This window comes from Oncorhynchus kisutch, linkage group LG24, assembly GCF_002021735.2.
Source record: "Oncorhynchus kisutch isolate 150728-3 linkage group LG24, Okis_V2, whole genome shotgun sequence".
Lineage (NCBI taxonomy): Eukaryota > Metazoa > Chordata > Actinopteri > Salmoniformes > Salmonidae > Oncorhynchus > Oncorhynchus kisutch.
Genome location: NC_034197.2, coordinates 24,230,162 through 24,346,761, shown reverse-complemented (window position 1 = coordinate 24,346,761; position 116,600 = coordinate 24,230,162). Strand labels below are relative to the sequence as shown.

At 41.5% G+C, this 116,600-nt stretch overlaps 6 protein-coding genes and 1 pseudogene across 14 annotated transcripts; 3 read left to right on the top strand and 4 right to left on the bottom strand.

Annotated features, from left to right (window-relative positions):
• Positions 1–330: 330 nt before the first annotated feature.
• LOC109869397 (kinesin heavy chain-like) lies at positions 331–25,812 on the bottom strand. Of its 5 annotated transcripts, none has more exons than XM_020459517.2 (29): positions 25,236–25,811; positions 23,739–23,826; positions 23,386–23,459; positions 22,999–23,103; positions 22,806–22,854; positions 22,637–22,692; positions 22,386–22,473; positions 21,661–21,785; positions 20,788–20,892; positions 20,326–20,474; positions 19,888–20,036; positions 18,990–19,174; positions 18,739–18,807; positions 16,883–17,089; positions 16,474–16,620; positions 15,841–16,029; positions 15,489–15,606; positions 13,997–14,058; positions 13,786–13,895; positions 13,515–13,616; positions 13,306–13,366; positions 12,868–12,939; positions 12,653–12,757; positions 9,648–9,864; positions 7,587–7,752; positions 7,373–7,458; positions 2,570–2,597; positions 2,330–2,415; positions 331–2,162 (listed from the first exon to the last, which is right to left on the bottom strand). In XM_020459517.2, exons 1-28 carry the CDS (start codon positions 25,362–25,364, stop codon positions 2,337–2,339), a joined length of 3,120 nt encoding a protein of 1,039 aa, XP_020315106.1. In that variant the 5' UTR covers positions 25,365–25,811; the 3' UTR covers positions 331–2,162; positions 2,330–2,336. The 5 variants fall into 5 exon arrangements, with proteins under 5 accessions (XP_020315106.1, XP_020315104.1, XP_020315105.1 ...); XM_020459515.2 differs by having other exon boundaries at positions 13,786–13,898; positions 25,236–25,810; XM_020459516.2 differs by having other exon boundaries at positions 7,373–7,455; positions 13,786–13,898; positions 25,236–25,810.
• A 445-nt stretch (positions 25,813–26,257) lies between these two features.
• Positions 26,258–37,960, bottom strand: LOC109869158 (methyl-CpG-binding domain protein 5). 4 transcript variants are annotated; one of them, XM_020459083.2, is made up of 15 exons: positions 37,751–37,960; positions 36,671–36,877; positions 36,218–36,326; positions 35,727–35,866; positions 35,439–35,541; positions 35,187–35,355; positions 31,968–33,043; positions 30,902–31,883; positions 29,643–30,553; positions 29,410–29,527; positions 29,025–29,170; positions 28,063–28,743; positions 27,798–27,850; positions 27,558–27,624; positions 26,258–27,440 (listed from the first exon to the last, which is right to left on the bottom strand). In XM_020459083.2, the coding sequence occupies exons 3-15, from the start codon at positions 36,254–36,256 to the stop codon at positions 27,369–27,371; spliced, it is 4,557 nt and encodes a 1,518-aa protein (XP_020314672.1). In that variant the 5' UTR covers positions 36,257–36,326; positions 36,671–36,877; positions 37,751–37,960; the 3' UTR covers positions 26,258–27,368. The 4 variants fall into 4 exon arrangements, with proteins under 4 accessions (XP_020314672.1, XP_020314667.1, XP_020314670.1 ...); XM_020459078.2 differs by having other exon boundaries at positions 30,902–33,043; XM_020459081.2 differs by lacking the exon at positions 36,218–36,326 and having other exon boundaries at positions 30,902–33,043.
• A 526-nt stretch (positions 37,961–38,486) lies between these two features.
• On the top strand, positions 38,487–52,189 carry LOC109869317 (SH3 and cysteine-rich domain-containing protein 3-like). 2 transcript variants are annotated; one of them, XR_004205278.1, is made up of 14 exons: positions 38,487–38,876; positions 39,406–39,467; positions 39,722–39,800; positions 41,887–42,040; positions 42,151–42,248; positions 42,375–42,611; positions 42,738–42,801; positions 43,826–44,039; positions 46,094–46,146; positions 46,270–46,364; positions 46,491–46,542; positions 48,999–49,136; positions 51,219–51,340; positions 51,462–52,189. XR_004205278.1 is itself a non-coding variant. In XM_020459393.2 (14 exons), exons 2-13 carry the CDS (start codon positions 39,451–39,453, stop codon positions 51,315–51,317), a joined length of 1,008 nt encoding a protein of 335 aa, XP_020314982.1. In that variant the 5' UTR covers positions 38,611–38,876; positions 39,406–39,450; the 3' UTR covers positions 51,318–51,340; positions 51,462–52,189. The 2 variants fall into 2 exon arrangements, 1 of the variants encoding a protein (XP_020314982.1); XM_020459393.2 differs by lacking the exon at positions 43,826–44,039 and having other exon boundaries at positions 38,611–38,876; positions 42,375–42,435; positions 42,514–42,611.
• Positions 52,190–52,590: 401 nt separating this feature from the next.
• On the bottom strand, positions 52,591–52,695 carry LOC116357038 (uncharacterized; annotated as a pseudogene).
• A 9,432-nt stretch (positions 52,696–62,127) lies between these two features.
• On the top strand, positions 62,128–67,657 carry LOC109869628 (neurexophilin-2-like). Its single transcript, XM_031804014.1, has 2 exons — positions 62,128–62,358; positions 66,253–67,657. Exons 1-2 carry the CDS (start codon positions 62,305–62,307, stop codon positions 67,021–67,023), a joined length of 825 nt encoding a protein of 274 aa, XP_031659874.1. The 5' UTR covers positions 62,128–62,304; the 3' UTR covers positions 67,024–67,657.
• A 15,772-nt stretch (positions 67,658–83,429) lies between these two features.
• On the bottom strand, positions 83,430–87,955 carry LOC109869381 (sialoadhesin-like). The gene is made up of 2 exons (XM_031804013.1): positions 87,836–87,955; positions 83,430–85,488 (listed from the first exon to the last, which is right to left on the bottom strand). Exons 1-2 carry the CDS (start codon positions 87,918–87,920, stop codon positions 83,870–83,872), a joined length of 1,704 nt encoding a protein of 567 aa, XP_031659873.1. The 5' UTR covers positions 87,921–87,955; the 3' UTR covers positions 83,430–83,869.
• A 10,436-nt stretch (positions 87,956–98,391) lies between these two features.
• LOC109869385 (NADH dehydrogenase [ubiquinone] 1 alpha subcomplex subunit 4-like 2) lies at positions 98,392–100,672 on the top strand. The gene is made up of 4 exons (XM_020459498.2): positions 98,392–98,643; positions 99,518–99,603; positions 99,931–99,991; positions 100,203–100,672. Exons 1-4 carry the CDS (start codon positions 98,602–98,604, stop codon positions 100,257–100,259), a joined length of 246 nt encoding a protein of 81 aa, XP_020315087.1. The 5' UTR covers positions 98,392–98,601; the 3' UTR covers positions 100,260–100,672.
• The last annotated feature ends 15,928 nt before the right edge of the window (positions 100,673–116,600 follow it).

The window sequence follows — 116,600 nt, the reverse complement described above, 5'->3', positions numbered from 1 at the left end:
ACAACTGCCAAAGGTGCTTTAACAAAGTAATGAGTAAAGGGTCTGAATACTTATGTAAATGTGATATTTAATTGATACAATTTTTATACATTTGCTACATTTTCTAATTTTGTGTGTAGATTGATGAGGAAGAAAAACTGTTTAATCCATTTTAGAATAAGGCTGTAACGTAACAAAATATGGAAAAAGTCAAGGGGTCTGAATACTTTCCTAATGCACTGTATTGTGCACTCACTCAGTAACCATTCAGACAGTCTTCACTCACACAATACACAGTCCAAAAGTTTTCACAACACAATGATTCTTTGGACATGATTTTCTTCTATGAACTTATTTCTGTAAGGGTTTATTTTCTGCCAACTACAACATAATGATTCACATATTTTAATGAGTATATACAAAAATATGCATGTCGCACGATGAATCACACAATGAGCATATAGGCCTACAGAAATATATAAATACATACAGTACACATTATGGTTCCCTAACAAAGTAATATTATGTGTGTCATTTTTTAATTTTACTACATAATGATATGCTGTTATTCTTACAAGTTTAACAATATTATCACATATTTTAGATATGCTAAAGTCAGACAGTCGAATAACTGGTACAATTTCTCAAACTTGTTACATCCAAAAATGACCTCAAATGGGAATCTAAATAATCGTTGGGGGCAGGTCTGGTTTGAAATAATTCAGTCTTTAATTTATCCAAGTGGAGGGGATAATGAGTTTTTCAAACTGTTACTTTATCTCATCACTTTCTTCAGTAATTAGCAATTATGCAGCCAAAAGGATTTGAAAGATATAAGTGGCCCTGGCCCCACAACACACTGTTATCAATCAGAGATCCTGAGGTGATGTAGGTGTCAGTCATTAGTAGGCCAAATTCTAGGTCATAGTGTCTGTTAGATAGACCTGAAGTAAACACTGTACAGTCCGGCTAGTTAGTGAACCAACTCTACTGTATAGTACTTGTCAAAAGACCTTGGTCTCCCAATCACAGCTCCAGCAGCTGCTGGTTTTCTCTGTCCCGATTGGTTGATCAGGATTCTGACTGAGAAAACACAGCAGAGCATAGGACCATGTAAAGTTCACATTGGTAAGCTGCCATTACTAACATGCCACTGTTACAATCAAATAAAATGCTTTCAAACCCCATACTGGTGGCAGCTCGGTTGGGAGCAGTTTAAAAACACGTCCAGGAGGTGTTTTGTGGTATATTGAATAATGTTTTTTTTTTTATAGGGGTTGGGAAATGTTGGCAGGATGTTGTGCCCTATTACAGAATACACAGAGCAGGTAGAAGGGGTACCATTTTAAAATAGAGATGTGACTATCTCATCAATAACATCATACCTTACTTCATGATGTTAAGGAGGAGGAATCTTTGTACAAACAAATCAGTTGACAGGACATAACAGCTCCCTTCACTGCCTTTACAATCCACTAATATAACAACATGTTGGAATAATGATTTAAGTTGATAAGTTGTATCAGTAGATCTAGAGGTAGTAAATACACAAGATACTGTACTTCTATATATGTACACACATGACTGAATGTTATGATCATGTGAAATCAGCTGTCATTATTATTAAGGCTGGGTTAGACTCTAAAGGGCATTGGGCATGGCTGAGTTCCACATGCCTCAGTACTGACTGGACAATGACATCATACAGCTAATACAACAGCATCATAAACTCGACATGACATCTGTCAATGCCACCGTGGTGGTTCATGACAGTTTAAAGCAAATTGAGTAACACTGTCATGAAACATGCACAGATTTAGTTGGCTACTCAGCTAGCTGGGCAACATGCAGAGTGAGATCCTTTGTTGTAGGCTGGCATAACGTCTTATAGGAGAGGCGCCAGGGCATGGTTATGACGGTGCTATAGGTCAGCATTATGATGCCACTGTCGAGTAAAGTGGAACTGTACATACACAGAAACAGTGCTGGTCAATACCTCTACAGGAGTATACATTACGATGTGTTCTAATCACAGGAGTGTGAGGGTGGTCGGCATTGGGAGCATGGGGCTGAGCTTGGGACTACAGGGGAGAATCCATGGCCAGGTATGGGTGCAGGGGGAGGGAAGCTAGACGGCTGCATGCAAATATATGGGAGCGGTCCTGAATACAGTATTTGGTCATCTGTGGAAAGAAAAGGAAATAGGTCGTTAGGAGATGCATTTCAAACAAGGAGTAGGATTTCATCCTTCAACATGTATATTGAATTCATCATTTGTTGTGAATGTAAACAATGCGTCTGATGAGAGAGTTAATGTGTGTGTGCGCCTGTGTGCGTGCACGTTAGTTACCATGGCATTAACTTGCAGCAGTCTCCTGCTGAATGATGTATAGTCTGCCTGGGTCCTCCACCTCACTGCCACAGTGCCCATCACTCCTGCAGACACACACTACACTGTTCAGTACTGTAGAGTGGGAGAAGTAGCACTGGTAGTAGTAGTAATAATACAGTAACAGAGGTAGAAGTGGGAGTAATATTAGTCTCTTTGTAATGCTTTTAAAATATACAATTGAGACGCTGATATGCTTACCTGTTGTCATTGATGTCTACGGTGTTTCCTGTTCATGAATATAACAGGGAATAGTTAGGATTAGTGTGTATATACTGTACAGTGCCTTTGGAAATTATTCAGACCCCTTGACTTTTTCCACATTTTGTTACGGTACAGCCTTATTCTAAAATGTATTAAATAAAAAAATTGTCAGCAATCTACCCACAATACCCCATAATGACAAAGGGAAAACAGTTTTTTTGAAATTCTAGCAAATGTATTAAATATCAATATCAGCAACAATTTACATAAGTATTCTGACCCTTTGCTATGAGACTCCAAATTGAGCTTTGGTGCATCCTGTTTCCATTGATCATCCTTAATACGTTTCTACAACTTGGAGTCCACCTGTGGTAAATTGAATTGATTGGGCATGATTTGGAAAGATACATGCCTGTCTATATAAAGTCCCACAGTTGATAGTGCACGTCAGAGCAAAAACCAAGCCATGAGGTCAAAGGAATTGTCCGTAGAGCTCAGATACAGGATTGTGTCGTGACACAGACCTGGGGAAGGGTACCAAAACATGTCTGCAGCATTGAAGGTACCCAAGAACACAGTGTACCCTCATCATTATTAAATGGAAGAAGTTAATAACCACCAAGACTCTTCCTAGAGCTGGCCCCCCAGCCAAACTGAGCAATCGGGGGAGAAGGGCCTTGGTCAGGGAGGTTACCAAGAACCCGATGGTCACTCTGGCAGAGCTCCAGAGTTCCTCTGTGGAGATTGGAGAACCTTCCAGAAGGATAACCATCTCTGCAGCACTCTACCAATCATGGTAGATTGGCCAGATGGAAACCGCTCCTCAGTAGAAGGCACATGACAGGCTGCTTGGAGTTTTCCAAAAGACAAGCATAAAGGTTGCAGCATCATACTGTGGCGATGTTTTTCAGCGGCAGGGACTGGGGGACTAGTTAGGATCGAGGGAAAGATTAATAGAGTAAAGTACAGAGCGACCTTTGATGAAAACCTGCTCCAGAGCGCTCAGGACCTCAGACTGGGGCGGAGGTTCACCTTCCAACAGGACAACGACCCTAAGCACACAGCCAAGACAACACAGGAGTGGCTTCGGGATAAGTCTCTGAATATCCTTGTGTAGCCCAGCCAGAGCCCAGACTTGAATGTCTGGAGACACCTGAAAATAGCTGTGCAGCGACGCTCCCCATCCAACCTGACAGAGCTTGTGAGGATCTGCAGAGAAGAATGGGAGAAACTCCCCAAGTACAGGTGTGCCAAGCTTGTAGCGTCATACCCAAGAAGAATTTAGGCTGTAATCACTGCCAAAGGTGCTTCAACAAAGTACTGAATAAAGGGTCTGAATACTTATGTAAATGTAATATTTTTTATACATTTGCTAAAATTTTCAAAACCTGTTTTTGCTTTGTCATTATGGGATATTGTATGTAGGTTCAAGAGGGTATAAGGCTGTAAAGTAACAAAACATGGAAAAAGTCAAGGAGTCTGAATACTTTTTGAATACACTGTATATACTGTACCAGTCAAAAGTTTGGACACCTACTCATTCAAGGGATTTAAAAAAAACTATTTTCTACATTGTAGAATAATAGCGAAGATATCAAAACTATGAAATAACACATATGGAATCATGTAGTAACCAAAAAAAGTGTGAAACAAAGTACTTCAAAGTTGCCACCCTTTGCCTTAATGAAATCTTTGCACACTCTTGGCATTCTCTCAACCAGCTTCCCCTGGAATGGTTTTCCAACAGTCTTGATGGAGTTCCCACATATGCTGAGCACTTGTTTGCTGCTTTTCCTTCATTCTGCGGTCCAACTCATCCCAAACCATCTCAATTGCTAAAGATGGTTAGGAATTGCGGCAGCAGGTAGCCTAGTGGTTAGAGCATTGGACCAGTAAACGAAAGGTTGCTAGATCGAATCCCGTAGCTGACAAGGTAAAAAAGCAGTTAACCCACGGTTCCTAGGCCGTCATTGTAAATAAGGATTTGTTCTTAACTGACGTGCCTAGTTAAATAAAGGTAAAAAAAAAAAAAAAAAATTGTGTTGAGGTCGGGTGATTGTGGAGGCCAGGTCATCTGATGCAGCACTCCATCACTCCCTTTCTTTGTCAAATATCCCTTACACAGACTGGAAGTGTGTTGGGTCATTGTTCTGTTGAAAAACAAATGATAGTCTCAATAAGCGCAAATCAGATAGGATAGTGTATCACTGTGGTAGCCATGCTGGTTAAGTGTGCCTTGAATTCTAAATAGATCACTGACAGTGTCACCAGCAAAGCACCCCCACACCATAACACCTCCTCATCCATGCTTCACGGTGGGAACCACACATGTGGAGACCATCCATTCACCTACTCAGCGTCTCAAATAGACACGTCGGTTGGACTCAGATTTGGACTCATCAGGCCAAAGGACAGATTTCCACCGTTCTAATGTCCATTGCTTGTGTATCTTGGCCCAAGCATGTCTCTTCTTATTATTGGTGTCCTCTAGTAGTGGTTTCTTTGTAGCAATTGGACCATGAAGGCCAATGCGCCGAATACAACAGTGAAATGCTTACTTACAAGCCCTTAACCAACAATGCAGTTTTAAGAAAAAGAAGTGTTAAGTAAAAAAAAATAGATAAGTAGAAAATAAAAGTAACAAATAATTAAACCGCAGCAGTAAAATAACAGTAGCGAGGCCATATACAGGGGGTACAGGAACAGAGTCAATCTGCGGGGGCACTGGTTAGTCGAGGTAGTTGAGGTAATATGTACATGTAGGTAGAGTTAAAGTGACTATGCATAGATAATAAACAGAGAGTAGCAGCAGCGTAAAAGATGGGTCTGGTAGACCTTAGCTGTTCAGGAGTCTTATGGCTTGCGGGTAGAAGCTGTTAAGAAGCCTTTTGGACCTAGATTTGGTACTCCGGTACCGCTTGCCGTGCGGTAGCAGAGAGAACAGTCTATGACTAGGGTGGTAATTTTTAGAGCCTTCCTCTGACAATGCCTAGTATAGAGGTCCTGGATGGTAGGAAGCTTGGCCCCAGTGATGTACTGGGCCGTACGCACTACCCTCTGTAGTGCCTTGCGGTCGGAGGCCGAACAGTTGCCATACCAGGCAATGATGCAACCATGCTCTCGATGGTGCAGCTATAGAAACCTTGGAGGATCTGAGGACCAATGTCAAATCTTTTCAGTCTCCTGGGGGGGAATAGGCTTTGTCGTGCCCTCTTCACGACTGTCTTAGTGTGTTTGGACCATGATAGTTTGTTGAGGATGTGGACACCAAGGAACTTGAAGCCCACAACCTGCTCCACTACAGCCCCATCGATGAGAATGGGCGCGTGCTCGGTCATCCTTTTCCTGTAGTCCACAATCATCTCCTTTGTCTTCATCACGTTGAGGGAGAGGTTGTTGTCCTGGCACAACAAGACCAGGTCTCTGACCTCCTCCCAATAGGCTGTCTCATCGCTGTCAGTGATCAGGCCTACCACTGTTATGTCATCGGCAAACTTGATGATGGTGTTGGAGTCGTGTCTGGCCTTGCAGTCATGAGTGTTCAGGGAGTAAAGGACACACCCCTGAGGGGCCCCCGTGTTTAGGATCAGCGTGGCGGATGTGTTTAGTCCCAGGGTCCTTAGCTTAGTGATGAGCTTTGAGGGCACTATGGTGTTGAATGCTGAGCTGTAGTCAATGAATAGCATTCTCACATAGGTGTTCCTTTTGTGGGAAAGGGCAGTGTTGAGGTGGGAAGGGGCAGTGCCCAGGTGGGAAATGGCAGTGTTGAGGGCAATAGACATTGCCTCATCTGTGGATCTGTTGGGTCAGTATGCAAATTGGATTGGGTCTAGGGTTTTTGGGATAATGGTGTTGATGTGAGCCATGACCAGCCTTTCAAAGCACTTCATGGCTACAGACATGAGTGCTACAGGTCGTTAGTCATTTAGGTGGGTTACCTTAGTGTTCTTGGGCACATGCTTTAAAACATGTTGGTATTACAGACTCAGTCAGGGACAGATTGAAAATGTAAGTGAAGACTCTTGCCAGTTGGTCAGCGCATGCTTGAAGTACACATCCTGGTAATCCATCTGGCCCTGCGGCCTTGTGAATGTTGACCTGTTTAAAGGTCTTACTCACATTGGCTACGGAGAGCGTGATCACACAGTCCTCCGGAACAGCTGATGCTCTCATGCATGTTTCAGTGTTACTTGCCTCAAAGCGAACATAGATGTCATTTAGCTCATCAGTTGATGTTGAGATGCGTCTGCAATCTCTGAGGCTGATAACTCTAATGAACTTATCCTCTGCAGCAGAGGTCACTGGGTCTTCCTTTAATGTGGCAGTCCTCATGAGAGCCAGTTTCATAGCGCTTGGTGGTTTTTGTGACTGCACTTGAAACGTTCAAAGTTCTTAGCATTTTCCTGATTGACTGACCTTCATGTCTTAAAGTAATGATGGACTGTCATTTCTCTTTGCTTATTTGAGCTGTTCTTGCCATAATATGGACTTGGTCTTTTAACAAATAGGGCTATCTTCTGATTATCACCTCTACCTTGTCACAACACAACTGATTGGCTCAAACACATGTGTTATTGTAGAGTTTTAATGTCTTCACTATTATTCTACAATGTAGAAAATAGTTTTAATAAATAAAGAAAAACCCTTGAATGAGAAGGTGTGTCTAAACTTTTTACTATATTTTTTTCTGACATTCAATTACTTAATTACAAGCTTTTAACCACGGTAAAATGTAATATACAGTAAAAACCAGAACTGTTGGTGTGGGTGATGGGTGAACTGTATGGCTCTGGTACTCACCGTTATCCCTGTCTATGTTGAGTGGGTAAGACTCGAGCATGTCTGTGGGGTTGACTGCTCTGTTGCCCAGTCCTGTGGACACTCTGCTTAACATAGACAATAGAACACAGTCACTCCTGAGTCTAATAACACACCAATACAAGTAAACTATTCAAAGCTAAATTCACTTAAAGGATTGATCTATATAAATATGAGTGTGTGAGATGGGACTCACATGTTTGTCTGGACGGAGCTGAGCTGAGAGTTAGGTACGGTGGTCTGTTCTGTGATGGCACTCTGGAACAGGGCATTACAGTAGGTGTTGGCCGGCTCACTGACATGTGTGTAGAACGGGTTGGTAGGAGAGCACACTGGCAGCTGCTTCGGGCGCACTGGTTTGGCTGCATGGTAACACAGAGGCCAATCAATCAGTATTACAATACAGAGGTAAATTATGTTTTTTTTTAAACAGATATACAGTGCCTTGCGAAAGTATTCGGCCCCCTTGAACTTTGCGACCTTTTGCCACATTTCAGGCTTCAAACATAAAGATATAAAACTGTATTTTTTTGTGAAGAATCAACAACAAGTGGGACACAATCATGAAGTGGAACGACATTTATTGGATATCTCAAACTTTTTTAACAATTCAAAAACTGAAAAATGGGGCGTGCAAAATTATTCAGCCCCTTTACTTTCAGTGCAGCAAACTCTCTCCAGAAGTTCAGTGAGGATCTCTGAATTATCCAATGTTGACCTAAATGACTAATGATGATAAATACAATCCACCTGTGTTTAATCAAGTCTCCGTATAAATGCACCTGCACTGTGATAGTCTCAGAAGTCCGTTAAAAGCGCAGAGAGCATCATGAAGAACAAGGAACACACCAGGCAGGTCCGAGATACTGTTGTGAAGAAGTTTAAAGCCGGATTTGGATACAAAAAGATTTCCCAAGCTTTAAACATCCCAAGGAGCACTGTGCAAGCGATAATATTGAAATGGAAGGAGTATCAGACCACTGCAAATCTACCAAGACCTGGTCGTCCCTCTAAACTTTCAGCTCATACAAGGAGAAGACTGATCAGAGATGCAGCCAAGAGGCCCATGATCACTCTGGATGAACTGCAGAGATCTACAGCTGAGGTGGGAGACTCTGTCCATAGGACAACAATCTGTCGTATATTGCACAAATCTGGCCTTTATGGAAGAGTGGCAAGAAGAAAGCCATTTCTTAAAGATATCCATAAAAAGTGTTGTTTAAAGTTTGCCACAAGCCACCTGGGAGACACACCAAACATGTGGAAGAAGGTGCTCTGGTCAGATGAAACCAAAATTGAACTTTTTGGCAACAATGCAAAACGTTATGTTTGGCCTAAAAGCAACACAGCTCATCACCCTGAACACACCATCCCCACTGTCAAACATGGTGGTGGCAGCATCATGGTTTGGGCCTGCTTTTCTTCAGCAGGGACAGGGAAGATGGTTAAAATTGATGGGAAGATGGAGGGAGCCAAATACAGGACCATTCTGGAAGAAAACCTGATGGAGTCTGCAAAAGACCTGAGACTGGGACGGAGATTTGTCTTCCAACAAGACAATGATCCAAAACATAAAGCAAAATCTACAATGGAATGGTTCAAAAATAAACATATCCAGGTGTTAGAATGGCCAAGTCAAAGTCCAGACCTGAATCCAATCGAGAATCTGTGGAAAGAACTGAAAACTGCTGTTCACAAATGCTCTCCATCCAACCTCACTGAGCTTGAGCTGTTTTGCAAGGAGGAATGGGAAAAAATTTCAGTTTCTCGATGTGCAAAACTGATAGAGACATACCCCAAGCGACTTACAGCTGTAATCGCAGCAAAAGGTGGCGCTACAAAGTATTAACTTAAGGGGGCTGAATAACTTTGCACGCCCAATTTTTCAGTTTTTGATTTGTTAAAAATGTTTGAAATATCCAATAAATGTCGTTCCACTTCATGATTGTGTCCCACTTGTTGTTGATTCTTCACCAAAAAATACAGTTTTATATCTTTATGTTTGAAGCCTGAAATGTGGCAAAAGGTCGCAAAGTTCAAGGGGGCCGAATACTTTCGCAAGGCACTGTATATACCACCTGTTACTTAAAATAGCTATATTTGACCCATGTCTAAGCGCCTATTTTATTTTCAAAATGTTCTGTGTCATTCCGATCATGTATTCTATTTATCGGTGACTGTCTATGAAGCTCTCCATCCATAAACAGAGGACACGTCAGCACAGTCAGTAGAACTGTATTTGGGGTGGGTGCGCTACCGATCTGTGCTGCATGGGGGCGTCTCAGAGTGTTCTTGGTTCTCATGGCGTCTTTGATGCGGTCCACTTCCTGCTGGTAGCGACGCCTGTCGATCATGGCGCCCTCCTTGGCGTCCCTCAGTGCCGTCTCCAGGGCCTTAACTCTCTCAGCAGTAGACCGAAGACGTTTCTCCAACTTTGGAAGCTCACAGCGCAGATCTGCATTGTCACGAACCAGCTACAGAGAAATACAGAAAGAAAGAGAGAGAGAGAGAGAAGAGAGGAAGTGAAAAGAAATAAGAGTGACACAAGGGAAGAGAGATTTGTTGCCTGAATATTTATTGATCAGGGATGGATAAGGTAAGAGAGGGGTGGGATGAGACTGGGTAATAAAGGGGAAAAGGAGATTGTATTAACAACAGGGAAGGAGAGGAGACTGGATACTTTTCTTTCAATATTTTTGTGTCCTCTGAATATCTTGTATCACATAAGTATTTTGAATTTAAATGTTTCTTCTCTCATATCCCTTAGCATAAAATCATGATATCATTCAAAGGTAAATATTAGAGGTTGACCGATTAATCTATGGCCAATTAATTTGGGCCGATTTAAAGTTTTTATAACAATTGGTAATCGGCAGTTTTGGACACCGATTATGGCCGATTACATTGCACTCCACGAGGAGACTACGTGGCAGGCTGACTACCTGTTACATGAGTGCAGCAAGAAGCCACTGTAAGTTGCTAGCTAGCATTAAACTTATCTTATAAAAAACAATCAATCTTAACATAATCACTAGTTAACTACAGGTGGTTGATGATATTATTAGTTTATCTAGCTTGTCCTGTGTTGCATATAATCGATGTGGTGCCTGTTAATTTCTCATCAAATCACAGCCTACTTCGCCAAACGGGTGATGATTTAACAAGCGCATTCGCTAAAAAAGCACTGTCGTTGCACCAATGTGTACCTAACCATAAACATCAATGCCTTTCTTTAAAATCAATACACAAGTATATATATTGCCTGCTAACATGAATTTATTTTAACTAGGGAAATAGGGGTCACTTCTCTTACGTTCCGTGCAAGCAGAGTCAGAGTATATGCAGTAGTTTGGGCCGCCTGGCTCTTTGCGAACTATGTGAAGACCATTTCTTCCTAATAAAGACCGTAATTAATTTGCCAGAATTGTACATAATTATGACATAACATTGAAGGTTGTGCAATGTAAAAGTAATATTTAGACTTAGGGATGTCACCCGTTAGATAAAATACAGAACGGTTCCGTATTTCACTGAAAGAATAAACATTTTGTTTTCGAAATGATAGTTTCCGGATTTGACCATATTAATGACCTAAGGCTCGTATTTCCGTGTGTTATTATGTTATAATTAAGTCTATGATTTGATATTTGATGGAGCAGTCTGACTGAGCAGTGGTAGGCAGCAGCAGGTTCGTAAGCATTCATTCAAACAGCACTTCCGTGCATTTGCCAGAAGCTCTTCGCTGTGCTTCAAGCATTGAGCTGTTTATGACTTCAAGCCTATCAACTCCTGAGATTAGGCTGGTGTAACCGATGTGAAATGACTAGCTAGTTAGCAGGGTGACGTCACTCGCTCTGAGACCTTGAAGTAGTTGTTCCCCTTGCTCTGCAAGGGCCGCGGCTTTTGTGGAGCGATGGTTAACGATGCTTCGAGGATGGCTGTGGTCGATGTGTCCCTGGGGCGAGGAGAGGGACGGAAGCTATACTGTTACACTGGCAATACTATAGTGTCTATAAGAACATTCAATAGTCAAAGGTATATGAAATACAAATGGTATAGAGAGAAATAGTCCTATAATTCCTATAATAACTACAGCCTAAAACTTCTTACCTGGGAATATTGAAGACCCATGTTAAAAGGAACCACCAGCTTTCATATGTTCTCATGTTCTGAGCAAGGAACTTAAACGTTAGCTTTTTTACACGGCACATATTACACTTTTACTTTCTTCTCCAACAGTTTGTTTTTGCATTATTTAAACCAAATTGAATATGCTTCATTATTTATTTGAGGCTAAATTGATTTTATTGATGTATTATATTAAGTTAAAATAAAAGTGTTCATTCAGTATTGTTGTAATTGTCATTATTGCAAATAAAATAAAATAAAAATGTAATTGTCCGATGAATCGGTATCGGCTTTTTTTGGTCCTCCAATAATCGGCATCGGCGTTGAAAAATCATAATCGGTCGACCTCTAGTAAATATACTGTGAAACCTTTCCTCTTCTTTTGGTTCATGCCAGACTAAAACAGCTCAAAACCAGTCAGATAACACGTGACAACATCTTTGTGAGTATTGTATCACACGGGCACTCACATTCACATACAACTCACTCTTTTTCTCTTTCAAACATCTCTCAGATTCATCAAAAAATATTGCATGCAAAGAAAGAGTGTTAAAGAAGCATGGAGCCGTTTGTGTCCCTGTAGAAGCCTAATGGATAGTGCCCAAAGCAGAGGGAAGTTTTAGGTTGAAAATATAAAGAAGAAAAGGGATGCATGGAGCCGAAGGAGAAGCGAGGGCCTGTACCTGTCCGTAACACTCCATCATCTGCAGGGTGTGCTCTCAATGCACACAACAATAATAACAACAACAACAGAAACCCATGAAACAAACACACAAAGACACACACATACACACAAACACACATCCATGCCCACACACACAAAACAGCACAAGGACAAGAGGTGAAAAAAGAGTGAGTGGAACAGAGCCAAGAGGAGCCAACCCACTGTGCACAAACTGGTTGAATCAACGTTGTTTCCTCATCATTTCAACTAAATGACATTGAACCAATGTGGAACAGGCGTTGAATTCCCATCTGTGCCCAGTGGGAAGGGTAGAGAGTTGACTGTGCAAGGGGGAAAGGGACGATGCTAGGTTGTGAGGTGTTCACACTTGGAGCTGGAGAGAGGTTTCTGGTTATGTTTTACTTTATCAAAACAAGTCAGACAACACGACTATCCTGTGAGGCTCTCACCTGTTTGTGAACCTTTGTAAGCTGGTCCAGGTTATTCTCAAGAAAGGAAATCTTCTGTTTCTGGGTGCAAGACCCCCCACTATCATCAGGTTCCATTTCGGTACTCTGTGTAAGAATGAAGGGAGGAACAGAGAGAGAGAGGAAAGGGGGGTTTGTACCCTTCATAGTTATTAATAGGGTTATATTCTGTCTTTCTTTCTCCATCTCTCACTCACTTTTTTAACCCGCGACGTGAGGTCTTGAACGAACAGCTTGCGCAGGTTGTGGAGGGTCTGGAGCTCCCGGGCCTGAAAAACAAAGATGTAGAAGAAAATAAGTCAAATAAGGAAAAAGAGGGAGAAGGTGCAGAAAATAAGAGCTAAAGCAGAGAGAGAAGAAAGAGGGAGAAGGTGCAGAAAATAAGAGCTAAAGCAGAGAGAGAAGAAAGAGGGAGAAGGTGCAGAAAATAAGAGCTAAAGCAGAGAGAGAAGAAAGAGGGAGAAGGTGCAGAAAATAAGAGCTAAAGCAGAGAGAAGAAAGAGGGAGAAGGTGCAGAAAATAAGAGCTAAAGCAGAGAGAGAAGAAAGAGGGAGATGAGACAAGAAAGGGGATATAGGGGGAATGAGGGAGAGAAAGAGGAAGAAAAGGAGGGTAAGAGAGAGAGGGCCACTCACGACAGTCTCCTCCAGCCCTTTGAGATCCTGCTTGGTCTGCTCATGGCGCTCATGTAGAAATCTGACAGGAAGAGGAAACATCCTCATCAGCAACATCAAAATCAGAACACATTTCTTAACTTTGTTAAACTGTGAAGTGAGTTCACATTGTGTCAGTGTGTGTGTGTGTGTGTGTGTGTGTGTGTGTGTGTGTGTGTGTTCAGACTTACGACAGCTCCTCCAGCCGCTCGCTCTTGCTGCTGTCCACGCTCTTCAGACGGTCAAAGTCGGCAAGCACCTGAGCCAACTCAATCTGCAGCTTCTGGTTATGACTGAGAGAGAGAAAGACCGATAATAATATAATGTTTAATAAAAGAGAGAGAGAAAAAGTTGAATGTTGAAGGTTTTTAAAATTGAAGTGAATGTTTTCATCATTGTTTTGTTTTATCTCATCAATGGCACATAAATGATGAGGCTTCCAGTAGTTCTGATGACACTGACTCAGTGAGGTCATCGATGATCCTCTGCTTCTCATTGATCTCATCCCGGAGACGGGCCATCTGCATGTGGTGCAGACCACGGTGAGACTCCTCCCCCTGCTGCCGAGGAACCTTCTGAACCACCGAACAATGAGGAAAATCACACTGCCGGTTTCATTTTATTTCAGTCATTACTGGGTGACATGTTTAGCATTATTGGAATCCTTGTTTACCTTGACGTTACCCTCCTCGGTCTCACCCTTCTCTCCATCCTTCTCTTCAAGCAGAGAGTTATCTGTAACATAGAAAGAGATCTATAAGATATGTTTTCCCACCTGGGTCCATGAGCCTGGCTGATGTGAGGGTGGATGATGTGTACAGGTGTGTTACCTGAGTCCTGTAGCCTGGCTGATGTGAGGGTGGATGATGTGTACAGGTGTGTTACCTGAGTCCTGTAGCCTGGCTGATGTGAGGGTGGATGATGTGTACAGGTGTGTTACCTGAGTCCTGTAGCCTGGCTGATGTGAGGGTGGATGATGTGTACAGGTGTGTTACCTGAGTCCTGTAGCCTGGCTGATGTGAGGGTGGATGATGTGTACAGGTGTGTTACCTGAGTCCTGTAGCCTGGCTGATGTGAGGGTGGATGATGTGTACAAGTGTGTTACCTGAGTCCTGTAGCCTGGCTGATGCGAGGGTGAAGGGTGTGTACTGGTGTGTTAGCTGAGTCCTGTAGCCTGGCTGATGTGAGGGTGGATGATGTGTACAGGTGTGTTACCTGAGTCCTGTAGCCTGGCTGATGTGAGGGTGGATGATGTGTACAGGTGTGTTACCTGAGTCCTGTAGCCTGGCTGATGTGAGGGTGGATGATGTGTACAAGTGTGTTACCTGAGTCCTGTAGCCTGGCTGATGTGAGGGTGGATGATGTGTACAGGTGTGTTAGCTGAGTCCTGTAGCCTGGCTGATGTGAGGGTGGATAATGTGTACAGGTGTGTTACCTGAGTCCTGTAGCCTGGCTGATGTGAGGGTGAGGGGTGTGTACAGGTGTGTTACCTGAGTCCTGTAGCCTGGCTGAAGTGAGGGTGGAGGGTGTGTACAGGTGTGTTACCTGAGTCCTGTAGCCTGGCTGAAGTGAGAGTGGAGGGTGTGTATAGGTGTGTTACCTTGGTCCTGCAGCTTGGCTGAAGTGAGGGTGGAGGGTGTGTACAGGTATGTAGCGATGTGTTACCTTGGTCCTGCAGCTTGGCTGAAGTGAGGGTGGAGGGTGTGTACAGGTGTGTTACCTTGGTCCTGCAGCTTGGCTGAAGTGAGGGTGGAGGGTGTGTACAGGTATATAGCGATGTGTTACCTTGGTCCTGCAGCTTGGCTGAAGTGAGGGTGGAGGGTGTGTACAGGTATATAGCGATGTGTTACCTTGGTCCTGCAGCTTGGCTGAAGTGAGGGTGGAGGGTGTGTATAGGTGTGTTACCTGAGTCCTGTAGCCTGGCTGAAGTGAGGGTGGAGGGTGTGTACAGGTATATAGCGATGTGTTACCTTGGTCCTGCAGCTTGGCTGAAGTGAGGGTGGAGGGTGTGTACAGGTATATAGCGATGTGTTACCTTGGTCCTGCAGCTTGGCTGAAGTGAGGGTGGAGGGTGTGTACAGGTATATAGCGATGTGTTACCTTGGTCCTGTAGCCTGGCTGAAGTGAGGGTGGAGGGTGTGTACAGGTATATAGCGATGTGTTACCTTGGTCCTGCAGCTTGGCCAGCTCCTCGCTGAGGGAGTCGTGGCTCTCCTCCAGCATCCTCTTCTTTAGCTCTACACTCTGCATGTACTCCGTCAAAGACCGGATCTTGGCTTCATGCTGCGAACACCCCAAACAGAGTCACTCAGCACACTCCCATCTATACAGTTTAGAAAATGTACAAAGTCTCTAAAGTTTGTCAATGACATGAGGGAAGAATGTTTTCATAGTGTATCTACTGTATGTATACACGGTATCAACATACCCTATGTATTTCTACACATATGCTGTGTATAGTCATTCTAGCAAGTTGTGATGTTGATACTGAGGTGCCCAGTAGAGCTGGAGGCTGACCTGTGAGATGAGGAGCTGGCAGGAGGAGAGCTCGCGGCCTGTCTCCTCCATCTTGCGATGACACTCCAGCTGCAGGTTCTCCAGCTGGCGACAGCGCTTCACCATGGACTTGACCTCCGACTTGATCTTACTGATGTAGAGACGGGCCACCGTGAACTCCTCCTCGATCGCCCCGCTGATCTCCACCGGCTACAGCAGAGAGAGAGAGAGAGAGAGAGAATGACAGATTAGAGAAAATGAGGGAGAGGGATTGAAAGAAAGGTACACAGAGAGAGAGAGAGATGCAGGGATGAGAAAGGGGCGGACAGGGTGGATTTTAATGATGGGGCGGTGGCTCCTAAGCTGAAGAGTATACTGTATACAAAAACCTCTCTATCTGCCCATCAGTGGTGGCTGGTGGCACTATAAATTGGGAGGTAGGGCTCATTGTAATGGCTGGAACATAATGCATGGAATGGTCTCAAACACATCAAACACCTGGTTTTCAATGTGTTTCATACCATTCCATTCACTCCATTCCATCATTATTATGAGCTGTCCTTCCCTCACCAACCTCCTCTCCTACTAATCTACCTAATTGTTCTACCACTCAGCAGTTCCAGAGGAGAGCAGTATTAGATGTAATTAACTCACCAGCTTGATCTCCCCGTTGCCCACGATAGTGCTGAACTCACTTAGGTCCCTCATCAGGCCGTTGAGGACATCAGCGATGCGCTTCCTCTGCTGACCACTCACTTCCTGCATGTGAGATAGCTCCGCCTCCAGCTCCATCAGACTGGCCTGCACAGCAGACAGGATGGAAGGAGGGAGGGAGGGATGAGTGGAATAAACGAGAGACATAGGCTACAGATTTACTTATGCAAAAATGTCAGCTAAGTAATGCCACCACGTTGACAGACCTCTGGTAATTTCAAGTAGAGTAAAGAATCCATACAAGACTTTATAGAAGTTCATAGTAGACTTTCTGTACACTCTATGGCATGTATTTCTATGCCCTTTCTGTACACTCTATGGCATGTATTTCTATGCCCTGTGGACCCACCATCTTCTGGGCCAACTGGTCGGCCAGCAGCTGGTTCTGCAGGCCCTTCTCCTCCACCTCCTGGCTCTTCTGGTCATAGTTGATGGCCAGCTCCTCCAGGGCCTGCAGCACCTCCTTCACCTCTGTCTTGGCACAGCTGCTCTCCACCTGTAGACGACCCAGCTCTGCCTGCACCTTGTCCCCATCCCCACGAGAAGATGCCAGCAGCTGGAGAGACAGAGAGAGTGATAACGATCACATAAACACAGCCTCACAAACATGATCATATGTAGGAACACAGTATACAGACAACACACAATATAAGTAATATTCACACACAGTACACATACAGTACACAACCACACACAAGGCACACACAGATGGCCTAGATTTAGAACTGGCGCAGAGTCATCCCTGCTGCTATGACAACTGATCTATTGAAAGAGATTTGTTGGCTAACTGAAAGGGTAGGAAATGGCTTATACAGTCAAACGTATCAAATTATCACATATATTGGGTATTATATGTAGAGCATCCCAGGCTATTTGTTTGCTTGGTTATAATTCTACTACTTTCTGTATAGACCTAGTGCACATGCACTGACATTGAATCCCCATTAGACGTCACTTCTACCACTACTCCCCCTAGTGTCCATAACACAAAGCGCACTAAATACTACCTATATTACCAACATGTTTAGATTCAGGATAATCAAGATTTGAATCACAATACATTTGTGAAGAAGACCTTTGCGTGGCCAAGAGATGCCTGGACAGAGATACAGACAGAGAGGGGAACAGAGATACAGACAGAGAGGGGAACAGAGATACAGACAGAGAGGGGAACAGATATACAGACAGAGAGGGGAACAGAGATACAGACAGAGAGGGGAACAGAGATACAGACAGAGAGGGGAACAGAGATACAGACAGAGAGGGGAACAGAGATACAGACAGAGAGGGGAACAGAGATACAGACAGAGAGGGGAACAGAGATACAGACAGAGAGGGGAACAGAGATACAGACCGAGAAGGGAGCAGAGATACAGACAGAGAGGGGAACAGAGATACAGACAGAGAGGGGAACAGAGATACAGACAGAGAGGGGAACAGAGATACAGACAGTGAGGGGAACAGAGATACTGACAGAGAGGGGAACAGAGATACAGACAGAGAGGGGAACAGAGATACAGACAGAGAGGGGAGAAGAGATACAGACCGAGAAGGGAGCAGAGATACAGACAGAGAGGGGAACAGAGATACAGACAGAGAGGGGAACAGAGATACAGACAGAGAGGGGAGCAGAGATACAGACCGAGAAGGGAGCAGAGATACAGACCGAGAGGGGAGCAGAGATACATACAAAGAGGGGAGCAGAGATACAGACAGAGAGGGGAACAGAGATACAGACAGATAAGGGAACAGAGATACAGACAGAGAGGGGAGCAGAGATACAGACAGAGAAGGGAACAGAAATACAGACAGAGAGGGGAACAGAGATACATACAAAGAGGGGAGCAGAGATACAGACAGAGAGGGGAGCAGAGATACAGACAGATAAGGGAACAGAGATACAGACAGAGAGGGGAGCAGAGATACAGACAGAGAAGGGAACAGAAATACAGACAGAGAGGGGAACAGATATACAGACAGTGAGGGGAACAGAGATACTGACAGAGATGGGAACAGTGATACAGACAGAGAGGGGAACAGAGATACTGACAGAGAGGGGAACAGAGATACAGACAGTGAGGGGAACAGAGATACAGACAGAGAGGGGAGCAGAGATACAGACAGAGAAGGGAACAGAGATACAGACAGAGAGGGGAACATAGATACAGACAGAGAGGGGAACAGTGTGTGTCCGAGAGAGTTCACCTCATCCTGATCCAGCATCTGCTCCTTCAGTTTCTCAACCAACTGACACTGCAGATTGATCTCATCATCCTGTGGAGACACGCGCACACACTATGGTCACTCGGTTTACTGGTGGAAATGAATTGAGGACATTGTACTGTTTGTTTTAAAGGATACAGGTTTACTTTGTTTTGTTTGTATACAGTGTGTGCATGTGTAGATCTCCACACCCTCCAATGAGTGTGTGTGTGTGTGTTTGAACAGGCACTAACCTTGTCATCCAACTGCTTGTAGAGCTTGCGGATCTCCTCCTCGTATTTCTGACGCTCCTCCTCGGAGATACGCACCACGATGGAGGAGGTGTCGTTGTCCAGGATCAACACGGGGCTCCGCTCCTCCACCGACTCCAGACGCACCACGTCAGCAGTGGTCCTCTCCGTCTCAGGAACGTTCTCCCCTGGAGGAGCATGAAGAGTGGAGAGGATGGAGAAAGGAGATGATGGGTCAGCAGCCTACGTCAGCTCTTAAGAGAATGGACTTCCTATTCATCTGTCTAGAGAAGCTAAGACAAGCTTTTTCCTGGAACATAAGTGTGCTGACACGATGTGCCTTGTTCCCATCGTATCAAGAATATGCAAGGCAAGCATTTTGCAAGGCAAAGTATATTAAGACTGTTGTCACGACTTCCGCCGAAGTCCGTTCCTCTCCTTGTTTGGGTGGCGTTCGGCAGTCGACGTCGTCGGTCTTCTAGCTATCGGCCGATCCACTTTTCATTGTCCATTTGTTTTGTCTTGTTTTCCCGCACACCTGGTTTTACATTCCCTCATTATTTGATGTGTATTTAACCCTCTGTTTCCCCCCCTGTCCGTGTGTGAAATTGTTTGTTGTTACGTGTTTGTGCACATCAGACTGGTTTGCACCAGGTTATGTCAACCCGTATTTGTTTATTGTTCTTAGTGCCGGGTGTCTGTTCGCCGTAATAAAGGCCTCCGTTTGCTACCCAATTCTGCTCTCCTGCGCCTGACTTCCGTGCGGCCAGTTACGCATACCTTTACAACTGTAAATTCATCATCATTGTGAAAAATACTGTAATTAACAAGGATCAAATGTAATTATGACCTATAGAATGTTTCAATCCAGTAAACTCTTTTATCTCTCAGTAAGTCTAACCGTTCCTCCAGCGGTTGAGCTCAGCCTCCAGCCTCTGGGTGGTCTCCTTCATGGTCTTGTTCTTCTCCTTCTCCTTCTCGTACTTCCTCTTCCACTGATCGGCCGTCAGCTCCAGGTTGACGGACGCCGTGTTCCTGATGGTCTTAGCACTGCGAAAGTAGAGTGAATGGGGGTTAATGCCATGATGATGCAGTCACAGATTGTATTCATTATAGTGGGGATAATATAATACAGGTTTATACAGTATATACTGTATATTTATTCTGGAGCAATAGATTATGAATACGGGTTTAGGAAATACTGATTCAAAATCCTTTGACTAGGGACATGATAACACATTGGCCGTTTTTGAGTAGAACTGTGAGCAGAGTGTAGAACCTGCTAAATGAGTACATTATCAGTGTAGGGAGAAGACAGAGTGGGCTGAGTGTTTGTTACCGTTGTCCGAACATCAGGGTGGATTTGGTTTCGGCATCGTTGTAGCTGGAGGGGGAGCAGCAGATGAACATGGTGGTCCTACAGTTTCCCCCCAGAGAGTCCTGCAGAATACGGGTCATCTTGCTGTCACGGTACGGCACGTGAGTTTTCTGCCAAATAAAACAGAGGAAGAAGAGATACAGTGAGTAAGAGAAGGGGAAGTAGGAGTACAAATGCAGCATTCAGTTAACCTTGCTGGCAGAGTAAGGCCAGGAGAAGGTTGGCATTGGTGTGTGTGGTGAGTAGTGAGTTGGCATTGACTAGGCTTCAGATGGGTTGGCACCGAGTTGTGAACCTTCATTAGCAGGTCCAGGGGTTGGGTTGGTGGCTTGGAGATGAATGTGCAGTAAGTTGATACGGATGGATGTGTGGAGGTGCTGGGATGAATGATAAGTAAGGTGGACGGCTGTGTACTGGACTCACCGTCCCTTCAGCCAGAGCAGATATCACGTTGCCCAGAGCGGACAGAGACTTATTGATGTTTTTGGCCTCATCAAGGACGGCGCCCGCAGCACCGGTTTTGCTGACCTGAGAGAGAGAGAGAGCCAGAGAGAAACAAAGAGAGAAACAGAGAGAGAAACAGAGAGAGAGTGAAACAGAGAGAGGGAGAGATGGAGAAACTTAATTACCGACTGTGACTTAATGACCCATGGAAAGGTCACTAAAAGGTCACTAAAATCTGTCCTTGTGGACATAGCTCCATACATCATCTCTTGGTTCTGAGAAATGCTGCTGCCGATGTTGCTACAATGGAGTATACAGAGGAGAAATGCTGCTACAATGGAGTATACAGAGGAGAAATACTGCTGCTGCTACAATGGAGTATACAGAGGAGAAATACTGCTGCTGCTACAATGGAGTATACAGAGGAGAAATACTGCTGCTGCTACAATGGAGTATACAGAGGAGAAATGCTGCTGCTGCTACAATGGAGTATACAGAGGAGAAATACTGCTGCTGCTACAATGGAGTATACAGAGGAGAAATACTGCTGCTGCTACAATGGAGTATACAGAGGAGAAATGCTGCTACAATGGAGTATACAGAGGAGAAATACTGCTGCTGCTACAATGGAGTATACAGAGGAGAAATGCTGCTGCTGCTACAATGGAGTATACAGAGGAGAAATGCTGCTACAATGGAGTATACAGAGGAGAAATGCTGCTACAATGGAGTATACAGAGGAGAAATGCTGCTACAATGGAGTATACAGAGGAGATATGGCTTTAGCGGTCCATAGTCTCTCTCACCATAGCCCAGCCAGGTAACCCAGACAGGCAGACAGACAGGTCTTACCTTCTCACTACCAGCCAAGTCCACCAGATAGAGTTTCCCACACAGCTTCTGCTCTGTCTCCGTATGCTCTTGCTTGATGTTGATCAGGAAGATGCTGTGACTGCGAGAGCTGTGCTCATTCATGTCTATGGGGAGAGAGAACAACATGGAGTCGAATGAGCATCTTTGCACAAAATAAGCCTATAGTGTATTAAGGGATTTACGTGTGTTTTGTTTATTTTGATGGGCAGAATCAATGTTTTTCTGGATCAATAATGCAAGTTTCTCACTGATAAACGATGCAAATGAGAGTACGCAATGTACTCTATAAAAACCATTTCAGGGTAGGACCAATATCGGAGTCATTCTCCTGATGCGACCTACAGTGCCCAGAATAAAGGCTCATGTTAGTAAGCTGCTCCTATCTTATAGTACCAACTCATTATCAGCAGACCTGAGCCCATTACAGTGTTATGACTATGCTACAGTGAGTCAGCATTACATTAGCCAGCAGAAACCCAGTTGGACCCTTGTAATTGAGAAGGTCCTCCATATACGTAGAGATAGTGCTTGTAAGTAGAATACAAGTGGGAAGAAGTGATACTATATAAGCCATAATGAGTCACATGGCTGAACTGTCACCAGACACTTCACTAACCATGCAACTCTCCTGCTAGCAGAAAAACATGGCACTGGATTATCTTCTTAGATGGATAGTGGTGGAATGAAACATTCTGAAGGCTTACTGGTCACGGCAACATGGCGGTTGTTTTTCCCCTCGTCAATGACATCCATGACCTCATCAGGGCTGGACACAAAGCGCTCAGTGCAACCCTACATCACAGGGAGTGGGGAAGGGGGAGACAGGGATGGTAGAGGAGTGAGATAATAAAGGGTTAATAATGAATATGCATGCTCCTTTTTTATTGGAAAATCTAATGCACAGTTATTATCAGATGTTGGGGTAGTTAGGTATGGTTGGCCTTGGTAAACCCACCTTTACATATGGGATCTTGTTCTTATCCTCATGAACAGCCAGGTTAGTCTTGGTCACTACAAGATAAATAAATAACCTTTAGAGCAGACAGTCTTTGAAGAAGATTTGGCTCAGTAATGGTATTGGATGTGGACTTGGTATATAACATTTCGGTAAACTGTGTACAAACCATCCAGGAGATCACGAATTTTGTCCATATAGACTTCAAAATATGAAACCTTAGAAGAGGAAAGAGAAAAGATAAGATAATCACAATCAAAAGTCAAACATGCTGTGGCTTCATGTAAGAGCAATACTTATTGCCACTGAGTCATTGTGGTATCATCCTAAAGTTGGTTGAGGAGATGGAGATGAATCCAAACCTTGATGTGGAACTCCAGGTTCTCATCCATGCCAAAGATATGGTTGAAGATGTCCTCTGCAATCCTGGGGATGATGCCCATCTGATTGGGGTCATGCAGTTTTCCCTATAAAGACATACTGTGCAGTCAGTCTCTGGCGTTTAAAATCCTCGTATCATTACAAGCAGTGTTTTTCCAAAAAGATTTACCAGACGGGGTACAAATGCCCCCAAAGCAAGATCCCGGGTATTACATTTTGATTGAAACCAAACTGAAGCCATATTTATGCTGATTTATGGAGTTATTTCATAATGCGAGATCATCACTTTTTAAGAAGATAAAAAGTATTTTAAAATACTGGATTATGTATATTCGTTTTCCTCATCATTGTAATGCCTCCCACTGTACCTCCATGGTGTGAGTCTTCCCAGAGGCAGTCTGTCCATATGCAAAAATAGTGCCGTTGTATCCACCCAGCACGTCTATATAAACAAAGGGAAACCAAGATCATTTGAGGAAATTATACAAATGAAAGAATTTCTTCAGGCCTTCAAGTCTGAAAATAAGAAAAACACCAACAACATTTAATATGAACACAGTTATGGGAAACAACGGCAGCAAGTAATACTGTGTGATGTCACCGACTGGTTTAATCAATTGATGAGTCAAAACCCCATGTCGATTTCTCTTTTCTCTCTCTACACCTCCATAGACTGCATGTGGATGTTGTTCTGCCATTGTTGACCGTATCTGGTCCTTACCCTTGACAATTTGCTTAGCACAGGCATTGTAGACCTGCTCCTGAGTGGTGTTGGTGGGAAAAACCCGATCGAACACATAGGACCGCCCCTGGGAGACACAAAGACATTAGGTAATTTTGTAAACCAAAAATGGTAGCTGTAACTACACAGACCAGGATGAAGCAAGATATAGCCTAGACATAACGAGGGACATTTTCTTGTCTCCAATTGTCTTTCCAATTAGCATCGTTATTTCATGTATACTGTATATGCCAAACAAACAAACAATGGAAATGCAATCAAGTTTGTTCTTGGTTCCTTATTTATGGATAGTGATAGGCAAGATATGTTTGTCAATCACTGAATCAATTAAAGGGACAGATGAAAAAAGGTCAGAGACAATAAGTACCAAAACCGTAGAGAAAAAATACCGTTTCCAAAACATCCTAGGATAGAGTTTGGAGGGCATAGTATTTAATCTGCGTGCCTACCAAAAAGGTTTAGAATCATCTCACAACGATGTGATCTTGAATGCAACCCTGCTTGTCTCTTCACCACATGCTAGTCATGTAAGCCTTTGGGAAATGATGTCATATAGGTTATCATTGACTGAAGCAGATGACGCATAACCAAGAGCTTGACTCAGACTGGATTTTAACACAGCAGGTCTTCAAATATGGAAATCATTCAGAATGCATGTAGGATCCTTCAAACTTGTTTACTTGTTAAGAATTATGACTGAAGAGGTCAGTCTAAGGTTTCCACCATCTCTTTCCACTCTGTCCTGGCCCTGATCAACCCATAAAGACTAGTAGGCCTGTCTGAAGAGGGACTGATTAAGTGGCACTGTGTTTTATGTACTGGCATTGATCTTAGGCCTACAGTATCTACATTCCTTGTACATACATCCAATGTACCATTGTCATTACCTACGAACCAACTCATTACAACAGGAATAACAGCAGCCTGAATGTTTTATCCTGAACATCTCCCCGATAATCAAAGCAATCGTGTAACGAACCTGGGAGCGCGGAAATCGACTCTGCCGCACGAGAATGCTTTTGCGGCACAGTCGATAGCGCACCGGACCTCGGGCTAGAAGGTCGATGGTTCGAGACCTGCTCCCTGCCTGTTTCATTACACTGGTGTTATAGACAGGCTAGGTTGATCACCCAAATAGGCGTGTAGTATGTTCAGCCCGTTTTCATGTATGTTATTCATAGCCTAAGCAGGGAAAAGGTTCATGTAAGTTGGTGTTGATTTTATGGGGTCCGATGTAACTGCAGAAAATAAAACGTGACCAGGAAATGGGCCTACACTGAGCCGACTGCACTGAATAGAATCACATTTGCCTTTACAGGCTAGGCTACACAGTAATAACGATTGTAAATAATCAGGTAGGGCCTCATTTCAATCACAAATCATTGTTATTATTGGCAGTCCAAACGAAAACATAACAGGTTAATTATAACAGGTTAATGATTTATTAATGAGCATATGAGAAACAAAGCGCCTTACCCCAACGTTGACACTGTCATCTCCTTGAAATGTAGGGATAAATTGATCCCCACGCAGAATCTCCGATTGATTCAGGGGGCGAAAGCGACACAAAACTTTGATATTACATTCTGAGGTTACATCGGCCATTGCGCAAATTCAATGGATGGGGTTAGAATAAACTAATCGAGAATCAGATTAAAGCAATTTGCAGCCCGTCGATCGTAAAATAATGAATGAACGATCTGCTAAGATGCAACCAGAAACGTCCTTAAACGTATGTCTTAAAGGTAGAACAATATTTCAACTCAGAGGTAACGCTTGACAGTTGACAACAGATAAACTACAATTTAGAGGCCAAAAATGATGCTTCGAGCATGTCGCAGCAAAAATAGGCCATGTAAATTCTAATTAAAATCGCAATGGGTTACATCCTTGTAAGAATATATAGATGTTTTGCTAAATTCCTCCTCTGGCTATATCTTGAAAGATGGACGTAGTCACGGATGTTTTTCTCAGATGCGTCGTTGTCAGATAGATGGCGGCAGTCGGTCAGGCTGGTTGAAGGTGAGACTGCTTTACTGTGTGGAGCGTAGGGCGTGGTCTGCCTCTTCCCTTTAAAGTGGTACCCGCCTCAGCATCCATATCAGCATCCAGGCACCGGATGTAGCCTATCAGCAGCATCACCACGTAATTTACGTAGGCCTATTCCGTTTTATGGAATCAACTGCTTGATTCAACTATATATATATAAATGAAAGATTTCATATGCAACCAAGACTTAAGTAAATTATGTTGCTTTTTCAATTGTGAACGTTTTGTCGTTTGGATTGTTTCTTCTCTCTGCTAGGAAGGCATTCTTCCCGGAATGTAAAGCTAACCACATTCACGATGGGAAGGATTTACATTTATTGATCAAAAGCAGAGTTTGGGCTCGTGGTCCTTTCTACTGATGCAACACGTATAATTTGGCAAATAAGAGGGTGGTTACTTGCTAGACAATTCAGTAGATTTAAGCTGCCAACATCAAACAAGGAGGCACATTTTCTGTAAATAGTTTAATATTAAATAAAAAAAAGACTCCCATATAAAAAGAAAGCTACAGTCAACAATTTAATATTCTTTTAACATAAGTATTGAAAGCAAGGGTAGAATGAGAAAATACTTAATTACAATTCCCCGAAAATTCACAATTCATTGTCTCTAACAATATAAAATAAAACACATTAACTGTACATATTTACAAATCTCCATGTGTAGAAATTGCATAATCTGCTTCTTTTCATTTAAATAAGATATGCCAGCATTACTGGGCTGTAATAGTGTATAGCACAGCGATCCGAAGGACAATGAGAGAAAGTACAACTACATCCCACCCAAAAATACATTGAGTTAAAAACCCACACATAGCTCACACTTTTTCATCAGCCATTCCCCCTGTGAAAGGACCTAATTGAAATGTGCATCGTTTACTAAACACACCACAGAGAACATACAAAGGGGTGTATCACAAAGCATGACCACTTTATAGAGCAGGTTCTATAAGAAAGCTTATCTTGAATGTGGGTTGTTGGAAGTGTCGAGTCTTGCCAATTTCACATCGATCTTTCTGAATTTGAAAATGTGACTTCAGATTATTTAGGCAGTACACTTAGCTGGCTAACTCATCTGCTTGGTGATACACAACCCCCCCCCCCCCCCCCCCCCCCCCCCTAGGTAATCTGATTCTAGATCTGTGGTCAGGGGCAACTTCTACCGTGAGCATCTTGAACACCCAAATGTGCACAATCCACACGCACACAGACATCATACAATCTCAAACAGAGCGCAAATGTAGGTCATTCAAGTAGATACTCTTATCCTGACTCACAGTAAACACACTGAGAAACAGTGCAGTTTTTTGTAGACATAATTCTAACACTTACATCATAACGGATCTCAATCAATCACAATGTCAAGCAACCACACAGACTTAAGAGAGGACCTAAGTGAAAGCATCCACATAACTATTTTTCATTTTTTCATCTAGATCACTCCCATTCAAAAGGTAAGAGGTTGGCATGACAATATATTAGTGCAGTGTAAAAACAGAGTGGGGGAGCTTGGACAATATAAAGCAGTGATAGGGGCGGGGTTGGGGTGAACCTGCTCCCGTCACTGTCTCTGGGACCTGGCTCCCCGCCGCCTCCTGCCCCGGACCGACCTCTCAGGCTTCAGCAGCACCACCTACAACACAGACACACATCACATCATCATTAGCAGTCTGGACGGCAGACACTAAGGGACAAACTGATATAATAGGTCCAATGAAGTTAAGGGTTGTGGGGTGGTCTAGTGTTTTACCCTGGGTTTAGGTTCCTCTAGGGCTGGAGAATCCAGTTCTCTGAAGTCTTCTAGCACATTCTGTAGCCTGATTTGTTTTTTTTAAACACACAATAATATCAGTATATTTACACTGGTATTACATTTCCTTGTTCTTTGGAAAAGTGGCAGTGTTATAAGTGCCATCGAGAAGATGGGCAGAATAGTAAATCGGTGCTCATCGTTATCAAAGATTCAAGTACAGAATCAAAATGAGCTCACGTTTGTTTCCTTTTCCTGCCTCTTCTGGCTCCCCCCATTTGTGCAGTTTGGTTCTGAAAGGGAGAAGGGACACTGTAATCAATAAGGCACAAATTACATCAATCTTTCACTGCTTGTAATGCAATATTGTGTCTAAATGGCATTTTTAGCCATGCAGTGGTAAAACAAAATGACCTCCGTTGGGCTTGGAGGATGGATTTAGGGATCCTTTATGACTGTGTTTAAATCCGGACAATAAACTAAAGGAAACAGCAGCCAAACTCACCCTGCCCTGCTCCGTGTGCTGTAGAGCCCCAGTCTCCTCCTTGGGGCAGCTGCTCCCGTCTCTGGGACTCTGGTACCCTCCTGCCTGGGGTCTGTCCCCCTGCCGATCTGACACAGCCTGGCTGTACGAGTCTGTCTTGGCTTCCTCCAGGTAGATGGGAAGCAGAGGAGGGTTAGTGTGACACTCTGGGAATTCCAACTTGTTCTGCGGGGGCGTGTTGGAGCCATCGTTGCTGGGTTTAGGGGTGCCCTGAGCCGGGGAGTGGGCTGCCTCCATATTGAGCCGGGACAGGTCCAGGTTCCTCAGGGTGCAGGCCTGCCGAGGGCTCAGGGAGAGGGGGGCACTGACCTGAGGGAGGAGAGCGGAGGGGGAACGGCGCTCCCCAGGGTAGGAGGGCGGTAAGGCACCGAAGGCATCCGCCCCAGACTGAACTGCTTCCTGCTCTTTAGCACTGACCTGGAGGAAGGAGGTGTAGATAGTGTCCATGAAGGAAGTGTAGGGGTCCAGGACGCTCACCACGGAGCCCTCTCCACGCTGGGACACGGGGGCCAGGGCGGGACAGGGGCTGGGCGCAGTCTCTGGGGTAAGCCGATTGGCTGGAATATCCTCCTGAAGGGAGGAGCTGTCTGTTTCCTGTAAGGAGATTGGCTTTTCTCCCTCTGAGGGTGGTGCCATGTTGAGCTGAAGAAGGAAGATACAGATATTTCAAAAATCACAGGACAAGGCTTGTCAGGAGTGGAAAACAATGGCCTGTGTGGTCAGGTGGTTACAGCCGTTGATCCTGGCACACATGTATGCCAGAGTCGGCATTGGGTTCGAATCCGTCACACTGGCATTTTACTCCCCCTCCTTCCCTTGGCCTTTCAAACACTTTACTACCATCTCTTCAATTAATCAAAAAATTGTACAAAAGGAGTGGGACTGCGCCACTCCTAAAAAAATAAGTGGAACACAACAAGTACCTGGATGTTGTTGAGGAGGTTGATGGCCCCATCAGGGCCCTGGAGCAGAGGCATGCCCAAGGCAGAGGCCTGTACGGGGGGCAGGAAGAGAGGGCCTGCACCTAGCCCCAGAAGACTGTGGAGGCTGGTCAGAGCAGACAGGTCTCCTACAAATACACATGGTTCATAATTAAAACAGTTTGTGAATGGGATAAGGTGACATTCTAAGCAATATGTGGGTAATGTACAAGATATAGTTTTGTTGTAGCTGTTCCCCAAGTTTGTAAATAATTCACTATTCATAAAGTGAAATGTAATAGAAAAGACTAACTATGATTCCGCATTTGTAATTGACAACAAAACCTTGATATTTATAGCAGTGTAAATGAATGTTGCTGTGACTAACCTAGAACCCCTGGGTTGAGGAGAGTAGGCAGTAACTGGTGGAGGACAGGGTTGTCCTTTCCCTGGACAGACAGGGGGATTAGAGTTTCCATCCCCCCATCATGGCCTGAAGCTGAGACCTGGATGGAGACAGGATCAAAACATCAAACTGACATCTCTAATAGAGATACAGTGTTAACTATTTGACAAGGGAAAACTACAGGGTAGAGGACCAGGCTAAGGGAGAGAACCTACCTGAGGTGGGGGTTGCTGTGTTAGGGGGAGATGAGGGGCAGGCGGGAGGCCAGTAGAGCCCAGGGCAGCAGTTAGCAGATCAGGGCTGAGGGAAAGGAAGGCCGGGGGAGGCAGGGGGGTGGAGAGCAGGAGCGACTGCAGGGCCTGGAGGTGCCCATCAGCTGGGGGAAGCAGGCCCTGGAGGGCCTCAAGAAGCCCAGGGCCGGGGAGGGATGACGGGTCCAGGAGTCCAGACCCTTTATCCAGAGACAAACCGTCCAACAGGGCTGGGATGTGCTGCCGGAAGGGGAGGTCCAGGCTCAGCTGGCCAAGCCCAGACAGGGGCAACATGGCAGTCTGCTGCTGGCCTAGTAGCAGGGAGGCCATGAGGAGAGCCTGGAGGCCCAGCTTCTCCCCCATCCCCAGATCACACTCCTGGCCTGGGGTAGGGGCAGCAGAAGGGGGTAGCAGTGGGTTCAACAGACCCAGGAGATTCAGAGGCAGCTCTCCCTGACCTCCCATTAGACAGGGGAATAAGCTAAATGGAAAGTTGTGGTTCAGATGGGCAGTCTGGTGTTGTTTCTGCTGTTGCTCATGCTGTAACAGTAGTTGTTGTTCTGATTGTTGTAGTAGTTGTTGTTGATCGGGCAGTTGATGGTGTTGCTGAGGTGTGTTGGAGATGGGGAGGTGACCCTGCTGACCGCCAATCCACAGGCCCAGGGGCAGAGAGCCCAGGATGGTGGGGTCCAGGAGGGAGGGCAGGCCGGCTGTGGCAGATAGAAGCTGGAGAAGCTGCTCCTGACTCATGAAGGGGAAGGCTTCAGCCAGGGGTAAGGAGCAAGTGGAGTCCCCCAGGGCCTGGGGGCTGCAGCCTCCCGGGGGTTTGGTCACTGTGGAGCCCTGATGATCAACACTCTGAGGCTCTTGCACCCCTAGAGAGGATTGGAGAGAACCAGGATTAACGGCATGAGGAAGGTTATTTTTCAAAACAGACAGTACTCAACAAATCTTAACACGTCTAATGAAAAATGTGTGTATTTTCCTAGGCCTCAGGTAGCCTAGCGGTTAGAGCGTTGGGCCAGTAACTGAAAGGTCGCTGGTTTGAATACCTGAGACAACAATGTAAAAAATCTGTTGATGTGCCCTTGAAAAAGGTACTTAACCCCAATTTTCTCCAGTAGAGCCGTACTACTATGGCTGACCCTGTAAAACAACACATTTCACTGCACCTATCCGGTCGGTGTAAGTGACAATACAACATTTTAAAGGTTCATCCTCACCTGTAGTGTTGTTGCCGGTGGTTCTGTCCAGGCCCCCCTCCCCAATAGGTGTGGTGGAAGAGGCTGCCAGCAGTGCCAGCATGTGGTTACTGAGATCCAGGGGTCTGGGGGAGGTGGTGCTGCTGTAGCTGGTGACGCTGCTGCTATGGTTGGAGGTAGAGGTGCTGTTGAGACCAGGGCCTAGTGTTGACATGCTCTCCATCTCCATTGATTCACTGACTTCAGGAAAGGCCTGGCCAATGGGTGACTGGATGGTGGTGGCATCCATAGGTTGGTTTTGGGCCTGCCACAACCTATTAGGGGTGTGTGGGGTGGGCGAGGGGCTACTGCAATATTGTGCTGACTGAGTGTTGGACAGGGCCATGGAAGGAGACCGTCTCTGTTTGGGACTAGTCCTCGTATGTGGTCGAGACGGAGACTGTGCATTACCTCGCCTGGACTTTGACTGAGAGGGAGAGAGGGGCTGTGATGGGCCTTGTGTGGTACTGTGATTAGTGGGGGACTGCACAGGGAATGGTCTGATGTTTAAATGGGAGGGCGAGGGAGACTGCCTGGGGCTCTGCCTCATGCCTCCTGTGCAGTGTCCAGAGCCGGGCTGGGCTCCAGTGGCTTGAGCGTTCTGCACACTGAGCAGGTGAAGCAGAGCAGAGAGAGGCTGGGTGGGGGGATCCGGTTGACCTGCCATGATTGTTGTGAAATCCAGGGCGCCGTCAGGCTGCTTCTGGGGCCCTGCGAGTGTGCCAGAGTGCCGGACTGAGAGCCTTAAGGCCTGGAGGTGGTTCTCTAACATGGCGGGGTAGGGCGAGGCTGAGGTAGAGGAGGGTTGAGAGTGCGAGGAGAGGTTGAGCACATCGCCGGGGGTTCTGGGACCGGTCATCTGGGACTCCTTCAGCATGCTGAGCACTGTGGGCGAACGCCGCTGCCGCTTCCTGTGGGATGTCCGGTCCGTACGGGAGAGGTGAAGGGGACTGGAGGCTAGGGGCTGGGAGAGGGAAAGCAGGGGGGAGGCTGCAGACAGGGGCCTAGCGATTGAGGGAAGGCTGTTGTGTAAAGTGCTGTTTGTTACCTTCAATTGCTTAGACTCCCTCGAGACCTCCAAAGAGAGGGCTGAGTTGAGGATGCTGCGCGAATTGGAGCTCTGGTTGTGAATCATCTGGCTGGCCAGCTGGGCCTTGGCTGCTGCCGAGAGGAGACTGCTGGCAGGAAAAGAAGCTGGGTGGGGTTGCTTCTGGTGGTTCAAGAACTTTCCAAGAGGCAAACCAGAAGGACCAGCACTGATCTCCATGCCTGAGGCAGAAGCAGGTGCCTTTGTGGGCATCCCAACCTTTTCAAGAGCTAGAGAGAGGATATGAGGATTGTTTTGGTTGCTCAGTGAGTTTGGGTGAAGGATGTGATTATTAGTGCTACTGTTGCCAGAGTTCTTAATCTGCTCTAAGATGTCCTCAAGCTTGTATTTTGAGAAATGGAGGATAGGGGACCCCCCTGGTATAGGAGAGTGTGAGGAGGAAGAGGATATCCTTCTGGGGGGGTAGCCACCAAGCACCACCCCTCCCACCCCCTGCTCAGAGTGAGCAGAAGAGGCGGAGGGGTGGCGTGAGCGCTGGCGGGGAGAGGGGCAGTTCATACTCACAGAGGGAGAGGGGGAACATGAGGGGGACAGGGGAGACCCAACGATGATACCATGTTGATGACTCTGCCCTCCCCTCCCCAGTGTCCCAGGGGAGGAGGGAGGGGGAGAGAGGGGCCCCATATGAGGAGATTTGAGGGCTTCTGGAGTCTGTGGTGCCCTCTGACCCTGACTGAGATTCTGAGGCGTTGGTGTGCGTGGGGACCTCTGAGGTGCCCCATAGCTGGAGAATGGAGAGGTGTTGGGGGGGAGATTGAGAGGAGGTGGCAGTCTCCTCAAAATATCAGGCGTGTGATAAGAGTTAGTGCTATTGTGTGAGAGGGGTGAGGAGCCATTGTAAGAATACACAAGTTGGGGAGAATTTTTAGGACTGCCACAAGAGTTGGGGTGGAGGTTATTGTTGGGCCTGGACTGGACTAGATGGTGTTTGGAGGTGTAAGTGCCACGTTCTTTTTCTTCCCTGTCCACTCTCATCCTCTTAGGATCTCTGTTCTCCATAATGCCACTGGTGACCTCTGCAACAACAACAAAAATATACATTAGAGCTTGCACAATAATTGTATAATAGTGTAACCGACAATTATGGGCAATAACCATGAACTCACATTTTCCTTCATAATTCTTAATACATTAGTAGGGGGTGAGATTCAACTTCCTTTTCAAGTAGATATAGTTTACCCAATAGCAGTTTTTAATCATTTTTACATGAAGTGGGTAAAGTTGGTAGCCTAATCATTTTACGAGAAAAATGGTCAGGAGTAGAAGCTTCGTTTCCAAAAGTTAAAAGTGGTCATAACCATCTGTTTTGAGACGGGTGTCACCAAAGCTGGGTTGTATCATAGGTATGTCCTAGCTCATTTTCAAAGATGCAGTATTATAATATATTACAAGCTCAAAACATTTTTCCCAAAAAATGGCAATTACAACAATAACCATGGCAATTAATTGTTACTCAAAATCCCATATTGTCACAGCCCTAACCAACATGATTAATGACATTTCTGAGAGCACTATTTGAAGAGCACAATGTAAAAATGTTTTGGTACCTGACCATCAATAGCCGTTTAATGATCCTGAAAGCACTTCATTTCTGTTACATTAGATCTATTCATTTTTTAGGCGCTGGCACAGTGCCTTCATTAAGTACTCACACCCCTTGACATTTTCCACATTCTGTGTTACAGCCCAAATTTAAAATGTATTAAATTATGTTTTTCAAAATTGTTCTAAAAGTATTCAACCCCTTTGTTATGGCAAGCCTAAATAAGTTCAGGAGTAAACCTTTGCTTAACAAGTCACATAATAAATGCATGAACTCGGGGCAATAATAGAGAGTTTAACAGGATTTCTGAATAACTACCTCATCTCTGTACCCCACACATACAATTATATGTACGGTCCCTCAGTCGAGTTGTGAATTTCAAATACAGATTCAATCACAAAGACCCGGGAGGATTTCTAATAACCTCCAAAGGGCACCGATTGGTAAATGGGTAAAAATACAAATAAAGCAGACATTGAATATCCCTTTGAGCATGGTGGTTATTAATTACACTTGGATGCTGTATCAATTACACCCAGTCACTACAAAGATACAGGTGTCCTTCCTAACTCACTTGCCGGAGAGGAAGGAAACTGCTCAGGGATTTCACCATGAGGCCAATAGTGACTTTGGCAGTTTAATGGCAGTGATAGGAGAAAACTGAGGATGGACCAACAACATTGTAGCTGCTCCACAATACTAACCTAATTGACAGAATGAAAAGAAGGGAGCCTGTACAGAATGCAAATATTCCAGAGCATCCTGTTTGCAATAAAAAAAAACGTAACAGAGCTAAGCATAGGTCTAATCCTAGAGGAAAACCTGGTTCAGTCTGCTTTCCAACAGACACTGGGAGACAAATTCACCTTTCAGCAGGACAATAACCTAAAACACAAGGCCAAGTATACACTGGCGTTGCTTACCAAGACTAAATTAAATGTTCCTAAGTGGCCAAGTTACAGTTTACTTAAAACCAGCTTAAAAATCTACAGCAAGACTCAAAAATGGCTGTCTAGCAATGATCAACAATCATCTTGACAGAGGTTGAAGGAAAAAAAACGTTTTTTTGTGCAAATGTTGTACAATCCAGGCGTGCAAATCTCAGAGACTTACAGAGAAAGTGATTACAGATGCCAAACGTGATTCTGTATTGACTCACGGTGTTGAATACTTATCTAATCACGAGTGTTTTATTGTTCTTTTTTTATTCAAATGTTAGAATTTTTCTTCCACGTTGACAGAGTATTTTGTGTAGACCGTTGACAGAGTATTTTGTGTAGACCGTTGACAGAGTATTTTGTGTAGACCGTTGACAGAGTATTTTGTGTAGACCGTTGACAGAGTATTTTGTGTAGACCGTTGACAAGAGTATTTTGTGTAGACCGTTGACAGAGTATTTTGTGTAGACCGTTGACAGAGTATTTTGTATAGACCGTTGACAGAGTATTTTGTGTAGACTGTTGACAGAGTATTTTGTGTAGACCGTTGACAAAAAAATGGCAATTAAGTCCATTTCAATACCATTTTGAACAATATTTGGAAAGAGTCATGGGGTGTGAATACTTTCTGAAGGCACTGTATTTATCTGTGTGACTTTCTGAAGGCACTGTATTTACCTGTGTGACGGGCAACATAGGGCAGTTGTGAAGCCTGCATACTGCGACAGAGCGCTGCCATGGCAACCACTTTCCTCCGATGGTTACAGAGCTTTGTCATGTCCTGCTCTGCCTTCCCCACCGGCTGGCTGTGCTGTTGAATTTTGACGCTTAGGCTAAAGTTAAACACCTGCAGAGACAAAGGAACATACATTCAGCAAACCCCAGTCAAAACCGGTTGGGAGACGATAAGTGAGATGTAGAGGGAGTCACCTTGTGGATGACCAGCGGACACTCGAGGCCACACTTGCATGTGCCATCGGTCAACAGATATGACTTAACCTCTTCCAGTGAGGACAGGACTGCGCCACTTGGACTGTAGGAATGGACAGGGATGCAGGAGATGAGTGATGAAATAAAGGGGAGGGGAAATCAAATATATTTTACAATTCCCTGCTCCAGACCAGCTTTTGGGAAATGAAAACATTATAATGGCTCATATATGCTTATAACACAAGAATAAAAAGTATTATACCCGCCTGTGTTACTGAACTTGCTTACCTGACATACACCACAAGCCCGTCCTTCGCTCTCCTCTGCCAGCCAATGGGGACTTGTATTGCCACAGTGTGAACTCCATCCTTGTCTCCACTGCCACTCTCACTGCCTCCCATCATTTTGTAAAAACTGCTTTGCAGCACCTTTGGGATAGAAGAAGCAGGAACAAATGTAGAATGAATACATGCTTTGATGAACAACTATTACGACCACTATACTGAGATTCTGACACCAATGTTTTCCCACAAAAAAGACAACCAGAGTTCCAACTCGTAGAAACCAATATAAAGTCTCTAACATAAAGCATGCCTGATGATAGCCCATTCATCAATTCTAACTACCTTTAGCACCTATTGTGGATAGTATCTTCTGGCCAGGGGACTTTTGTTAAGCTTGTGCTAAACGTTTACACACATCACTTACGGTACGGTTTTGAAAACATATCTTATCTTTCATATCTGTTAGGAAAAAAAGAAGGTTAAATTACTACACACCTTTATAGGGTTGGGGTTCCCACACGGCCATATTTCCATGTTACAGCGTCTGTTTACGGAAAACAGAGTCGACCAATTGTGCTAATTAGCTATCTGCGTCTCCGAACACCTGTGTAAACGGAAGACGGACGCCACAAACTTGTCACTGAAAAATACTGCTGGCTGCAACTGTGTTAAAACCAATTAAAACAGTGTACAGTAAGTATATATTTTGCATTTGTGAAATTATTTTGATGTGATATGAAAGTAGAGGGCATTATGTTTCTAGAATCGTACCGCAACTGAGAATCCATTCACATTGAGTTGGAGTATTTAGCTGTTTTGGATGCCAGGGGCATTTCGCCTCTAAAAAGAACATGTAAGGTCCTTGGACTTGGAGTAACGTTAGGCTCTTTTAGCCTGTTGTTGGGCTAGCCTGATGAGTGAGGAAGGATATCATGTTCTCAAGCCTACCTTGTCATCTTTGAAATGCCAAATATATTATTGGCTATGGTATCCACCGTGTGAAGGCCATTGTGTCAGGGGAGAAGCACACACACTCTGCCAACCACCCCCCAACACCTTGCAGAACTCTCCAAGAACTAACGTTAAGTCTTCTGGCCCTGCTTCAGAGGTCAACTTCTCCAAAACTCTGCAGCTGACACTAAGGCCACAGTTTGACTGCAAAGAAGATTGAGATAGACCTGACGTTAGATAGCCCTAAAAAAAAAATACGTGAAAATGATGAACAAAAAGAATCTCTCGATTCTGAAACACAGCCACATAGCATTCGAGGAAGGGGATACATATATTAGGATAGGCCTAGTAGTGGTATTTCAATTGAGTGACGTATTATCAAATAGCTACCTAGATAGTTAGCGAGCTAAATGAGACTGGTGGTGTGTGCAGCTGGATGTTGAAATTGAAAGGGAAAACAGCATTTGTAACTTGATAATAGTTATCTAGCCCACATGCACACTATACTTTATAATATAGCCATTACAGAAACGGCACATAAAGTTAAATCACAGTCACGTCAATGGTTGTCCTACATAGCTAGCTAGGCTACCTTTATCCAACTAACGTTAGTTAGCTAATGTTGCAGTCTAAAGTGTCGTAACAGCTTGACAGACACACCTTGCAAAATAGTAACATTTCAATAATGGGAACTTGGGAGAAATGTGTTTATATATTGTCATGCATGCTAGCTAGCTCTTAGCAATTGTGCTTAATGTATTCTACCATTCTGTTCTCAAACAAGGTCGCGAAGTTTTTGGAGTCTTCTCCAGTAAGCTCGCGGGAGAACCCCGGACAGAGTTAGCTAGCTGGCTTACTAACGCTAAATTGTTTTGGATGTTAACATTATCTAGACAGACAATGTGGTGATCAACCCTCCAGTGCAAATGATTTGCGCCATCAATCAACTATCCGTCTGTCTAGCTGCATCTGCCCGTCTCGTTAAAAACAAAGGACAATAATGCTTCATTTTACTGCGCCTATGATCTCGGGGCTAGGCTAACGTTAGATGGCTAGCTAGCGTTGACAGAAATTTACTTGATTCTGGAGTGTCCCAAGACCCAAGGATGTCTGATCGTGTCGCCAAATTATTCAGTCGTTATCTCCAGACACTGTTCGATCAAGCTGGTGTATGTTTAGCAAAAATGGAGCTCATCCGATGCACCTTTTAATCTCTATTTCACAGTTATTATTTTTTCTTGCAGATTCCGTGCAAAAAAAATAATGGAGTTTTCTATGGAGCATGCGCACTGGGGCGGCGAGGGACTATTGTACCCACAATGCAACCGGACCTTTGTAGTGGTAGCCGACGCGACCCCCCAAATGAAGAATAAACTGGCCATGGTTCTCTGTTCTTCAACTGGGCTAGGGAAAAATAGTATTTTGTAGAATGTCATGTTTTCTTCCATGGATTAGCTACCTCTACTACCTTCAGTCTTTCACAATAAAGTACTGTACTTAATATATTATGTAGATCCTCTCCTTATATATAAACTACAAGTTTTTCTTTATGTTTAAAATGTTCTTTAACCTGGCAGTACAATAAAGATAAACATAGCCTATTTCCATTCCTTTGTCAGTATTTTCCATAGAAATATAATTGTTGTCATAATGATGTTGACAACAATGAGAGCAACTAAAACAATACTGATTATGCCTGCAGTTTGTATAGTAAGCCAACAGTTGGCTGTGTGTGTCTTGGCCTTTCCTCTCAGGCTGTGACAGGGGTCTGTGGGGTCATGGCTAGAAGGGATCCAGCTTGTGTCAAATTAACATCAAAAGTAATTTTCCCCCCATTTTAGTGAGACAAAGCTGGATCCCATCTAGCCATGACCGATCTACAGGGCCAAGGAATGGGTGTGAGTATCGGATTTCCCCTCGTCACCAGTACCCAGCTGTCTCACTCACTCAAACTGATGCCTGCCTTTACAATCCCTCACTCACTCACCCCTCTGCTCTAACCACTAACCATTGGATCGCTTTTTGGAATTTACCTGCATAAACCTGAAAAGGGAAATATCAAGAGTTGGAATGGTTCGGAGGCCTCCGGTGTGACAGGTTGCTCATCACACATGAAAGCAAACTGGTGAAGAAAGCCTTTACCATACATCCACATACCAGATTTCATTTCTTCATTGACTGGACTAGCAACCAGTAGGAACAAGTATGTCTAAACTGTAACTATAATGCATGCCCCTTTTTTTGTGTATATGTGTGATCTGTTCAGCTTAGTCCTTTTCTAAATAGATATCATATATTTGATCATTTAGATATATAGCAAATTCTTTAAGTTTCATTATTAAGAGGGGACTGAAATGTCAAATTCTCACTACGACTGATTCTGGTTTTATATCATTGTAATTTTTCAGAATCTCTCAGCTCATGCCCAGTCTGGCAAGGCACCCAAATTTAGCCATGATGAGATTGAGTTACCCTGCCCCAAAATAGTAGAGTGGATGAGTGTATTTTGGAGAGTGTGTGTGTGTGTGTGTGTGTGTGTGTGTGTGTGTGTGTGTGTGTGTGTGTGTGTGTGTGTGTGTGTGTGTGTGCAGGCTTGTGTGAGTAAATCTCCCCCTCCCCCCTTTACTACATGCGAGAGGAGAGGACATGATTGGGTCACGTGTCTCATTAAAATGGTCCCATTCAAATTGAGAGCCAGTGTTTCTGTTCCCCTAAACTGTATTCTGTCTTAGGTGGGTAGCACTGCAGGACGAGAGTGAGAGCTCACACACTACACCATGGCCCAATATGACCAGTGAGTCTGCTCTCCTGTTGCTGAACTGAATACATAGGATATTCCTTTTTAATAGATTTACCTGGTTCTAAACAAAACAACGAGGGAAAGATTTAAGTATTAGATTATTCATTTTAATAGACATGTAAAACTTGGTAAAAATGTAAAACTCAGCCACCATAACAATACTACTGCAATATCCGCCCTTAAATATATGTCAGATATCCTTGTTTGTTGATGTTGCTTAATGGTCTCTGTTTGTTTCTCTGAGTTAGACTTGAAGATAAACATTCTGTGGATATCCACGATAACCCCACAGCCCCTGACAATATTGTGAAAGAAGAAGACAATACTGTGAGTAGCATGACAATCTGCCACTGTTGGTAACACCATCCCTCAAACAGTTTAAAATAGCAGCCAACTAGGATGGTCAGAATACAGTAACCTCATTAGTTTAATATGTGAGGCTCTCTGCTCCCCTATTTATATTCTGCAGTAAGGTGACACTGTGGGCTAAATCCACAGTGCCTTTTTCATTTACCACTTACTCTCCAGAAGTAAAATAATGGTTTCAATGGAAATTTTTCTACAGTGCAGTCGGGAAAGTATTCTGACCCCTTTACTTTTCCCACATTTTATTACATTACAGCCTTATTCTAAAAATGTTTGGAAAATGTATCAAAAATTAAACACTGAAAGCATCTTTGGCAGCGATTACAGCCTCAAGTTTTCTTAGGTATGACGCTACAAGCTTGGCACATCTGTATTTGGGCTGTCATGAGCCTTTTACTGAGGAGTGGCCACTCTACCATAAATGCCAGATTGGTGGAGTGCTGCAGAGGAACTCTGGGGCTCTGTCAGAGTGATCGGGTTCTTGATCACCTCCCTTCTCCCCTGATTGCCCAGTTTGGCCGTGCGGCTGACTCTAGGAAGAGTCTTAGTGGTTTCAAACTTCTCCCATTTAAGAATGATGGAGGCCACTGTGTTATTGACAGTGGTGTAAAGTACTTAAGTAAAAATACTTTAAGGTACTACTTAAGTAGATTTTTGGTGTGTCTGTACTTTAACACATTCCTAAAGAAAATAATGTACTTTTTACTCCATACATTTTCCCTTACACCCAAAAGTACTCGTTACATTTTGAATGCTTAGCAGGACAGGAAAATGGTCCAATTCACACACTTATCAAGAGAACATCCCTGGTCATCCCTACTGCCTCTGATCTGACGGACTCACTAAACACATGATGTCTGAGTGTTGGAGTGTGACCCTGGCTATCCATACATGTTGAAAACAAGAAAATTGTGCCGTCTGGTTTGCATAATATAAGGAATGTGAAAGGTGCTTCTACACCTGCATTGCTTGCTGTTTGGGGTTTTAGGCTGGGTTTCTGTACAGCACTTTGAGATATCAGCTGATGTACGAAGGGCTATATAAATAAATTTGATTTGATTTGATTTGATTTGATATATACATTTACTTTTGATACTTAAGTACATTTAAAACCAAATTCTTTTAGACTTTTACTCAAGTAGTATTTTACTGGGTGATTTTCACATTTACTTGAGTAATATTCTATTAAGGTATCTTTACTTTTCCTTAGGTATGACAATTGGGTACTTTTAATGCTGCAGACATTTTTTGGTATCCTTCCCCAGATCTGTGCCTCGACACAATCCTGTCTCAGAGCTCGACGGACAATTACTTTGACCTCCTGGCTTGTTTTTTGCTCTGACATGCACTGTCAACTGTGGGACCTTATATAGACAGGTGTGCGCCCTTCCAAATCAAGTCCAATCAATTGAATTTATCACAGGTGGACTCAAGTCTTAGAAACATCTCAAGGATGATCAATGGGAACAGTATGCACCTGAGCTCAATTTTGAGTCTCATATCAAAGGATCTGAATACTTATGTAAATAAGGTAGTTCTGTTTATCTTTAGTATATTTGTTAACATTTCTAAAAACCTGTTTTCTCTGTCATTATTGGGTATTGTGTGTAAATTGATGAGGAAAAACTAATATAATACATTTTAGAATAAGGTTGTAACATAACAAAATGTGGAAAAAGGAAAGGGGTCTGAATAGTTTCCGAATGCACTGTATGATATAAATAACAATCATGAAAGGAAATCATTGTTTTGATGAGACTGATTCTTTGGATTTCAATTTTAAAAAATCTACCTCCAGCTGAATCAAATCAAATGACATATTAAGCAGATGTTATTGCGGGTGTAGTGAAATGCTTGTGTTCCTAGCTCCAGCAGTGCAGTAATATTGAACAATTTTTAGACAATACACAGATTTAAAAGTAAAAATGCAAATAAGAAATATAATATATATACCAATCCAATATATACCAATCCAATCAGCGGTCACTAGGCAGGGGAAAGGAAGTAAATCTGCAAAAGTCTTGAGACATATGCACCCTCTCTGCAGGTATACTTTATTTATGAGGAGGAGGTGGAAGTGGAGGAGAAGGAGCCCGAGCCTGAGCCCGTTGTTATATTGGTGAATGACAAACCACACAAGTTCAAGGACCACTACTGCAAGACGCCTAAGTTCTGTGACGTCTGTGCTCGTATGATAGTCCGTAAGTTATAACATTGGCCACAGTGGCTCTTGTATTTATTAATAGTATCTGTAAAGCTGAAGCTTAATAATACTGACTAGCTTCTTATAGTTGACTTTTCAACCTTTCAGTCAACAACAAGTTTGCTCTACGGTGCAAAAACTGCAAGACCAACATCCATCACTCATGCCAGTCCTATGTCGAGTATCAGAAGTGCTTTGGCAAAATTGTAAGACATTTTCAATTCATAATTTAGATAGTCATTATAATGTCAGAACATGATCAAGTTGCCATTGCATGCAGTTTCCAAAAACAACAATTATTCTACATATTCATTTTGCTGTCTCTCCTATAGCCCCCAGGTTTCAGACGGGCCTACAGCTCCCCACTATACAGTAGTGACCAGACAGATGCAGGTAAGACACTAACCATCTCAACAAGTGTTCAACTTATTTTTTACTATGTGCTCTCTCTGCTGCTTCCCTCCTGTCTAGCCCACTCCAACCGTAACGACCCTGTGTTTGATACCCTGCGGGTTGGGGTCGTCATGGCAAACAAGGAGCGCAAGAAGGGGTCTGAGGACAAGAAGAATGTGAGTGTGGACCTCGTGTCCATATTAGCCAAAAAAGAAATTAATGACAATAAGTGGTGTAATTTACTGACAACCATTTGCATAGGGATCATAAATGGCATGTTAACCATCTTTTTTCCCTCCAAGATGATGATGATGATGATGGAGGAAGAGGAATCCCAACAACCCAAAGAAGACGAGCAGGCAGAAGGTATTGAAAAAGGATGAGCATGTCCATATTGAAGCATGTGACAATTCAAGGTGATGCCATCTATGGTTCCACTGCATCAACTATACAAAAATACACTTTATTTATTTAAAACAACGTATTTTATTTAAACATATTGTGCCATATGAAATGATATTGAAGCTCATCAAAGTGAATGATAAATAAACCGAAGCATAAGGGGTGGTTGGTTGTCGAGCAGTTGCTAAACAATATACAGTACCGGTCAAAAGTTTAGACACCTACCCATTCCAGGGTTTTCCTTTATTTTTTATTATTTTCTACATTGTAGAATAATAGTGAAGACATCACAACTATGAAATAACACATATGGAATCAGGAAGTAACCCAAATACCCAAAACATATTTTAGATTTAAGATTCTTCAAAGTAGTCACCCGTTGCCTTGATGACAGCTTTGCACACACTTGGCATTCTCTTTACCAGCTTCATGAGGTAGTCACCTGGAATGCATTTCAAATAACAGGTGTGCCTTTTTAATTTGTGGAATTTACTTCCTTCTCAATGCGTTTTGGCCAATCAGTTGTGTAACAGACACAGATGTGTAACAGACACATCTTAACATCAACTGTTCAGAGGAGATTGCGTGAATCAGGCCTTCATGGTCGAATTGCTGCAAAAAAAACACTACTAAAGGACACCAATAATAAGAAAAGATTCGCTTGGGCCAAGAAACACGAGCAATGGACATTAGACCAGTGGAAATTTGTCCTTTGGTCTGATGAGTCCAAATTTTAGATTTGTGGTTCCAACCACCGTGTCTTTGTGAGATGCAGAGATGGTGAACGGATGATCTCTGCATGTGTGGTTCCCACCATGAAGCATGGAGGAGGAGGTGTGATGTGTGGGGGTGCTTTGCTGGTGACACTGTCTGTGATTTATTAAGATTTTAAGGCACACTGAACCAGCATGGCTACCATAGCATTCTGTAGCGATACACCATCCCATCTGGTTTGCACTTAGTGGGACTATCATTTGTTTTTCAACAGGACAATGACCCAACACACCACCAGGCTGTGTAAGGGCTATTTGACCAAGGAGACTGATGGAGTGTTGCATCAGATGACCTGGCCTCCACAATCACCCGACCTCAACCCAATTGAGGTGATTTTGGGAGGAGTTGGACCGCAGATTGAAGGTAGCAGCCTACAAGTGCTCAGCATATGTGGGAACTCCTTCAAGACTGATGGAAAAGCATTCCAGGTGAAGCTGGTTGAGAGAATGACAAGAGTGTGGAAAGCTATCATCAAGGCAAAGGGTGGCTACTTTGAAGAATCTAAAATATTTAAATGTTTTAATTGTTTAACACTTTTTTGGTTACTACATTATTCCATGTGTTATTTCATAGTTGTGATGTCTTCACTATTATTCTACAATGTAGAAAATAGTACAAATAAAGAAAAACTCTGGAATGAGTAGGTGTGTCCAACATTTTCACTGGTACTGTATGTACAGTGCCTTGCGAAAGTATTCGGCCCCCTTGAACTTTGCGACCTTTTGCCACATTTCAGGCTTCAAACATAAAGATATAAAACTGTATTTTTTTGTGAAGAATCAACAACAAGTGGGACACAATCATGAAGTGGAACGACATTTATTGGATATTTCAAACTTTTTTAACAAATCAAAAACTGAAAAATTGGGTGTGCAAAATTATTCAGCCTCCTTAAGTTAATACTTTGTAGCGCCACCTTTTGCTGCGATTACAGCTGTAAGTCGCTTGGGGTATGTCTCTATCAGTTTTGCACATCGAGAGACTGAAATATTTGCCCATTCCTCCTTGCAAAACAGCTCGAGCTCAGTGAGGTTGGATGGAGAGCATTTGTGAACAGCAGTTTTCAGTTCTTTCCACAGATTCTCGATTGGATTCAGGTCTGGACTTTGACTTGGCCATTCTAACACCTGGATATGTTTATTTTTGAACCATTCCATTGTAGATTTTGCTTTATGTTTTGGATCATTGTCTTGTTGGAAGACAAATCTCCATCCCAGTCTCAGGTCTTTTGCAGACTCCATCAGGTTTTCTTCCAGAATGGTCCTGTATTTGGCTCCATCCATCTTCCCATCAATTTTAACCATCTTCCCTGTCCCTGCTGAAGAAAAGCAGGCCCAAACCATGATGCTGCCACCACCATGTTTGACAGTGGGGATGGTGTGTTCAGGGTGATGAGCTGTGTTGCTTTTACGCCAAACATAACGTTTTGCATTGTTGCCAAAAAGTTCAATTTTGGTTTCATCTGACCAGAGCACCTTCTTCCACATGTTTGGTGTGTCTCCCAGGTGGCTTGTGGCAAACTTTAAACAACACTTTTTATGGATATCTTTAAGAAATGGCTTTCTTCTTGCCACTCTTCCATAAAGGCCAGATTTGTGCAATATACGACTGATTGTTGTCCTATGGACAGAGTCTCCCACCTCAGCTGTAGATCTCTGTAGTTCATCCAGAGTGATCATGGGCCTCTTGGCTGCATCTCTGATCAGTCTTCTCCTTGTATGAGCTGAAAGTTTAGAGGGACGGCCAGGTCTTGGTAGATTTGCAGTGGTCTGATACTCCTTCCATTTCAATATTATCGCTTGCACAGTGCTCCTTGGGATGTTTAAAGCTTGGGAAATCTTTTTGTATCCAAATCCGGCTTTAAACTTCTTCACAACAGTATCTCGGACCTGCCTGGTGTGTTCCTTGTTCTTCATGATGCTCTCTGCACTTTTAACGGACCTCTGAGACTATCACAGTGCAGGTGCATTTATACGGAGACTTGATTACACACAGGTGGATTGTATTTATCATCATTAGTCATTTAGGTCAACATTGGATCATTCAGAGATCCTCACTGAACTTCTGGAGAGAGTTTGCTGCACTGAAAGTAAAGGGGCTGAATAATTTTGCACGCCCAATTTTTCAGTTTTTGATTTGTAAAAAAAGTTTGAAATATCCAATAAATGTCGTTCCACTTCATGATTGTGTCCCACTTGTTGTTGATTCTTCACAAAAAAATACAGTTTTATATCTTTATGTTTGAAGCCTGAAATGTGGTAAAAGGTCGCAAAGTTCAAGGGGGCCGAATACTTTCGCAAGGCACTGTATGTCAACCTTTTCCCAGACTAACCAGAATGACATCCAGTACAGAACCAAAAAATGTATCTTACGCTGAATGTCAAGGAGCAACGTAAAATTGATGTAATACTGACTATAAAGTTGTGGAGTTGACCATTGTTGTATTGAAACTCTACAAAGACCCTGTGTGATGTCCTTATAGGAAAGCCAGAGGGTGATAAGAAAGGAGACAAGGCTGACAAAGCAGATGACAAGGTAAGGGACTGTAAATGCCTGACATCATGTATACACTAACCATGTAAATATCAATAATAACACCCTGTCTGGTACATCAATACAATTAGTAGTTAAATAAACATTGGTGTATGTTTGCTACAGAAAAAGAAGGAGATGGGAAACATGGGAAATCAGTCACATTACTACCTGGCTCTGTATCGCTTCAAGGCTATTGAGAAAGACGACCTTGACTTCCAGTGGGTTTACCAATACATTTCCTTATATTGTATGAATTAGGTTTTATGTCCAACATTTCAGTCTTGTGGTAATATGAAACATTTGATACAATTTGATAAAAATATACAAACCTTTGTGTTTTTCAGTCCTGGTGATAGAATCACTATAATTGATGATGCAAATGAGGAATGGTGGAGGGTAAGTGTTCCTGAAAAATGTTCATGCAAGCTGACAATGATCAAAACTAGCAATGACTCTGCTAGTAGTCTCTATGGGGGTGCCACAGGGTTCAATTCTCGGGCCGACTCTTTTCTCTGTATTTATCAATGATGTCACTCTTGCTGCTGCTGGTGATTCTCTGATCCACCTCTACGCAGACGACACCATTCTGTATACATCTGGCCCTTCTTTGGACACTGTTAATTAACCTCAAAACGAGCTTCAATGCCATACAACACTCCTTCTGTGGCCTCCAACTGCTCTTAAAATGCTAATAAAACTAAGTGCATGCTCTTCAACCGATTGCTGCCCGCACCATCCAGCATCACTACTCTGGACGGTTCTGACTTAGAATATGTGGACAACTACAAATACCTAGGTGTCTGGTTAGACTAAACTCTCCTTCCACACTCACATCAAACATCTCCAATCCAAAATTAAATCTAGAATCGGCTTTCTATTTAGCAAAAAAGCCTCCTTCACTCATGCTGCCAAACATACCCTCGTAAAACTGACTGACTTCCTTGACTTCGGCGATGTCATTTACAAAATAGCCTCCAACACTCATCAAACTGGATGTAGTCTATCACAGTGCCATCCGTTTTGTCACCAAAGCCCCATATACTACCCACCACTGCGACCTGTATGCTCTCGTTGGCTGGCCCTCACTACATATTCGTTGCCAAACCCACTGGCTCCAGATCATCTATAAGACTTTGCTAGGTAAAGCCCAGCCTTCTCAGCTCACTGGTCACCATAGCAACACCCACCCGAACAGGTATATTTCACTGGTCATCCCCAAAGCCAACATTTACTTTGGCTGCCTTTCCTTCCAGTTCTCTGCTGCCAATGAATAGAACAAATTGCAAAAATCACTGAAGCTGGAGTCTTATATCTCCCTCTCTAACTTTAAGCATCAGCTGTCAGAGCAGCTTACCGATCACTGTACCTGTACACAGCCAATCTGTAAATAGCACACCGAACTACCTCATCCCCATATTGCTATTTATCATCTGAATCTGAAATAGGTAAGCAGCTTGGTTTGAAGAAATCAACGGTGGGAGCAATTATTAGGAAATGGAAGACATACAAGACCACTGATAATCTCCCTCGATCTGGGGCTCCACGCAAGATCTCACCCCGTGGGGTCAAAATGATCACAAGAACGGTGAGCAGAAATCCAAGAAACACACGCGGGGACCTAGTGAATGACCTGCAGAGAGCTGGGACCAAAGTAACAAAGCCTACCATCAGTAACATACTACGCCGCCAGGGACTCAAATCCTGCAGTGCCAGACGTGTCCCCCTGCTTAAGCCAGTACATGTCCAGGCCCGTCTGAAGTTTGCTATAGAACATTTGGATGATCCAGTAGAAGATTGGGAGAATGTCATATGGTCAGATGAAACCAAAATATAACTTTTTGGTAGAAACTCAACTCGTCGTGTTTGGAGGACAAAGAATGCTGAGTTGCATCCAAAGAACACCATACCTACTGTGAAGCATGGGGGTGGAAACATCATGCTTTGGGGCTGATCCATGTAAAGGAAAGAATGAATGGCGCGATGTATCATGAGATTTTGAGTGAAAACCTCCTTCCATCAGCAAGGGCATTGAAGATGAAACGTGGCTGGGTCTTTCAGCATGACAATGATCCCAAACACACCACCCGGGCAACGAAGGAGTGGCTTTGTAAGAAGCATTTCAAGGTCCTGGAGTGGCCTAGTCAGTCTCCAGATCTCAACCCCATAGAAAATCTTTGGAGGGAGTTGAAAGTCTGTGTTGCCCAGCAACAGCCCCAAAACATCACTGCTCTAGAGGAGATCTGCATGGAGGAATGGGCCAAAATACTAGCAACAGTGTGTGAAAACCTTGTGAAGACTTACAGAAAACGTTTGACCTCTGTCATTGCCAACAAAGGGTATATAACAAAGTATTGAGATAAACTTTTGTTATTGACCAAATATGTATTTTCCACCATAATTTGCAAATAAATTCATAAAAAATCCTACAATGTGATTTTCTGGATTTATTTTCCCTCATTTTGTCTGTCATAGTTGAAGTGTACCTATGATGACAATTACAGGCCTCTCACCTTTTTCAAGTGGGAGAACTTGCACAATTGGTGGCTGACAAAATTATTTTTTGCCCCACTGTATTTATTGCCTTACCTCCCTACTTTTCTACATTTGCACACACTATACATAGATTTTTCTATTGTGTTATTGACTCTGTTTATGTGTAACTCTGTGTTGTTGCTTTTGTCACACTGCTTTGCTTTATCTTGGCCAGATCACAGTTGTAAATGAGAACTTGTTCTCAACTGGCCTACCTGGTTAAATAAAGGTGAAATAAATAAATAATAATAAATACTGCCTCATGAGATCTTTCTATTTTATTGTCACCATTGTAAATAAGGGCAATTATTTATTCTCAGGGGAAGATTGGGGAGAAGACAGGTTACCTCCCCACCAATTACATCATTAGAATAAAAACGGGAGAGAGGGTGTTCAAGGTGACGCGCTCCGTCGTGGGAAACAGAGAGATGGGTCAGATAACACTGAAAAAAGACCAGGTAAGAAATGGGTGTGTCTGTATCAGACCTGAGTCAAATACTATCGCATACAGCAGTTGAAAGTAGTGTAACTGAGGTGTGCTTTATTTAGCTACTGCTGGTCACACTGAATCAAGCCCAGCTCAAGTATTTGACCCAGGTCAGCTGTCGGTCTATGAAAATAATGTTTCTTAGTTTTTCTTTGCACAGGAAACTGATGTCAACTGATTTATGATCATGAGCAGTATGGATGAATGTGTGCATGTGGACAGTGACTGTAATGACTGTTGCTACTGTGCGTGTGTGTCTGGTCGTGTGTGGTGGAAAAAGTATCCAATTGTCATACTTGAGTAAAAGTAAAGATACCTTAATAGAAGATGACTCAAGTAAAAGTGAAAGTCACCCAGTAAAATACTATTTGAATAAAAGTATTTGGTTTTAAATATGCGTAAGTATCAAAAGTAAACAAAGTAAAATGATTTATAATTCCTTATATTAAGCAAACAAGACTGCACCATTTTCTTGTCATTTGTATTTACAGATAGCAAGGGGCACACTCCAACACTCAGACATAATTTACAAACAAAGAATGTGTGTTTAGTGAGTCCAGCAGATCAGAGGCAGTAGGGATGACCAGGCATGTTCTCTTGATAAGTACGTGAATTATACCATTTTCCTGTCACGCAAAGCATTCTAACGTACTTTTGGGTGTCAGGGAAAATGTAAGGAGTAAAAAGTACATTATTTTCTTTAGGAATGTAGTGATGTAGAATAATAGCGAAGACATCAAAACTATGAAATAACACATATGGAATCATGTAGTAACCCAAAAAAGTGTTAAACATATCAAAATATATTTTTTATTTTAGCTTCTTCAAAGTAGCCACCATCTGCCTTGATTGCTTTTCCCACTCTTGGCATTCTCTCAACCAGCTTTATAAGGAATGCTTTTCCAACAGTCTTGAAGGAGTTCCCACATATGCTGAGCACTTGTTGGCTGCTTTTCCTTCACTCATCCCAAACCATCTCATTTGGGTTGAGTCGGGTGATTGTGGAGGCCAGGTCATCTGATGCAACACTCCATCACTCTCCTTGGTCAAATAGCCCATTCACAGCCTGGAGGTGTGTTTTGGGTCATTGTCCTGTTGAAAAACAAATGATAGTGGGACTAAGTGCAAACCAGATGGCATGGTGTATTCGCTGCAGAATTCTGTGATAGCCATGCTGGTTCAGTGTGCCTTGAATTCTAAATAAATCACTGACAGTGTCAACAGCAAAGCATCCCCACACCATCACACCTCCTCTTCCATGCTTCACGGTGGGCACCACACATGTGGAGATCATCTGTTCACCTACTCTGCGTCTCACAAAGACACGGCGGTTGGAACCACAAATCTCAAATTTGGACTCATCAGGCCAAAGGACAGATTTCCACTGGTCTAATGTCCATTCCTCATGTTTCTTGGCCCAAGCACGTCTCTTATTTTTATTAGTGTCCTTCAGTAGTGGTTTCTTTGCAGCAATTTTACCATGAAGGCTTGATTCACACAGGTTCCTCTGAACAGTTGATGTTGAGATGTGTCTTTTACTTGAACTCTGTGAAGCATTTATTTGGGCTGCAATCTGAGGTGCATTTAACTCTAATGAACTTATCCTCTGCAGCAGAGGTAACTTTGGGTATTCCTTTTCTGTGGTGGTCCTCATGAGAGCTAGTTTCATCATAGCGCTTGATGTTTTTTGTGACTGCACTTGAAGAAACCTTCAAAGTACTTGAATTTTCCAGATTGACTGACCATGTCTTAAAGTAATTATGGACAGTCATTTCTCTTTGCTTATTTGAGCCGTTGTTTCCATAATATGGGCTTGGTCTTTTACCAAATCTTCTGTATACTACCCCTACCTTGTCAGAACACAACTGATTGGCTCAAATGCAAAAAATAAAGAAAAACCCTTGAATGAGTAGGTGTCCAAACCTTTGGCTGGTACTTTAAATAGTAAAATAAAGTAAAATATAGATACCCCAAAAACTTTAGTAGTACTTTAAAGTATTTTTTACTTAAGTACTTTGCCATAACACTGTCCTCCATTCTCTTTGTGTTGCAGATCGTGGTGAAGAAGGGAGAGGAGGTGAATGGCTACTTGAAGGTCAGCACAGGCCGCAAGCTGGGCTTCTTTCCCACTGACCTGCTCCAGGAGATCTGAGCCTGACCGGATCACAACCACAGGTCTAGAGTCACACCGTCACCAGGACCATAACCACATAACACCAAACCCAAGACCTAAACACATGATCACAACATTTTCTAACACAACATTTACACTAACACTTGTATTTTCCACTTTTAGGGGCCTATAGAGCTGATCTGGTGAATGTGTAAGCTGTTTGAGCTCTGTAAATTGTGTTGAGTAACTTAATACTGCAGCCTACCCACCCTAGTGAACTGGATCAGCTATCCATGCAATCCGAGCTGGAGAGAGACGTGTGACGTAAGGACCAGGAGTGTGTGGTGGACACCTAAAAAGTGAACATGTTTGTGCCATTTTAATGTGATCAAAACCGGAAAATCTGAAACTACATCTTCAGAAACTTGAAGCAAAAAAAGTTTCTAAACCCAATGGCTGTAACTACTGACTGTATCTATTAAGTAACTAGGATTTTTACATTGTTTTTGTTATGCAAACCTAATTGTCTTGGAGGCTAATGTATTGCTTACTCTTATTGTAGTAGTTCCTTTTTTATATATATAGTCAGCTGAAATTCTAGTGCTTCATTTTCCCCTTGATGCAAATGTTCAAGAGGGCTTGTTAATGTGCATGTTGTAATTTTATTTTAGCTTGGGCCGGTCTTTTATCATCTTTAACATAAGTGTGCTGTGTATTCGTTGTATTTTTAAATGAAGTTGAAATCATTGATACAATATTGTAACATTATGCATTATGTACTATTTAAGTACTAACAGCGGAGTGCAGGCTTTTCCCATTTATTGTCTTACTTGATATGCATCCTCTGTGACACCATCATAGTGATGAAATCAATTCACAATTCGAAATAAAGTCCTCTATTTTTGAATCAGTATTTTGCATTCACTGATTTGTGTCTACCATGATTCATGACTTTTGTGTCCAACCTAAAGAGGGAATCAGTTCAGCTTGTCTACAAAATAGTCAATACAGATACTACTTGTGTCATGTATTGATCCTGTGATGGGGACAATGCAGCCTTCGTTATCCTGTGTGAATGCTAGCAGTGTCACATGGAATTATTGTAAATAGTGTCTTACATTTATTCAAAATATAATATTTTAATATATAGATATCTAATACTATTATATATTCACACGCAAGCATGGCTCTAATGGTGACAATTTGAATAGACGGACATACAACAGAACATTGTATGGTTAGAACACATATGTATATATACCTCCTCAACAAACTACCAATCGTTTTCATTCACAAGAGTGAATGTGCAACCATACCCGCGGACATCAAAAAATGTGTTGATACTCAATGTTCCTTTCCACGGAAATCGTTAGTAAAAGGCGAAAGATTTAAGCGATCTGAAAAGAAACTAGGGTGTACTGCAAAACGAAGGAAACGGCTCCCTCACACTTCAATTTATTATAAAACCCGGAAATGGTTTACATAGCAATATCACCCAAACTGTAAGGTCAGAGTATCGCAGTTTTCGCAACTTGAAATTCAATTAATCACACAATTTTAATGGCAAAATTTGGCAGAATTATTATATTTATATATTTAATAGCCTAAATGTATGCGCGAAAGGCATGCTGGGAATTATTACACCCGCTTCATAATTTTCGAATATTTATGGTACAGTGCCCATACTCAACGACTTCTATTCAATCGAATTATGCCTGGAGAATTATTTTATAGCTGTCAATAAAGGTCATTAACTCAAAAAGGGGAAAAAACTCAATTCAAATGCGTTACGTCTACATTTTACTGAGCCACTGCGTTCAACACATTTACATGCTTATGTAGTATAGCTAACATCTCTCCCCACTTTAGTGCGTGCATTTCTCAAACAAAGCTTACGTTCTCTAAACTCGTCTGTCGTAACCTTAACTAACTTCATTAGATCTGGAAGCCTTTATTATGCATAAGTGTATATTTATAAAGCATTCTGTATATGGTAATTTATCAACTGTTTTCATCATACAAATAATTCTAGCGACACGCTTTGGTCAATACTAAGTACTACACACCACCATGACAGAACATAAACGCTGCAGCGCGCACGGTGGCAGTTTGGCTTCAACCATTTTGAGATGGCCCTGTCACTTTTGTGACACTGACACTATCATAAGTACATTTGAACTATCAAATTATGTAAATCACTCTTGGGTGTTCTGAAAAGAGGGCCGTGGCCCGTGACGGTGTGAAGGATAATGGATAAATAAAAAATAAATGAAAATGTTGCATTGTCACATACTCCAGATTGGTGCAGTGAAATGTGTTGATTTACAGGGTCAGCCATAGTTGTATGGCACACCCGGTGCAAATTAGGCTTAAGTGCATTGCTCAAGGGCACATCAACAGACTGTTCACCTTGTCAGTCGGGTATTCAAACCAGCTAGCTTTCGGTTACTGGCCACGCTAACCGCTACCTGCCACCCTAAAAAAATGGGACAATGGGGCTTTCTCTCAATGGTGTAGTAGCAGGTGTCCGTGGGTAAAACGCCATATACCCACTTATTTTTCAGTGGCCATTGTGTATATACTCACTTCTTAATACTCACCCCAAAATGCGTATCAAAGTAGTGTAGTGGTGGTATATGCTGCATCTGTTAATATGGCTGATGGAACTGATCAGAACATTTAGCTTAAAATGTTGATAAACTATTATTTCTTCACATTTTAAGCACAGCAATGTGCACATGGCAGTAGGCCTATGTGTTAATGTTCCAAAATGCAATTGCGGGAAATATCTGAGATAGAAATATCTGTTAGAGATTTTGAAACAGGGAAGATCTAAAGATGCAACAACTATCATGGGTTGTTAATATGACTAGGATAAGGCCGTTGGCTGATAGACAATTAAAGAAAGTTGAAAGAAAACTAATAGAACAGGAGAATACATATGAGGAAGTCTATAAAATAATTGCCTCAATGTTTCTATGGTGGGGATTTTGGCTATAGGCTACTTTGAAGCAAGTTAAAGACATGCCTCATAATATGAAGTAAAAGGTTGCACAATACATGTTGAACAAATCTAATAACATAGATTGATTATATTCCATCTAAATGGTCGTTATGCAAAAGTTGATAAAAAATCTAATTATACACTTCTATTTTTGCAATTTGAATTACATTTACACAGGGGTAAACCAGCAGGTGTATAAAAGGGGCTATGCTAAAAGCCTGCATGCTGTATAATTTCAAACTTTTTTTTAGCTAATACAGAATAAAGAAATCACAAGATGATAAATTGGCTTTAATCAGAGTGCCAAAATATATATTTTTAAACAATTAGGACTCTGGTATACTGTGGGTGTAAGAACCGACGCTGGAGATGAGAAGCAGCTACGGAGAGTTGAACATTTAATTTAGCACAGACATGGAACGGGACAGGAACAGCGTCAGAACCGGGTAAAACAAAGACAACACAATTCATGCTGAAGCCAGGATTAGAGCTAGGGAACAGACAGAATTAGGGGTGGAAATAATTGACCTCCAATTTTGTATACTGTGCATTTCAATAACATAAAGACAGTAGGTTACTTAAGACATAAACGATAGGATGGAGGTTGGCTGGATGTCACACAGGTTATGTGTTCAAATCTCATCAATCGACAAATTTAGCATTTTAACTAATTAGCATCTTTGCAGCTACTTACATTCTTAGCTACTTTGCAACTACGTTGTATGTTAGCTAACCCTTCCCCTAATCCTTCCTCTAACCCTTTAACCTAACTCCTAACTTTAACTCTTCAACTACTTACCTAGCTTGTTACCTAACCTTAACCCCTAAAGCTAACCCTAACCTTAAACGCTAACCGTAACCCCTAGCCTAACTAATGTTAGCTACCTAGCTACCCTAGCTAACGTTAGCCAAAACTAATTGGAATGTTTAATGTACACAAATATGCTATAAAAAAAAGAAACGTGTGTAAAAAGAAATGCGTTGTGAAGAAATTGTGTAATACAGAAGAAAGTTATTTTTCTTGTGCCTGTCATGAATTTCCATTAAGTAATGTGTGTCTATTTCACAATAAGCTGTGATAATGTCAGTTTCACAGAATTTGTCAGTTTCACAGAAAAGTGTAGCCTACTTTGAAAAACCTCTTAAGGATCGGACCCTTTTTTTCAATTTAGCCTAAAATGACTTACCCAAATCTAACTGCCTGTAACTCAGGACATGTAGCAATGATATGCATAGTTTTTGGAAATGTGAAATGTAGGAGAATATAACACATTAGACGTGGCAAAAGATAATACAAACCAAAAACATGTGTTTTCATCATATTTGAAATGCAAGAGAAAGGCCATACATTAAAAGATAGGATCCTAGGTATAACTTCAATTTGGTCCACAAGATGGCAGCAGTGTGTGTGCAAAGTTTCAGACTAATCCAGTGAAGAATTTCCTCACTACACAATATTTTGCATCAAGTCTGCCAGGAGTTTGCCCAAATGTATGGTAAATGTATGCATTTTTAAGTACATAACTATAGAGAACAGACAAAATTGATATGGTAATAAAAAAATTAAGTTTACAGACTCCCAGGAATGTCATACATGATGGATCATTAGCTTCCCTACAGAAAATACACTAACCTTCACATATCTAGATGGCCGGGCGGGGTAGGTGTGGAGCCAGAGACAGCAGTGGGGTCAAACTGTAGAACCAAGTTCCTACATTTGAACATAAATGTATTTTTTTAAACAAACCTACACTCCATTTTATCTCTGGGACCTTCAGGATGACAAATCAGAGCAAGATTACTGAATGTAAGTACATTATTTACCTTCAGAGGCGAATGTATAAAACCAGTTGCCGTGATAAAAGTTGTTGTTGTGTACTATACTCAAACAATAGCACTGTATCTTTCCTTTCTGTAATAGCTGGCCTATACGTAGAAATTGTAACAATACCTGTAGAAAATGTTGCATAGGCCTACTTACTGGCCTGCTACACCAGACACAAAGTACTCTTAGCAGGTAGGCTACTCAACTGTTTTCTTACCCTGTTTTTTTAAATATTTTTTACATAGGATCTAGCACCTACCATCGAGAGTCTATGTTAGGCTATACTGAACAAAAATATAAACGCAACATGCAGCAATTTTAAAGATTACAGTTCATATATGGAAATCAGTTAATTACAATAAATCAATAAATTCATTAGGCCCTAATCTATGGATTTTACATGACTGGGAAAACAGGTATTGTTGGTCACAGATACCGTAAAAAAAAGAAGGTAGAGCCGTGGATCAGAAAACCAGTCAGTATCTGGTGTGACCACCATTTGCCTCAGGTGACACATCTCCTTTGCTTAGAGGTGATCATCAGGCTGTTTGTGGCTTGTGGAATATTGTCCAACTCAAGTTTCAAGTTTTAATGTCACATGCAAATGTTCACATGTACGTGAAATGCCTTGATTGCAAACTCAAAATCCAACAATGCAAGAATCAGGAACATTGTAATCCTAGAGAAAAAAACATATGAGAAATAAGAAAAAATATGAACAACACAATAAGTAAGCAAGCATACTATATACAGAGTCAATTCCAATACCATATTTACAATGTGCAGGAATACTGGAGTGATGGAGGTAGATATGTTTAAGGGTAAGGTGACTAGGCATCAGGATATAAGATAAACAGAGTTTGAGTTTGAGTTTATTTTTATTTTTACAGGGACAGTGCACATTAATCAACATTTCAGTAAAAGTGCCGGTTTTAGCCAACCGGCTAATTTTCAACCGCAGTCCCTGGGCAGGTTATTAAAAACAATTACAATATAGACAATAGCAACATAGAACAAGCAAGACATAGCATACAGACAGAGCAACATAAAACAAAAAGCAGCAAGACAAAATTCATAAAAGCAACAAAGTGTTTCCACACCTCACAAGCTACAGACAACAGACAACATGGAGTGGCAACACACAGCTAGGGACCATGTTCACAAATCTGATTGACCTTTAGCCATGTCTTCAAGCATTTTGTGAAAGTGTGATATGTGGTGCAGTTGTGTGTCTGATGGCAGTGTATTCCAGACATGGGAAGCTCTCACAGAGAATGCAGATTTACTAAAGGTGCTTTTCCTTAGGGGAACTATACAGTCACCTCTCATGGCAGACCTTGTGGATCTGCTGCCATATGTCTGGGTTTTCTGTTTAACAAAAATATTGAGTGGGGGGGGAGCCAGGCCATTGAGGATCTTGAATACAAGACATGCGTCGGTGTATTGCACAAGATTTTCCCAACTCAAGAGCTCATGCTTTCTAAGGATGTGACAATGATGATGGCTATTGGGCTTCCTATCAAGCACTTTGAGAGCCTGTTTGTAGACAGACTGAATAGGTTTTAATGTTGTACAGCAAGCTTGGGCCCAACTAGTCAAGCAGTATGTTAAGTGGGGGAGTATCATAGATTTGAAGTACAGTTTTGCTACCTCTGTAGTCAAACAATTTCGTATAAATCGGAAATTAGCTAGGTTGAATTTGGTTATTTGAATTACCTTTTTCACATGCTTTTTAAAAAAGAGGTTGGAATCAAGTATGATGCCAAGGTACTTAAAATCGGATACCACCTGGAGCTTCTCCCCTGACACATAGACATCTGGCTCAGTAGCATCTGTTGCCCTCTTTGTGAAGAACATGCAAACAGTTTTTTTCACATTGAGATGCAAACACGAGTCACTGAGCCACTTTGTAACCTGGACCATTACAGTAGTGAGTTCTTGTGCAGCTTGTTGTTTGCTCTTTGCATGCACATATATCACTGTATCATCTGCATACATTTGAACTTCAGACCCAGTACAGACAGAAGGCAGATCATTAATGTACAGGCTGAACAGGAGGGGCCCCAGTATTGACCCTTGGGGCACGCCCACATCATAGCTACGAGTGGGCGACAGCTCATTGCTCACTCTGACACACTGAGTTCTGCCTTCAAGGTATGATTTCATCCATCTCAAGGCATCAGGGGAAAAGTTGAACTTGGACAATTTTGTGATGAGAATCTCATGGTTAACAGTATCAAAAGCCTTCCTTAGGTCCAGAAACACAGCCCCAACAGCACCCCCTTTGTCCATCTTGGACTTCACATTTTCCAGAAGAAAGCAGTTGGCCGTTTCTGTGGAGTGTTTCGCTCTGAAGCCAAACTGCATGGGTGTAGCAGCAGCTTGTATGTGAATGGGTGTGCGTGTGTGTGTGTAGAGTCAATATAAATGTATGTGCTTATTATGTGTGAGTGAGCAGAAGATGGAGTGAGTGTGTGAGTGTGTAGGGACCGGTGAGTGAGCATAGAGAGAAAAACATAAGGTCAATGAGGATACAGTGAGGGAAAAAAGTATTTGATCCCCTGCTGATTTTGTACTTTTGCCCACTGACAAAGAAATTATCAGTCTATCATTTTAATGGTAGGTTTATTTGAACAGTAAGAGACAGAATAATAACAAAACAATCCAGAAAAATGCATGTAAACATTTTTTATAAATTGATTTGCATTTTAATGAGGGAAATAAGTATTTGACCCCCTCTCAATCAAAAATATTTCTGGCTCCCAGGTGTCTTTTATGCAGGTAACGAGCTGAGATTAGGAGCACACTCTTAAAGGGAGTGCTCCTAATCTCAGCTTGTTACCTGTATAAAAGACACTTGTCCACAGAAGCAATCAATCAGATTCCAAACTCTCCACCATGGCCAAGACCAAAGAGCTCTCCAAGGATGTCAGGGACAAGATTGTAGACCTACACAAGGCTGGAATGGGCTACAAGACCATCGCCAAGCAGCTTGGTGAGGAGGTGACAACAGTTGGTGCGATTATTCGCAAACGGAAGAAACACAACAGAACTGTCAATCTCCCTCGGCCTGGGGCTCCATGCAATATCTCACCTCGTGGAGTTGCAATGATCATGAGAATGGTGAGGAATCAGCCCAGAACTACACGGGAGGATCTTGTCAATGATCTCAAGACAGCTGGGACCATAGTCACCAAGAAAACAATTGATAACACACTACGCCGTGAAGGATTGAAATCCTGCAGCACCCACAAGGTCCCCCTGCTCAAGAAAGCACATACACATGCCCGTCTGAAGTTTGCCAATGAACATCTGAATTATTCAGAGGACAACTGGGTTAAAGTGTTGTGGTCAGATGAGACCAAAATTGAGCTCTTTGGCATCAACTCGCCGTGTTTGGAGGAGGAGGAATGCTGCCTATGACCCCAAGAACACCATCCCCACCGTCAAACATGGAGGTGGAAACATTATGCTTTGGGGGTGTTTTTCTGCTAAGGGGACAGGACAACTTCACCACATCAAAGGGACGATGGACAGGGCCATGTACCGTCAAATCTTGGGTGAGAACCTCCTTCCCTCAGCCAGGGCATTGAAAATGGGTCGTGGATGGGTATTCCAGCATGACAATGACCCAAAACACACGGCCAAGGCAACAAAGGTCTCCAGACCTTAATCCCATAGAAAATCTGTGGAGGGAGCTGAAGGTTCGAGTTGCCAAACATCAGCATCGAAACCTTAATGACTTGGAGAAGATCTGCAAAGAGGAGTGGGACAAAATCCCTGCTGAGATGTGTGCAAACCTGGTGGCCAACTACAAGAAACATCTGACCTCTGATTGCCAACAAGGGTTTTGCCACCAAGTACCAAGTCATGTTTTGCAGAGGGGTCAAATACTTATTTCCCTCATTAAAATGCAAATCAATTTATAACATTTTTGACATGCGTTTTTCTGGATTTTTTTGTTGTTATCCTGTCTCTCACTGTTCAAATAAACCTACCATTAACATTAGACGGACAATTTCTTTGTCCGTGGGCAAACGTACAAAATCAGCAGGGGATCAAATACTTTTCCCTCCTCACTGTACAAGGTTAACTCAGATAGTCAGTGTAGCTATATTGTTAGCTATTTATCAGGCATATTACTTGGGGATAGAAGCTGTTCAAGAGCCTTTTGGTGCCAGACTTGATGCACCAGTACCGCTGGCTATGCGGAAGCAGAGAGAATAGTCTATGGCATAGGTGGTTGGAGTCTTTAACGATTTTCCGGGCCTTCCTACTACACCGCCTGATATAAATGTCCTAAATGGCAGGGAGCTCGGCTTCAGTGATGTACTGGGCTGTCCGCACCACCCTCTGTAGTGCCATGTGATCAAGGGTGGTGCTATTGCCTTCCCAGGCAGTGATGCAGCCAGGCAAAATGCTCTCAATGGTACAGCTGTAGAACTTTGAGGATTTGAGGGCACATACCAAACTTTTTCAATCTCTTGAGGTGGAAGAGGCACTGTCGTGCCTTCTTCACGACGGAACTTGAAGTTGTCTACCTGCTCCACTGCGAGAAATTAACATAAAATTCTCTGGCAACAGCTGTGGTGAATATTCCTGCAGTCAGCATGCCAATTGCACGCTCCCTCAAAATTTGAGACATCTGTGGCATTGTGTTGTGTGTCAAAACGACACATTTTTGAGTGGCATTTTATTGTCCCCAGCATAACATGTACCGGTGTTATGATCATGCTATTTAAACATCTTCATAAGCCACACCTGTCAGGTGGATGGACTATCTTGGCAAAGGAGAAATGCGCACTAGGGAAATAAACAAATTTGTACACACAATTTGAGCAAAATTAGCATTTTGTGCAAATGGAGTATTTCTGGGATCTTTTATTTCAGCGCTTAGATTTTGGTTCAGTGCATGTTGACAAAGGAATTTGGACCACGTGGTAAAAAAAAAAAAGACAAGGGCAATTGAGAAACTATCATTTCCCTGCCTTATCAGGCTGTTTCCACACACACACATACCAAGACTGTACGTAAGATAATCAGCAGCAACCACCAATAGTCTACAGAAACTATCCACATTGCAAAACTACCATTCCAGTATTTTACTTGCTATATTGTATTTACTTTGCCATCATGGCCTCTTTTGCCTTTACCTCCCTTCTCACCTCATTTGCTCACATTGTATATAGACCTTTTTATACTGCATTATTGACTGTATGTTTGTTTTTACTCCATGTGTAACTCTGTGTCGTTTTATCTGTCGAACTGCTTTGCTTTATCTTGGCCAGGTCGCAATTGTAAATGAGAACTTGTTCTCAACTTGCCTACCTGGTTAAATAAAGGTAAATAAATAAATAAATTCTGCACACATACTGACACTATGCTGGTACTGTCTTTATATTCCCCACTCCCCAGGGAGAGATTTCCTGTCATTGTGTCAGCCTCCCAGTGGCAGAACCAGGGACATAGGGGTAGCCTGTCAAATTGTGCTGCTTAAGAAGTCACATCTCTGGGTAAGAGTTGTAACGAGCCAGGAGGTTTGGTGACAGATAGACAGTAGCAGAGTGGTAACAAGCCTCCATACCACCATCCTGTAAGATTTACTCTGGAATTTATTACCAGATTCATGAGAGGGTCTTTATGATTTTAATGCTCTCACATGCTGCCCACAGTTGATAGCGTACATATTGGAGTATATAATTAATCCCTAATAGCTTCACAATTGTAATTTTTGGACCATGATCTATAATTTACCATGGTTAATTTCAAAAGAATGCCAGCTACAAAGTGTAGGTGGTTTGTGAAATGATGCTCTTTTACATGAGTTCTAATTTGCTCTCATTATACAATGATGAGAAGAAAACTGACATGTGCATGTATGGCACAGACAGAAAGGGAGAGAGAGTGCGAGGGAGAGCGTGAGAGCGCAAATGAAAATACAGGGGCTGTCTAATAATATAAGCAGGGTGGATCTCTCAAACAATTTCCTGATGTTCTCTTTCCTCCCAGTTCATCCTGTTTTCACAGAGCCATGGACTTCACGATAAAATGTTATTGAAGCCACTAACAAAATGTGATTTGACTTTCTTGTTAGTCTAAAGGGTTCTACGTTTTCTTCCAAGTGGATTGCTGTCAGACTTTGATTGATTGCCCCGGTGTCCAGATTTGTACATCAACATAAGACATTCAGAGAAGAAATGAGGGTACTATTAATCAACTTTGCCACCTTCAGTCTGTGGCTTCTACCAACGGTAAGCTATTTCATATATTTCACATGACAAGTGCAGGCAATCATTTTCAGATAAACAGGTGCTATTCAGAGAGTTAAAGTAAAAATGTGTGGCTGTATTTTTCCATGTGTCTTTTATAAAATAACAATAGTACTTGGCTCTTTGTGCCCATTCATGCTTAGGTGCCGTCCATATGTCTGTGGCGTTGCCCAATTGCTTTTGGTTCTTATTTGAGAAGAGGAGTGAGTAAACTGTGAACCTGACCAGTGACCACTTTGATGCACCAAACCTTTCTGAACAGAAATATAATGGCAACATGTCAAGTGTTGGTCCCGTGTTTCATGCGCTGAAACAAAATATCCCAGAAATGTTCCATAAAAAGCAGATTTCTTTCTAATTGTGTGCACAAATTTGTTCACATCCCTGTTAGTAAGTATTTCTCCTTTGCCAAGATAATCCATCCAGCTGACAGGTGTGGCATACCAGGAAGCTGATTAAACAGCATGATCATTACACAGATGCATGTTGTGCTGGAAACAATAAAAGACCACTCTAAAATGTGCAGTTTTGACACACAACAAAATGCCACAGATGTCTCAAGTTGAGGGACCATGCAATTGCCATTATGACTGCAGGAATTTCCACCAGAACTCTTGCCAGAGAATGTTAATTTCTCTACCATAAGCCACATCCAACGTTGTTTTAAAGAATTTGTCAGTATGTCCAACCGGCCTCACAACCGCAGACCACGTGTATGGCGTTGCGTGGTCGAGCGGATTGCTGATGTCAACGTTGTGAACAGAGTGCCCCATGGTGGCGGTGGGGTTACGTTATGGGCAGGCATAAGCAACAAACACAATTTTATTTTATTGATGGCAATTTGAATGCACAGAAATACCATGACAAGTTCCTGAGTCCCGTGTCTTTTAAAGTACATGTGACCAACAGATGCATATCTTTATTCCCAGTCATGTGAAATCCATAAATAAGGGCCTAATTGAATTGATTTCAATTGACTGATTTTCTCATATGAAATGTAAGTCAGTAAAATCTTTGAAATTGTTGCATGTTGCATTTATATTTTTGTTCAGTATAATAAAGCATAAATATGTCCTAGATTAAATTCCCATTATATCGCCCATCTATCCCTGGGGCAAGAAAACAACTGGATCATATAAATGATCTGAATAATTATTCCGCTGAACATAGAGGGAGTACTACTTCAGTGCACCTCACACTACCACAAAGCCATAGGTTACATATGGAAATCAATGGTAAGACTATTGTAGAGGTTGATAGTTATGAGGCTATGAAGAGATATGTTGATTGTGATAACATAGGATAATGGCTTTGGGTAGAACTTCCTCAAAGTTCATTTCTCTTTATCTACGGTATCTTATTTTCAACATACCCCAGAGGACTCTGGTTCCCTAAAAACGTCTCATGGTGATGAATAATTCCAACTGATAGTTGTGTCTATGCATTTGTAAGGTCTCAAGATGTTCTTACTTAATGGCATTAATTACCCACTGGGCACAGATGTCTAGTTTTGATTTACATTTGGTTGAGTTGTCAACTGATGTGAAATCAACAGAAAATGTCACCATGTCATGTGATTTAGGATAAAAGTTGGGTGCAAAAAAGATGAAATTCCCTTACTTTGATAGCTTTTCTCAAATCCAATCAGTTTTCCACGTTGATTCAACGTCATCACATTGAATTTCTTTGCTGAAATAAAGTGGAAACAACGATTGAACCAGTTTTTGCCCAGTAATGACACTGTTTCCACATTTAGAAAAATTCATTACCTGTTATGAATGCACTGAAGAAAAAAAAATCGGGAATTAATTCAAAGAATTCCCACTAAGGTTGAAGAACACCCATTCTTATTGAACTGGGATTATTTTCTAGACAGACTGAATTCATGCAATCAACCTATAGGCTATAATGCATTTTTGCTTAGAGTCAACACCTTTCTATTCATGCACTAATAATCACTGGAAATATATGACTTGCAAATTAGCATTTGATGGAACTCTATATGGTTTGCCTGTAAACATCATGCTAAGGGTTGACAGCTGTGTCTGGTTAAACTGGTCATTTGCTCAGCATACACAATCTGGAGAATCATACGGTTCATTTATTGCTCACTGTAGTTTGTCTAACACATTTATCATAGTGCGGCAACTCGGGTAGTGCGCTTCACTGAGGCGCACATCACAATACCTAAGCTTAAACAGCAGCACCATTTTGGTTAGATATTCCTTTCACAGAAGCTGATGGCCATAAGCAGTGTCTCAAACACAACTTTTTTCTTCACTTCAGAGTTCCCCAACATCATTCTCATGTATGATGATCATGTGAGTACAGTAATGATTATTTCCCATGCTAGACAATAAAGCAGTGAGAACCATGTTGTCATCTTTCACGGTCATCCCCATTGCCATGAGCTGAGATTTTCCATGTAAGGTTGTCTTCTAACCCAGCCATGGCCTGGCATACAGACACCCTGACACAGAGCCACGGGCATGGCTGACACATCACCCTGCTAGTGGAGGAGATGAATGCAGTGGCTCAGAGTTCATTAGCCTGCTGAGGGTTCTGTAACGGGACTTTTGTTAGACAGTGGATTACAGCCAGGAGAGTAGTTATAAGAAGGCATGCAGGGAGGGAAAATGTAGTTATAAGTATACTGTACATTGATGCGGTGTAGGCTAACATACAGTGAGATGGGTCAGGGTATATAGCAAGAATATAGCAAATTAGCAATGAATGGGTAGGATTGGGACTATGCTATGCTGTATGGTATAATCCCGTGGGCTTGGTATACAGTACAATGTAGTAAACTTTACAACCCACCGTTGTGCATACAAACAATTCACTGCATCTGCAATAACATCTGCAAATCTGTGTACATGGCCAACTCTGATTTGATTTGAAATATTGGATTGATAAAAAAACAAAAAAGATTGGGGTTTATTAATATTTCTGTCTTTTTATGGAACACGTTGACAAGTGGTAGGCTTTCTAGGACAGTGAGAATCCTTATAAAGTTCCATCCAAGGATAATTGAGGAAGAACACTATTCGCTTTCCATTTTTAAATATTTATACATTTTTTACCCCTTTTTCGTGGTATCCAATTGGTAGTTACAGTCTTGTCCCATCGCTGCTACTCCCGTATGAACTCAGGAGAGGCGAAAGTCGAGAACCGTGCGTCCTACCAAACACAACCCAACCAAGCCGCATTGCTTCTTGATGTAACAGTATAGCTTCCGTCCCTCTACTCGCCCCAACCTGGGCTCAAACCAGGGACCCTCTGCACACATCAACCACAGTCACTCACGAATACCCATCGTGCCACAAAAGCCATGGCCCTTGCAGAGCAAGGGGAACAACTACTTCTAGGTCTCAGAGCGAGTGACGTCACCGACTGAAACACTATTAGCGCGCACCACTGCTAACTAGCTAGCCATTTCACATTGGCTACATTGACACAATGCCCACTTAACCCGGAAGCCAGCCATGCGTCGGAGGAAACACCGTGTGTCACTAGTGGACTACAATGGCTCGGGCCATGAACAAAGAGACTGCATCCAATGTTTTTTAGAATGGATAATGGACCGATGAGATGAACCATCTTTTCATACATTTTCATGAGCTCATGACATCCCATAATTTTTAGCATGTCTTTGTCAATTCTCCATTAAGGCTCATGTCCTCTTAATTGTATTTTTAGGATTATGTCCACACTGATCAGTAGATTTCTACCTAATGTACTTGAAGGTTATATCCATATAAAGCCTCCAGGCACGTGACGATTGACAACAATTCGTTAGAGACAGAGAGAGAGACACACAGACTGATAGAGAAATTAAAAAAATACTAAATGTATCCTTCATTCATGTGTTCACAGGTGCAAAAGGAGGATGCTGTGAAGACCTTGGACTATCTGAACCTCAGTCCATTTGACTCCCTCTCACAGCCCTCTCCCTATGACACAAGAAGGTTAGGGGTAGATGGAAACATTGGAGCTGCAATGAAAGTCAAACACCTTTCCAAAGACTTCCAGATCGTATCCACCAAGACTAAGCCCCCAAACTATAGCTCTGTGGGCCCACATGGCTGGTCACAGAACCTCTCCCTACCCCTGGTTCAGTCACAGTTACACTCCAAACCCAAGCCCCCCATGAAAGCACCTATCAAAGCTAAGAAGACCTTTGGCTGGGGAAACTTCTACCTCAACATCAAAACCACTAAGTTCAGCCTGCTGGTGACTAGTAAGATAGTGGACCACATCAACGGCACCTTCAGTGTGTACTTCCATCACAATTCGTCCCATCTGGGGAATATCTCAATGAGCATTGTTCCTCCCTCCAAACCCGTGGAATGGGATGATGTGGGAAGCCCGGAGCTCCAGTTCCAGAATCAGCCACAGTCTACCATCAATGAGCACCTGCAAGAGATGAAGGCCCTCAACTGCAGGGTGGAGTACCAGAGGACCAACAAGGCCAAGAAGACCAAACCCTGCCTCTATGACCCCTCCCAGACCTGCTATTCAGAACACACTCAGTCTCACGCCGCCTGGATCTGTGCCAAGCCCTTCAAGGTATTCTGTGTATTCATCTCTTTTCTCAGCACCGACTACAAACTGGTGCAGAAGGTCTGTCCAGACTACAACTTCTAGGCAGATCTCCAGCAATTTGGTGGACGAGGATAGTCGATGAACTAGAAAGGTTGATAAGGCATGTTTTTCTACATCTCCTATCCCATTGGAGAAAGGGGCTTGCGCTGAACGGCAAGGATGGATGGTCCCACACCAACATTCAGGCCTCACATAGACATTCAGATGGAGAGCTTTGTGTTTAGTAGAATGGAAGTCAGCAGCATATGGACAATAACCTAAAAAAAAAAATATTCACCACTGAAGGGTAGAAAACAGAAGATCAAGTAGGACAATAGTAAGATTATTCTGTAAACTATTTGTGGTAAAATATTGACTTGGGGGGAGTGATGCCCTATGTGCATGCCAATTCCAGCACAACTCTAATCCCTGCTTTTGTTACTTGTGGTTATTTTTGGGGAAATGTTCTGCTTATTTGTCACACGTTGCCCCTTACATGAACATTTCCACTGTTAGTTTGGGGGTATCCTAACGCAACCAAGGCAAGGTACCTGGATGTTGATTATTGAGTTTGGTCATACTGTATGATTCACATACGGAATCTACATTTGATTTAATTTTACAAGCAGATATGAAATGATGTATGATGGAAAGCAAAATGTAGATTTGAAATGCATATTAAAATGAGTAGTTTTTTTGCTTGATGTGTTATTGAGTTCATACATCACACACTAAGTTTCCTAATGAGTTGGGACAACAACATTAGTAAGGAAAACTAACTGTACTGTAAAGAAATGAATCACCTGTTCTGGACAGAAACAAAGATCTGAAATTTAATTTGTGTGAATTAGTACTCAATTCGCATGCGTCCCGTCAATATTTCACCATCTCATTATCTGCGCTTCAAGATATGCTCTCTCTATCACTGCCACAAATAGTGTTGGTGAGTGAGTATATCCTGTGTATACTTACCTGTATACTTACCTGCTATTGCAACGTGTGAAGTGTTTTTTAACCAGCCGACAAGTGCAAGTTTATAGATACTACTAGGATAATACATGTCGCTGTTTTTCACAGTTTTTTAATATTGCACCTATACGTTTGTCATATCTTTGGCAGATGATTGGTTATGACTTTTCTTGATTTGTAAATGATTTGTTAAAAATAGGTCAGTATGTTGCCTTGAGTGATTAATCTGAGGTTTAAACCCTAAATGATTCATCTCAGATTTGACTGTTGGACTATAGAAATGGTCATTATGGCGTGTATCACCATTACTATATTGACTGCTATTTAGACAGGTTTATTCTACCATTTTAAACCAAACATTATTTAGCAAAATGCTAATTGAACATCCCTCTGGCCTAAGTAAAAGATGTTGCATCATATCATGCAGCAAGGGTTTGGCCTTCAGTAAACAAACAAACCTTGATTACTTTGTATCTCTCCTGCATGTGCACAGTAGTCTGTTATTTTTTACTTAGCAGTGGGGTGAGAGGGGCAGCCTCCCTTGCAGGTGTCCCAGTGTGCTTTAGCCAGTGTGGAGCTATGGACAGGCCAGGACAGCCTAGCCAGAGATGTGGACCCTAACCCTGCCACTGAGGCTAGAGTTTAAACTACAAAATCATCCAGAGATACAAAGAGATGGAGATAGAGAGAAACAGAAACATACCCAGAGAAAGGAAGGTCGGAGAAAATGTGACTGACAGAATTAATGACTGATTGGTTGGGTGATCAATGCTGGTCTGTTAAAACAAATGTTGATGTTTTATTGAGAAGTTATACATGATCAGATTATTTATTAATTGCTCATCCTAAATTAAAGGAGTTCCCTCATCTTTACTTGAAAGTCATTCACATTGAAGTAGGAGAGGAAATGGGAGAAATTCAAATGTGCAGATGCTGTTACTCATTCTACACCACAGCCCAACAGAGACTTTGAAAATAGTCAAAACTGTCAAAAGCTTCCATTGGATTGCATGATTGATCCCATCATATATCCATTCTCTCAGGTTCTCTAAGAAAGTGGAGGAGGAATGAGTTGCATGGGAGAATGATATACCCTCAAGTAGAAAAGACTCCTCAGTCACAGTGAAGTGTCATTGAAATACCACTGATGTGTGACTGAAAGATCCCTACACACTGACAGTTTTAGGGTAGCACTAGAGATACACCGGGAGGGAGAGAAAGATGCTATTCTCTATTCTCCCTCCCTGAGCAGCAGTTGTTTCTCTCTCGGATGTCTGTGTAAGTGACGTCAGATACACTGATATGATGCATCACATGGGAAGTCAACCCCAGAATGATTTTGCCAATGCAACATGCATCTTCATGTGTTTGTTGTCCTGGGTTTTTCTATCAATGTGATTCTACATAAGATGTATATTATTTGTCTCCTCTGTTATAACATTATAATAAAAACGCCATTTAGCAGATGCTTTTATCCAAAGTGGCTTACAGTCATGGGTGCATACATTTGATGGCAAGTGAGGGTTTTCAATCAATGGAAGTTGAATGCTAGCCTGAAATCCAGAACCTGTTTCGCTAACTCCGTGTCAGGCCAATCTCAATTTGGGTAGTAATTATCTTTCCATAATTAGTCAAATAAATAATTTGACCATGTCTGTTTGACTTGTTAGAACGTCTGCTGTCAAGCTGCTCTGGAGGCTTAAGGCTCTTGTCCGAAGAACAACAACTCAGAGAAATACACTGAACAACGGTAACTGGGATTGTTAATCTTGAATGGATAGTAACTGAGTATGATCATTAAATATGCACTGGTCTGCCATGAAGGTCACTACAGTGAATTTCACTATTGTCTTTTAACATTCCACAAAAGCCATAAGAATTCTTCTACCTCTGAGTTACAATTTTGCTACACTTGTCCGTACATGTAATGGTCACAGTGTATGTACCCTGTTCTTAACCTGTCAGAATGGACGGCACCCGTCTGGTTCCTCTTCAGGTTTCATCCTACCATTGATCGTTACAGTAGATAAACTTTGATGGATTAATTGTTTTATACAGCCTAATATCATTACTGAAACGTTTCCCTGTGCTGTCTTAGGTCCTATGGTCGTACAGAGGTGGAAGACCAGATTGAGGTGCTCTGTCAGAAGCGGGCGCTGCCTGCCTTCGACCTGGACCCAGCCCTGTGAGGGGTGAAAGTCCAGCCCTACTGTCAAGGGATTTTTTTTTAATCAATAATTATGTATACATTTCAATCAGTACGGACTAATCAGAATACTATTATGTTACTGTATATGTATGAATTTTATTTTTATCCTAGTACTGAATATAATGTGTGTAATTATAATCAAGAAGTAGAACAATGACTGTCTGTTCCTTGGTAGAAATGAATGAACTTATTGCCAGACTGGCTAGAATGCTTATCTACACAGGCAGACCTTGGCTCGGGTCATAAATCATCTAAATTAGGAGAGACGATGTGGGAAGGCTTGAGAACTATACAGCCTTTGTACCAGGGTGAAGAAGAGACGGGACAGTTCGAACACTAATGACGTCATTTTCAGTTTATAACCTGTGGTAAACTGTATCATGTTCAGTACTCTCGAGAATAAACGCTGCTGGTTGATTTTGAGACTGGCCTCTGTCCATTTTATGCAAATAAGAGTCTTACAAATTCTTAGGAATTGACAGAGTGTTTCATTTGAATTGGGTATTAAAACATATAGGAATTTAATTCCTGTAACACCTACTCAGGCTCGCCCGCTAACTTTGCTGCCTGATGGATAGACCTGCCTGATGGACTTGCCCGATGGAGGACAGTCAGTCCCCTTTTACTGATTTTAGATTGGTTCAATGAAAGCAACTTTCTTTATCCAGGTGGGTCTCATGTTTTATTTTTTATTTCACCTTTACTTAACTAGGTAGGCCAGTTGAGAACAAGTTCTTATTTACAACCTCGACCTGACCAAGATAAAGCAAAGCAGTGCAACAAAAACAGTTACAAACAAACGTACAGTCAATAACACAATAGAACAATCTATGTAGTGTATGCAAATGTAGAAGAGTAGGGAGGTAAGGCAATAAATAGGACATAGAGGTGAAATAATTACAATTTAGCATTAACACTGGAGTGATAGATGTGCAGATGATGATGTGCAAATAGAGATACTGGGGTGCAAAAGAGCAAAAAATAAATAAATAACAATATGGGGATGAGGTAGTTGGGTCTGCTATTTTACAATTTCCCTGAAATGTTGCATATCGGGGGGCTATTCAATGCTAATGCAGAACGCCACAGGATGTTTTTGTGCTGGTCGAGGGTAGTCAAGTCTGGGGTGAACCACAGGCTATATCTGTTCTTAGTTCAAAATTTTTTGAGCGGGGCATGCTTATTTAAGATGGTGAGGAAAGCACTTTTAAAGAGCAACCAGGCATCTACTCTACTCTACTGACAGGATGAGGTCAATATCCTTCCAGGATACCCAGGCCAGGTTGATTAGAAAGGCCTGCTCGCAGAAGTGTTTTAGGGAGCATTTGACAGTGATGAGGGGTGGTCGTTTGACCGCAGACCCATTACAAACACAGGCAATGAGGCAGTGATCGCAGAGGTGTAATTTAGAGGACATAGTAGCATGCACCATTTTTCTAATCTGCCCATTTTCATAATTTAGCATCTTCTTAAAAATATAATTCTTTATTCCCTACCTCTCCTTTCAAAAGCCATGTGTTCATGAATGTCAGTTTATATATGTTACAAGTAGGCCATCATTGTAAATAATAATTTGTTCTTAACTGACATACCTAGTTAAATAAAGGTTAAATGAATAAATATAATAAAATATACTGCTACAAAATGTAATAGATTCCAATGGTCTTGTTATGTATATCTACCATGCTCCTCCCAGGGAGTACAGACAATCACCTTGTCCTAGTTGACCTTTGACCCCAGGGTATGGACAGACTGGCTCAAAACCGTCATGCTCATGACTTTCTTCATTGTTGTAGCCCCCTTACTACTGCTGTCTCAGCTCTATCTGGTGAGGACATTGACAGCGGTACTATTCTCACTGTAGGTTACATCTCCGCTACTAATACTATCACTACTACACCTACTAGAACATCTACTATCTGTAGTACTAACAGAGATGGAGCCTCCCTGAATGTAAGAATACTACAGCACCTGCCAAGCAGTCTGAACCTAATGGCACAGAAAGTAGTGCCCTTGCCTTGAAACTGCAGGGTTGCTGGTTCAAGTCCCATTTCAGCTTTCCCCTCTAAATTGTGGGACAGCTTGTAACGATGTTCGTCTGAGGAAGAAGTAGTAGACCAAAGCGCAGTGTGGTAAGTGTTCATATTTTTTTTTATTAACTGAACACTAAATACAAAAGAACAAGAGAATAAATGAAAACCGAAAAAGTCCCGTATGGTGCAAACACTGAAATGGAAAACAACTACCCACAAACACCAGGTGGGAACAGGCTACCTAATATGGTTCTCAATCAGAGACAACGATTGACAGCTGCCTCTGATTGGGAACCATACCAGGCCAAACACATAGAACTATAACACACAGAACAAACATAGAATGCCCACCCCAACTCACGCCGTGACCAAACTAAAATAGAGACATAAAAAAGGGACTAAGGTCAGGACGTGACACAGCTTGCAAGGGAGGTCTTCACTAAATCATGAACTAATTGCTTGCACCCTGTGACTGCTTGTAAGACTCTGCCCAAGACTCTGAGAAACTGATATAAGGCGCAGGCAGGTCTTGGCGGGGGAGCTATGCTTTGATGAACATTGGTCTTATAGCCCTTGCAAGTCTTTGCATTACATTCACCTTAACGGGGGAGGTTCTTGTTTGCTGCTGAGTAGGGCAGCCGGTAAACAAAGACTGGTAGTGAGAAGGAATTTGCAGAACCAGATAGAATAGTGTGGTTTCTAGGAATACGAACCATCTTCCCTGCTTTTGAAGCAGTATCACGTGTGGTTCTCTGGACCATGTGTAGGTTATTATGCTCCTGTGTGCAATGAATTTGCATGCTTGTATTTTATTGACCTAGGCTCAGTTTCTACTACTACTTGCGGTGAAGTAGTAGTAGAACCTTAGATGTTCAGTTCTCCTTAACAGTATATCTCACTAGTGTGTAATGTTACTTTTTAGCGTATTATCTGTTACACCTAACAGCCTGTGTGCCTTACAACTTCGGGTCATTGGAGAACTCCTGATTGGGTTACAGAGACTGCAGGAATTTAGTAGGTCTGAGCATTTCATGCAGGTTGTCTGATGCAAATGTGTAGTTAATGAAGATCATTGTTTGCTATATCTGTGTTGAGTTTGTGTACCATCCTTTGATGCTGGACTGTACAGGTCAAAGAAATGTGGTGGCAGCTTCAAGCTACTCTGCTCCAGTACTTTCCCCACCTCTCATGTGGTCTAGTGAGCTTTATTACAATACTCATTTACTACAAATGTTGTTTTGTGAACAGTTGTTTTACTTTAAGGCATGGCTGAGTCAAATCGGAATCCTGACTTAATGAAGTGGTGATATGGGGACAATGATGTAGGCTGTGTGTAGCAGGTATGATATATGATTTGGCTTGGAAAGTTTTTTCGCCTGGTCACATACAGCTGATGTGTTGTGCATTGAAGTCCACAAAGGATGGAGGAGAGTGCATAGAGGCGAGAAGGAATACAACGTGGTGTTTACGTGTGATCAGTGGCGTATTCATTCCTCCGATTCTGTTGAAAAACCGTTCTTAAACGGAAACAAACGAAACAGGGATAAAAATGCCTGAATTTGCCCAAAATTGCAACTGTTGGACTAATGATTACAAGGTAGTATTGAATGTGTCACTGTCTCTCGACCTGTATGCACCTACATTGTAAACTTTCATTCATAGGCTAGGCTAAGTTGTCGCAACCTCATAATGGGCATAGGGAAAATTTGAGTATCATGTAGTAGCCTAAACCTATCGATGTTACATTGAACTGGATGATTGACAGTAATCCAATATGCTGTAATAGAAATAAGGCCACGCTCATGATTTTTTTGTTGTTGTCCTCCCTCATAATAAAGAGCACTGAACACCACTGATGCTTTTACTTTTTATTGTCCTAGGCTACCTGGCTAAAATGCTTGCTCACTAGCGTAACTTCCTTTCATGAGCAACGATGAGCCAACTAGCTAACATTAGCCTTAAGTAAAACCACAAGTCCAAATCCCTATCTCCATCCATGGCTAATTTAGATAAGGGACCATTATAGCTAGCTATCTATCCACCGGAGGACAACAACACAATGAGATCCAACAATTCAAGTTCTGTCAATGATTTTTAGTATTTTAATGTGAAGACAAATCCCTACTGGCTTCCCTTGGTGCACTAGGACCATTCACAGCTGAGCTAGCTCAGTTTAGCTCAACGTTGATTGGCTAGTATTGTATACTTTTTTAATCAAGGGAGGCCAATTGCTCGCTGGCTTCCCTTGCATTCAATGCTACGGGTGGCAACAATGTCATACTCTTTTTGACCAGACAGCATCAGATAGATGGGCTACACATACAGAGACAAAGGGGCGTTGTTTCGCTCGCTTGGATGCTTTCTCCGGTGAGATACATTCAGCCTCTTGTGAATTGAAGGAAAATGATAAAACGCAAAGAGATGAAAGATACATTATTTTATATGCTATTTTCTTTTTTTCTTGGTACATTTTTGGGGGAAGCCTGGCTTCCCATGGCACCCATGAACACACACCATTGCATATTACATGGATTAGAAAAACAATTTTCCTTCAAACATTTCCTCAAACCCCTACCCATCACAAACTCACAAGAACTGAGGTTGATTTTACAGTCTTACTGAGATGCATTTTACAAAGGCTTTACACAAATGTCACCAAGCAAAACTCCTGTGTTATGTGTCACCTCTCAAATCATGTCACCTTTTTCACTTCAGTGTGGAGTAAAATTGTTGCTGTATTGTCTTGTACGGTGATATGGTCACAGGAGGCTCTTTCCAATCAAGAATTCTGATGCACATACTCAGAGGTGGAGAGGTACTCAATGTACTTACTGGTAGTGCAATGAAGCAGCAGGGGAAACAGTAGGCATGTTGTCTGTGGTTAACACCAATTAAAAATAGATTATTAAACCAAGGCGCAGAACTGACTTCCTTCACCTTTGATACATTTCTTATTTTTACTCACCAACATCCATCAGAGGACACCTTTTTTTAAAGATGTATTTTCCTTTTTAGTATTGTGTATCATTTATATAATATTTTCTACACATTTTCTTAATTGAGCATTTTCTTGAAAATAAAGATTTTTCCCTCTCCTTTCAAAAACCCTGCCAAATCTTAAAAGATGACAATAGTAGGTCACAGAGGTCCTTATTGCTTGTATCGCTAATCTGCTCCTCTAGGAGGTACAGACAACCACCTCTTCATGGTTGACCTTTGACCCAAGAGTATGGATGGACGGTGCCACAAAACAGTCATGCTCATGACTTTCTTCATTGTTGTAACCTACTTTTTACTGCTGTCTCAGCTCTATCTGGGGAGGACATTGATCGCAGTACTATTACCACTGTAGGTTACATCTCCACTACTAATACTATCACTACTACAGCTACTAAAACATCTACTATCTGTAGTACTGACAGAGATGGAGCTTCCCTGTATGTAGCAATTGCTACAATACTACTACAAATGGTTAGCGATAATAATTCAAACGTTTCCTAAACCTCTCTACCTCTCACAAACTCTGAGTTGTTGGAGAGTGTGTGATTCTTAAGAAGTGGGCTGGCTAGTCCTCTCCAGTGGCGACAGAGCCCCACCTGTTTGGAGCTCCAACTGTTTAGCAAAAAATGTAACACAATAAAAATGTTTTTCATGTTATTTTGGTATTCATTTGTGTCACATATCGGTTTGCAGACACTATAAAAAAAAATGTTTTTCTTGAGTTAATAAAGCCTCATACTAACATGGTCTCTTTCTTGAGTAGGGCAGCTCCAAAATGCAGGTGTTTCAGCCTAGCTCAGTGCTTCCTGTGGTGGCGGGGCAGCCAGTGAGAATACAGAGCAAATGCGTTGGTAATCTTCTCTAGTTGCTCCATAATTGGCTCAGTGTTCTGTCGCTCATGGGGACACTATAGTAAGGCAATTCAAATCCCCCTTGGGTGCTGCCATAGATTTACATTACAATTGCCCTTCCAAGAAGGCTCAAGGTCATTGGCCACAGATAAAATTATGTCAAATCACATTATATCTACCATCTGATTGGACTGATCATGTCAACCTCATACAAGCAGTCATCATGAATCACATCGAATAATCTACTGGCAAATCCTTTTCAATCCTTGTCATATGAAGATAAATTATTTTCCAATCAAGTTCCCAGTTGTCTTGAAAATGCCATAAATCCAGAGAATGTCAGACTTTGATGACAAAATATGTATTGTATACTGCGGAATAAATTATGTAATATGCCAACCAGGGAGATATGTATACAGCAGCTAAGAAAGTAATACTAAGTGTGTGTTGTGTAGTAAGCTGTTAATAGCCCACGTGTTTCATCTTAAGAATTTGGTCCCTCTCCCCCTCAGAACTTAGCTTACTGTTCTGACTTAGTGGTGCACATGTAGCCTATTGCCTGTTTTAGAGAGATGTCATCAAATATTGTAAGTGACTGCTTATATGCTCCCGTTATTTATCTTATGGTTCTGACTTGGTGTACAGGGAGAATACTGCAAGAAAAGCCCATGTTCTGAATTCTGTCACTGTACATTTCAAAAGTGCTGAACAAATAGTTATATTGACTACTTGCTTGTTAATGTCTTAATCAAAATTACCGTTTGCCTCTTATCCATTCATCATTCCCTTATGCCATAGTTTGTACATCTCAATTGTTATATTGCTTATCATTAGTATGTTATTCATAATTTTAGGCAATGTTGGAATGATTTCATTGTTTTGCCTACTTTGTCCACTATAATTAGCTAATGTGCTTTTCTTCACGATGAGGGGATACTATATAATGTTCTTGGGTCTGTAACAATATTTTCCAGTGACTGAATCTTCCCATTCAAATCTTTTTTAAACAAAAAGTTCAGTGATAATCCCATGTAATTCCAGTTAATATTGCGAGGGTTGTTTTGTTTGCGCAATGCGCTGTCTGTATATTGTCTATAAAAGTGGATCCTCATGATTGTAATATCCTTCCTTTTTAGACCACATAGGCCTAATAAAAAAATACATTGTTGTGTAGTGGCTTTTGCTGGCATGCATCAAAAAATAAATTGGTTGAGTTTGCCCCACCAAGATTTACATGTTAAAATCTCCACTGGTCCTCTCACACCTATGCACACAGACAGATAGATAGATATCTGTATAGGTACAGTTGAAGTCGGAAGTTTACATACACTTAGGTTGCAGTCATTAAAACTAGTTTTTCAACACTCCGCAAATTTCTTGTTAACAAACTGTAGTTTTGACAAGTCGATTAGGACATCAACTTTGTGCATGACACAAGTAATTATTTTACAGACAGATTATTTCACTTAAAATTCACTGTATCACAATCCAGTGGGTGAGAAGTTAATAAACACTAAGCTGACTGTGCCTTCAAACAGCTTGGAAAATTCCAGAAAATGATGTCATGGCTTTAGAAGCTTCTGATAGGCTAATTGACATAATTTGCGTCAATTGGAGGTGTACCTGTGGATGTATTTCAAGGCCTACCTTCAAAATCAGTGCCTCTTTGCTTGACATCATGGGAAAAATCAAAAGAAATCAGCCAAGACCACAGAAAAACTTATTTTGACCTCCACAAATCTGGTTCATCCTTGGGAGCAATTTCCAAACTCCTGAAGGTACCACGTTCATATGTACAAACAATAGTACGCAAGTATAAACAATGGGACCACGCGACCGTTATACTGCTTAGGAAAAGGACACGTTCTGTCTCCTAGAGATTAACGTACTTTGGTGCAAAAAGTGAAAATCAATCCCAGAACAACAGCAACGGACCTTGTGAAGATGCTGGAGGAAAGTATCTATTACCCACAGTAAAACGAGTCCTATATCGACACAACCTGAAAGGCCTCTCAGCAAGGAAGAAGCCACTGCTCCAAAATCTCCATAATAAAGCCAGACTACGGTTTGCAACTGCACATGGGGACAAAGATTGTACTTTTTGGAGAAATGTCCTCTGGTCTGATGAAACAAAAATAAAACTGTTTGGCAATAATGGCCATCTTTATGTTTGGAGGAAAAAGGGGGAGGCTTGCAAGCCGAAGAACACCATCCCAACCGTGAAGCACGGGGTGGCAGAATCATGTTGTGGGGTTGCTTTGCTGCAGTTGCGACTGGTGCACTTCACAAAACAGATGGCATCAAGAGGGAGGAAAATTATGTGGATATATTGAAGCAACATCTCAAGACATCAGTCAGGAAGTTAAAGCTTGGTTGCAAATGGGTCTTCCAAATGGACAATGACACCAAGCATACTTCCAAAGTTGTGGCAAAATGGCTTAAGGACAACAAAGTCAAGGTATTGGAGTGGCCATCACAAAGCCCTGACCATAATCCTATAGAAAATTTGTGGGCAGAACTGAAAAAGTGTGTGCGAGCAAGGAGGCCTACAAACCTGACTTAGTTACACCAGCTCTGTCAGGCGGAATGGGCCAAAATTCCCCCAAACTTATTGTGGGAAGATTGTGGAAGGCTACCCGAAACGTTTGATCCAAGTTAAACAATTTAAAGGCAATGCTACCAAATACTAATTGAGAGTATGTAAACTTCTGACCCACTGGGAATGTGATGAAAGAAATAAAAGCTACTATTATTCTGACATTTCACATTCTTAAAATAAAGTGGTGATCCTAACTGACCTAAGACAAGGACTTTTTACTAGGATTAAATGTCAGGAATTGTGAAAAACTGAGTTTAAATGTATTTGGCTAAGGTGAATGTAAACTTCTGACTTCAACTGTATTATTCCTAACATAGTAGGTCCTTGTCTCAATCTTACATTGAAGCAGTGACCTTCTGCACAAAAGGGAGGGCACTATTTCAGTGAAAGATATAATGGACTTTCCTCTGTGATATAATACCCTCTTGAGGTTGGATTGGTTATTACATGCATTAGATCGATGAAAACAAGGCATTTTCATTTCAACACTCACAGTTTCATGTCAGAATTAGACATTCATCCATTTTTCTCCAACTTCAAATTTCAAAGTTGTTCCATATGTCAAATCTTTAAGTGTTTATGGTTAGGTTTAGGCATTAACAGTGCATTTTTAAAGTTAGGGTTAAGTTGAAGCATTAACTCTGAAATCTTAAGATTAACATAAGGTTGTGTTTGGGGTAGACTTAAAAAATCAAAAAATGTTTCTATTGCTGGATTTGAACATGTAACCATCCACCAACCATCCTATTGCTCCAGCAAACCCTAAACCTACTTGAAGGTAACATCGCTCACTCTTGCCTCTAGGGGTCGGTTTCCACATCATCTCCCAACGTCCTCAGCCGTGGATGGACGTTGAATACTGATTTGTATCACGGGTGACCTGGCTGTTGTGTAGTTCACCTGTCAAAGTTGTAATTGCAGTAGACTGGTCTACTCTTCCAACTCACTTTGCCTTTGCCAGCACGACAGCTGTAATAGGCTTGGCATCAATCTTCTTGCCTCGACTTATGCCACTGTTGTGGCAGACTTCTAGTGGACATTTTATCTTGGGCTCTCCAAAGATCCAGGGTGTGGATCAGCCTGACAACATGAGAGCAGTAACCTGTGGAGTTAGCATAGAACTGTGTTGGAGTGAGGGTGTTGGTTGTTTACGTTAGCATACAGCTAGCTACAGCTGATATTGTACACAATATAGTATGCGTTTGATTTAAAGAAAACAAACTGTGAGACATACCCTGCAGTGCAGGCACAATGTTCCTCCTTTTTTTCATCTGCCTCTGCCTTGATAGTCAGCTGGTGGGGTTTATCTCTCTTACACGGGGACAGGAAGGCTTTCGCCTCTATCCTAGACTTCCTGCTTGTTGTGTTACACTTCTCCATTCTTTTTATTTTGTGAATATAGCCTTCAAAGGCATATTGAAGGCCCTTTTGTCTGCTCCTATCTGATATACAGTACCAGTGTACAAAGCTGTCACCAAGCCAAAGGGTGGCTACTTTGAAGAATCTCAAATATAAAATATATTTTGATTTGTTTAACACTTTTTTGGTTACTACATGATTCCACATGTGTTATTTCATAGTTTTGATGTCTTCACTATTATTCTACAATGTAGAAAATATTACAAATAAAGAAAACCCCTTGAATGAGTAGGTGTCCAAACTTTTGACTGGTACTGAAAGTGATGGTTGTCTCCAAAACCTTTGGGAGTTCCCTTTTTACTATGCTCTTCTCCATGTTCGTGGGAAGGCAAAGCTTGTTTGAGTTAGCAACACTAACTAAAGGGGCGTGGTTTAGCGAAGGGTTAATTGGACTAGACTCATTAGATGGTTTATATCAAGAACCACAGTCCTGTAAAGCTTAGAGAGAATAATATTGTTAAATACTGTTGAAGTATTATGGCTACAGGTTCACCTGCTTCACCTAAAGCCAATTCTTGTGGGAAGCTGCTATTGACCACCAGGTGCTAATATGTGTGAAATGCTTGATAATGTATGTGAATCAACAGAGAGGTATATTCTATGGGGGATTTCAGTATTGTCTGGCTTTCATCAAGCTGCCCGCTCAAGAAAAAGTAACCAGTGCCTGCAACCTGGTTCAGGTTATCAGTCAACCTGTGCAAACAGCACAGTAATGAAATCAACATGTATTGATCACATCTTTACTAATGCTGCAGATATTTGCTTTAAAGCAGTTTCCAAATCCAAAGGATGTATTGATCACAATATATCTAGGAAAACCGCATTTCCAAAGGTTGGGCCTATTATAGTGTATGAGAGGCCATGCAATAAGTTTTGTAGTGATTCTTATGTTGATGATGTAAAGAATAGTTTCTGGTCTGTGGTGTGTAATGATGAGCAACCAGACGCTGCACTTGACACATGAAATAGCTTATTCCAGTTACTGATAAGCATGCACCCATTAAGAACATGACTGTAAAAACAGTTCAATCTTGGATTGATGAGGCATTTAAAAATGTTATGGTTGAGAGGGATGAGGCAAAAAGGTATGGCAAATAAGTATGTCAGCACAACCGATTGGCAAATGTACTGCAAAATGAAAAAATCATGTTACTAAACTGAATAAAAATAAGAAACTATACTATGAAACAAATATAAATGATATTAAGAATGATAGTAAAAAGCTTTGGGGCTCCTTAAATGACATTTTTGGGCAAAATGGCAAACTCTGCTCCATCATTCATTTAATCAGGTGGCTCATTCATCACAAAACAAACTGATATTGCAAACTACTTGAATTATTATTTCATTGGCAAGATAAGCAAACATGGGGATGACATGCCGGCAATAAATGCTGCCACTACACATCAAAGTATATTCGACCAAATGATGAAAAACAAGCATTGTCATTTTGAATTCCATTAAGTGAGTGTGGACGAGGTGAAAAAAGTATTGTTGTCCATCAACAATGACAAGCCACTGGGGTCTGACAACTTGTATGGAAAATGACTGAGGAGAATAGCAGGACAATATTGCTACTCCTATTTGCCATATCTTCAATTTAAGCCTACTAGAAAGTGTGTGCCCTCAAGCATGGAGGGAAGCAACATTAATTCAAGTAAAGCTTCCTTTACAGCCGACCAATCAGCCTATTACCAACCCTTAGTAAAAAAAATAAAGGTGTTTGACCAGATACAATGCTATTTTACAGTAAACAAAACTTTCAGCACGCTTGTAGGGAAGGACAGTCAACAAGCACAGCACTTACACAAATGACTGATGATTGTTTGAGAGAAATTGATGATAAAAAGACTGTGGGGTTGTTTTGTTAGACTTCAGTGCGGCTTTTGACATTATCGATCATAGTCTGCTGCTGGAAAAACTTGTGTTATGGCTTTACACCCCCTGCTATAAAGAGTTACCTGTCTAACAGAACACAGAGGGTGTTCTGTAATGGAAGCCTCTCCAACATAATCCAGGTAGAATCAGGAATTCCTCATAGCAGCTGTTTAGGCCTCTAAACTACTAGCAGAGGTCTGTTTAAACTACTAGCACACAGCTCGGACACCCATGCATACCCCACAAGACATGCCACCAGAGGTGGATGTACCTGTACTTTTGTACCGGTTTCCTCCAGCATCTTCACAATGTCCTTTGCTGTTGTTCTGGGATTTGCACTTTTCATCTCTAGGAGACAGAACGCGTCTCCTTCCTGAGCAGTATGACAGATGCGTGGTCCCATGGTGTTTATACTTGCGTACAATTGTTTGTACAGATGAACGTGGTACCTTCAGGCATTTAGAAATTGCTCCCAAGGACTAACCGGACTTGTGGAGGTCAACAATTTCTTGGCTATGGAGGTCTTGGCTGATTTATTTTGATTTTCCCATGATGTCAAGCAAAGAGGCACTGAGTTTGAAGGTAGGCCTTGAAATACATCTACAGGTACACCTCCAATTGACTCAAATGATGTTAATTAGCCTATCAGAAGCTTCTAAAGCCATGACATAATTTTCTGGAGTTATCCAAGCTGTTTAAAGGCACAGTCAACTTAATGTATGTAAACTTCTGACCCACTGTAATTGTGATACAGTGAAATAATCTGTGAAATAATCTGTTTGTAAACAATTTCTTGTACATTTCAAAACATTTCTTGTAAACAATTGTTGGAAAAATGACTTGTGTCATGCACAAAGTAGATGTCCTAACCGACTTGCCAAAACTATAGCTTGTTAACAAGAAATTTTTGGAGTGGTTGAAAAACAAGTTTTAATGACTCCAACCTAAGTGGATGTAAACTTCAGACTGTACTAAAATACAGCAGGTTCTTTTTCCCTAAAGGTACTTTCTTTCTCTCAAGTTACTTACTTTCGCTAACTTATCAGTTACCAGTTCTTCTAAGAGAGAGGGGAGCAGGGGTTCTCTAGTTCTGTGAGGTCAAATGGTATCATATATAGGATATTACCCATTGTCTTAGAGAGAGTCCTTGGAGGAACTCAATTTAGTTTCTGTCAAATCAGCAAAATGTCCAACATTGTTCAACAGATTACATTAAAATGACACATCGCTTGAGGTTACAAGTCTATTACACAGTCTCTCACTGAGATGCATTTCACAAAAGCTTTTACAAATCATTTGACCTATAAAGCTTAAAGGTGCAATATGCATAAATCGCTCAATATGCAAAAATGTGAATAATTTGCCTAATTTCTGTATATGTGACAAATCAAGTAGAGAATCATCGCATCATCTAAACTGCTGAGAAATATATTTTCAATAACCAAAGCTATTGTATTTTCAGCTGTTTGAAGCTGGTGTACAAAACTGAAGGTAAAATTAGATGCAAAAGCTCAACTTAAAGGGAAATTTATATTCCATTTTCAACATCTCCAGCACCACCCCAAAATCAACATATGTGAAAATTGTGCATTTCTGTTTTGTAGTTAAAAAAATAATCCCTTTAAGAACAGGAAGCACAAAAATGGTGCACATAGAACATATCTATCGCTTCTTACTCTTGCTTTCACTGACAATGACAAATCTATAACTCACATTTCTTTGTGAATTTGGTTAGGTTGCCCAAAATGTTACATATTGCAGCTTTAACAACGTTCATAAACAAAACTATTATGCCACATCTTACACTTCACAATACTATAAATTGTTGCTGTATTGTCTTGGACACTAATATGGTTACTGCAGGTTCCTTTAAATCTATACTTTATACATCAAAATATTGTGTGAATCAACAAATCAACAAGACAATGTTTTTAAATTCAGCTCAGTCGGATTATAGCGATCCAGTAAGAGGCCTGGGAAACACTGTATGAGAGCATAAGAATGTACCTTCTTGTGCCCAGGTTCTGGGTTTGTTGACTGTGCTGTAGATTGCAGATGTATCATCAGCTCCATGTGCTGCAGGTTGGGGGGCAACAACTAGGTGCTTGAATTTTACCACAGTGTATTGGATTTCCTTGTTGGGCAGCTGGACAGTGGAGTACATAGGCACTTCCTGGTTTCTGAAGGGAGAGAAGTGGACACTGTCATAGTGGATGTTATCCTCCTCGTCTGTGTCCACTGTCTGTACTGCAGGAGGGGTCATGGCCATGCCTGAGATGGTGTCATACAGGTGACTAGAGCCTCCCTGTCCATCCTCTGCTGTGTCCCGTGTGTCAGTTGATTTGGGAGCCCTCTTTCTGAACCACAGAAAGCTAAATAGGAGAATGAGAACCAGAGCAACAACCGTGATTCCTACAGCTATGTTAATACTAGATGTTTGTTTTCCTGATACAATGATCAATCTAACTGTAGAGTTACTAGCTCCTTTCTCATTCTGTGCCTCACAGTAATATTCTCCACTGTCCTCAGAGTTGATGTTGGTGATGCTATAGATCTGACCGAATGCTTTTGGTGAGATGACAGTCTTTTTAAACCAGGTGTATTTCTGCACTGCTGGGTTGGCATCACTGTTGCAGGTCAAATTCACTGAACTGCGCTCCACTATTTCACCAGAGGGACTGACTGACACTGAGGTGTTCTTTGGTCTATACTGAACATTTACAAACACGGAGGAAGAGTTGATAAGTCCATACTTGTTGCCTGCCTCACAGTAGTACTCTCCACTGTCCTCCAACCTGATGTAGGAGATGTTATATATCTGTCCTGGTGCTTTTGGTGTCGTAATGTTCCTCTTGTACCAGGTGTATTTCTGAACTGGTGGGTTGGCATCACTGCTGCAGGTCAGAGTCACTGAACTGCCCTCCACTATTTCACCAGAGGGACTGACTGACACTGAGATGCTCTTTGGTTTGTAGATGACAGTTAGAGTCACTTCAGGAGAGTGGAGATCCTCATGACCTTTAACAGCACAGGAGTAGCTGCCTGCATCCTCACTGCTGACTGAATATATGTACCAAGGGGAAGAGTTGTACTGTAGATATTGTTTGTTCTTGTACCAGATGTAGGCGAGGTTGTCACTCAGAGGGGAGATGATTCTGCAGGTCAGTGTCACCGGTGATCCCTCTGTCACCATGGTAGATGTCAACCACACCTTCAGGTCTGTCACAGACAGAGTGACTCCACCTGAGGCAGGTCTCCAAATGTAGCTCCATGTGTATTTGGTGATGGTTTCATATCTGAAGCGATACTCTCCTGAGTCACTCTCTCTCAGGTTTCTGATTCTCAGGGTGCAGTCATTGATCTTATTCCCACGGTACTCAACACGACCTGAATACTCTGATCGGTGCTTTATTTCATTATTATATTGCCTATACTTCCAATTATGCCATTGTGTTGTTGTGACTGTATACCCACTGGGATATGTGTAAGAGCAGGGGAGGTCCACTGATGACCCATTCAAGGCAAAGATACTGGTTTTGTTGTAAGTCACAATGAACTGACCCAGTCCTCCTGAAACACACACACACACACAATTTAAAAAATGCAGCATAAATATGCACAAAAGTCAACCTGACCTACTTGCTCACTTTGCCTATGAAGTACACTTTGTTCCACTGCTGCTGAGATAAGTGTGAACATAAACCAAACCCCAGATCATCATCTGTGTGAGGTGTGAAGGACAGCTATCAAAATGAACATGAAAATGTACTATAGACCAGGGCTGTTGAGGTGACTGTATTACCACCACACTGGCAGTCACGAGTCAGTCAAATTCCCTGTGACCGTTGGTCATGGTAATCTCATCCAAAACTGTGCAAATGAATGCTACTGATGGGTAGTCTACCAACTTGCTAACGGCCCTCGCTAATAGCCTGGTACTCAGTGCTCTAGTTAAGCAATAACGCCTGAGAGGGTGTCGTATATGGCCAATATACCACGACTAAGGGCTGTTCTTAAGCACAACAACACGGAGTACCTGGATACAGCTTTTAGCCGTGGTATATTGGCAATATACCACAAACTCTGAGTTGACTTATTGCTATTATAAACGGGTTACCAATGTAATTAGAGCAGTACAAGTAAATGTTTTGTTATACCCGTGGTATACTGTCTGATTAAATGTGGAAGACGCATTCAGTTGTACAACTAACTAGGTGGTGTGTCTCTTTCCCTATTAGTGAGTAGAGGCCATATGGTGTGATTGTGTGAGTAAGACACTGGAGTATAGGCAGTGTGTACAAAAGGCTAGAGGAAGCAAATCACTTAATTGCCAACATTATATAGCCTATTAGCTTACTTCTGAAAACAGACATAAATAAAATAATTCAAAATAAACAACAACAGAAAGCATAATTTGGCCACAGAGGATCATAGGCTTCTTAAATATAAAAAGCTGTGCATTGTTTTAAATCGCACAGGTTAAGGGCCCACGATTTGGGCAGCATGAGCTGAAAATAACAAATAGATGATTGTTTAGTTGCAACTGTCAGTGGAAAGCAGAGAGACCCAGCCTGGCATATCGCAATATATATATATATATATTTGAATACAACACATGGAAAAATAGTTTGGAAAGCAAATAGCTATCGTTGTATAGAGAAGACAATGAAAACACTACAATCTGTCTTTCAGTTATCAAAATTCTCAACTTAATTTATCGAATGCAGCCTATTTTATAGGCACCAGTGGAGAACAGCGACCATATGCCCGGTGAGTGTGCATATCCACTGACTATCATTGGGTCAGTGCCACTTTTGTTTGTTTTCGGACAATAGTTTCTTCTTCCAGGTTAGATGGATGTCATATTGTTTTCGTCTCCCCTTTTCATAGGCCTATTATATGGATCAGACAACGTCCTTTTAACTGATATGTTTGACAGTGTCAGGAGAGTAGGCTACCCTGTAATTTTTGTCGTAATAAAAAAGACTCAGCTAGTGCCTCCCGTCATATTAAGTGTAGTAGAATTAATTGTATGAAATGTGTTTATAAAAGGCCAACATTTTCCTGTGCAAAGAAAGGAGAAGAAATGTATCTGATATAACCTATACTATAGCCTAGGGCTACGTTAGGCCTACTCCACTATGTGCTGCATTGAAGTATTTTTTCCAACAGTGATTGAGTTATATTATCAGTCTAAATTATGACTATCCTATTTAATGATCACATTAGGAATAGTAGGCTCTCTTACATAAGTCTGCAAATGCGAGGATGCATGGAATGCTATATTATAAAATAGTATTTTTATGGTGAAAATTTGCTTCATCAAACTCGAACCCCACTCACTGCCTATGCAGCAGGTAGCCTATGCAGCAGGTAGCCTATGCAGCAGGTAGCCTATGCAGCAGGTAGCCTATGCAGCAGGTAGCCTATGCAGCAGGTCATCATCCATTGATTATATATTATTATATATATTATATATCCCCTAAATTGTTTGCCACACAAGCAGAGCAGCAATGCATTTGTCTCTCTCTCTGCAGGAAGGATCAGAGCGCATGCTTTTTCCCCCAAATGGCATACACTCGGCAGTCCATGAAATGAGTTTGACAACTGTAGGTAGGCTATATTAAATTGATTTGTTCAACTTTTTAAAATGTAGATGTTCCAAAGGCACGCATAAGCAGCTTGTGGAAGTCCAGAGGTGGTCAAAATGTTTATGTTAATTAACGGTCAATTGGCATGAGACCGGCAGTCATTTGCATGACAATTACTTGCTGACAACATTTCATGACCACCACAGCCCTACTATAGACATAACAACATTCAGAGACATTATTCTGAATTGATTTATAGCATTTTAGATATTTCACAAGAGTGAATAACCATAAGAGAGATTTTACAACTTTGACTGTAGTCATACCTGACACTGACAAGATGAAAACCACAATCACACTTCCTGTTGTTCTCAAGGCCATCTTTGCATTTCCCACCATGCAGTCTATCATCAAGAAACAAAGATTGTCAACAACATGTTTTGTTTATATATCCTGTGGGGCAAAAAAGTATTTAGTCAGCCACCAATTGTGCAAGTTCTCCCACTTAAAAAGATGAGAGAGGCCTGTAATTTTCATCATAGGTACACTTCAACTATGACAGACAAAATGAGAGAAAAAAATCCTGAAAATCACATTGTAGGATTTTTCATGAATTTATTAGCAAATTATGGTGGAAAATAAGTATATATATATATATATATTTTTTTTTTTCTCAGAACCTAAACAATTGCAATTAGGCCTTGGGCAACAAAATGTATTGTCTTGTACAGTAATAGGGTCACAGAAGTCTTGTTCAAATCTACAGTATACTTTTTATATCAAAATTATTAAAGATCCAATTAACAAGGCAAAGTTCTGAAATTCAGTGCAGTATGATTAGTGACCCACTGGAGGCCTAGTAAACCAGAGTACAGTACCAGACAAGAGTTTGGACACATTGTCACAACTGATTGGTTTAAAAACATTAATAAGGAAAGAAATTCCACAAATGAAATTCCGACAAGGCACGCCTGTTAATTGAAATGCATTCCAATTGCCTACCTCATGAAGCTGGTTGAGAGAATGCCAAGAGTGCGCAAAGCTGTCATCAGGGCAAAGAGTGGCTACTTTCAGGAATCTCAAATATGAAATATATTTTGTTTAACATGTGTTATTTCATAGTTTTGATGTCTTCACTTTTATTCTACAATGTAGAAAATAGTAAAAATAAAGAAAAGCCCTGGAATGAGTAGGTGTGTCCAAACTTTGGACTGGTACTGTTTGTCTTACAATCAGATACCTAAACATACTGAGAAAACATACATTGAAAAGAAAACATCACATCAAATAGTGTTACTGTGTCGTGAAGAATATTGTTCATAACCAATAACATATGAAATGTGATCATTAGGGGCGCAAAAATGTTCGCGATATAACCAAGCATACTTACAGAGGTGGAGAAGTTTGGCAATGTAGAGCTCTTGCTGGTAGTGCAAGGAAGGAAACAGTAGGCGTGTGGTCTATGGTTAACACCAATCAGAAGTAGACAAAATGAATGTGCAGAAGTGACTTACTTTTAATCAATTCAAATCAAATGTATTTATAAAGCCCTTCTTACATCAGCTGATATCTCAAAGTGCTGTAGAGAAACCCAGCCTAAAACCCCAAACAGCAAGCAATGCAGGTGTAGAAGCACTTTACCCACCAACAACTCTCATTGGATGACAACTTTATTTAAAGCTTTAAGTTCAAGTATAGTAGCATGCATCATTATTTATAATCTACACATTTTCATAATTGAGCATTTTCTTGAAAATACCATTCTAAATTCCCTACCTCTCCTTTCAAAAGCCATTTGTTCATAAATGTCAGTTTATACTTTACAAGTAGGCCATCATTGTAAATAAGAATTTGTTCTTAACTGACTAGTTAAATAGTTAAACCTAGTTAAAAAAAAGGTTAAATAAATAAATATAATAAAATATACTGCTACAAAAATGTAGAAGATGATAGTAAGAGATTCCAATGGTCTTGTTATGTATATCTACCATGCTCCTCCCAGGGAGTACAGACAATCACCTTGTCCTAGTTGACCTTTGACCCCAGGGTATGGACAGACTGGCTCAAAACTGTCATGCTCATGACTTTCTTCATTGTTGTATCCCCATTACTACTGCTGTCTCAGCTCTATCTGGTGAGGACATTGACAGTGGTACTATTCTCACTGTAGGTTACATCTCTGCTACTAATACTATCACTACTACACCTACTAGAACATCTACTATCTGTAGTACTAACAGAGATGGAGCCTCCCTGTATGTAAGAATACGACAGCACCTGCCAAGCAGTCTGAACCTAATGGCACAGAAAGTAGAGTTGAAACTTCAGAGTTGACATTTCAGTTTTCCCCTCTCAGTTGCTACAATACTAACCACAAATGTTTTTTGTTTTGTTTACTGATTTCTGGTAACACTTCGTTTTAAGGGGTCCATATTACAGTGTCATTACATGTGTAATTACACTAACAGGTATTGTAGTTAATTGTAGTAACTCAATGTTATGCTAATAACATGTAACTTGGTGGTAATTACAGTCTGTATTGACAGAAGTGTAACAACAGATGCTTGTTTACCATGCTTGTTACAAATTGACAAGTTTTCACTGAATTCACAAATGTAGGGATTATTTTTTTCTCAGCTGCATCCAATTCAGTAATAACTGTCGCTTGGTTGTAATCTCTTGTGGACAGATGTGCTGGGTGTCAGAGATTACAAAGGTTGTAGCCTCAATAGGCTTTAATTACCTACCCGTGAATGCGCACTTCCAAATCATCACTCAATGTTGTTGCGAGCACTTGCCTCCCAAAAGTATACTATCTGGATTAACTTGTTTGAGTTTACAAAAACAGATCAGATATACTGTAGGTCAACCTCACTGACTGGGGTCTACTATACAGCTGTCATCCCAGATTATAATAAAAACATATTGTGTAACGTTACTCATTATGACAACCTGAACCTCCCTGCCATCCAAGTGAGAGGACACACACACAAGTACACCAAAGTGCATGTAATATCTGCATAAGTAGAATTGAATCACTAGGTGTTACACAGGATTTAGATACTTAAAATAAAGTCTATCTTGAGGTGTACTTAATTGTAATTATTGTGTACCTCCAAAGTAGGTTACCCATTATGACAATCTAATCGTTATCTTCTGAAAGCGCCATCCAAGTGAGAAAATCAACACAGTAATGCACCACAGAGTACATACTGTATCTGCATGAGTACAAGGTTGTCGCTACTTATTACACCGGATTTAACTATTTAAAGTGAACCCCTATGTTTGGGTAGCCACAAAACTAGCTCCATAATTCCATTCATTTTTTTAAACTGGTCTGGTTACCTTCAGATGAGTCTTGTTATCTTTCTGGGGGTCATAGAGCAAAATGGAGAACACCATTGTGTTTGTGAGAATCTCCCCTTTGTAGCCTACATAGCTAATTTAGAAAAATGGGATTGTGTTTTTCTTCCATTTTTAACATTACAGGTAACAATGGAAATCGACAACTCTGTCTCTGACTGTCTTCATCTGTTTTTTTCTTGTAAGCATTTTATCAAGGCACAAGGTGAGACTCAAATGCAGACACGGGAGGCAGATGGTTGGAGTCTTACAATGTTTATTAATCTAAAGGGGTAGGCAAGAGAATGGTCGTGGACAGGCAAAAAGGTCAAAACCAGATCAGAGTCCAGGAGGTACAGAGTGGCAGACAGGCCAAGGCAGGCAGATTGGTCAGGCAGGCAGGTACAAAGTCCAGAAACAGGCAAGGGTCAAAACCAGGAGGACTAGAAAAAGGAGAATGCAAAAAGCAGGAAACGGGAAAAACGCTGGTTGACTTGGAAACATACAAGACAAACTGGTACAGAGAGACAGGAAACACAGGGATAAATACATTGGGGAAAATAAGCGACACCTGGAAGGGGTGGAGACAATCACAAGGACAGGTGAAACAGATCAGGGCATGACACATTTTCTCATCCTGGAGTTTGAGACCTGTGGTAGAGAAAAATTATGTATGACAATTAGCATAGACACTACATTACCCCTAGTTATCATCATCATGATTTTTATAGTTAATAACTAATAACTAGCTAGCCCTAGCTAGCTACCTATCTAGTTGTTGAGTTATTCAGCTGGCAATAATAGTGCTTGCTGACACTAATAAGTTAGCTAGTGTTTAGCTACATTGAAAATGAACTAACGTTACTCATTGTGTGTTGACACAAGTGGCTAGCTAATTGGCTAGCTAATATTAACATGCTGGGTATTTTAGGTATTTTATTAGGATCCCCATTAGCTGTTGCAAAAGCAGCAGCCACTCTTCCTGGGGTCCACACAAAACATGAAACATGACATAATACAGAACATTAATAGACAAGAACAGCTCAAGGACAGAACTACATACATGTTTTAAAAAGGCACACATAGCCTATATATCAATGCATACACTCAAATATCTAGGTCAAATAGGGGAGAGGTGTTGCTTTATCTGTTTTTTAAAACCAGTGTTTGCTGTTTATTTGAGCAATATGAGATGGAACAGAGATCGATGCAGTAAATGCTCTATATAATACTGTATGCTTGAATTTGTTCTGGATTTGGGGACTGTGAAAAGACCTCTGGTGGCATGTCTGGTGGGAAAAGTGTGTGTGTCAGAGCTGTGTGGAAGTTGACTATGCAAATAATTTGGGATTTTCAACACATTAATGTTTATCATAAAAAGAAAAAGAGATGCTGTCACGAACCCCGCTTCCTGAGTCTGTGTTTGCCTGTTTCTGTCCTGGAGTGTGTTTCCGGTGTCCTGGAACGCACCCTGTCTGGTTGCCGGGCAGATTAGCTTGTTGGGAGATCGATGTTCACCCGCACCTGTATCCCATCAGTAATCTGCACACCTGTCCTGATCATCACCTCTCCCCTTCAAAAGCTCTGACCTGACATCCATTCCCTGCCGGATCGTTAGCCATGAACAGTATGTTGTGCCATAGTAGCAGCCTCAAGTTGGATAGAATTTGTTTTGTTGTTTTGTACGTCTTGCTTGCCTTCAACTTACCTCCGTTTGTTCTGTCTTCAGTTACTCACCCGGATCATTTACCCCATTCCCGCCTGGTCATCGGAGGATTCCGCTTCCCCATTGGATCCACCTATTTACTCCCATCAACTCACCACCGCTGCCCGCTACGCCACCTGGATGTATCTACCCACTCACATTCACTTGTAAATAAATACTCACCTTCTTCCTACTCTCCTTGTCCTGGTCTGCTTCTGGGTTCGATTTTGAAGAAACGTGACAGATGCAGTCAGTCTCCCCTCAACTCTTTGCCAAGAGAGACTGGCATGCATGGTATTTATATCAGCCCTCTGATTACAATGAAGAGCAAGACGTGCCACTCTGTTCTGGGCCAGCTGCATCATAACTAGGTCTTTCCTTGCAGCACTGGACCACACGACTGGACAATAATCAAAATGAGATGAAACAGAACTTGCTTTTTTGGAGTGTGGTGTCTCTTTATTACGGACAGAAGTCATTTATTCTCCTCAACTTGTTCAGCCACACCATTCATTACCAGTTTAAGCTGAAGTCCTGAATTTAGGGAGTGATTTATACCAAATAAAATGCTCTAAGTTTTAGAGATGTAAAGTACTGGCATAATGTGCTACTGAGTTGGTGTGACTGAAGGGAGGGAGAGAGGTGTCATGGCTGTAGACTGTCTCTCCATCAGAATGTTAATTTTTAGTATGTTTTTTCCAGTTTATTACTGGCCACCCATTCCAAAACAGACTGCAACTCTTTGTTAAGGGTTTCAGACTTCATTAGCTGTGGTTGCTGATGGGTATATGGTTGAATCATCAGCATACATGGACACACATGCTTTGTTTAAATGCCAGTGGCAGGTAATTGGTAAACAAAATAAAAAAGAGTACAGGGCCTAGAGAGTTGCCCTGCGGTACACCACACTTTACATGTTTGACATTAGAGAATATTCCATTAACGTAAACCCTGTGTTCTATTAGATAGATAGCTCTGAATCCACAGTATGGCAGAGGTTGAAAAGCCATAACACATACATTTTTTTAACAACAGGTTATGGTCAATAATATCAAAGGCCGCACTGAAATCTAACAGTACAGCTACTACAATGTTCTAGTTATCAGTTTATTTCAACCAATCATCAGTCATTTGTGTCAGTTCAGTACGTGTTGAGTGCCCTTCTCTATAAGCATGCTGAAAGTCTGGTGTTAATTTGTTTACAGAGAAGTAGCATTGTATTTCGGGTAACACAATTTTTTCCAAAAGTTTGCTAATAGCTGGCAGCAAGCTTATAGATCTGCTTATAGAACCAGTAAAGGCTGCTTTACCACTCTTGGGTAGCAGAATGACTTTGGCTTCCCTCCAGGCCTGAGCACAAAGTCTTTCCTCGGGCTCATATTAAAGATATGACAGATAGGAGTGGCTATAGAGTCAGCTACCATCTAAGTTGTCAATGCCAGGAGGTTTGTCATTATTGATCGATAACTACAATTTTTCCACCTCTCCCACACTTTGCAGAATTCAAACTCGCAATGCTTTTCTTTCATTATTTGTTTTTTTAATGCATGAATACGATGGCTCACTGTTCCTTGATGGCATTTCCTGCCTAAGTTTGCCCACATTGCCAATGAAGTAATCATTAAAATAATTGGCAACATCAAATGGTTTTGTGATGAATAAGCCATCTGATTCAATGAAAGAATTTGTCTTACTGCCCATAATAAAAAATGTAAGTACTCCAAAGTTTTTTTCCCATAATTCTTTATATCATTGATATTGTTTTCATAATACAGTTTCTTCTTCTTTTTGTTGAGTTTAGTCACATAATTTCTCAATTTGCAGTAAATCAGCCAGTCACATGTGCAGCCAGATTTATTAGCCACTCCTTGCCCCATCTCTTTCAACCATACAGTTTTGCAATTTCTCATCAATCCATGGAGCCTTAACCGTTCTAACAGTCAGTTTCTTAACAGGTGCATGTTTATCAATATTTGGAAGAAGTAATTTCATAAATTAATCAAGTGCAGCGTCTGGATGCTCCTCATTAATCACATCAGACCAAACATATTTTTAACATCATCCACATACAGTGGGGCAAAAAAGTATTTAGTCAGCCACCAATTGTGCAAGTTCTCCCACTTAAAAAGATGAGAGAGGCCTGTAATTTTCATCATAGGTACACTTCAACTATGACAGACAAAACGAGGGAAAAAAATCCAGAAAATCACATTGTAGGATTTTTTTATTAATTTATTTGCAAATTATGGTGGAAAATAAGTATTTGGTCACCTACAAACAAGCAAGATTTCTGGCTCTCACAGACCTGTAACTTCTTCTTTAAGAGGCTCCTCTGTCCTCCACTCGTAAGGCTGGTGCCATGTAAGCCGGCCCAAGGAGACCAGATGCGTAGAGCCGGCTTCATGGCACTTGGCTCGATGCCCACTCTAGCCCGGCCGATACGCGGAGCTGGAATGTACCGCACCGGGCTATGCACCCGCACTGGGGACACCGTGCGCTTCACAGCATAACACGGTGCCTGCCCGGTCTCTCTCGACCTCCGGTAAGCACAGGAAGTTGTCTCAGGTTTCCCACCTGGCTTCGCCATACTCCCTGTGTGCCCCCTCCCAAGAAATATTTGGGGCTGACTCTCGGGCTTCCATCCACGCCGCCGTGCTGCCTCCTCATACCAGCGCCCCTCCGCTTTCGCTGCCTCCAGCTCTTCTTTGGGGCGACGATATTCTCCTGGCTGTTCCCAGGGTCCTTTACCGTCCAATTCGTCCTCCCATGTCCATTCCTCTTTGCGCCGCTGTTGCTGTTGCCTGTTACCACACCGCTTGGTCCTGTTTTGGTGGGTGATTCTGTTACAGGGTTCTTCCTGGGAAGGAGAGGCGGACCAAAACGCAGCGTGGTTATTTTGATACATCTTTAATAAAGATGAAAATAGAACAATATACAAAAACAAGAAACGTGAAAAACCGAAAACAGCCCTATCTGGTGTAACAAACACAAAGACAGGAACAATCACCCAATCAGAGACAATGACTAACACCTGTCTCTGATTGAGAACCATATCAGGACAAACACAGAAACAGACAAACTAGACACACAACATAGAATGCCCACTCAGATCACACCCTGACCAAACAAAACATAGAAACATACAAAGCAAACTATGGTCAGGGTGTGACAAGATCTTACAATGAAATGCTTACTTACAAGCCCTTAACCAACAATGCATAATTTATTTTAAAGTAAGAAAATATTTGCTAAAAATAAATACTTAAATAAAAGTATCACAATAAAATAACAATTATGAGGCTATATACCGGGTACCGGTACCGGTACCGAGTCCATGTGCGGGGGTACAGGGTAGTCAAGGTAATTAACACCATGCAGCCTGCCATTCTCGCCAGAAAACTTTACTCAGTTCAATTGACCCCTGCCTTATCCCCTGGATTATGGATTTTTTAACTGACAGGCCACAGTGTCGATGCTAATGGTGCCATGCAAGACACTCTACTCAATTGCACAGGTTCACCACAAGGTTGCATACTGTCACCCATCCCTTTATTCTCTACACCCCTCAAACTCAACTCTGGACCTCAAAGCCAGTCCACTGCATTTTTTTCTTAATTTCCCCCCTCTAATCAGGGACTGATTTAGACCCGGGACACCAGGTGGGTGCAATTATCATGTTGAACAGAAAATCAGCAGACTCCGGATCTCGTAGGGTAAGAGTTTAATACCCTTGCTTTACACCATGCCAACTGCCATCTTTTTAAGTTTGCTGATGGCACAGGCCTCCTCTCACTCCTTTCAGGGTCTGAGCAGGACCACGGCCTAGCCCTCCAGTACTTCATTTACTGGTGTGACAGTGCACTGCTGGAGTTGAATGTCTCCTAGATTAAGGAAATGGTTGTCAACATCAGAAGGAGCCCGCCAGGATGGACCTGGTGATCATCCATGGTGAGGAGGTGGACAGTGTTGACCAGTTTAAATATCTTGGTACCGTCTTTGATTACATCCTGAAGTTTGAGCAAAACACAGATACCATCATCAAAAAAGCCCACCAGAGACAGTACTTCCTCAGGTGTCCACAAATCAATATTGCAAACATTTTACAGTTTTCTTTCATCAAGAGTGTTCTGTTTCTCCTTCATAATGCTAGTTCACATCTCTCTTTGTCCAAGCACAGGAGGCTACTGGGGGGAGGCTCATAATAATTACCGGAACGGAGCAAATGGAATGACATCAAACACCTAGAAACCATGGAAACCATGTGTTTTATGTATTTGTTACTGTTCCACCCTATCCACTCCAGTCATTACCAGAGCCCATTCTCCCCAAGTTGCCACCAACCTCCTGTGGCTCCAAGCCATTGTGAACACCTAATCTAAAATCCCCAGGGTTGATCTCAGAAGTCTGGGCTCATTCTTTGAGCAGCAGGCCAGGAGGACGGATTTTTAACTGTTTTTTTTGGTATTATAAATCAAATCAAATCAAATCCAATGTTATTTGTCACATACACATGGTTAGCAGATGTTAGTGCGAGTGTAGCGAAATGCTTGTGCTTCTAGTTCCGACAATGCAGTAATAACCAACAAGTAATCTAGCTAACAATTCCAAAACTACTACCTTATAGACACAAGTGTAAGGGGATAAAGAATATGTACATAAAGATATATGAATGAGTGATGGTACAGAGCGGCATAGGCAAGATACAGTAGATGGTATTGAGTGCAGTATATACATATGAGATGAGTATGTAAACAAAGTGGCATAGTTAAAGTGGCTAGTGATACATGTATTACATAAGGATGCAGTAGATGATATAGAGTACAGTATATACGTATACATATGAGATGAATAATGTAGGGTATGTAAACATTATATTAGGTAGCATTGTTTAAAGTGGCTAGTGATATATTTTACATCAATTCCCATTATACTGTCTGTGTGTGTTTGTCCTGTCTGAAGCACCCTGTGAATTGCCCTTCTGGATTAATACTTTTGTATTGTATTTAATTAACACATTTTCACCAGGCAAGCCAAAATGTAATGACATTTCAGGTGGTGTTTTCAAACAGCTCTTACACTAAAAGTGTATTATCATTATTTTCACAATTTCACAGTATTTTTGCCAACCTCATAGTGTGGAAATATATATTAAGTAGGAGAAATCACGTTTTTGACTGCACTGGGCCTTTAAGAACAAGTTGCTTGACAAAGTCATAAAAAAAATGGGAAGAATTTAATAAACCACCTTTAGGCTATAATAAAACAAAAAAATGGTTGGTGGTAATTGACTTTGTTTATGCTGCCCAGACCTTTCTCTGACTCCTTAAAACTTTTCACCCAAACCAGTACAAACCTGAACAAACTGTATGTATAAAATCATTTTAAATCCCTTTGTCTTCTTTGAATATTTTATGCCTCATCTATAAACTCTATACTATACTCAACGTAATGACAGATGAGGATGCTATGTGATGTCTGTGCCCGGTGAAAGTTCCATAAGCAGAATAACAAATGTTAGGGGAACTACAGTAGTTAGTGTAATGAGTTTTACGAGGACAAATATTTGTATCTCTTTTCTTTCCATTTCCTCCAGCCTTGTCCCAAGGGGATGGGGTCCAAAGGAAATCAGCCAAGTGGGTTTCTGAGAATGCTAGAGAAGTCGTAACAACTTTGTAAAAAATGTTTTTGCAAGTAACTTAAAGTTTTTTTTAAATGTATATTTTGTTGGCAACAACAATCATTCTATGCACACAGAAAATTGTTACATTGGATGTTTTTGCTCTAAATCCCGGTTGATGGGCTAGTACGTGCACAGAAGTCCCAAGAGGCCAGATGTAATTGTGAGGAACAGATAGCATCTTCACCTTCCTCCTCTCCTCTCCTCAATCCTGCGAGCAGCCACCCGGACAGAGAACGCAACAGGTCTAATCTTGGATAGTCTCAAACAAGCTTTTTTGACATAGAATTCAAATGACTGTTGCTGAAATTAATTTATTCATCTTTAAATTATTATTTTGACAAAAAGTAGAGCAACTGTAAGAAAAGATGATTAGAACAGCAATGGAACACGTAAAGAAGCATCCAGGGGTAAGCACTTATTTTTGTTTTATGGTTTATTACCTCAAGGGAGTTAGTAGTCTATAATATTTCATGAAAGTTTCATAATTTCTGTTGTCGGTGTGTAATATGCTACCAGTTGTTGCTCAATGGAATCAAGTGAGTAATCAAAATGACTTGAGATGGCAGTTCCATCAGTTAGGGAAAGGGAAAGGGGGATACCTTGTCAGTTGAACAACTGAATGCCTCAACTGTAATGTGTCTTCCGCATTTAACCCAACCCGTCTCAATTAAACCCATATGATGAGTGTCATTAGGCAAATTAAAATTAAATAAAAGTTTAAACTCTAAATAGGCTTCTCTTCTGCATTTTGACCCGTTAAAAATGTTTTTCTGAAACAGTATCAGGCAGACATTCCACTCACAGACAGACAGAGACATATACAGTCACAGACAGACACAGACAGGACAGTTTCAAGAATGTAAAAATGTGACCAATATCCTGTTCAGAATTCCTTCTAACAAGGCTCTTACTAGTTTTTTGCACTGCTCGACCATTGTATCCAATGGAGGTAAAAAATGCTTTTGGGTTGATTGACTATTAAGTCATTATGGGTTTCGTGGAAGGATGGTTAGCTAGCTTAGTGGAGTCCATGGGTGCGTCATGGTTATGTTAGGGCTGTAGGTAATGTTTTTCTATGGAAGAAAGGCCTTGTTTTCACTGTAAATAGTTCATTTCACATGGTGAACATCTGCTGAACATCTATCCTCAACCGTTCTGCTGATGTCACTCACAACCCTAACCATTTATTGACAAAGGCTATGTAGAAATGCTCAGATTTCTATGCCTCAAAGTGAATGAAATGGTCATGCTATCTCCCTCTTTCTTCTTACTCTCTCATAGCTCATCCCCCAGTTCTTCTTCATCTTGTTGGGAATGGGAGGAGCCTCCTTGTATTTGGTCCGTCTTGCAAAGGGGCCCCATGTCACGTAAGACTCTTTACCATTTTCCTTATTGTCCATTTTATTTTTAAATGAATATGGTTTAATCAATTTCTTAATACTATCCAATTAAAACATATAGTAGTGGATGCCAATTCCCTTTAACATCATAAGGCACAAGAGGTAATCCCACCTCTTGTGCCGTTCTGGGGCATCAATTCCCATATCACTACCTACGGGCTATGCTGCTGCAAGTTTTTGGAAACTATACCTGGCCCATGAATAGTTGATCGTAGGCAGACTAACACAGTTCCCTCTAATCCCATTTGTGTTTGTCCTACTTCGGCCTGCTTTGACTGCTGTGTCACTGTACAGCTGGAACAAGAAGAACAACCCTGAGCCCTGGAATCAGCTTGACCCTACCTACCAGTACAAGGTACAGTACTGCCAACACTGTCAGCAATAAACACACTTTAGCTCCACAAAGTGTATGTTTACTGCATCTTATTTCATTCTTGTTTGACTTGACAACAATGTAATAGTAATGTAGCCTATCAATAGTATGAGTTAAGCCAATCATATATTCTGCATCAATATAAGTAGTCAAGAGAATTACGTAAATCCTGCCATATTGTCTTCTTCCCCAGTTTGTGGCCATCGATACTGACTACAAGAACCTGAAGAAGGAGGGACCTCAATTCTGAGTATCTTCCCTCTATCCTAACGGCACCAAGTCCAGCCCGAAGAACGTCACTGAAGAATTCAAATCTGAGAAGAATTTGTCTCTCAACACTTCTAATGTATTAAAATATTGGGAGATTGATCCATAATGTTGATGATCAAATCTATAAATGTGTCTGTTTGTTTTATCATAAACACTTCATTGTTAGTTTGACAGCCACTAAATTTAACAATGAATGTGTGCATTATGAAAAGAGGCAAGAGAGTGCATAGATTTGTTCACCAAATTACAGTGAACAAAAATATAAAAATGCAACATGCAACAATTTCAAAAATGTTACTGAGTTACAGATCATATAAGGAAATCAGTCATTTGAAACAAACTAACCTGGCCTTTTGGATTCTGGCTTGAAATATACTTATTCATGTTACCATACCAGAACTTAGTGATTACTTTACATGATGGGTTGGGAAGGTTACTTTCTAAATGTAATCCGTTACAGTTACTAGTTACTTGTCCAAATTGTACTCAGTAACATAACTTTTGGATTACTATTAGATTACTTTCCCCTTAAGTGGCATTAGAAGAAGACAAAATGTATGTTACCAATTGAACCACATCTATTGCAGGATAAATCCATGTTGAAGTTTACATAACTGGCCATATATGGATGTTTAATTTTACTTTATGGGTTGGTTATGTAGGCTTCTTCTAACCCATCACTTTCTACTACATATAATAATACAATTAAATGATATCTTTACATTTAAAACCAAGGTCTATCAGAATTCCAGTCATTCTAATAAATGTTATACCCCTTGATCTTCAAGAATAGGACTTGGAAATATGGAAGAATAGATTAGCTAAATAGTTTTACCTGAGTGTAACCCCAAAACTAAGGACTTATTAGCCAGCCCTATACTGTTGTTTATGATTTTGTTGTCATGGAGGACTGATTGGGCTCATTAATAAATGCTGCTCTCATGGAATGGCATGCTTTGAGTACCACTGAAAAGTGCTATTTACATATGAAAAATGAATGTCATATGCTGCATTTGCTATAGGCCTGTTGTTTAACTTTTTTTTTTTGGTGACACTTTGATAAACTTGATAATATGCAACTTTTTAAAGGGCAAATCTACAGATGAAACAATAACAAAACGGTGCCCCGCCTCTGTTTTGGTAAAAAGCTGAGGGATGGGCCTGGATAAATGTAACCACTCTCAGATTAATAGACAGAGCTATGGATGCAAGGACTGACCATCCATGATAACAAAATTATTGTTGTAACTATGTTATGTGGCTATATAGTGTTTGTTTACAAACACTGGAGAAAAACAAGGTCATATTTTGGGTTCTCATGGAGTGTGACAGTTGAACTAAGCTCATGAGGCATTCATAAGTTATTTTCTTCAAGAATCAGTGGGCATACTGTATATGGATGGATGTAGCAATGGATGTAGCAACTACAGATTGCCCCTTTAAGTCTATTTGTTTGAGCATTTGTTCATTAGGCCTATGGATTTATTTATTTTTAATCAGCATGAATTAGATTGAGCAATAAAAGCCCCACTTTTATTCCATAGGCTGGGATCTGCACTCTGCATCTGTTGCAAGAGCGCATTTTCACAATGATTGATAGGCAGCTTAAACTTCTTGAATTCAACCATTATTGGGGTCAAATACACATTTAGATTTCTGAACTGCCATCCACTACAACCAAAATCCGTAAGGAGCAAATAGCTAAATGAGAGAGCAGCAGTGTGATTCACATCAATGCGCTATGTAGATATCAATAATAAGTGATATCCGTATCGCCGTAGACTACACCACTACTGTCATCCTTACCGCCAAGCATTTATTCAAGTTGGATAATCTTTGGATGCCGACAGCAGTCGTACCATTGGAAGGCATAGCTTGGACTGTAGTCTACAAAAGCCTATTCCTGCTCTTTTCCCGCGATCCATCAAACACATTTAGTGTGTCATCATAGTGGTCTCTGACTTGTGGTCAGACTTGCTCAGGTGGAACAAACTTAAACTTGTGCCTTTTTTCAATGCTGATTTGAATGTCATTGAGAAAACAGAGAAGTGTCAACGTTTTTTTTTTTCAACATCCTTTCTGAATTTAAAAGTAATCCTCAAAGTAATCATCTAGTTTTTCAAAAGTATCTGTAATCTGACCACAATATTTTTGCTGGTAACGTAAAGGATTACAGTTACCGGGTTTTTGTAATCCCCTACATGTAACGGATTACATGTAATCCGTTACTTGCCAACCCTGTTTTCATCTATAAGAAATGTGTATGTTGGGGGTCAAGGAAGGGTAAAGAGGAACTTGTTGTGTGGAAAGTGACTGAGAGAGAAAAGGGAATGTGCAGAAATTTCATAATTTGTTCAAATGTATTATTGTAGAATATGAATGTTCCTAAGGTGGGAGACAAAAGCCAAGAGTCTAGTTTCAGTCCTTGATAAGGCAGACCAGTTTCTGAGGAACTAGGACCATGAGGGATGTGGAACTCTACTCAAGATAAGGTCAACAGTTGAAGAGAGAAGACACTGCTGGGAGGGGGGCCACAGGAGCCCACCCCAAAGACCATCTGATTATAGTCCTATCTCTCACACACACACACACACATTTCCACGCCCATGAGGGTCATAGACTTAGGCAGGGCCATGACCATACCAGTAAGAGGAACCCCCTGTGTTTCTGCATAATATTCAGAACCTAACAGGCCCTAATCTATGGATTTCACATGACTGGAAATACAGATGTGCATCTGTTGGTCACAGATATCTTTTTAAAAAAGGTAGGGGCGTAGATCAGAAAACCAGTCAATATCTGTTGTGACCACCATTTTCCTCATGCAGCGCCACACATCTCCTTCGCATAGAGTTAATCAGGCTGTTTATTGTGGGCTGTGGAATGTTGTCCCACTCCTCTTCAATGGCTGTGCGAAGTTGCTGGATGTTGGCAGGAACTGGAACACACTGTCGTACACGTCGATCCAGATCACCCCAAACATGTTCAATGGGTGACAGTTTGTGCAGAAATTCTTTGTTTGTTCAAACCCACAGTTTCATCAGCTGTCTGGGTGGCTGGTCTCAGACGATCCCGCAGGTGAAGAAGCCGGATGTGGAGGACCTGGACTGGCGAGGTAACACGTGGTCTGCGTTAGTGAGGCCTGTTGGACATACTGCCAAATTCTCTAAAACGACGTATGCTAGAGAAATGAACATTCAATGAACTGATAGCAGCTCTGGTGGACATTGCTGCAATCAGCATGCCAACTGCACGCTCCCTCAAAACTTGAATTGTGGAATTGTGTTGTGTGACAAAACTGCACAATTTAGAATGGCCTTTTGTTGTCCCCAGTGCAAGGTGCACCTATGTAATGATTATGCTGTTTAATCAGCCTCTTGATATGCCACACCTGTCTTGTGGATGGATTATCTTGGCAAAGGAGAAATGCTCACTAACAGGGATATTAACAAATTTGTGCACAAAAGTTGAGAGAAATAAGCTTTTTTTATGTATGGAAAATGTCTAGGATTTTTTATTTCAGCTCATGAAACATGAAACCAACTTTTTACATGTTGTGTTTATATTTTTGTTAAGTCTAAATAAAAAGTATGGTCAATTTCTGAATGGAAATTGTCTACCTATGTCTACCTATGGCTCTAAGCAAAAATAGTTAATTCTACACGAAGCAAACACTTTCAATCAGTTGGTCAGCACAAAGGAAAAGAGTGGAGGTCGTACGTTCGCCAGTGATAGTGTTTAGCCTGAGAACAGTTAAGCAGGAAGACAAGGCTCATGTCAGACTGAAGACAAGGCTCATGTCGGGCTGAAGACAGGACTCATGTTGGGCTGAAGACAAGGCTCATGTCAGGCTGAAGACCAGGCTCATGTAGGGCTGAGGACAGCTTCAAAGGAGTAGTGTTCTTCGCAAGGAAGAGAAGTGAAAATGACCAAAGGACGGGCGAGTGACGCTATAAAGAGGGATGTGCTCACCTCTTTCACCACTCAACCTGTCTTTCTCCGACAGACGCTGTGCGATTGGTCTTCTCTGAGTAGTGATTCCGAGAGCGAATCCCAATGTGTTACATTGAAACGAGTATTGAAAGTCCTCAGGTTGTTTCGGAACAAGGCCATCCTCTCGAGCGCCCGATCCGACAAAATCTAGGTTAACACTTGTTGAAGCGATGATGGCGAGCTATATACTCTAGTCCACATCGATGCAATCAATCACAATATATTAAAATAATTAGGGGGACAGCACACTAAAGAACTCAACCAAACGTGATTCTTAAATTATTGACAGGTCATCTTTTTGAAGTTTTCACATGAAAGTAACACGTTTGTTTGATGCAATGCAAATCAACATCGGCTCAACAGCAAAGGCTGTTCGACAACGTAGTGTTTCTAATACATGATTTCAACAGGGTATTACATACAGTGTTGCAGTAAAAAGTAATAGAGCTGAAAAACATTATCTTCCCTGATGAACAACAGAAGAATCTGGGAAAGGGAGAAAGACAATTTTCTAAATAAACAGACAAGTCACGAGACAAGACACATAGAGAACTTCAAGTTATGTCATTCTCACAACCACCACAAGATTCCATAAATAAGATGGTTGGCACGTTTTGGTCAACAAAATAATATTTATGTTTACTTTGTGTTCATGTGTGTGGTGTTATCTAACAGGGGCTCTAAGAGATCCTCTGTTTGCTCTAATTCTAGCCACCCCTTGTCCATTACTACAGTACTAGTCTACAGTGAGAGGAAATGCTTCTCTGTTTAGGAACTCTGAAGGCCACATCCTCCATCTACACAAAATCACAGTTACAAAACCAATAACTAACCTACTGACTGTGCTGACTCTAATGTATTATTTATATTCTAGATTTTTATTTGAAATTCAGTTTAGTTTCAGCTTGTTTTCAGACTTGATTTACTAGTTTCAGTTTGATAAAAACATGTATATTTTGCACAGGAAATAGGTTTTTTAATGTTTAAATTATAAAACAATCCTAATGTGAATTTGATTTAAAGGATAAGCTCCTAGACTGGTGCAAAAAATATGGTGGAAGGAAACTGTTTTTGCCCATGTTACACCAATCTAATGCTTTTTAACTTTAGTAGTAGATGTAAGAACAATCCAGTACCTTGAACATTAAAGAGGAAAAACAACACATTAAGTCATGGCACATTTGACATGTTATGTTTATGTAATATTAAACATGTGTCACTGACCAACCCCTTCAAATAGCGTTAATAAAAACAGCTGCAACAACAGCAAAAACATAACATTTTCTGTCAAGTTAGAACTGCAAAAAGGGGGATGAGTTGAAATCTACTGCAGAGATAGCCTGCAATGTTCTGTCATACTTTCCAGGTCGATGCCCAAACAGTTTGAGCTTCTAATTTAAAAAATTAGAACCTCCAGAAATAAGTCTCTCACTGTTGCCACCTGTTATATATAGACCCCAATCAGCTCACAGCTGCACCCTTGACAACATATATGAATTGATTGCCCCCCATATATCTTCAGAGTTCGTTCTGTTGGGTGACCTAAACCGGGTTATGCTCATACAATCTAAGCTAGATGCCCTTAATCTCACACAAATGATCAAGGAACCCACCAGGTACAACACTAAATCCGTAAACATGGGCACCCTCATAGATATTACCCTGACCAACTTGCCCTCCAAATACACCTCTGCTGTTTTCAATCAAGATCTCAGCGATCACTGCCTCATTGCCTGCATCTGCTATGGGTCCGGGGTCAAACGACCACCCCTCATCACTGTCAAATGCTCCCAAAAACACTTCTGCAAGCAGGCCTTCTAATCGACCTGGCCCGGGTATCCTGGAAGGATATTGACCCCATCCCGTCAGTAGAGGATGCCTGGTTGTTCTTTAAAAGTAATTTCCTCACCATCTTAAATAAGCATGCCCCTTTCAAAACTTGTAGAACTAAGAACAGATATAGCCCTTGGTTCACTCCAGACCTGACTGCCCACGACCAGCACAAAAACATCCTGTGGCGTACTGCACTAGCATCGAATAGTCCCCGCGATTTGCAACTTTTCAGGGAAGTCAGGAACCAATACACAGAGTCAGTTAGGAAAGCCAAGGCTAGCTTTTTCAAACAGAAATTTGCATCCTTTAGCTCTAACTCCAAAAGGTTGTTGGATACAGTAAAGTCCATGGAGAATAAGAGCACCTCCTCCCAGCTGCCCACTGCACTGAGGCTAGGAAACACGGTCAGCACCGATAAATCCATGATAATCGAGAATTTCAATAACTATTTCTCTACGGCTGGCCATGCTTTCCTCCTGGCTACCCCAACCCCAGCCAACAGCTACCGCAGCTACTGCCCAAGCCTCCCCAGCTTCTCCTTCACCCAAATCCCGATAGCAGATGTTCTGAAAGAGCTGCAAAACCTGGACCCTTACAAATCAGCTGGGCTACACAATCTGGACCCTCTCTTTCTAAAATGATGCGCTCTCCATTGTTGCAACCCCTATTACTAGTCTGTTCAAACTCTCTTTCGTATTGTCCGAGATTCTTAAAGATTGGAATGCTGCCGCGGTCAACCCCCTCTTCAAAGGGGGTGACACTCTAGACCCAAACTGTTACAGACCTATATCCATCCTGCCCTGCCTTTCTAAAGTCTTCGAAAGCCAAGTTAACAAACAGATCACTAACCATTTCGAATCCCACCGTACCTTCTCCGCGGTGCAATCTGGTTTCAGAGCTGGTCGCGGGTGCACCTCAGCCACGCTCAAGATACTAAACGATACCATAACCGCCATCAATAAAAGACAGTACTGTGCCATCTTCATCGACCTGGACGGTTCTGACTTAGAATATGTGGACAACTAAAAATACCTAGGTGTCTGGCTAGACAGTAAACTATCCTTCCAGACTCACATTAAGCATCTCCAATCCAAAATTAAATCTAGAATAGGCCTCCAACACTCTACTCAGTAAACTGGATGCAGTCTATCACAGTGCCATCCGTTTTGTCACCAAAGGTCCATATACCACCCACCACTGCGATCTGTATTCTCTCGTCGGCTGGCCCTCGCTACATATTCGTCATCAGACCCACTGGCTCCAGGTCATCTATAAGTATTTGCTAGGTAAAGCTCCGCCTTATCTCAGCTCACTGGTCACCATAGCAACACCCACCCGTAGCACGCGCTCCTTTGACCGCCTTTCCTTACAGTTCTCTGCTGCCAATGACTGGAACGAATTTCAAAAATCGCTGAAGTTAGAGACATATCTCCCTCACTAACTTTAAGCATCAGCTATCTGAGCAGCTTACCGATCGCTGCAGCTGTACACAGCCCATCTGTAAATAGCCTTTCAGTTACTAGTCCAATGCTCCAACCACTAGGCTACCTGCCGCCCCTAAATGACATCGCCAATGTCAAGGATCGGTAGGATAGTCAGCTTTACGAGGGTATGTTTGGCAGCATGAGTGAAGGATGCTTTGTTGTGAAATAGGAAGCTGATTCTAGATTTAATTTTGGATTGGAGATGCTTAATGTGAGTCTGGAAGGAGTGTTTACAGTCTAACCATAACCATATTCTAAGTCAGAACTGTCCAGAGTAGTGATGCTAGTTGGGTGGGCAGCGATCGGTTGAAGAGTATGCATTTAGTTTTACGAGCATTTAAAAGTAGTTGGAGACCACGGAAGGAGTGTTGTATGGCATTGAAGCTTGTTTGGAGGTTTGTTAACACAGTGTCCAAAGAAGGGCCAGATGTATACAGAATGGTGTCATCTGCGTAAGGTGGATCAGAGAATCACCAGCAGCAATCACTGATGTTGCTCTCTTGGTTGGCCAGTCCAAGCAGATTACTTATATGTTCATGGTGGCAAAATAAATATGTACAAAAACCAATCTACAAAAAGGCATGCCCAACAAATAGGTTAACTAACACAAAGAAACAAATATAGGCCGGCTGAGAGGCTTCTAGCATCCTCTTTCTCCCGGACTGCCAATCATCCTTATGGCCCACACCTGAGTAATTATCAATGTTTCCAGGCAGAGCACATCACTTAAACCGGTTGCTGCTGCCCCTAGGGTTGAGGTGTGGAAGTGTAGTATGTTGTCTATCTATGTGCCTCATGCTACCCCCCATATCATAACAATATCACACAGAGAGAAGGAGGAAATAACAATAAGCTATAACAATTATCTCCCATTTAGGGCAATTACATTATGACATAGGTTAAAGGGGCAATCAGCAGTAGAAACAATAACAGTGTCCTCCCTGTCTCTACTTCAGTGAAATTCATATACAAAGCTATGGATGGAAGGACTGACCATTTTAGGACCACTATTGTTTTCACTATATATTTTACCTCTTGGGGATGTCATTCGAAAACATAATGTTAACTTTCACTACTATGCGGATGACACACAGCTGTTCATTTCAATGAAACATGGCGAAGCCCCAAAATTGCACTCGCTAGAAGCCTGTGTTTCAGACATAAGGAAGTGGATGGCTGCAAACTCTCTACTTTTAAACTCGGACAAAACAGAGATGCTTGTTCTAGGTCCCAAGAAACAAAGAGATCTTCTGTTGAATCTGACAATTAATCTTAATGGTTGTACAGTCGTCTCAAATAAAACTGTGAAGGACCTAGGCGTTACTCTGGACCCTGATCTCTCTTTTGACGAACATATCAAGACTGTTTCAAGGACAGCTTTTTTCCATCTACTTAATGTTGTAACTACCCATCCCGGATCCGGGAGCGTAATCATCATCTGACACGAATTAGCATAACGCAACGGACATAAATATTACTAGAAAATATTCAGATTCATTAAATCACAAGTGAAATATATTGAAACACAGCTTAGCCTTTTGTTAATCATCCTGTCATCTCAGATTTTGAAAATATGCTTTACAGACAAAGCAAGACAAGCATTTGTGTAAGTTTATTGATAGCCTAGCATAGCATTTTGCCTAGCTAGCAGCAGACAACCTGGTCACGAAAATCAGAAAAGCAATCAAATTAAATAGTTTACCTTTGATGAGCTTCGGATGTTTTCACTCACGAGACTCCCAGTTAGATAGCAAATGTTCCTTTTTTCCAAAAATATTATTTTTGTAGGCGAAATAGCTCCGTTTGATCTTCACGTTTGGCTGAGAAATCGACCTGAAATTAAGGTCACTAAAACGCTGAAAAATATTCCAAATTAGCTCCATAATATCGACAGAAATATGGCAAACGTTGTTTATAATCAATCCTCAACGTGTTTTTCAAATATCTATTTGTTAATATATCCACCGGGACAGCTGTATTTTCAGTAGGACCGAGAGGGAAAATGGCTACCTCTGTATTTTACGCAAGAATCACTCTGAGAGCCATCAGGGGACCACTTACGCAATATAGTCGCTTATGCTCATTCTTCAACATAAATGCGTGAAACTACGTCAAAATGCTGTAGACAACTTGGGGAATACGTAGAAAAAGGAATCTGGTTGATAGCCCATTCACTGCTCAATAGGGACGCATCGGAATGCAGAGCTTTCAAAACATGAGTCACTTCCGGATTGGATTTTTCTCAGGCTTTCGCCTGCAATATGAGTTCTGTTATACTCACAGACAATATTTTTACAGTTTTGGAAACTTTAGAGTGTTTTCTATCCTAAGCTGTCAATTATATGCATATTCTAGCATCTTGTCCTGACAAAATAGCCCGTTTACATTGGGAACGTTATTTTTCAAAAAATGAAAATACTGCCCCCTAGTTATTAACATTGCAAAAATCTTAAACTTTCTGTCCAAAAATTATGCAGAAAAATGTATCCATGCTTTTGTTACTTTTAGGTTAGACTACTGCAATGCTCTACTTTCCGGCTACCCGGATAAAGCACTAAATACTCTCAGTTAGTGCTAAATATGGCTTCTAGAATCCTGACTAGAACCAAAACATTTGATCATATTACTCCAGTGCTAGCCTCCCTACACTGGCTTCCTGTCAAGGCAAGGGCTGATTAAAAGGTTTTACTACTAACCTACAAAGCATTACATGGGCTTGCTCCTACCTATCTCTCTGATTTGGTCCTGCCGTACATACCTACAATTACGCTACGTTCACAAGACGCAGGACTCCTAATTGTCCCTAGAATTTCTAAGCAAACAGCTGGAGGCAGGGCTTTCTCCTATAAAGCTCCATTTTTATGGAATGGTCTGCCTGCTCATGTGAGAGACGCAAACTCGGTCTCAACCTTTAAGTCTTTACTGAAGACTAATCTCTTCAGTGAGTCATATGCTTGAGTATAGTCTGGCCCAGGAGTGTGAAGGTGAACGGAAAGGCCCTGGAGCAACTAACCGCCCTTGCTGTCTCTGCCTGGCCAGTTCCTCTCTTTCCACTGGGATTCTACACCTGCATTGCTTGCTGTTTGGGGTTTTAGGCTGGGTTTCTGTACAGCACTTTGAGATATCAGCTGATGTACGAAGGGCTATATAAATACATTTGATTTGATCCATTGTATCAAAATGATAGATTTAACCATGTTTTGAGGCTATATAGTGTTTGTTTACATTTACTTTATTTACAGACATTGGAGTAAAACAAGCTTATGTTTTGGATTCTGATGGGGTACGGCAGTTGAACTAGGCTCATGGGGCATTTATAAACTACTGTGCAGTCTTCAAGAATCAATGGATACATATACAAATCATTTATGAGTCCAAAAATGGATGTTGCAACCTCTGATATCCCCTTTAATAGGAATATGATCACAATTGTAATAACAAGATCGTATTGTGCAACATTGGAATAAAACATCTAATTATGAACCCTGGTGCACCTATCAAAGTCTGCAGAATTAGAGATCAAAAGCGTATTCCTCCATCCTTTTTAGGACAGAGGAAGAGGATGAGTAACTATTTTTCAAACAGATAATTGTATTTGTCAATTGTTCATCTATACAACTACTGCGCAGAAAACAATTGAGGAGTGAAGTTATGAGTTGCCCGGCACAGTCCAAACCCAGGGGTTGAAGGTCAACCAGGAAGAGGTGGTTGTCTGTACCACCTAGAGGAACAGATTAGAGAGACAAGCAGTAAGGATCTCTGTGACCTCTTATTGTCATAACTGGCAATTATGAACTATGTGCTAAATTATGGAAATGTGGAGGCCTGGATAATAAAAGATATAAACACATTTTTATATTAATCCAAATAAAGCTTTAAAATAAGTCAGTTAAGAACAAATTATTATTTACAATGAAGGCCTACACCTACCAAACCCTAACCCGAAAGACGCTGGACCAATTGTGCACAGCCTGAAATCGAGCCAGGGTCTGTAGTGACGCCTCTAGCATCACTACAACCCCTGCCTTAGATCACTGTGCCACTCGGGAGCCCACTTGGGTTGGTGGGTAAAAACAAGAAATGTATCAAAGGTGAAGGATGCTAGTTCTGTCATTTCATAAATGTTTAATTGGTGTTTACCACAGACCTCTTGCCTACTGTTCCCCTGCTGTTTCATTCCATGCACTAGCAGTATTAGCTCTACATTGACCAGACCTGTCCATCTCTGTAAGTATGCATGATTACACTCTCCTAGATATAGTAATTATTTGGACAGTCAAGCTAAAACTTTTAATTTGGCTCTATACTCCAGCATTTTGGATTTGACATTTGGAGTTCACGATTCATTCATGGTTACCCGTAATCATGGTTGCATCCACATGAATGTAGAAGTGTTCAGAAACCCATTCTATTCTATTTAAAATGTTAAATAACACAATAAATGATTTACCATTCATTTCTATTGGGCACAACATCATTTGAAACACAGCCAAATCAAACGGCAAATGCATCCAATACGTTTGTCGTCCCAAGCTTGATGTTGTCATTGCGCGCTAAGAATACGGGACCAAATACTAAACTTTTGAATACTTTAATACACTGATTTAAGTGTGTTCTTGACACACTTAAACCAGTGCGCCTGGCACCTACTACCATACCCCGTTCAAAGGCACTTGTGGATTGTGTATGTGTGCCATTCACCCTCTGACGTAAAATCCACCCACGGAGGAAAAAAAGACAATATTGGAGTTAATTGAATAAGAGAAACGCTGCGAAATGTAGAGATGAAAATAAAGAGAATGGACGACCTGGAAAGTAATGTTTGGGAAAGATTTGGTGAAGTGGTAAAAGAGAATGATAGCAGGCTATGTTTTGTGTGATGATTGTGAGGCGTTGTGCAAATTCTGTTCAGATGGGTTAAATGGAAACCGAAATCTGGACACTGTCTGTAGGTCTACAACCTCTCACATAGCCGCAATATTAACTCCTGCAGAATTAAGCATTTCTTGCAGTACAATTACACCAAATGTAGCTTAAATTTTGACCGGGGGACAGGAGTGGAGAATATGATTTCTTTCAGCATCTTGATAGAATTCAAATGCTCGGTTAGATACTTTCTGTTGAGGTCCTATCATAAAAGCAGATAGTTGCCTATTTCAACCACATAAAATATGCATCCAAGCCAAACTGAAATCTTATCAGAAATATCTTCATGTTGGGTCGTTTTCACAGCTTTCTATTTCCTTACAACCAGTCAACCTGACATCATTTGGCCATTTTGTTTGTTATTGCATTTTCTCCTGATCCCTAAAAGCCCTTGCTCCGCGAAAGAAGCAGATGACAGAGAAAACTTTACTGGTGTCAACTAGATTGAAGCATTAATTCTATCGATGTATGACATGATTCTGGTGAGCAAGGATTTATTTAGTCTTAGACTAAGCAACAGATAACGACAGAAGAGAGGCGGCATGTGTCTAATTATAGACACATTGACTAAGAAATAGCCTACCAAAATGTCTGAAATTATAAGGAGAAACATAACCTATCTAAATCAGGCAACAACAAAAAAATCCTACACCTATTCCAAAAAAATCGTTCTGCCATCTCTGACTGTATTCTACAGCACTATAGGCTATTAGCGGTTTAGGGTCGGGTGCGGGCCTCAGATTTTCACTTCATCACATATAGTCGGGAGGTTGTGGATGGGTTATTAGCAATTGCTAGCGGGTACTGGTGAATAAACAGCTGACGACGCACAAACATAGCAGCGGGAAGTAGTTTGGGGGTAGGCAATGCAGGAACGAAAAAACATTGCCAGCGGTGAAAATGTCTGTATGGGTCCACTAATACAGGACTAGTAAAGGCCCAGTGCACTACTTTTGTGAGAGAAAAAAAATACTATATGTATTTGATTGTTCACCAGCATTTGTAACTTGAGTATGATACTGTAATGAAACAGCAGGGAGCAGGTCTCGAGCCCAAGATCCGGCGCACTATCGACTGTGCCGCAAAAGCACGCTCGTCGATTTCCGCGGTTATAAACCCAGGGTCCTTACACTACTCCCTCCTTTCAAAGAGCGCGTCCTCGCGCTAGCTTACGACTCTACGTCTTACAGGAACGCGCTCACCGGCCAAGCATACGCACTATCGTGGATGCAAGGTCCGATCCCTTCCGACACCAATGTAATGAAACAGGCAGGGAACAGGTCTCGAACCCACGACCTTCTATAGCCCAAGGTCCGGCGCGCTATCGACTGGGCCGCAAAAGCATGCTCGTGCGGCAGGGTCGATTTCTGGGTTATAATACTTAATAAAAACAGCTGATCTGATAATACATGTGGAATATAAAATACTTGCTTGATATGTATGTTTTCCAGTTTCTTGAAAAACTTTGCAAATGAAACATATTTTTAAACTGAAATAGTCTATTCATGCCTTTAACATTTTAGTAGATGCTTTTATCCAGAGCAACTTACAGTAATGAGTGCATAAATGTTCATACTGCTCCTCTATGGGAATCGAACTCACACTAGCGTTGCAAGCACCATGCTCTACCAACTGAGCCACATCATTACATCTAATCATCACAAACCACTTGATGTTTCAATGTATTCAATTACTGTATTGTGCATAGTTTTTCTTCATGGTGATGGAAAGTCTACAGGTACAAACCTAACATTTAGGCTACAATACAGTAATGTACACTTCCATTAAGTGGTTTGTAAATATGGTAAATTAATACTGTACGAAAAGTGGTTGTTTTCCATGTTATTTGATTAAGATTTGTTTTAGCTTGATGTGGATGTTTGGTGTCTTTGCCCATAACTTTGCACCTTTTGATGTAAATATTTCAGGACAGGGTTTTGTTCTTTCTGGGTGCCATTAGAATGACATCACAGAGAAAGGGACAGGGCAACAACTCTTACAATTCCAACTATTGAATCCTGCAAGATATGGTTCTTAATTATACAAGTACCTTTTTTTTTGCCAAAGCAGAGATGTGAAAAATGTTTTTGCCTTCATTACAGATGTCTATATCAGTCCGCTAATACATGTTTTTAAACGTATGAATATATTTTTGAAATGTAGATTTTTCAGTGGATGCTGCAGCACCCTCAGCACCCTTACTTCCTGCGGCTATGCGCACGTCTATAGAAAACAGACTGGGCTCTCCACTTTCCACTAGCATTATTTTAGCAAGTGTTAAAAATAACTCACTTCCGACAGACACAAGTAAAAACTCTTTACAGAAATGTTGTAGCAGCCTACAGCACATATAAACATTAGCGATATGACATACTGTTTCAGCAAAGCAAACCCTAAATGCTTTTGAAGCCTTTGGTATTTTTGTTGAGGCCTAAATGTATAAATATCCCCGTGTAAAAAGGTTGTGTAGTGTTATTTGGTATACTGTTTTGTAAGATGTGTTTATATATTGTGTTATGGGGCATGCTGTAGGCTATCAGTCTGATCAACTGTAGCCTACTATGCGTCCTGTCCCATCTGGTCCAGGGAAAAGAGGCAATGAGTGAAAATGTGAATTATCAAATTTAATTTATATTCAAACTTCTGTTGGCTAGGCTACCTATGCCTTTTTTAAATCCAAAATGAACGACTGGAATTCATCAAATTAACAAATAGGGATGACATAGGTTGCTAGATTGTTCTAATGCACGTGTAACTTTTTTATTACAGATTTAGCCTATATAGGTCCACATGCCGCTATATGATGCAACCTAACGTAAAGCAAACTCAGCCATGTTAGTTATATTGTCTAATAGGAGTTATCTCTGTGCCTGTGTAATGGCATGAAGCAATAGGATAAAGTGGCTCTCACTCTGCTCGCCCTGACCAAGTTAGCTTCCTGTGTAGCATTTTATTTTTTTTAATGACTGCTTTGGCAATGCCCAGGTTTAGCTACTAGCTAGGCTATGCTGGAATTCCTGGATCTCCTTGGGCAATATTAGAGTGGGATTAATTTGCCGACGGCTCAGTTTACTTGCCCCAGCGAACCTTAAGGTCCTTGCTACAATTAAGTTCCGGAGTTTTATCTGGTTACCATCACCTCTGCTCAAACACGCTCAAACAAACAAGTCTGCATTACGCAACACGTACGCAAAAATAAAATTCAAATTACTTTTGTCAAAATTAATATAATAATCTTGAAATGAGTATGATAATCAAAACATAGAGACACTGCAAATGTCTAATTGTATGGCAAGTATATTTGTTTGTCTGTTTTCAATGCTTGACACATGTAAATAATGAAATACCTCCCAAATAAACATTTTTACATTTACTGAGGATACACTCTAAAAATGAGGGGTTCAATAAGGGTTCTTCTAAGATCCTCAAAGTTCTTTGAAGAACCTTAGGGTTCTTGGCACAAAAAATTGGCCCCAAAAGGTTCTTCCAAGAACCCTCGACAACTACTGTGATTATTATTATTTGACCATGCTGGTCATTTAGGAACATTTGAACATCTTGGCCATGTTCTGTTATAATCTCCACTCGGTACAGCCAGAAGAGGACTGGCCACCCCTCATAGCCTGGTTCCTCTCTACGTTTCTTCCTAGGGTTTGGCCTTTCTAGGGAGTTTTTCCTACCCACCGTGCTTCTACACCTGTATTGCTTGCTGTCTGGGGTTTTAGGCTGGGTTTCTGTACAGCACTTTGAGATATCAGCTGATGTACGAAGGGCTATATAAATCAATTTGATTTGAATTTGATTTGATCGAGGAACCTCCTTAGTTGGCGGGGGTTCTTGCAGGAACCTAACTACCCAACTGAAACATGTGTCTGTAGGTATACAGAGGAGGAGGCATACAAAGGTATGTCAATTGGTATTGGTACGTTATGCAGATCACATATACCATCCTCCTCCCTTACCTCTTCAATGAATAGCCCATAGGCCTTTACATTATGGACAAGGTATGTGAATGGAAACCATTATCAAAACAGTTTTTTATATTCACATTTACCACAAAAACCAAGGTATGATTACTGTTGTGT

Excerpts from the sequence above, each read along its gene's own strand:
- LOC109869397 (XM_020459515.2), bottom strand. The coding sequence starts at position 25,364 with ATGGCCGATGTAACCTCAGAATGTAATATCAAAGTTTTGTGTCGCTTT. Across the intron at positions 23,827-25,235 it reads ATGACAGTGTCAACGTTGGG|GGGCGGTCCTATGTGTTCGA; the intron begins GTAAGGCGCTTT and ends TGTGTCTCCCAG. Across the intron at positions 13,617-13,785 it reads ATCATCGATGACCTCACTGA|TCATAACCAGAAGCTGCAGA; the intron begins GTCAGTGTCATC and ends TCTCTCTCTCAG.
- LOC109869158 (XM_020459078.2), bottom strand. The coding sequence starts at position 36,256 with ATGGAAATATGGCCGTGTGGGAACCCCAACCCTATAAAG. Across the intron at positions 30,554-30,901 it reads CACCGGCAACAACACTACAG|GGGTGCAAGAGCCTCAGAGT; the intron begins GTGAGGATGAAC and ends AATCCTCTCTAG. Across the intron at positions 29,171-29,409 it reads CCTCAACCCAGGGGTTCTAG|GAGACCTGTCTGCTCTGACC; the intron begins GTTAGTCACAGC and ends GTGTATTTGTAG.
- LOC109869317 (XM_020459393.2), top strand. Across the intron at positions 42,612-42,737 it reads GGTCTGAGGACAAGAAGAAT|ATGATGATGATGATGATGGA; the intron begins GTGAGTGTGGAC and ends TTTCCCTCCAAG. Across the intron at positions 46,543-48,998 it reads CAAATGAGGAATGGTGGAGG|GGGAAGATTGGGGAGAAGAC; the intron begins GTAAGTGTTCCT and ends ATTTATTCTCAG.
- LOC109869628 (XM_031804014.1), top strand. The coding sequence starts at position 62,305 with ATGAGGGTACTATTAATCAACTTTGCCACCTTCAGTCTGTGGCTTCTA. Across the intron at positions 62,359-66,252 it reads GTCTGTGGCTTCTACCAACG|GTGCAAAAGGAGGATGCTGT; the intron begins GTAAGCTATTTC and ends ATGTGTTCACAG.
- LOC109869381 (XM_031804013.1), bottom strand. The coding sequence starts at position 87,920 with ATGATAGACTGCATGGTGGGAAATGCAAAGATGGCCTTGAGAACAACA. Across the intron at positions 85,489-87,835 it reads TTTCATCTTGTCAGTGTCAG|GAGGACTGGGTCAGTTCATT; the intron begins GTATGACTACAG and ends TGTGTGTTTCAG.
- LOC109869385 (XM_020459498.2), top strand. The coding sequence starts at position 98,602 with ATGATTAGAACAGCAATGGAACACGTAAAGAAGCATCCAGGG. Across the intron at positions 99,604-99,930 it reads GCAAAGGGGCCCCATGTCAC|CTGGAACAAGAAGAACAACC; the intron begins GTAAGACTCTTT and ends GTCACTGTACAG. Across the intron at positions 99,992-100,202 it reads ACCCTACCTACCAGTACAAG|TTTGTGGCCATCGATACTGA; the intron begins GTACAGTACTGC and ends CTTCTTCCCCAG.